General features: G+C 36.4%; 4 protein-coding genes across 10 annotated transcripts in view; 3 read left to right on the top strand and 1 right to left on the bottom strand.

Moving 5' to 3' along the window:
• The window catches only part of LOC120772546, an 18428-nt gene extending 913 nt beyond the window's left edge, over positions 1 to 17515 (top strand). For 3 of the 5 annotated variants that reach the window (XM_040101227.1, XM_040101229.1, XM_040101231.1), the window contains exons 2-4: positions 16181 to 16425; positions 16484 to 16827; positions 16935 to 17515. In XM_040101227.1, the coding sequence (XP_039957161.1) occupies positions 16220 to 16425; positions 16484 to 16827; positions 16935 to 17398 (1014 nt within the window). In that variant the 5' untranslated portion in view covers positions 16181 to 16219 and the 3' untranslated portion in view covers positions 17399 to 17515. Of the gene's footprint in view, positions 1 to 15788; positions 15878 to 16180; positions 16426 to 16483; positions 16828 to 16934 lie in introns of those variants that run through there. The other 2 variants (XM_040101228.1, XM_040101232.1) reach the window with 2 other exon arrangements.
• A 13349-nt stretch (positions 17516 to 30864) lies between these two features.
• LOC120769988 lies at positions 30865 to 42086 on the top strand. Of its 2 annotated transcripts, none has more exons than XM_040097070.1 (5): positions 30865 to 31192; positions 32658 to 32702; positions 32779 to 35595; positions 35690 to 36694; positions 36752 to 42086. In XM_040097070.1, the coding sequence occupies exons 3-5, from the start codon at positions 32792 to 32794 to the stop codon at positions 40866 to 40868; spliced, it is 7926 nt and encodes a 2641-aa protein (XP_039953004.1). In that variant the 5' UTR covers positions 30865 to 31192; positions 32658 to 32702; positions 32779 to 32791; the 3' UTR covers positions 40869 to 42086. The 2 variants fall into 2 exon arrangements, with proteins under 2 accessions (XP_039953004.1, XP_039953003.1); XM_040097069.1 differs by having other exon boundaries at positions 30865 to 31169.
• Positions 42087 to 47746: 5660 nt separating this feature from the next.
• Positions 47747 to 114721, top strand: LOC120770839 (kinesin-like protein KIF12). 2 transcript variants are annotated; one of them, XM_040098433.1, is made up of 10 exons: positions 47762 to 48571; positions 66172 to 66343; positions 66474 to 66701; positions 67813 to 67953; positions 93469 to 93610; positions 112666 to 112902; positions 112957 to 113566; positions 114102 to 114216; positions 114297 to 114520; positions 114594 to 114721. In XM_040098433.1, exons 1-10 carry the CDS (start codon positions 48273 to 48275, stop codon positions 114604 to 114606), a joined length of 2181 nt encoding a protein of 726 aa, XP_039954367.1. In that variant the 5' UTR covers positions 47762 to 48272; the 3' UTR covers positions 114607 to 114721. The 2 variants fall into 2 exon arrangements, with proteins under 2 accessions (XP_039954368.1, XP_039954367.1); XM_040098434.1 differs by lacking the exons at positions 114102 to 114216; positions 114297 to 114520; positions 114594 to 114721 and adding an exon at positions 113737 to 114040 and having other exon boundaries at positions 47747 to 48571.
• Positions 114722 to 142254: 27533 nt separating this feature from the next.
• LOC120771267 (chromatin accessibility complex 16kD protein) lies at positions 142255 to 142819 on the bottom strand. The gene is made up of 2 exons (XM_040099187.1): positions 142672 to 142819; positions 142255 to 142614 (listed from the first exon to the last, which is right to left on the bottom strand). Exons 1-2 carry the CDS (start codon positions 142774 to 142776, stop codon positions 142390 to 142392), a joined length of 330 nt encoding a protein of 109 aa, XP_039955121.1. The 5' UTR covers positions 142777 to 142819; the 3' UTR covers positions 142255 to 142389.
• Between the last annotated feature and the right edge of the window lie 1360 nt (positions 142820 to 144179).

A 144179-nucleotide genomic window follows, 5' to 3' on the forward strand; every position in this document is an offset into this window, starting at 1 on the left:
TTAGTGGTTATTAATTTTTGGCTTTAGAATTTGATAGATGAGTAACCCCTTTATGATCTGCCTTGATGTTATCCGAAATATGCGGATGCTTTCACATAATTTTTCCGTTTTTATGAGGTTTTTTTCCATGTTAGAAATAATCTAATAATCAATGCAATAGAATCGTTAAATTAAATTTATCAGTGTTTAATAATATAACATACTAACATAATTGTGGTTTCATGTATATTTAAAATTGAAATACTACTCGTCTAAACAGAAGTGCTATGCTTTTATACAAATCTATACTGAGATTATCACTCAGACCACATACAACCAATCATTTTTTACAATTACTTTCGTATATATTATTGTTATACCATAACAGAATTTCTAATAAATATACAAGGTGACTTGCCATAAAGAGGAAATTTAGAAGATACACATTTGCAAAAAGAAGCAGCAATCACTACCACGCATTGCACACAAATAAGTGTTTATGTAAATATTATATATTATATGTGTTTATGTAGTTTTATAACTGATGAGTTATAACTAATGAGTTACGTATTTGGAAATTTTTCGTCACTACGCCCAGACAACAGTTAAAAATAACTTTCAAATATAAATAAAAAAGTTCCCAACTTTGAACAATGTTGCATAACATATTGTGAAAAAAGTACTCGGAAATTGTAAATAAAACGCAACATTTTTAAATATTCATCAATTTTTCATCAATTTTGTCGCTTTCAAAGTAATCTCTGCCAGATGTAATACACTTATGCCAATGCTTTTTCCAGTTCTCAAAACACTTTTTATAATCACTTTTTGGGATGGCCTTCAGCTCCTCGATGAACTGAAAACGGGTTCCACGGAGCGGCAATATCAGTTTGGGGAACGAAAAGAAATAAAGAATCACAAGAAACCAAACCTGATGAATAAGGTGATTGATGGGTGGTTTTCATTGTGTTTTTGGCTTTAATTCGGTCATAAACGTAATCTTTTTGAAAAAAGTTCAGCTTAATCGAAACAATTCGAGCAACAACGCATTTCATACCCAAAATATCATATCGAGAGATGCCTTTAGCCAGTTATCTGACGATTTTCGAGCACCATATCTTCCTTTCTTTTAATATTTTCGTCAGTTGAAGAGGTCGAAGTTCGTCCAGAACGAGGCATGTCTACAACGAACTCTCCACCGTCGCACTAAGGGGTATTTGATGCAAAAAACCGGTCATAATTATTTAGGGACTTATATTATCTTTAAATATAATAAAAAACAATATTGAATCAATATATAGCATTTATTAATAAAAATACATGATTAGAATAGAAAAAAAATACTGAAAATAAAATAATATAATTTAAAAAAAATTAATCGGTTTCAGGATAATTTACTTCGCTGATTACATCAGAATCCTCTTCCTCGACAGTATTCTCGTCTGACCTATTGAGATTAGGTGTTGCTGCAGTTAAAATTGATTTTGCTTCCTCGGAAAATGGCATGAGTTTCTTCTTATTCTTTGGACGATTGCAGCTGATAAGTGGATCGGATGTTAAAAGCAGTCTGTTCAAAACATCTCTGTTACACTCGATCCTCGAAAACTTTCGGGCAAAATCTACCCGATATTTTCTGATATGTTTATTTCGGGCCTCAGCTGCCTCCTCGGATAATTGTCCAATTGGAAGAATTGCCTCTTGCAGCACCTGCGCTCCGTGTATGAGGATTTTGTGGACAGTTGGCGACATTGGATACCAACCGTACATTTCCACATACAATTTTGCCGTGTCTTGGGCATAATCATCGAATTTTTGAGGATCAATCTCATGACCACTTGATATTATTTCAAGAATAACTTTAAATCTTTTGATTACTTCGATGTTGATGCCGGTGATGCGAGAAGAGCATTCTGCATTTTCGAAAAATCTCCTAGATGTATTCCCGTCATTACTGTTTCCAAAACCAGGTTTAGGAACATCAACCAGTAGACCCATTTCATCTTTAAAACATTTTTGTATTGTCTCTTTTGTTTCCTTAATAATCTTTTTGTCTTCTGCTGTACGGGCTTGCCAATTCTTTATGGGTTCTTTATATGCTAAGTGCAACAACAACTCAAAAAACCGTATTCGGGCGTGGAGTACTGAGAGGCCAAACTTTAAAGCCTCTTGATTTATGACACCTTTTTTTAATTTATTAAAATCTTTTGAAGTCTGACCGCATACATAACATCGCATAGTAGAGGTTGTATCCGTTGCAGCGTTACAAACTTTCCCGTCTACCATTGTCAGTAATATTTTATGATTGATGTGCGCTGATGTTTCACTGTCTCTTGTATCTTCCAGATTTCTGGCTTGATTTTCGATGTATTCTATTTCTTGTTTTGTTACATCTTTTGTTTCGTGAGTAAATTGAGCTCTAATAGGCCTGCAGAATCTCACCGAAGAAGGCGTAGGGTTTTGCCAAATGGTTTTTGTTGTTTCACCATTGAAGGTAACAACCAACCTCACTGGAACAATCGAGCTCACAAATATACTTGAATCGTCACCAGAAAGATTTTCAAATTTTTGCTTAAATGGAGTTTGGTGTGATCCATCGCACCCCCATTTTGATATCAAAAGAAGGCTCTGCTTCTCGGCGTCAGTTAATGTATCTATGACTTCTTTTAAATATTGGATGAGGCGCAAAGCCGTATGATCCAACAAAGCTTGAAGTTCTACATTAAAGCTAGTCTCTGTAACCGTTATTTTATCTTCCTCCGGGTAAGCACTTTTTTTTGCCTTTTGCAGCAAAGAGTAGCAAGGATAGATAGTTTTACGTCCGCCTTGTAATAAATTCCACTGACTTCTTGTGAAATTACCTTCAACAAATAAGGATAATGCTTCTTCTATAGTATATTTTTTTTCCACGTGGTCTTTTTTAGATGAAATTATATTTCTGATCTTCTTGGCTCTCGTAGGTGTTGAAGTTATTTCCTTAATCATCTTTGAAGTGTGTATGTTTCCGGAAGTGCCCTGACTTACACATGCAGCAAAAGTCAACTCCTCGACAGGTACGTGAGCCCGTAAATCTACAGTTCTGCGCCGCTTACTCCTTTCGCTTAATTCACGAAACTCTTTGACTGGACGACCAGGCTTGTCCGACCACGAAGGAAGTTCTAATGTTGTTCTTAGCCATTCTTCGTTATTTTTTACGAACCTCTCATCAGTGTTACGAGCTGCTGACCATTTTTTTTTTAAATCTGTCTTGAAATGCCTCAAAGAACGAGACAAAACATTTCTATCCTCTGTTGGGCATGACGTCAACTGAGCAATTCTATCTTCCAGAAAGGTGAATTTTTCGTTCATTTTTTTTCCTTTGTACTCCTTTATAATAACGTATAATTCCATTCGGGTGATATTTTTCAACATTGCTGCAGAATCTGTGAAAATTTGTATTTTGTATATGTAATATTAAAACGACGTGAAAGGTTTTGACTATAAAATTGTACTCAGCTCTGGTTGCCCAGAGCTCCTTTATTTATAGAGCCCACAGTATGTACACATATCTTAAGCATAAGTGTTTTCAAGGGCAGACACAATTGTCTATTGTTAGTTTAGGGTCATTTCCGATCCTTTTGGATCGATGTGCATTTAGGTAATTGAATACAAATGTGCATGTGACCTTGAAAACAACCCATATTATGTAGCATAAAACAATACCCGAAATGAATATTTGTTACAATGATGATTGAAATGAGTATTTGTACATACATATTTATAATTACAACTGTATTTTTATGTGTTAGCGATAATGACTGTTCAGAAATCTGAACAGTATAGAATTACACCGTGCACTTTAAAAAAATACCTATAAAAATGGGGTGGGTTGGGGGACAATTTTACTTCTGTTTCGGATAGAAGAAAGTCCAAATTACATTTCCGTACCAGAATTCTGGCGCGACAAATCCCGACAAATAAACAAAAACAATAATGTTATACTTTTTTTTGTAAAAATACTACATTCTTGCAAAGGCAACTAACAACATCAGTTTAAATGCTTAAATTTAAAAATAAATTGACTGTTATACGTCTTAATCATAAGTACATACCTTTTACTTCCATATTCAATAAAGAATTTCCAAGTAAATCTCCACACGCAGCCGTATCAACCAAAGGAAATTATGTAAATAATCGAGAACGCCGAGAACAGAGACACGCGTTACACTCAATGATTGGGTTCCGGCTGGATCCGTGGCGAGAACGAGGTAAAAAGCGGGCGGGGGAGGGTTGCGCAGGTTGAAGCGGTTATTGTAAATAGTAAAACATGCGGCGTAAATACCATTTGGCAAAGTTTAGTAAAACCACTTTTGACCGGTTTTTTGCATCAAATACCCCTTAGTGCGTCGCTGAAGGTTTTGTACCATTCGTAAGCTTATGTTTTTGATAAAACTGAATTACCGTAAGCCTTTTCCAATACTCGCAATGATTCCACACAAGAAATTGGTTTGAATAACAAAATTTTAGACAAATTCTTTGTTCGATATTTTTATCCATTGTAAAAATTGAAAAACACTATTGAGGTGTACCGGCTTAGCAGCTGCTGTAACCAAGCGAAAGCGTTCTTAGACATTACAATGCAAACTTTACTATTAACCAGAAGTCCCCTTGGTTTGTGGCTAAGGTGTACTTAAATTATTTTACTATAAAGTGTGCAATACTGTAAAAAGGTATGATATTAGTATAATAATAAAGACAAAAACGGGTTAAAATTTTAACCTTTCTTCAAATTTTTAAAATAATTTATAAAAATTGTCTATGATTTGCTATGAAGCTCAATCAACTTCTTGAATTTTTATTTTATAAATTATGTACTTAAGTTTATGAAAAATGTGTAATTTTCAAACTTGTTAGTTGATAACATGATAAAGAATTAGATAGATAATTTAATTCTGCCCTATTCGTTGAATAATATCCTTTGTTCAGCTCAAATAGATTCGATGGCTTTCCCACACTCTAACGCGGAATCCATTCTAGCTTTCTGAACGAAATGGTATACTTTGAGAGTATTGGAATATGTCGCAACAGAACCATTTCTCCATTAAATTCTGCAGTCTAAATGTATTCCAAACTATTTCAACCGAAGATTATGTGATGGCATCGATATATCTAGAGAATTCAGATACACAATTTGAAACTTTACGTTTTCATTTTCATCAACAACAGTGGTGAAAGATTTAAAAACAAAAAATTGCCTGACAACAACTACGATATCTGGAAATAAACTCCGTCCACAGAAGTGCAGAAATTGTCTGTCAGTTTAATGCATTGTTTTGCATTTGGTTTCAGTTCTATTCTATATATTGTAGATAAAGACTGCTAACATTTTTCATAAAACTAAATTATCCGAGACCCGATGAAATTGGTCGCTAGGTCGAAAATTGGCAGACTGTTTTCTGCAATGTTGTTTTCGATACTTGTTCAACTCACCAGAGATTGAGGGCTTTTAGAAAATCTTCAGTACTTCTCTATTGTCCCCGTTGCAATTTTATGCCATAATTCAAAATATACATTTTTACTTTCAATTTCACGAATTGTTGGTATTTGCTTTACTTATATATTCAAGAATATTAAATATGTATATACCAAACTAAAAGTCATAAAGAAATTCGTAACTTTGTGATATTCCTTTTGTGATAGGCATTGAAAAATTGAAAGTTTCCCAAACTATAATTATTTTGTTATTTGAAATCAAAACTAAAGAGACAGTTAAACAAATACAAACAAACTTTTTCGGTGAAACTTCAATTAAAAATCATATTGAGGGCGACACACCAAATATGGCGAGAGAAAATACTTACACTTCATACTTGGTAAAAGAATTATGAATGGTCAAGTAATAAAGCAAATCGGTATATTGCGGTATAGAAATTTCGTGTTCTTTTATGGGTGCGTACAATACGTACAAGTGCGAATGCAATATTTATGGGTGCACAAAATTTCGTAATGAATGCAAAATCCAACGAAAATAAGCAGTAATGTTGATTCATTAAATACCTATGAAATATGTTATTCTTAATGAGATTTCAAGATTCTGTCTTCGATTTTATACTTTCTTTTACTTCTTAAATTAAAATGTTAATAAGGTTAATAGCATTTTAACAGGATATATTAAGTTTGCCACGCTGTTTGTAACACGCCAACGGAAACATCACTGACCTTATAAAGATTTTATATGATCAGTTGATGAATTGAGTCGATTTAGCCGTGTCCGTCTGTCTGTCTATCCTTCCGCCCTATATATACGTCTCTATATATACAAACAAGTCCCTCAGTTTTAGAGATATCGATCTGAAGTTTTGCACCCATCCTTTTCTCACAAAGAATCTGCTCATATGTCGGAGGTGCCGATACTGTAGCGAATAGGTGCCATACAAACTGAATGATCGGAATCAAGTGCTTATATAATATAAAAGGCATCTTTCCTATTTGTGAAAGGTATTCGCTGCAACCGAAGTTAACGTTTATTTCTTGTTACTTATAAAATCAAAATATTGATTTTTAAGAGGCTACTACAAGGTGTGTTTCAAAGTCAGCAGGATTTAAAAAAAAGACAAAACAAATGGTTTTTTCGGCAAAATCAATTTATTTTATTCAAAATAGTCTCCTTCTGCCTCAATTCAGCTTTTTGCGCAGTCCAAAAGCATGTCGAACGAGTGTTTTAGCTCGTTGGCCGACTCGAACGGCCTCTACGTCTGCATAACGCTTTCCTTTCATAGTCAAATGCATTTATCCGAAAAGGAAGAAGTCGCACGGTGCCGTATCAAGTGAATACGGGGAGTGGTTAATGTTTAAAATGTGGTTTTTGGTCAAATAATCGGTCACAATCTGTCCTTCGAATGTTGCATTCTGAGCAATTTTTGGTCGTCAGTCAATTTGTGCGGTTGCTTCGTAAGCCCAAATGTTTGGTCAAAATTCGATAAATCGATGTTTTTGAGATGTTCAATTCCATTTCCATGAATTTCAATGATGATTTTGGCTGATTTTTGATGAATTCACCTACAGTTTCGATGGAATTTCGGGTGATCACGGATTTAGATTGGCCCACATGTTGATCGTCATTTATGTCCTCTCGACCACTTTGAATACGTTGAAACCACTGGAGCTCTCAGCTACGGGATAGGCAATCACCGCCATAAACTTGTTTCATCAATTGAAAAGTTTCGATAAAAATTTCACCAATTTTAAAACAAAATTTAATGTTGGCTCTTTTTTCGAAGCTCATTTTCGCACCGATAACACAAACATTCTGACACTTAAAACTCAATAACTTCACTTCCAATCAATGAAATGTCATGAAGTCGTCATATAGATGGCTTTAAAAAGTCCTGTGGATTTAAAAAGTTCTGTTTACTTTGAAAAGCACCTTGTATCTTCATAGTCAGAACAATTTTGACAAAATTACTGTTCAAAATGATAGTTATACGAGTATTTCATAATAATAGTTTAAATTATGTCAAAAAATGAAAACAAATTTAGAAAAATCTGTTAAATATTTAGCTTAATATTTCAATACTCTGTTATCTGTTCCAATAAAATTAATATTTTCGGTTGAAGACATTATATATTCATTTCAAAAAAAAAAACTAAGAGAACAATCCGTCAAACATGATAACGATATTTGCCAATATCATTTTCATTTTTTTTTTTGTCATTCCAAATAAGGAAAAGTATCGGGTTTTCCAATAGGGATAGTATGATTTCTAATTGTCGTTTCGGCCATTTTTAATATGTCTATAATTTTATTTCATTGTATTCATTAATGTTTACAACTTCATCATAGAAAAATATACGTAAGAACAACCTTTACAAATTATTCAATTTTAAACTAATAATAAATAATTAAGAAAGTCATTTTCTCCAATGAGGCTCTATTCCATCTGAGTGGTGAGAGAAATAATCAAAACATTCGAAAGCAAAGAAAACCCACAAATTATTCATGAATAACGATTACATTTCCCCAGTAATAGACATAGTAGACAGTTTTTTTAAGTTTTTGGTCTGGCAGAGATATCGGCCGGTACTTGGAGAGCGGTACAGATCGATGATAACCAACTTTTTATGGCCGCAATAGGAAGAAGTTGCTCGTGACATCTGGTTCCATCAGGACGGGGCTACGTAGCACATAGTACGTGCAACAACCGAATTATTGCGAGCAAGGTTTGGAGATTCCATTATTTCAAGAAATTGTGACATTGAATGCCCTCCATTAAGTTGTGATTTAACACCATTAAACTACTTCTTGCGGAATCATTGGTCTTAAGCAATAAACCAGACTCTCTTCATATCACTCTTATTTTATATTGATAATATTTAAATTGGTTTGTGACTGTGCTAAAATCCTTATAAGCGTTTAAAGAAATTAAAAAGTCCTCTATTAAGGTTAACGAAAAATAAATGTTTTCAAAATTTGATGATGATCAGCACTTACATTGGCCTACCTTTGTACCGAGTATAATAATAAATTCATGTTAGTTAAAACATATTCTATTATGATGAATGGGGCCAATAGTTAGCAATTTCTCCTAATAATGATTTTTAATTTTATTGCAGCCTCTCATACTTACATATTGCGGAAGTATCTAATAATCAAATGCGACTAAACTTAGACTCACTTAACTATTTATTAAGTTTCTTTTTTTTTTTAATTAATTACCAGAGTATCGTAAAATAATGTGAATTTATAGTTTTTTAAGTTGTCAAAATTGCATTTTTTGTATTTTCTGTAATAGGATGTAAATTTTAAAAGTCGTTATGGCACATTGTAATATTTTCAACGTTATCAAATTGATATCGTTGACTCACCTCTCAGCTTCCTACGAAACTCAGAAATACAGCAAAAGAGTTAAGCAACAAACTCGCATATGCACAATAGGCTAATGACTCACGAATACATGCATAATTACATTTACATTACATTGTTTGTTTATTGTTGCCAATACTTGTGGTATTTTAACAGAAATTTTTGTGGTTTTGTTAATGCTTATATGCGTTATTTCACACTTTACAAACTCTTTACACATAAAGTAAGCGCTTGAAGATGTTTTGAAATTCGCATTGAACTAACTAATACTATATATCAATAATATTCGATGTCAAGGTTTTTCTTCCATAATATTGATTTCATTCACAACTTTTAACAAATATGCTGCTTTGGAGCTGGTAAATCGCAAAATATTTACGAGGAGTATGTACTATATGTACAATATTATGTACATAACTAAATTTCGACCATGTGCCAACTACTGAAGTACATTGTAAAAATTGTAGAAATATTGATTACGACAGTTTCATCCCTTTTCTTTTAGAATAATTCCACTCACAGAAAAGGCATGTTTACAATGATGAAACATGAAATGAAAGTGTCAGAAATTGATTTATTAATGCAAGTATAGCATATTTAAGTTCCAAATTTTAATTTTCAAAGTTTTTAGTTAATAATACTTAAGATAATGAATTAGATAGCCAGGGTGGATTATTCTTAATTTTTAACAATAACATTTACTGTTTTTAATTATAGTTATTTTAAAATTTTATTTTATTCAGCTCTATTCGTAGAATAATATTCTTAGTTAACTGATTCGATGATTTTCCCACACTCCATTGGGGAAGTATAGCTTTCTGAACAGAATCATTTATTCTGAAATCATCATGGGAATACATGGCAACTGGTGCATTTCCAATCAATGGTTGCTTCAATAGTATTTAATGTGATATTTTTATTTTTTTTTAATTGCGATAGATTCACATTACGCTGAAGAATAGGTGAACCAATTTTCAATCGAAGATTATGTTATGGCATTCCGGAAATTAGAACACAATTTGAAAAGTTACGTCTTCATTTCCATAAAAGGCAGTAGCGAATGACACGTGCGATGTTTTGCACCAAGGAATGAATCGAAGACGGATTGTTTACATAGACTTTAGACTTTACATATCTCCACAGGAAAAAACGGTGTGATATCACAAAATCGTGGTGGCCAATCGACCGGCCCAAAACGTGAAATTATCTGCTCACCGAAGTGCTCTCTCAATATATCCATTAATTGATGCGATGTGTGGAAAGTGGCGCCGTTTTGCTGAAACCAATTGTCGCCGGGATCACTAGCTTCAATTTCAAGCATCAAATAGCGTTAATGGTAGCCATTGACGGTTACGTTCTCATCGGCATAATTTTTGAAGAAATATGGACCCAAGTAGGCCTCATCGCTGAACAAAATTTTGCTCGAAAACGCCGGATATCGAGCGGCTTCAATTCTTGGCCAAGATGTATTTTGTACGCTTTCAGTTTAAGATATCGCGGTAAAATGTGCCAAGTCGTTTCATACGTCAGTCCGAGTTGATGGGAACGGCGCCAAATCGACTCTCCACGGTCTTCATGTACACTCTCAGCTACTGCTGAATATTATCCCATAATTAATGCTGGGCCTCAAGATGGGTGATGGTACTTATTACGGATAGTACGCTCAGTAGGCCGATTATGTTAACCATAAGTTGAGCAAAGCGCGCTAAACACTTTCTTTACAGAATTAAAAGTAAAAGATTTGTAAACGTCGTTCTGTAGTAAGTGACAACTTGACACGACCCACGTGTGATCTGACAAAAAAAGGCTATTGAAAAAAGTACCTCTACTTGGATCACGTGTTATTTGTGCTGATTAATCAATTTCCAATCGTATACGCATATGTATTCATGACCAACCAAAATGTCTCAAGACTACACCATATACTTCTTCTTCTTATTAATTGGCGTAGACACCGCTTACGCGATTATAGCCGAGTTAACAACAGCGCGCCAGTCGTTTCTTCTTTCGCTACGTGGCGCCAATTGGATATTCCAAACGAAGCCAGGTCCTTCTCCACTTGGTCCTTCCAAGGGAGTGGAGGTCTTCCTCTTCCTCTGCTTCCCCCCTCGGGTACTGCGTCGAATACTTTCAGAGCTGGAGTGTTTTCATCCATCCGGACAACATGACCAAGCCAGCGTAGCCGCTGTCTTTTAATTCGCTGAACTATGTCAATGTCGTCATATATCTCATACAGCTCATCGTTCGATCGAATGCGATATTCGCCGTGGCCAATGCGCAAAGGACTATACATCTTTCGCAGAACCTTTCTCTCGAAAACTCGTAACGTCGACTCATCGGTTGCTGTCATCGTCCAAGCCTCTGCACCATATAGCTGGTGGGGAATTATGAGCGACTTATAGAGTTTGGTTTTTGTTCGACGAAAGAGGACTTTACTTCTCAATTGCTTACTCAGTCCGAAGTAGCATCTGTTGGCAAGAGTTATTCTGCGTTAGATTTCGAGGCTGACATCATTTTTGGTGGCTGACATTAATGTTGGTGTTGATACTAGTTCCAAGATAGACAAAATTATCTACGACTTCGAAGTTATGACTGTTTACAGTGACGTGGGTGCCTAGTCGCGAGTGCGACGACTATTTGTTTGATGACAGGGGATATTTCGTCTTGCCTTCGTTCACTGCCTGACCCATTTGCTTTGCTTCCTTAACTATTCTGGAGAAAGCAAAGCTAACGGCGTGGGTGTTGAGGTGTTGATATCAATATCATCGGCATACGCCAGCAGCTGTACACTCTTATAGAAGATGGTACCTTCTCTATTTAGTTCTGCTGCTCGAACTATTTTCTCCAGAAGCAGGTTGAAAACGTCGCACGATAGGGAGTCGCCTTGTCTGAAACCTCGTTTGGTATCGAACGGCTCGGAGAGGTCCTTCCCGATCCTGACGGAGCTTTTCGTGCTGCTCAACGTCAGTTTACACAGCCGTATTAGTTTTGCGGGGATACCAAATCCAGACATCGCGGCATAAAGGCAGCTTCTTTTCGTGCTGTCGAAAGCAGCTTTGAAATCGACGAAGAGGTGGTGTGTGTCGATTCTCTTTTCACGGGTCGTTTCCAAGATTTGACGCTTGGTGAATATCTGGTCGGTTGTTGATTTGCCAGGTCTAAAGCCACACTGATAAGGTCCAATCAGTTTGTTGATAGAACCTTATATGCGATGTTGAGGAGGCGTATCCCACGGTAGTTGGCGCAGATCGTGGGGTCTCCTTTTTCATGGATTGGGCAGACCACACTTAAATTCCAATCGTTGGGCATGCTTTCGTCCGACCATATTTTACAAAGAAGCTGATGCATGCTGCTTATCAGCTTTTCGCCGCCGTGTTTGAATAGCTCGGCCGGCAATCCATCGGCCCCCGCCGCTTTGTTGTTCTTCAGGCGGGTAATTGCTATTCGAACTTCTTCATGGTCGGGCAATGGAACGTCTGCTCCATCGTCATCGATTAGGGAATCAGGTTCGCCTTCTCCTGGCGTGGTGCGTTCACTGCCATTCAGCAGGCTGGAGAAGTGTTCCCTCCCTAATTTAAGTATGCTCTGGGCATCGGTGACTAGATCGCCTTTGGGGGTTCTACAAGAGTATGCCCCGGTCTTGAAACCTTCTGTAAACCGCCGCATTTTTTCATAGAATTTTCGAGCATTACCCCTGTCGGCCAGCTTACCAAGCTCTTCATACTCACGCATTTCGGACTCTTTCTTTTTCTGTCTGCAAATGCGTCTCGCTTCCCTCTTCAACTCTCGGTATCTATCCCATCCCGCACGTGTAGTGGTCGATCGTAACGTTGCGAGGTAGGCAGTCTGTTTTCTCTCCGCTGCGACACGGCATTCCTCGTCGTACCAGCTGTTCTTTTGCATTCTCCGAAAACCAATGGTTTCGGTTGCAGCTGTACGTAAGGAGTTTGAAATGCCGTCCGACAGTTCCCTTATACCGAGTTGTTGACGAGTGCTCTCAGAGAGCAGGAGTGCGAGCCGAGTAGAAAATCGGTCTGCTGTCTGTTGTGATTGCAACTTATCGACGTCGAGCCTTCCTTGTGTTTGTTGACGTGCGTTTGCTGCACAGAGGCGGGTGCGGATCTTGGCTGCGACAAGATAGTGGTCCGAGTCGATGTTAGGACCTCGGAGCGCACGCACGTCTAGAACACTGGGGACGTACCTTCCGTCTATCACAACATGATCGATCTGGTTGGTTGCTTTTCGATCCGGAGACAGCCAGGTAGCTTGATGCATCTTCTTGAGCTGGAGTCTAGTACCACAGATAACCATATTTCGGGCCCCGGCGAAGTCAATCAGCCTCAATCCATTTGGGGATGTTTCGTCGTGGAGGCTGAATTTACCGACCGTAGTGCCAAATATACCTTCTTTGCCCACCCTAGTGTTAAAATCGCCAAGCACGATTTTGACATCGTGGCGGGGCAGCTCTCATAAGCGCGCTCCAAGCGCTCATAGAAGGCATCTTTGGTCACATCGTCCTTCTCTTCCGTCGGGGCGTGGGCGCAAATCAGCGATATGTTGACACAAGGACCTACTCGTCTCTGCCCTTGTCCCGTCCATCGCATTTTATGGATGGCGGTGATGTCAGCCTTTATTTTCGCGAGGACATAAACCACCTGGGCAGCGGCACTTTCCCAATTATGGGTCCGGACATTCCAGGTGCATGCCCTTATATCGTAGTCCTTATTTCGTTTGCCGCGGTCGTCATCAAAAGGGGGGTCTCTCATCCGATGCTTGTTGTTCCTTTTCATTTTGGGTATTTGTTTTACGTGGCGGGTCCCAAACCCAGCGCACAACCCTATGTAGGGGATGTTTCGCCTTCTCATTTTAGCTCGCCTTCGAACGGATATTCTTAGGCTACCCAGAGGATACTTGGTCAAAGACCGGAAGTTTTGAACTGCTTGAGCCATGTGTAAAAGAATCGTTTCTGGCCACTCCCAAGTGAATGGCGATCAAAGAACTTTCCTGACTTGCGTGAACTTCTACACATAACTACATCCTTCACCACATACACAAATGTTTAAACAGTTGCTAGTCTCATTGGATTAAGAAAGGCTAGGAATATCTGCCTGTTGGAAATCACCCAACAGAAAATAGACACCACCATCACCGTTTAAATCTTGCATTGTTCTGTGCAATGCGTCGAAAATATTTGTGAGCCATTATGCACTCATCTCAAATTGTGATTGAAATTTTTGTCAACACCGCCGCAATTCCTCTTATTTTATGTTACATACGATTGGTTCGTTATATTGTCTATCCATCGTTCGTCCTTCATCCAGCAAAGTAGCTACAATGCCTAATCTAAAATTACTTCACTCTTGTACTAGTAGGAGTATATGTACATACATATATTGCTATCTGTTTAATTGTGTAATAACTTATTAATTTATTGGGAAATGCCAATCACTCAATTTAAATTATTCCTCTTGCACTCACATTCGCGCGAGTGTTTACAAAGAAAATCAGTGTATTTATAAAAAGCAGAATATATTTATAATTTTCGTATTAATATATATCTATATTATAAAATTGTATTGGTAACGAAGCACAGTCCAATGTTTTACAATGCTGTATGTCGGCGCGGGCGGAACGATGTCGATCAGATCCAAAGGTCTTGACGAGGCGAAGTATAGATTCGGACGTTGGTAGCGAATTGACGTGTCGAATGGTTTAGAACGAATTGTGTCTCCTATCCCGTTGTCCATCCTTTTTGTTTAGTGGGTAGGGGTACAGTTGTGGTGAGTTGTGTTGTAGTTTCATCGGCTGTGGTGAATTGCGCTGTTGTATTAGGATGCGCCAGTTTTAACGGATAGAGGGGGTGGATGCTTAACTCATTTAAACACTATCTTTTTAAGCAAAAAAATATATAAAACGATTGTTGCATGAGTTTTGAACACATGCTTCTGATGGAATATAATTTCTTTTATTTATGAATTGTTTTTACTGTGAATATAAAAAGTTGCAAAGTATTCTATGTTCGCCATCTGGTTCTAAGCCGCCTCCTTACCTATTTTCAAGTCGAATAATCCGTTCTTGAATTAAAAATAATCTGACTACACGCCTTCTTTTTTTATACATGTGTAGTATGTATGTATATGGCCATATACAAACTCTCCCCATTCATTAAGCTTCGTTGCATATACAAGTATGTATAGTTCAACTGGATTCTTAATAGCTGAGATGTAATTGAAGTGTCATACTTTGCTTTCACTTCATCAAAGGTGTATGTACTTTGGATCACTTAGACCGTTTCAAAGTAAAAATGCAAACGTAGCAATTGATCACTCCCCTATTAGTTTATGTAAAGATAATTTTTTTATATTTTATAATTACTATTAAGATGAATGTACCCTAAAAATATCTTTGACGCCTGCACACAAATTATGTTCCGTTACGCTCCGACTAACTGCAATAAACGAAGCATAGTTTGTTTCAAACATATTGTTGTATGTAATTTTAATGCTGAGCATTTTCATGTTATTTCATGTACATTTTGCAGCACATTGCCTTCGCCTTCAATGCAAGGAAAAGTGGCACGAGATTTTATGTGAAAATTTTCACTTTTAATTTTGAACTTGCAATTTTATTATTTGTTGTTTGTTGGTTTTAATTTTGTTGCGTGACCGCTGAAAACTTGGAAGATGAAACGAAAATTGTAATTTGCTAGCCAAGCGACGCTGGTAACTAATCATAAAATTATGATCACCACTTTAATTAAATAAAAAAGCATGCAAATGCAATGTATAATATATACCAAAAACAGCAGCAACAATTGACTAGGGAAAATACATGCATATACGAGTATAAATAAAACACTGCGGTACAAAAGCAATAAATTAGTACAACCTTAAATAATACTTGTATGTTTGTAGAAAATACTATGGGTGGAATAACGTGTAATTGAGAAGAGATTCTTTAATAAATATTATTTTAAAATCTAACGCAACAATAAAATTTGCAATCTAACACATTAAGACCTTAAAGTTATTTTTATACTGATGTTGCCTGCCTAAAATGGTACGATTTGACTGATAAGTATCAGTTCTATAACATAAACCGCTATTGATTTGGATATGAGAACTAAAAATATAACAATTTATTTATAGAACTTATAAATGAATTTTGAATTCACCGTTTTCAGGTTGTGATATCATATGAAAAGTTCGATTGCGCTTCGAAAAAAATAATATCACCTTTTGAGTGTTTTTCTTTTCATCTTGTTCATGGTATATTATCTTTATTATATTCATTAATGCTGTATTTTTTATTGCTGTTGATAGACTTTTTCACTGCAAGTATAACATAATTCTTCTTTTATAGATTTCATCAGAGTATACAATCTCTCAGTTATTGTGAAAAATGCGAGGGCGCAGTCATACCACACCTCGTCGTCGTGGTCCCAAACTGCCACTACCAGCACCATGTCAAGGAAGCTATGAAGAGGTTTCAGAGTCACCTTACTATACTATTGATAATACGGAAGATATTTATGGCACAACCCTCTTGCCGTCGCAGCGCTGTTATGTGGATCCGTGGGATTTGGAGAATTACGACTATGTCAGAAAGTATTTGGACAAAATGTTCTTAATTTGTGCACATTTATAGATAAATATCCCATAACAGAAAGCTGGATTCAACGCCAGTACGTACTTCCCCTGAGCCTTACTATGAAACATCGATGCCGATTTGCCCTTATTATAGTGCACCGCCAAAAATGCATGAGAAAATACCGAATGCACAACAAAAGCGCATGGCCAAAACTATGCCGCGAAATCGACGTCGTTCCCATTGGAACCAGTCATGTCAGCTGCGTTGTTGCACATCATCAGAACCAATGTTACGTCCACATATGTATGAAGATACTCGAAGTGAACTTTTGGGTGTTGGTCGTGGCAAATACGAAGATTATATGTCGCGCGTTATGATGAATCTAGAAGCCGAAGAGGATGCATACAATGGTAATGGGAGTGAGTGTGATTGAAACAATTGATTTGCATATACTTATATAAATTTTATTCCGATACAAATTATATATTGCCGATTAAAAATTATTCCCAAATTCATATATTTGCAGGCGTTTCATCATCATCTTCCACGGAGTTGGATAGCTCTATTGGTGAAGGATATTATCAAGCACAGTCAATAACATCGAAGAAAACTTCTGGCTACGATGCCGTAACATTACCATCATATGGCCGACCTTCACCACAATTGCAGTTCCCAGCGCCTCCCTCACTTCCACCACCAACCTTTTCGCATGATTACTCCAATCCTTATGCAACTCTACCACATTGTAGCGTTTCTGATTGTTATGATTGCTCTATGATCTATGGCTCTCCACAACCTGTATATGATTTATACAGTAACGGAGAGTGCAGCAATAAAGGAAGTACGATTTACAGCAGCACAAGACCGTCCTCTTCACTCTACAGCGGAATTTACGCGCATAAATTCGGGTTGAGTAAAAAGGGACTTCTGCAAATTGACTATTCCTGCAGTTGGAATGATCTGGATCGTATTATGAGCCGTCATTTTTAAATATGCATATGAACAGCTTCGGAAAGAGCCAACTTATTATAACTATTCATTGTATTGAGATATTAATCTTATTATCGTTATTGTTGTGCAAGTAATACTATATATATGTATATTAGGGCGTTTTTTTAACTATTAATTTTTTTCAATCCCATCATGAAATTTCCATAAAAAATACCCAAAATTTTATTTGCTACAAAAAAGATCCGAGGTCAAAACCGCTATCATTAATACTTCTCGAGATACTCGGCTTTTTAAGTAAGGCTGTATGAAATTTTCATAGAGGGTATGTAAAAAAAATCCTACAAGTTTGTCATGTACATTTTTTCTATAGCTCTTGTCATTTACGAGATATATACAAAAAAATGCGAATTTCGTGGAGAAGTCAGGCTTAGAGCCCCGTACTACCTCGCCGGTGTGAGTTTCGACTTTGCCGCAATGGGCACTTTTGTAGAGTGTTCAATTCTGAGGAATATGTGTCTAAAGTCAAAGCGATGCCATAAAATGCCTCTGAGCAATAGAAATTCAAAGATAAAAAATCACGATTCCTGTATTTTCAATGGAAAGTTTTTACATGCCGCGGTCCAGTCCTTAATGTTAATATTAAGGGCTCGAATTTTCAGGAAATTTTTTTAGGGTTTTTCCAAGAAAATTTCATGATGGGATTGAAAAAATGAATAGTTAAAAAAAAAATTCTAATATATATATTGTATGTTGTATATATAGTATATCTTATATTTACACTGTTTTATTATTATAAAAATATTTTATTTTGATAGACGAATATTTCTTAGTAAGTCATAAATTACCAAAAAATAAATATATTCATACTAATAGATCCAGCAATACGTTGCTGAGGCTATGGTATACTATTTAATAAATTATTTGATACAGTGAAACTTTATTGCAGATATAAAAATACAAGAGATTGTACATAAGTTATCATTTTGAAAATGATTGATACAAATATTTGTCAATGGCAAAAACTTTTACATTTCCATTCGGTATTTTATTGAAAATATATGATTACTATTATTTTTTTGGATTATTTGAAAATATATTTTATTTATGAACTGTTTTGACTTTTAAAATAATTGAGATATAAAGTATCCTATCACTTAAGTTAGATACAAATGGTACAATGTGCAAAATGTTACTAAAATTTACTCAGTAGTAAGTGTTTACTCCGGAGAAAACGTGACAGTTAATTCCTATCACTAACAACTTTGTAAATAACTTGTTCATTAAACACCTTATATATATTTGTCCTTAAAAGCAACTCAAAGAAAATGTGTTTACAAATTTCGAAGTAATGTTAAGACTTAACCCCATGGTTTTGTATACCGGTTATAACGTTTCCGTTATTATTCATAAATATCATTCACTCTATTGAATAACTTATAATAGAACAATTTTAAATACTACAATACTATCGCCATAGCAACGCTGAACCACATTATTTCAAAGAAATAAACTTAAATTCAATAAAATATCACACACCCAGTTTCGAAATTAAGCATAATGCTTAAATATGTATATTCCAATATTACACGTCCACTTAATTTGGCGAGCATGTCTTACTTATTGTCCGATATAAAAGGTAGTCGAAAAAGTAATTTCGTATTTTGCCAATAGAAGTCTTTGCAGTCGTATATCTCCAGTGCTACTGATCCCATTGTGCCATACCATATTGTGTTGGAAAGGTGAGATTTTATGCTTCATTTTTTGTATTTTTTTTTTTTTAATTTATTTTTGTATAAAAAAGGAAGAATACCACGCAAGCCACCAATGAAATTTATGAAATTTACGGAGACGATGACATATCAGTTCGTGTAGCACAACAATTGTTAGCTCGCTTCCGTTCTGGAAATTTCGATTTACACTGATGGAATAATGCCTCTAGCGGAAAAAGGGCAAAAACTGGTAGACCAAAATGGTACATATTTGTTTATTTATTTATTATTATAAATGTAAAAAAAATTATTTTTTTGATTTAATCGTATATCGTTGTACGGAAAATATCGTCTAGTTTAACCAGTATTTTTTTATTTTTAGATTTCATCCACGAAAAAAAGCTTTTCTTAGCGCTGTCGGAGGTTTCGTATAACCCAAAAAAAATAATTTTTTTCCTTCATTTCGCTGTGTATTCTTGAAACATTTATATATAAATATACTATATTTACATTATATTTGAGATATGACGTTTGAACCAAGGTTTGACCGAATTCCTTCATATTCAGCGCTAAACCATATAATTTTAAAGAAACCTTTCTACTTAATTTCATTAAGATATCTTCTAATTTGACCAACCTAAATGGTTTAAAGTCAAGGTCGTCGAAAGTCAAGGAAAGTCGAAAATTAATATATGGGGTGGCTTAAGGACAAAGAAAGGTCGGGGCTCACAGCATTAATTTTGAATAAAGCTCTGATATACTTGAGAACATATGTATAGTATGTTCACATAATTTTGCTAAGGTATGTGGTGAGTTAGGGCACATATTAAGCCGATTTTATCCTTTTGTGGCATTAAGACATATCATAACCAGAAATAGATGGTCTCAGAGTATTGAAGTATTGCCCCGATTTTACCCAATTGTATCATAAAAATACTCTCTCAGCATTTAACCGATATTTTCGGTAGAAAAATCCTGGGTCCACATATTCGATACTTATGGCCTTGAAAAGTTATAATCCGATTTTGATAATTTTTAGAGGCAAGAAAAAATACTAAAAATAAAATTGGTCGATAAGCTCCAGTGGTATAGGATCTCACATAAATATGTCCAATTTGGTTCCATTTTTTTCCAATCAATATAAGTTGTGAAATTTAGTCCTAATGATGTATTATTTAGTGAATCATCAAACTTTTAGTAGTTTTCGACATAATCCTTATATGGGGATTGGGCAGAATCCAATTCCACGTATAACAGAGCGCATGAACGAAAACCTCTACAACGATATACTCTAATGAGTAGAATGAAGCGGTTTTCTGAAGAAAATATGTCCTCTTCATACATATACAGTGGACCAATAAAGTTTACATACACCTAGTTCTATTAAATCACGACACGTTTATTTGTTTTAAAATTAATAGATTTTGTGTTTTTTTTCTATCCATTTCAAGATATGTATATTTAACATTAAATATAGGATATCAAAATATTTTTTTTTACACAAATAAAAAAAATTAATGCTAAAGTTTAAAATGCACCTAATTCATATCAAAAAAGTTTACGTGCATCAATAATTATTTATATAAATCCAAAGTAATTACTATTTCCAATAAGTCGATGATCCCGTTTTTTTGACTTATTTTGATGAAATTCGATGTTTTCGTACACGATTTTCCACAAAGTTCCAGATATTTTGAATAGGATTAATGTATAGTGATTCCGGGACCTATGGAGTTATTTTTATTTCCATGACAACCCTGCACTTACAAGATAAGTTGTGTATTTTGGGTCGTTTTCCTGTGGTAAATAGAAATGGTTGCTATTAACAGCCGATTTATGCACACTTAAAATTTAAATTTTTTTCTTAAAATGTTCAGATTCATTTGTGTACCCATTTTTGAAACGTATCCAAAAAAAGTAAATTCACAAACAGTAGCGAATGCGTTGAATAATGCTGGTTTTCATAGACGAAGGCCAAAAAACGGGATCATCGACTTAGTGGGTCAAAATATCCGGAAATAGTACTAGAAATCGGAGGATGGGGTCATGTGTAGAAGTTCACGCAAGTGAGGAAAGTTCTCTGATCGTTATTCTCTTGGGAGTGGCCAGAAAGGACTCTTTTACTTATGGTTCAAGCAGCTCGCGACTTCCGGCCTTTGACCAAGTATCCTCTGGGTAGCCTAAAAACATCCGTTTGAAGGCGAGCTAAAGTGAGAAGGAGAAACATCCCCTACATAGGGTTGTGCGCTGGGGTTGGGACCCGCCACGTAAAAAAACACCCCCAATGAAAAGAAACAACAAGCCTCGGTTGAGTGACCCCCCTTTTGATGACGACCATCGCAAACGAAATAAGGACTACGAATTGAGGGCATGCACCTGGAATGTCCGGTCCTTTAATTGGGAAAGTGTCGCTGCCCAGCTGGTTGATGTCGTCGTTAGAGTGAAGGCTGACAACACCGCCGTCCAGAGAGAAAACAGGCTGCCTACCTCGCAACGTTACGATTGACCACAACACGTGCGGGATGGGATAGATACCTAGAGTTGAAGAGGGAAACGAGACGCATTTGCAGACAGAAAAAGAAAGAGGCCGAAATGCGTGAGTATGAAGAGCTTGATAAGCTGGCCGACAGGGGTAATGCTCGGAAATTCTACGAAAAAATGCGGCGGCTAACTGAAGGTTTCAAGACCGGAGAATACTCTTACAGAACCCTCAAAGGTGATCTAGTCACCGATGCCCAGAGCATACTTAAATTATGGAGGGAACACTTCTCCAGCCTGCTGAATGGCAGTGAACGCACAAAGCCAGGAGAAGGCGAACCCGATTCCCCAATCGATGACGATGGATCAGATGTTCCATTGAACGACCATGAAGAAGTTCGAATAGCAATTACCCGTCTGAAGAACAACAAAGCAGCGGGGACCGATTCTTCAGCATGCCCAATGATTGGAATTTAAGTGTGTTCTGCCCAATCCACAAAAAGGAGACCCCAAAATCTGTGCCAACTACCGTGGAATAAGCCTCCTTAACATCGCGTAAAAGGTTCTATCGAGCATATTGTGTGAAAGATTAAAGCCCACCGTCAACAAACTGATTGGACCTTATCAGTGTGGCTTTAGAGCTGGAAAATCAACAACCGCCCAGATATTCACCATGCGCCAAATCTTGGAAAAGACCCGTGAAAGGAGAATCGACACACACCACCTCTTCTTCGATTTCAAAGCTGCTTTCGACAGCACGAAAAGAAGCTGCCTCTATGCCACGATGTCTGAATTTGGTATCCCCGCAAAACTAATACGGCTGTGTAAACTAACGTTGAGCAACACCAAAAGCTTCGTCAGGATCGGGAAGGACCTCTCCGAGCCGTTCGATACCAAACGAGGTTTCAGGCAATGCGACTCCCTATCGTGCGACTCTTCAACCTGCTGCTGGAGAAAATAATTCGAGCTGCAGAGCTTAATCGAACAGGTACAATCTTTTATAAGAGTGTACAGCTGCTGGCGTATGCCGACGATATTGATATCATCGGCCTCAACACCCGCGCCGTTAGTTCTGCTTTCTCTAGGCTGGACAAGGAAGCACAGAAAATGGGTCTGGCAGTGAACGAGGGCAAAACGAAATATCTCCTGTCATCAAACAAACAGTCGTCGCACTTGCGATTTTGCGCTCACGTCACTGTTGACAGTCATAACTTTGAAGTTGTAGATAGTTTCGTATATTTGGGACCCAGTGTAAACACCACCAACAATGTCAGCGAGGAAGTCCAACGCAGGATAACTCTTGCCAACAGATGCTACTTCGGACTGAGTAGGCAATTGAGAAGTAAAGTCCTCTCTCGACGATCGAAAATCAACTCTATAAGTCACTCATAATTCCCGTCCTGCTGTATGGTGCAGAGGCTTGCAGGATGACAACAACTGATGAGTTGACGTTGCAAGTTTTCGAGAGAAAAGTTCTGCGAAAGATTTACGGTTTTTTGCGCGTTGGCGACGCGAATATCGCATTCGATGAAACGATGAGCTGTACGAGATATACGACGACATTGATATAGTTCAGCGAATTAAAAGACAGCGGCTACGCTGGCTAGGTCATGTTGTCCGGATGGACGAAAACACTCCAGCTCTGAAAGTATTCGACGCCGGGGGATGCAGAGGAAGAGGAAGACCTCCACTCCGTTGGAAGAACCAAGTGGAGAAGGACCTGGCTTCGCTTGGAATATCCAATTGGCGCCACGTAGCGAAAAGAAGAAACGACTGGCGCGCTGTTGTTAACTCGGCTATAATCGCCGTAGGGACGATAACCATTAACTTACGTAAGAATAAATTGGGTTTTTGTGTTTCAGATGACACAAACATGAGAAATCATGTCCGCCCGTGAAAAAACGCATTTCCTTCACCCAGCCATTTCTCCGACAGATGTCATTAAAAAATTCCGAAAAATTTTGTTTATACACTCCACGATATACCTCATGATATGTGAGAAAAGTTCTATTGTAGAAAAAAAATTTCTATGAAAAAAATGTCAAAAAAACAGGCCAGATTATCCTACTGACCCCTTAGGAGATAACATTTATTGAATGAATAAAGACGCATTTGGGCGTTAAATTACGTTTATTACGTTTTTTAAATCTAATATCTTTAAATATCGGAATTTTTTTCCAAAAACTCAATAATTACGACATTTCGTGTGTTATAGTTATGTGTTCCTCTATAGAAATAAAGATAAATTAATTCGTGATAATAAAATAACTTGATTTCTTAACTTACATTCAAGTCTGTAAGCAACTATCTTCTTGCTTTGTTTCTGATAGCAAAGCCGATAAAATTGGTTTCCGTGACACCTAAAACCGATACAAATTCTGGGGTCGAATCGTTACATCCATGCCCGGATCGGCAAACATACGAAAGAAAATTACGTAGGCACCTTGTCGCAGGGTCTTAAACTGCAACACAGTACGACATTTTCCAACCGTCATGGGTGGTGCTGCATAGCATCTCTCCTGGGGGTTGGCAGAAGCTGCATGTGTGCGGCTACCAAGAGCTACCACCTCCTAATCCTGGGTGTAATGCGACTCCCGTGCACAGCTCAGCTGTGCAGGAGAATGCCGCTGTGGTTGCAGGAGGGCGACACGAGTCCCCCAACGACACCGTCTCGGCTAGGCAGGTTGAAACCACCGCCGCTGGTGAAGGTAGGCGCAATGAGCTCCCCGACGAGCAGGATGGCACGCTACCATCCACCCAAGAGCTTCTGGAAGGGCTGGACATGCAGGTTGATGAAGATGACGGGGACGAGGATCTGTCTCTCATCGAGCCAATATTGTAAACAGCGCCGGCATAGAAGTTGCCCAGGTGAACCTGCATCACGCGTCGACAGTCTCGGCTCGAGAAGCGATTCATCTCGGATAACCTGGGCATCCTCTTAATCGAGGAACCATGAGTGTATAAAAGGGAGGTAAGAGGCCTCAATTCGAGAAAAAGCAAGGTAATCGTTTTTGTGTAGTCGTTAGAATCGATAAAGACGTTTTCTGTATTTCAGAGTTTCTAACGCAGGATCTGGTGGCGGCACAAGTGAAGGACAGGGAAGGTTCGGACTTCGTCCTTGCATTCGCCTACTTTCCAGGAGAGACGGCTACAACAAACCTGTCCCTGGTGGTCTAACAAACTCTCGGTTCTTAGGCATAGGGTACGAAGGCTGTTCAATAAAGCAAAACGCACGGGCAACTGGGAGGAATACAAGCAACACCTAACAATCTACAACAAGGAGATTAGGCTTGCTAAGACAAATAGTTTTAGGAAATTCTGTGACAGCGTCTCCTCGACCCCAGAGGCAGCTCGACTGCACAAGGCATTATCGAGAGGTAAGACGGACACGGTATTATTCATCAGAAGACAGGACGGGACCTATGCGACTAGCGCGGAGGAGAGGGCAGAAACACTCCCATAAGCGCACTTTCCGGAGACGGTTCAGGCTGACCTAACTCCAGCATCGGTCACACGCAGGCCGGATCGTCTGGACTGGCTGAATGCGAAGAATCTGTTCACTGCAGACTCAGTCAGGTGGCCTCATTTTCGAACTATAAGTCAACGGGAGCGGATGGCATCTTTCCAGCACTTTTGCAGCAAGGTATGGTTATTCTCCTGCCACACCTGCTAGGGCTGATGAGAGATAGCCTGGTGATGTCCTATATCCCAGAGCCATGGAGAATCGCAAAAGTAATCTTCATTCCAAAGGTAGGAAGGAGAGACTACTCGTCTCACATTCTTCATGCTAAAGGAGATGGAGAAAGTAATAGATAATCCCATCTGATTCGAAGCGCTGAAGATCGCACCTCTACATGCCAGACAGCACGCGTACAGAGCGGGCAGTTCCACTAACACTGCTCTGTACCAACTCACATCTGAGTTGCAAGATTCGCTGGATAATGGCGAGGTTGCGATTTGCGCCTTCCTAGACATTGAGGGTGTTTTTGATAACGCGTCTCACACTAGCGTGATCAAGGCACTTGAGAGAAGGAACGCAACGGCTCCAGTATGCAGATGGATAGAAGCCCTACTGCGCACTAGGGTAGCAGAAACAACGGTGGGGAAAAGCAAGATCCGTCTTGGCACCATAAGGGGCTGTCCACAGGGTGGAGTACTATCCCCTCTGCTATGGAGCCTGGTAGTAGATGAACTCAAGTGTACGCGGACGACATTGTCATAATGGCGAGAGGTAGATTTGAGAACACTCTCTGTGACATTGTTCAAAGGGGCTTAAACCAACCGAAGGTATGGTGCAACACGGTAGGGATAAATTTTAACCTGGCAAAACTACCGTGATCCCTTTCTCTTCCGGGGTTTGAGGTCCCTAACAATTAATTCCTTGGCCTCACTTTAGACTCATCCTTACGGTGGAGTAAGCATTTAGACTTAACGCTGTCCAAAGCAACTAAAGCACTTATGATATGCAGACGCCTGGCCTAGCCGGCAGATCCTGGGGATGCAAGCCAAATATCATTAGATGGCTGTATACCATGATTGTAAGGCCTATTGCCACCTATGGAGCGGTTGCTTGGGCCGCCAAGACAGCGCAGTCTTCGGTGGTCCGGAGATTATCAAAGCTGCAAAGGCTTGCCTGTGTATGTGCTTCGAGAGCAATGCGCACATGCCCCACGGTGGCACTGGAAGTCATACTGGAGCTCACACCGCTGCAGCAGGTGATCAAACATCTAACATATCATGCTGCTAATGTCAGCAGAGGGCTGCGGAAGAGGGAAGCTAATGTCCTCTCGACAGATGGAAGCACTAGCGGAAAGCACACCGCTAGCCCTCCTCCCAAAGAACGGCACCACGAAGAGGAAAAATTTTAAAAAGAACTTCAGAGTTACTCTGCGCAGCAAGACGGAGTCGAGTGATTCCATGCTGAAAACGCTGTTGGAAGACAGTACCATCCATGAAGTTTTTGCTATATGTCCGTGCGTAGAAGTCAACCTCCGCCACAACTATCGCAATCAGCGTATCGCCATTCCCAGCGATAGTCAATCGCTTTAATAGAGGAATGCATAGAAAGGCTAAACCGCCTATCTTTGTGCAACCGGGTGCACCTAATCTGGGTGCCAGGACATAAAGGGATAGAAGGAAATGAGAGGGCCGACGAACTAGCCCGCTCTGCGGCAGCGTCCAAGATGATGGGACCAGAACCATGCATAGCGGTGGGATCCCACACCCTTAAGGAATTGCTCCGCACAGAAGAGAAAACGGAGAGAGAACAGCACTGGCAGCAGGCAGCAGGTATGCGACATGCCGAGCTGCTCTAGGGGGGTACAACCTCTCAAGTTCAAAGAACTAATTAAACTCCCCCATGACAAATTTCGCCTCCTCGTCGCGATCTACACAGGGCACGGCAAACTCAGAAAACACTTGTCCAACATGGGCATAGTCTCCTGCGCTAACTGCCGATTCTGCGACCTGGAACAGGAAACACCAGCACACCTAATTCTGGATTGTACAGCGATTTGCAGAAGAAGGCTTAAGGCCCTGGGTTTAATATACATTGAGAAGGATCACGTCAACTCAGTAGCGCCCAGCAGACTCCTGGAACTATTCAGGCTGCTAGAACTTGGGGAAGACATGTGATATAGGAGAGGGCACAATAGACCCTAGGTCGCGGTGCATTACCTCATTAATAATCTATCCATTTATCTACGATAGTAAACGGATCGTAATGTATTTTCAATTCACAATAGTTTTTAAATTCCACATTGCTTTGGATCGTATTTTTAGGTCAAAATAGATGTGGAACTGTCAAAACTGTAGCGAAATTTTCATTAAACTAACAAATCTAATTAAATATGAAAATGGATCCAAGTTTGTTTTTTTATTTGAGCTCTAGAGAAAGTGATGGGGATAAAAAATAGTGCGATATAAAAAAAAAAAAACAAATTATGAATCCTAATTAACAAAATTTTCTTTGTAGATTTATCGTAGAACAAAGCATTAGAATCTTAAAAAGACGGTGGAGAATTTTAGTATATAGCAAGAGAGGAAGGTATTACCCCATAAAAGTGGAAGAACCGTGAACGTATCACTCGTCATGTAAAAGCCTGTATTTCGTATTATGACTACGTGATCGTAACGCTTCTACAGTAATCTGGCATGTTGACATACGTGAACGAGTATATAAACGTATTCGTTCGTTCGAATTGTCATTCGAACGCAAACTACCAATCGTAATAGACAAATTTATGGAAATGTGAGCAAATTTTTTTTTTAATTTTATGTTTTTTATAATTTTTAGTAATAAAGAACATAAACAAGAAACCAATGAATGGAATATCTCATTAAAAATTTAAAAAAGATTTATTTATATGAACAAAATTTTCGTATTTTAGTTGACATTAAAAATAAAATTATTTATAAGGTTGAGGACATATACATTTTTGAATTAACTTCATTAAAGAATACCTTATTTGGTCTCTTATCGTTTGGTCGATTGCGGTGAAGCGGTTCGCTACCCCGTTGTCCATTTTTGTGTGTGATAAGAATCGCAATGTTGAGGGTCGTAACTTATTGCAAATTTTATGCAGATGTTATGCAATGCTGCACAAATGTTAGCAAATCTTCCACTTTTGTGAGATGATACCTTCCTCTCTTGCCATATCCTAAAATTCTCCACCGTCTTTTTAAGGTTGCAACGCTTTGTTCAACGATACATCTACAAAGACAATTTTGCTAATGAGGATTCATAATTTGTTTTTTTTTAATATCGCACTATTTTTTATCCCCATCACTTTCACAACAGCTCAAATAAAAAAAACAAAGTTGGATCCATTTTGAGACTTAATTAGCTTTTGTTAGTTTATTGAAAATTTCGCTACAGTTTTGACAATTCCATATCTATTTTGACCTAAAACTACGATCCAAAGCAATGTGAAATTTAAAAACTACATTACGATCCATTTGCTATTGTATGTCATAATGCCAATCTCCGATACGATTGACGTATCACGTAATTTTCTTTCGTATGTTTGCCGATCCGTGCACGGATGTAATGGAAGGCATACACGCAACAATTAGTTGGTTGTGAGACTAGAAATTGCTCGAAATTGCTCTTGTTGCTACATACGACACAATTTTGAGGCCAACTTCATTTTGAATATTCACTTCGTTGCTTAAACATGAGTTCGGAAGTTGTTGCTTTACTTATTATAAATGACGCGCTCTCTTCGACAGCCGAAATAAAATGGCGAAAACGTTTGAAATCGCACGACCAACCCAAACACGATCCAACTTGACAAAATATCAAAAAAATTTTGATTTTCATCCAATCAGTTGGTACAACTCATACCCCATTCCCAAATTCCCCATATAAGTACGTAACAATCAGTTGTACAATTCAATGAAATTGGTAGAATAATTGATACGTGTATGCCTTCCATAACGATTCGACCCGTGAATACTACCGAAAAATGATTTTAAAATCGGTACAAGTTAGTTATAGTGTCCTTGTTGTTTTTATCCTTTTTTAGCAATTAAATAAAATTAACTTATTTTAAATTAATATAAATATAAAATAAAATTAAAAACTCCATGAACTGTTCAACTTTTGAAAACGAAGTTACTGTCTCTACTTATAAGGCCACCACTGTATATTGTAGAAATTTATAGCGGGATTCTGTAACCAGTGTCTAGTCTCTATTTGAGGCATTTTGAGGTAAAGTCTCAATTTGCGACTAGTTACCTCAAATGTGAGACCTGATAGTTAGCAGGTCACAAAACTAAAAAAACTTTTGTCTGCCATTTTGAATATACTGAATAGAGATCATCATAGATATTAATCGATAGGCGTTTTTTTATATTTTCTAAGGAACTCAAACACGAAAAGGTTAAATATGCATCAATTGTACATAAACTTAGTAAATATTATGAAGCAAAGTCAACAGATATTTTTATTTTTATTGATAATTATTTTTTTTTTTACTATGTTATAGAAAATTTCATATTTGTTATCGACATATTTATAGCAGGATTCCTTAACCAGTCTCTAATGTCTATTTGAGACATTTTTAGGTAAAATCCCAATTTGTGACTAGTTACTATTCACTAACCAGTCTTTAGCGTTAGTCTCAAAATATTGCCTCAAATTTGAGACCTGGTAGTTAGCAGTTTTCTCCAACTTAAAATCTCAAATTTAGAGTCTTGAGACAGTATCACAGTACAGAATCGCACTGTAAATTTGAAATTTTAAGTTAGAGACAATTTTTGAGACTTGAGACGATTTTGCTATTCTGTAGGTGACAGTCACAAAATCTATTACATTTCATTATTCAGAGATGTTTTTACACTTGAATGAAAATAAATATGTCGATAACAAATATTAAATTTTCTATAACATAGTAAAAAACATAATTATCAATAAAAATAAGAATAAATATTGACTTTGCTTCATAAAATTTACGAAATTTATGTAAAATTGATTTATTTTTAACCCTTTCGTGTTTGAGTTGCTTACAAAATATAAAAAAACGACAATCGATTAATATCTATGATGATCTCTATTCAGTATATTCAAAATGGCAGACAAGAGTTCTTTTTGGCTTTGTGACCTGCTAATTACCAGGTCTCAAGTTTGAGTCGATATTTTGAGACTAATGCTAGAGACTGTTTAGTGAATAGTAACTAGTCAAAAATTGAGACTTTACCTCAAAATGTCTCAAATAGAGACTAGAGACTGGTTATAGAATCCCGCTATTAGAAACTTGAGACTGTATCACTTCACAGAATCGCACGATTAATTTGTACTGCGTCCAAGCTCTAATAAGTAGTAATACATTGTTGATAACTTTTGACAATTCATTGGTGAAAAAAAAAAAACGTTTTTAAAACAATCAAAAAATTCGAAACAGATTATTTTTTTAAATTCATGGGAACCATGTCGGTGTCTCAAAATTTTGCTTCCACTAGGTTTGAGCACTATAGCTTCATTAAATATACATCCCATAAACCAGCAATCACGAATGGCATACAAATATCGATATGTATTAATAAGTTTCAATTAGTAAACAAATAACCTTGAAAGGAAAAATTTGCTTCTCTCTGTCAAAATTTTACTTTCATATGTCAAATTTATTGGCTTAATACGCATTGGCATTTAGCATAATGAAGTGTGCTAAGCATATGACCAATACTGTTCGTGCATAAGCGATAACTTTTGAATTGGTACGAATTGGAAAAATTGTAGGAGAATAATTGAATGGGAAATGTGGATGGCGTTTTGACATTTAGTTGCGTTAGGTTGGCAGACTGCTTGAAAATGGCTAACGCCAAGAATCGCGATTTTTTGTTTGGGAAACGTGCGTCTTAAAAACACAAATTTTGTACATTAACAAAGCAGCAAATAACTTTATTTTATAAAAAATATTAAAATTTAAGAACTAGTTGAAATTTGTGTGCATAATAAACGCTGTAGAAAAGTATTTACCGATAATACGGAACACAAATTTTTGCAATTAGAAGCAAATTTACGAAGTGAATTTTGTTGGTTGTGTGCCTCTCAGCCACGGTTGTGGTCGTCATTGGTTGGTCGGCTCTGCGAACGCTGGCGAGTGGCAGCAGGATTTCACAAAGTGAGTTTTGCATTCTGACCCAAGTGCGTAACAAATTATAATATTTTGTTATATTGTTTTTAATTTACTTAGAAGTGAAAAAGAATTAAAAATATAATAAAAAGGGGTGGTGGTGTGATAGTCACAAGTCGTACTAACAACATTCAAAGCTTCACATGGTTACGGTTATTAAAAAGCTGCATCAATGAATTTCTTTAAACTTTTTCAAATATATTTTCTAATTTTGTAAGAACGTTATAACTATTGACTGTAAATTAAACATTTAAATTTCTTTTGGATGTGGACTTCGAAAATAGTAACGTTGCACGCAAATGTGACATTTTGTACCTGTTCTCTTAGCAGTTTAAAGTTTATCGGACATAAATTGTGTATTGTTTGAATGTGAGAAATTGAATATTCGAATTAGACTTTAAAAAACCTATGTAATGCACGCAACATTATCTCTTTTTTGTTATTACGCTTATTGTTTACAATACAATTTCCTCTAACGGAGTAGATTGGAGTTTCGAAAACCATGTGCTTTATTCAACTACATACATATTTTGTTGTGAAGAAGGCGGGAATAAATCTATATACATCAGGGATTTAGAATAAAATCCACCGAATTCGGGTTTAAAATTTGTATGAGCGGATAGTGTATGTTTTTCAAATTAAGAAGTAAATAAATGTAACCGTGGGAAACTTTTTGTTCTTAAGATAATTACATTTAAAGTTGAAAAACTTATTCAACTGTTACCATATCAACATAACCGCAATATCAATGACCAAAAATAAAAAAAAGTGCAGTAGGGAAATATATATGTAAACTATATCCAGTGCTATATTTATATATTAAACTGTCTGGAAATTAATGTGTTTATATTCTAGATGTGTACATGTTAAAATGTCGCTGAATTCTTACATTTCCCAATGCTGAAAGTTTGAAATTTCAATGTTATTTTATATTAGTTTCATCATAAAATATTATAGCCAATGCAACAGCCAATGACGGCTTGAATAATACTTAATGTATTATATATATTGGGTCTATTCGTAATCGTAATTACGCATTATTACTTAGTGTTGATGAGAAAAAGAAAAATAATCCTATAAAAATGTTATGCAGTTTGACATCATTTTCAAAATTTCGCTTATTTAGGTTATTAAGATGAATTTAAATTTTGTCTGGAAAGATGTTCACGTAATAAATTTTTCAATCGAATTGGTAAACAAATCTGCGAGCTGAGTTTAAAAAATTCACCGATGAGGAAAGATGTTCACATAACAATTTACTCAATCTTAATGTGATAATCGAATTTATGAGCTGAGTCTTAAAAATTCAATGTTAACCTTTTGTATTTTAAAGCAAGTATACAATGCGAAACTTTATTTTAATTAAAGACAAAGAGTATTTACATATGAACATCATTTTGTAATTAAGTTATCAAGTTTTTTAATTAAAAAAATTATTTTTTGCGAATTCACTCATATTCTTCTATATATTTTCAGCCATTACACAATCCAACCAAATTTATTATACTAGGAAATGTTGAGGTAAATATTGTGGTTTAATCTAGAGAGCACAGAATATTTTTTTTTATATTTATATATATTTTTCTAATGTTTTTAGACCATAAAATACAATGGAAACCTCCAAAGACCAAGTGGCCAGTAATCGCTCTAAAGTGAAAAATACCAATATAAATAAAGAACTAAAAACTGAATCCCAAATAATTTGTTATGATAATTATGTACACAAAACACTGCATAACATAGGTAATGAGTGTGATTTATTAGAAAAGGAGGATGAAAACACAATGATAGAGGATAAAATAGACGTAGATGTTACAGGTTTTGGAACTTCAACCAATCAACCAAAGGATTTGAATATTTCAGAAAACGATGAAAAATGTATTGTCTCACCGCCAACAAAATATCAAGCGGATTGTTTTCATGACTCCATAGAACGAGAGGATTTACAAAAAAACAATTTCGTTGAAATTCGTAATGAAGAAAAAATTACTGATGAAGAAATCGTCCATGAATTACCAGCAAAGGAGGAAAAAGCGGCTGCGGCTGCTGAAATTTCTCAACAAAATTATGAAAATACACTAAGATGCCAGAATCAAGATTTCATTAGTGAGGTTATAGAAAAAAATACGAATTTCCAATATGACGAATCTGAAGATAGTATGGACAGTAAAATTGCGGAAAACAAAGCAGAAGAGCTAGAGAAAAAAATTATTGCAGAAGCAGAAAATACCAATGTAGATAAGATGAATAGCTTTGGGCTGAAGACGGAAAGTTGGGATAAAAACCTTGTTGACCAGGAAACAAAAAATAATAAATCAAACGAAGATGATTCCTTTCAAAGTATTGCCACAAGTGATAGTAATACCAAACAGCCTTCATCTCCAGTTAACCTAAATGATGATTATTCCGTTGAAGAACCACCAACAAATACGAAAACTTCTGAAGACAGCGATTTAATTGATATAAATGAGGATGATAGCCAAAATGGAAATCGCATTGAGATTTTAAAAAGCAACCATAATGAAGAAGATGAGAATAGAATTGAAATTGGTTCTGAAGGTTCTAACTTCACTGCAGATGATGACAGTAATCAAGGCACTTGTAAAGAAAATAAAGTAATTGAAATAGATAATTATGAACGTGAACAATCATCTGAAAGTTCATCTATTCAGGATGATATCAAATTCGACGAAATAAATCAAGTAGCAGTGGAAAATACTCAAAGTAAGAAAGTGATGTTGATAAAAGAAAAAGAAGCATCGTTGGATGGGAAAAGTGGTGTGCAAAACAATAATTTGCAAACGCCATTGAAGTTGAATGGTGACCATAAAATAACTCCTAAGCCTAAATGGGAATCTCAAATTGATAATAGCACAGAACTGGAAACACAATTGGAAGCAAAAAAGCCAGAAATAAATGACAAAGAGCATCCAAAAGTTGCAGAAATTGAAGAATGCGAAAAGTTTAAAAATGATGCATTAGAAAAGAAAAAGGTCGATGATGAGGAGTTAGATATTGATAACAAACTTAACAAAACGGGAATATCTAATTATTCAATGAGTGCAGAAAGTCAACAAAGCAAAGTTAATTGCGACGATGAAAATAGTCAATGTTCATCTCTAGCGTCCACTGATTCTAATTCTACGGCTACGTCATCCTCGCAACAACTTGTTATCGATCAACCCATGGATGAATCGGATGTGGGTCTATCAGCTGCTAGTACTGCTTACGGTAAAATAAATTCATTAATACAATCACACGACACGTTGGAAAAGGTAAATACTTTAAAACCATCATTAAAGAGAAAATTAAGCAATTCAAATGAAACTGGCTCCTCGCCCCTGCATAAACAGCCCCATATAGACTTAGAATTAAATGACAACGAAAACAGTAGAAATTCCTGTGATAAGGATCAGACTGAGGCAATGCCTGAACTCATTACAGAAGAACGAAATTCAATGCAGTTTTCAGACATCACCCATAAAGTTGATGCTGAATATGCACCATTAAAATCATTACTCTTACAGCATTTACAAAAACCATATTCACCTCCACCATCTACAGAATATTCGGCGCCACTTCCGAATTTCACACAACAACTGGACAAAATATCATTTGATACAACTTCCCCGAAGTTTCCGGCTACTATTTCAAGTCCCAACGGACATATATCCACCCCTACTAAGTATTTGTGCTTTAAATGTAAAGTTGGTAATTTTGCTTCGTTTGCGGCATTAAACGAACACCAAAGAGAATGCCTGGCGGATACACGGCTGTTACCAGCAGGATTAAATGAAAATGCCAGTCTATTTCACCTATCATTAGCCCCGCAACTTGCCACGCCTCCATCCTCGGCATCTCCAGACGCTACTGTAGATATGGCGGCAAGGAATGCTCTAATACAAACACCACTTTCATCATTTATACCACCTTCCGTGCCAGACGCAGCAACTCAGAAGAAGAGATATTACAAGTGTTCCAGTTGTAATACATTTCACGAAAATTGGAATCTGTTTTTACATATTCGAGACAAACATCTGCGACATATGTGTCTGTACTGTATTCGTTTCTTTCCAACAGCAGAAAAGCTTTCAGTACATTTGGAAATAAAACACGATCTTGAACAAAACCATTTTAATTCAGAGGAGGCGCTAAGGAAAAGTGTTTCCATGGTAGAAGGTACGCCTAGTGAGTCGCGGTTTCTAATGTGCTGTACGTGTCAACATTTGTTTGAAGAAAGTCAACCTTTCTCTGATCATAATTGTGCAGAATTCATGAAACCCTGTACACTATGTGGGCAGAAAGGTCGACACAGCAATCAGTGTAAAGCTCATCCGGACGCAAAACGTACTTCGAAGTCAAAGAAACGATTAAAGAAATCTATTAGTGAAGCTCCGCAGTCCGATTCTTCTAGGTGAATAATTACGTTAACTATTGTGTTTCATTAACTATAATTGTATTATTTATACTTACTAAATATGATTGTATAATTTTCTTTATAACTCTAGAAATCACAAACTATTGCCATCAATACCGCCTGCTGATAGCAATACAAATGCTGCTTCCTTAAACTGTGATAACAACCAGAACAGTCAGCCCTCGATGGAAAAAACAAGACCAGGATCTGATATATTGATTCATAGTGAAGATAGCAATAGCAGTAGCAATATGGTTATTGATGAATCCTGCACAACAACTCACAATTCACTTGTGAACCCTTTTAAGGAACTGGATGAACGTTGGCAACGTGAACAGCAGGCACAAAATAAAAACGATTTTAATCTATTCTCTGGGAGAAATGAGTCACTAGTCGAGCCGAAATTAATAGTGCCGAAGTTCAAATTAAGAGTACCAAAAGAGTTTCAAAAGTCAGTTGATGTGGCACTTAGCTCTACAGAGAGCGAGGCGGATGAAGAGGATGAAGAGAACGATGGAGCCGTGAATGCTTGTGGTGATAAGGGACAGAGCCAAATGAAGCACTATAATGTAACAGATACTGCGACAGATTTTTTAGATGAAAACAGTCTACATTTAAACGCGGATAAACATAGTGTTGTTGCAATTACTGATGGACCGGCATCGTCACAAAAACGGATAGATGAGGATAATAGTCAGGAAAGTCGATCAGTGGATAAAGAATGGATGGACGGAACTAGCACGAACCTGGTTCGCATACTTCAAGAAATTGAACGTACTAAATTAGATATCCAGCGCACAAAAGAAACACTGCATCATACACTTAAAGCGAAACAAGATATCTCTGACGAAGCATTAACAACATCAGCTCAAAACACACGTAACTGGACACCTACCCCGCCGACTTCACCAAAGCAAGCACGTTGTCCGACTCCTGGAGAATCCGATAAAGTCACCACTAGTCCCTTTACAGATGCCGTTACACCACAGTTACTACCAGAAAACAGCCAAACATCACAGAGGAGAAATTCAGCGGGAAGTGATGCCATGGATATTGATGAGACAATAACGGGATCATCGCCACAACAACCACCAAGGTATGAAGAAAATGGTATTTCTTTAGTGCAAATGTTTATGTTTAAATAAAATTCCAGAGAAACCGAGGAGCATTCACATAATATTGACGCAAGCAATACAAGCCAGGAATTGAACACCTCATCCGAAAGTAATGCCATAGTAAACATTATGAACACCAGCGCTGATACAGCCCCTAGTCCTCTTCTACAAGAACAATTAATGGATATTGATCTTTCTCCAATAAAACAAGACCAAGAGTTCAGTAACAAAGACATTAGACCGGCTGCTGAAATTCCAGAGCAAATCGAACATATGCAGTCAGAGACTACCGAAATAAAGGAAAGTGTGCTTGAGGACGGAATTGAAGTGGCTAGCGACGATATTTTAGCTACCGATTTGCAGCTCGATCGTCCACTAGAAAAAATAGAAATTGTAGAATTCCTTCGAACATGTCTGCGAGCTGTTTATCCCCTTTGTTTGTACTGTAATCATGCGCGCCGAATTGCCGTAAATGGTCAAAGCCTTGTACTCCATATGCTTGCGCAACATCGTTTCAATGCTACTGTAGACAGCATCACAGCGGAGGAGTTGAAACCAGATACAATTTGTGCTAAAATGAAGACTTTCCTACCAGTACTGGAAAATGAATTTTTTAATTCATCGAGCTACTGCACGATGGGACACGGCGTTTCTTCACATAGTTTTAATGAAAGGATCTTTGAATGTTTTCAGTGTCGCTTTGTCACATCAACCCATAAGGAACTGTATTTGCATAACAGAAAAATGCACTTAAAAACCGCTATACTTTGTTTCATGTGCCGGGCGAATTTTTTCAGTTTTAGTGAGATTTTGTGTCATATTTGTCCAGGTGTTCCAAATAAAACGCCCGTTTTCGATGTAAAGTTCCGCTGTTGTCTTTGTGATGTCGACAACATCCCTTCACCTTTTCGTTTGATGGTGCATTTGCGCAAACGTCACTTTGCTTGCGATGTATGCTTGGAGGACTGCCGAGATCAAGGGCGACTTTCGTCACACGTGTGGAAACATAAGTTGCATCATCTGTGTTACCGTTGTGGCATTGCATACCGAAACAAAATGGATATTACCAAACATCTATTTTGGAAACACGGTACTGAGAGTATAATTTGCAAGAGATGTTTACAAAAGCGCTGGCGTCATGTATATCACTTCTGTGTGCCACCGATTACATTTAATTGTGATGTGTGTAATTTGTGTTTCTCAAAGGCTATGTATTTAAAAGTACACAAGCGTTTGCATAGCGGCGATTTACGTTATCCCTGCTCAGAGGAGAATTGCGATGAAAAATTTATTTCGCGCAAATTGCTACTAAAGCATACCGCATCACATTTGCAACAGGAAGTACATGCAGCAGCTTTAGAACAAACCTCAAATCACAATGCTGTGGACACATTTAAGGAGAAGGGAGAATGTGAGTTCGAGGATAGCAATGAAAGAGGCAATTTCGTCATTGACCAGAATAATAAATCCGAAAATATTGATATTAAAAAAGAAGTAATTGAGTCTAACACTGAACCAAACACACCTGTTAAGGGTGAAGAAAACAATAGCAACTATGAAGTGAATGGAGAATGTAAGTCTGGCTCGACCGTTGATGTGAAAAATATTGATTTTTCGAAGGATGAGAAAACGGCTCTTGCACAAGATAAAAGCGAAGAGACACCTCGCAAAAAGAAAAAGAAAAATAAGCGATCCAAAGAATCTCTGGAAGATTTAAATTTAATTGCTCCGAACCTTTCAGAGACGGATAGTAGTGATGAATCGGAAATAGACAGCAAATCGAAAGGTGATGAAGACTCACTAGTTCCTAAAGTTATGTTATCCCCACCTTCCGAGGCTGAAAATGACATGGAGGATCTCAAGACTTCTAAGGTGGATGGGCAGCAAGGAAAGGGCGACAAACAACCCTCACTTGAGGAAGCGGAAAATGTTGATTCTGTTGGTACTGGTAAGGTTTTGGAAATTTGGAAAAACTTTTTACAAGCTCAACAAGATAGCACCAACCAGGGTATGAACCCAGAAGCTACTCTTAAAGCCGAAGCAGATTATGACGAAGATAATTATCCTACACCGCGTTCATTACATGTTGCGTACTCTGACCATGATTATTGTCAGATGTTCCGCCCGCCATCTCCTCCACCACCGAGTGCGTCAGTAAAGGCGGAGACAAAGGAGACTTTGCCTGCGTTATCGCCAACGAAGCGCAATAAAGTTTCGAAATCACCACGACACCTATCCAGTCATCGCTCTGCATCAAGTTCTTCCAGTTCTTCTAGTTCTAGCTCAGATTCAAGTTGTTCCTGTGGCTCAAATTGTTCATGTAGTTCTAGTGGCAGTGATAGTAGTTCGAGTAGCTCCAGTTCGGAAGACAGCGATTCATCGCTTGCCTCGAACGCTTCACGTAAACGACATCATAAAAAATCCGAACGAGATCGTTTAAGAAAAAAGAGCGAAAGTGTTTCACCACTTAAGAAACATTCAAATTCGGAGACTATAAATGTGGTTGACGACGATCTAGCAATCGAAGTAGTGGCAAATACAATTACCGAACGCGCACCATCCCTGCCGAAGGAGCCGCAAATTTATGAATCAGATTTAGAGACAGCTGAATCAGAAACGGATGAAGAGTTTTATGATGAACATCCACAAAAGTTGGCTAGTGAGTTATTAGCACAGAAACGTGCTCAGTTGATGGCCCAAACTCGTTTGTCACCTTCGCATAATTTTGATATTGTGGAAAACAGTAGACCGTCCACTCCGTCGTTGCCTGAAGATGTTGTTTGTGAAACGACACGAGTCAAATTAAAGAAAAAAAAACGTGATCGCAAATCGGGCAGTAAAATAAATTTAACTGTGAATGCAACGTCAGCAGCCGCAAAGGCGAAGAGTGAAAAGAATAAAACGCTTATTGAAACTGTAACCCCAGTATCTCTGAGTGGTATTGATATTAAATCTTCTTATAAAGTGGCACAGTCATCAAAAACAGTTACAGATCCTCCAGTGGTACAGCAAAGCAATATAACAATGTCATATGCTCCCTTAACACTGCCAGCTATGGAACAGTTGACGCCGCGTCCGATAGCTACTTCATCACATCTACCCAGCAGAATGAGTGAAGGTAGTAGCTGTTCTGATGCCGACGGTTCCTTAAAGCGGTCTAAGCGTGCACGCCGTCCCAATAAATTTTACGGCTATACCAGTGACGATGAGAATAGCGGAATTAACTTGGGACAGCCTTTGATGATCGGCATGCGCGCCATCAAACCGCAACCGCCACCACAGCTTACTTGGCGAAAAGAAGATTTGCCGACACCTTCAAAAAGCATCCTAAACCCAAAGAGTAAAACCGGAAGAACTCCGAAAACACCAGGAACACCAGTAAATACTCTAAGCGGTGGAATGCCCCACTTATCTACTTCTACTTCTTCAAAAAAGAAACGGTCGGCAGAAAATTCTGAAAAGTCGTCGACACGCAGACGTCCCGCGAAGAAAGCATCTTTGTCCAATACACTCCCGCCAATACCCACACTTAAAATACGACCTTCGCAACTGGGCCTAAATAGTGATGGTTCGGCTACTGGAACTGAACGTTTCCCCACTCCTCAAATATATTCATCGAGTAAAGATACCGATGACGAGGACGATGACAACAGCAGCGATCCCTCCTCTGACGATGAGACTGGGGTACGCAGACATGCTTGTTTAACGGCGTCAACATCGAACCAATGGAATAAGAACTCGCAAATAGCGACAATAGTCCCTGCTATACATACACAACAACCAACGGCACCTGCGTCCCATCCAGTCATACAAACGCCACAAGCAACAGTGTTTAACCATAAGATACCACCAGCTCTGTTACCGAATCCAAATTTTGAAACACTACAATATTTCAAAGCCAACAATATACGTTACCCTATACGTCCGCCAGCTGGCGCTCGACAGGCTCGTGAAGGCGAATCAGTTTACTGCTATTGTCGCTGCCCCTATGACGAAGTATCCGAAATGATTGCGTGTGATGGCGAGAATTGCCTAATCGAGTGGTTTCACTTTGAGTGTGTGGGCATCATGGTGGCTCCTCAGGGCAAGTGGTTCTGCGCTGAATGTCGTCCCAAATACTCTGAAGAGTTATATCCAACTGGAGGCAATGTATAAAACTTTAACGGATTTAGTTGTGGTAAGGGACCCAGAATAATGTGAAGTGATATAACAGATAGATTTACATGAAGTCCTAAATACGCTTATTAATTAATAATTTCCTCTACTCTAAATTTAACAATAACATTACACAGAAAATCCATTAATATTAGTATTGTAGACTAAATACTATATACATATTTGGGCTGTTTAACATTTCAGAGGTGATGAAAACTGGAAACCACGTTTTAATACTTCTTAGAACATTTGAAACTTGGTGAATAACACAATATCACATAAATATATGCAATATGTTGGTTTTAGTTTATTATTAGTATGTAAATATGTAATTACAGAGTCACCTACATTTAATTGCTCATGAAATTGTCACTTGTAATTTGAGAAGTAAGAAATAGCAACAAAATGCTAAGGAAACAATTCAATTTCACAATGTTATACCATATTTTCTTTGTATTAGATTTAGTCGAGCTGTGAAGTGACTACATCGGAGCAGCTCATTTCATTTGTGGCCAAGAATGTTAGCTGCACAATTTGAATTAAGTTTGTAAATACACTATTCTTATAAGTTTGTAGGTACGCTGCTGTACGGGGTATTTTTTTTTTTTATTTTGAAATTGGAGGTTTCGTTTTACGATTTCCAAAGATTTAAAATATTCAGAATTTTGAGATAGCATAGACATATTCATATATTGTATAATAGCTGAGTTTGCTATATTTAATCATTAATTTTCGAACCAAAATTAATATCGAATTTCGCTACGTTAATATTGAAATACTTTGAAATAAATACATACGTATGATACCACCGCCTCAACCCATAGTAAACATAATTTTTGCGTTTTGTTAATTCAATGACTTTTACAATTAAACATTTCGTTACAGGATCACCAATATTTTTTCTGATTGAGTTTCATACATGTGAAACTCATTTATTCACCAAATTTTTTAAACAAAATAAATAATCGCCGATTTTTGTATTTATGCAATTATTACTCAAAAATTTCTTCTATGAATGCATATTCAAAACGCTTCAACAATAGGGGTCATTTAAATATTTATTCAGTCCGTCAAAGTTTTTGAACTCAATATGTAAATGTATGTAATGAGTAAGCATCTGCAATCTGAGAAGATAATGGGTATACTTTGTAACCGTTCAAACATTTAAACGTGCAGTACATTTTTTTTATATTGGCAAAGGATTTAAATATAAAAAAATGTATAAAGTAATTGAACGAAAAAAAAAACAAAATTAGTAATTTACATGTATGTATTAACACTATCTATAACTTATGTATATTATGAATATATAAATAAATAAATAATTAAAAAAGATATAAAACCATTGACCGTAAATATGAGTGAAGTGGCTAAAAAATATGTGTTTTTAATCAATTCAGTAAAACCAAGTAACATACTTATTCATGAAAACGATCTTAATATTCGAATAGTGTCGTGCAACGTGGGGGTTAACTTCTGATTTCGGCTATACCATCCTAAAAGTTGCGGAATTAAGTCTGAATAACTTGTATATATAGATTGGACTATGTCGTAGCACCGCCCACTTTTGGGTTAAACCACATACCCTATCACTTGATTTATTTGTCGATTCAACAGTAATATCTTGAAATTCGTCTCTCACTTCTACTTTTTCAATACCACCTTAAACTATCACATTCTTTCATTTTATTATTCTTATACATACATAAATGGTGACAAAAAAAGTATTCGGAATTAATTCAAATTCCCCTGCTTTTTAAGAGTGCTGCTCAAATTTGCAAACGGAAGTACAAACCACTTTTACTATCGCCAAACAAAACGCCAACTTTTTTAAAATGAACAATCGTTTTAATTTAATGTTTATTTAGTAAACAAATTTCTTTTAATACAAGTAAATGTTTTATAGTTATTAAAAATGCGGATGCCGATGTTAAAAGAATTGGGTGCCCAAAGGATTTATCGCGCAGGCTCGTCGTCGTATCGCGTTAGTATCGACTTGACCGTAGCGCACAAGATCAAGGTACCACGAAGTAACTAATCGAAGGCTGGTGTCGACGTGACGCAACGTGGAAAGTATCAAGAACGAATGTTGAATGCTAATGTTGCTGATCGATGAGTGTCTATGCTAATGTTGATTATCGAATTGTGTGTAACGAAGTGTGTCTGCTTTCCCGTTGTCCATCCTTTTTGTTGAGTGGGTTGGTGTACAGGTGTGTTGAGTTGTGTTGTAGTGTCATCAGCTGTGCTGTTGTATTAGGATGCGCCAGTTTTACCGGATAGAGGGGGTGGATGCTTAACTCATTTAAACACCTGCTATCAATGATATTTCAAAAAAATATTTTGGTAAGTTGGTAAGACTGTCCTTAATAATAAGCGGGATGTATCAAACAAGTGGTTTGGTTACAACAATAAGCGATTTTTAACATTGATCGAACAAAGAATTTGTCGCAAATTTTGTATTTCTAGTCAAATGCCGAGAGATAGAGATAAATAAAATTTGCAAATACCTTACATACAACGACCGATTCAAACGACACTATTTACTGTACACTTGACTCTCTTTTGTCGGCAACAGCGCGTGAAGACTAACATTATATGGGCGCGAAAAGTGGTAAAGTCGCTATACTTGCTTAAAAAGCAAATATTTTCAATTTGTAATTGTTCTTTCTTATATATATTTGCATATATTATATAACCAGAATATATTAAATAAAAAACGTGCTCAAAACAAAAAAATTTGTTGGCCTGTGTAGGCCTGTTAGGTCATATGATCACTTATAGTTTCATTACTAATTTTTAGTGTTGGGGGACGTTGTGGACACATGACATATAACGAAATTATATATGTATATGGAAAATATGAGGAAAACACCCCCAGTGAAGAGCTACAACCAGCCTCGGATGAGAGACCCCCCTTTTGATGACGACCATGGCAAACGAACTAAGGACTACGAATTGAGGGCATGCACCTGGAATGTTCGGTCCCTTAATTGGGAAGGTGCCGCTGCCCAGCTGGTTGATGTCCTCGTAAAGACAAAGGCTGACATCACCGCCGTCCAAGAAATGCGATGGACGGGACAAGGACAGAGACGAGTAGGTCCTTGTGACATTTACTACAGTGGCCATATAAAGGAGCGCAAGTTTGGTGTAGGATTCGTGGTGGGAGAGAGACTCCGTCGCCGAGTACTATCATTCACAGCGGTGAATGAACGTCTAGCCACAATCCGCATCAAAGCGAGGTTCTTCAACATATCGCTGATTTGCGCCCACGCCCCGACGGAAGAGAAGGACGATGTGACCAAAGATGCCTTCTATGAGCGCTTGGAGCGCGCTTATGAGAGCTGCCCCGCCACGATGTCAAAATCGTGCTTGGCGACTTTAACGCCAGGGTGGGCAAAGAAGGTATATTTGGCACTACGGTCGGTAAATTCAGCCTCCACGACGAAACATCCCCAAATGGGTTGAGGCTGATTGACTTCGCCGGGGCCCGAAATATGGTTATCTGTGGTACTAGATTGCAGCATAAGAAGATTCATCAAGCTACCTGGCTGTTTCCGGATCGAAAACTACCAACCAGATCGATCATGTTGTGATAGACGGAAGACACGTCTCCAGTGTTTTAGATGTGCGTGCGCTCCGAGGTCCTAACATCGACTCGACCACTATCTTGTTGCAGCTAAGATTCGCACCCGCCTCTGTGCAGCAAAAAACGCGCGCCACCAAACACAAGGAAGGTTCGACGTCGAGAAGCTGCAATCACAACAGACAGCCGAACGATTTTCTACTCGGCTTGCACTCCTGCTCTCTGAGAGCACTCGTCAACAACTCGGTATAAGGGAACTGTGGAACGGCATTTCAAACTCCTTACGTAGCAGCTGCAACCGAAACCATTGGTTTTCGGAAAGTGCAAAAGAACAGCTGGTACGACGAGGAGTGCCGTGTCGCAGCGGAGAGAAAACAGGCTGCCTACCTCGCAACGTTACGATCGACCACTACACGTGCGGGATGGGATAGATACCGAGAGTTGAAGAGGGAAGCGAGACGCATTTGTAGACAGAAGAAGAAAGAGGCTGAAATGCGTGAGTACGAAGAGCTTGATAAGCTGGCCGACAGGGGTAATGCTCGAAAATTCTACGAAAAAATGCGGCGGCTTACGGAAGGTTTCAAGACCGGAGCGTATTCCTGTAGAACCCCCAAAGGTGATCTAGTCACTGATGCCCAGAGCATACTTAGATTGTGGAGGGAAAACTTCTCCAGCAGCAGGAATGCCAGTAAACGTACAACACCAGGGGAAGGTGAACCCGATCCCACAATCGATGTCGATGGAGCAGGCGTTCCATTGCCTGACCATGAAGAAGTTCGAATAGCAATTGCCCCCCTCGAGAACAACAAAGCGGCAGGGGCCGACTGATTGCCGGCCGAGCTATTCAAACACTGCGGCGAAGAACTAATAGGGAGCATGCATCTGCTTCTTTGTAAAATATGGTCGGACGAAAGCATGCCCAACGATTGGAATTTAAGTGTGCTATGCCCAATCCATAAAAAATCTGCACCAACTACCGTGGGATTAGCCTCCTCAACATCGCATATAAGGTTCTATCGAGCGTATTGTGTGAAAGATTAAAGCCCACCGTCAACAAACTGATTGGACCTTATCAGTGTGGCTTTAGACCTGGCAAATCAACAACCGACCAGATATTCACCATGCGCCAAATCTTGGAAAAGACCCGTGAAAGGAGAATCGACACACACCACCTCTTCGTCGATTTCAAAGCTGCTTTCGACAGCACGAAAAGGAGCTGCCTCTATGCCGTGATGTCTGAATTTGGTATCCCCGCAAAACTAATACGGCTGTGTAAACTGACGTTGAGTAACACCAAAAGCTCCGTCAGGATCGGGAAGGACCTCTCCGAGCCGTTCGATACCAAACGAGGTTTCAGACAAGGCGATTCCCTATCGTGCGACTTTTTCAACCTGCTTTTGGAGAAAATAGTTCGAGCCGCAGAACTAAATAGAGAAGGTACCATCTTCTATAAGAGTGTACAGCTGTTGGCGTATGCCGATGATATTGATATCATCGGCCTCAACACCCGCGCCGTTAGTTCTGCTTTCTCCAGGCTGGACAAGGAAGCACAGAAAATGGGTCTGGCAGTGAACGAGGGCAAGACGAAATATCTCCTGTCAAAAGAAAAGTTCTGCGAAAGATTTATGGTCCTTTGCGCGTTAGCCACGGCGAATACCGCATTCGATGGAACGATGAGCTGTACGAGATATACGACGACATTGACATAGTTCAGCGAATTAAAAGACAGCGGCTACGCTGGCTAGGTCATGTTGTCCGGATGGACGAAAACACTCCAGCTCTGAAAATATTCGACGCAGTACCCGCCGGGGGAAGCAGAGGAAGAGGAAGACCTCCACTCCGTTGGAAGGATCAAGTGGAGAAGGACCTGGCTTCGCTTGGAATATCCAATTGGCGCCACGTAGCGAAAAGAAGAAACGACTGGCGCGCTGTTGTTAACTCGGCTATAATCGCTTAAGCGGTTTCTACGCCAATTAAGAAGAAGTTACAAACCACGAGAATATAAAACTGCATGCCTTAGGGTCCGTTTGAACATTCGAAACATAAGGTTATTTCTCAAACATAAGAAACGATTTCATTAAGTTGCAATTGAAAAGCTGGTAATCAAAAATTATTGCTTTGGAGTGATAAAAGATTCGCAGACAATTCTCTAGTTTTACAAGACAAGAATATGTGCCTAAAATATTAGGTTGTCAAAAAAGTCTTGCGGTATTTTCGATAGTTGGCGCTGAAAGCGAGTAGTTCTAGTTTTATTCGTCGCATCGGGTCATGCTATACCTTTTTGGAAAGCCCATTTCACGCTAACACGAGTTTGATTGATTGTCGTTTCTTTTAAGTCGCTCGTGAGTTATAGCGTCGCAAACATGGAGCAAAATAAAGAGAAAATACGGCATATTTTACAGTACTACTACGATAAAGGCAAAAATGCATCTCAAGCCGCCAATAAAATTTGTGCAGTTTATGGACCCGATACAGTTTCCATCGATGCATCGAAGATGCGCCACGCTCCGGAAGGCCTGTCGTCGAAAATTGCGATAAAATCGTTGAATTGGTCGAAAGAGACCGGCATAGTAGCAGCCGTAGCATCGGTCAAGAGTTGGGCATGAGTCATCATAAATTCATTTCAATTTCAATAAAAAAAAAATTCAATAAAAATACCGCAAGACTTTTGTGGGTTGTTGGGTTGGGTTGTCAACATTATGAAGTCAGATACAATATGGAAAGTGCCACAGAGCACTCTTATTTTTTGTCGTTTTTGGCTAATATAGGTTTTGAAATAAGGCGGAAAGTATAATGAATTTTTTAAACACAACTTTGATTCTCATCATCAGTACAAAGATTGGTTGTCTGGATTTCTTCGAAATTACTTAAAAATCAATTAAGCCGTTTAAGGAATTCCGGTGCATATATGTACTCTTATATTTATAATACTAATAATTATTTTAATTCCTATAACGCTAATTTATTCTTATTATTATTTTACATTTTTCATTCGAGTTTTGGTTTAACATTGAACAAAACACAGAATAACCTTGAATATAACGTAACTCTTTGGTCGGTATATTTGTGACATACCATAGTTATTACATACATATATGCTCTCCTTTACACTTTTCTCTTCGGAGAAAATAAAGCTAACGGTCAAGTTATGGTCATTACAATGGTCAGAATGGTCGCGTATAGAAATTACCATAAATCTCCCAGTATCACGCATCAAACGAAAAGTACTCATTGACGCGGCCGACCGCCATGTACAATTTAATCGGCGATTTCAACGAACATGTTTCAAATAAAAAGTGGTAGTGCCACGCACTCTCGCCAGTTGGAATTGAGATTTCGGAGCACAAACACCAAAAGTTGACAAACTACCGCTAGTTTATAGTACAAATGTGCAACACTCGACCAAAACTCATACTTATTATTGTTAATGTTCTTATAATTACAAAGGAACTTTTCCACCCCGTTGTTGATTTTACTCGAAAAAATTACGGTGCTTCTGGTGTTTAATAACGTATAAAAATTTAAAAGTCACTAACTCAGGTTGCAAATGAAAACGTACTATATGTACCAGTGTAATTGTCTGGTGTATTTAAATGAAATAAATTAGTGGCAATGAAGTGAGAAGGAATTATGGCGCCTGATTTCACCATCGTATTAAGGCAATAGAAAGTGAAAGTATTTGAGACCTTTTAGAAATCGATTAAATATATATACATATATATGTATATATGTGTATGTGTACATATTAAATAATGCTAATCTAAATATTTACACATAATTAACAAATTAAGCATAACGTATTTGAAAAAAATTGAAGAAGTATGGTTACACGAGCATCCAGTGTGCCCCATTTGAATAGCAGTGGCGGAAGCAGCAATGAAAGCGCCGCCGGTAGCGCGTCCGGATCTAGTGGTCGGCGAAGTCGCCTGCCCAATTCGCGAACACGACATGTTGGTAAAAGTGTCACGCCCATTCAGACACGCAGTACACCAGGCAGCATGCCGCGTTCTCGAAGCCTTACCCACGGAATGCAAAGAGTCACTCCTCAAAAGTCCTCAAATAGTTCGGGTGGTGTGCGCTCGAGAAACACTCCAGTCTTTTTACGTTCCAGGGAGAACGAGTGAGTACACTATGCATATTAGACGATTTATTGAAACTTATGTGTCTGAAATAAAATTAAAGGCATTTGGTATTGACACATATTATTATATTATATATATTATATTAGTCAGAATAAATAATTTCATAATATTCTGCTGCTTCCCACTGTAATCAATACAAAACCCACTACGTCACGATTTATAACAAATACACATAATCTTAAAGACAGTATTAAAATTTTATGGCGATATTACTTTTTAAGCAGTGACACACTCTATTTAATGTGAAATTGTTAATTTGTTTAGGCATTATTGTAGAGGTGCAAAAACTTAATTTTTTTCTAAAGAATCTACTATGTAAGTTAAGCTTTTGGTTATTAAAAAACACGTGCCGGAAGATACTTATTAGTAACAAGTGTGGTGTTAACTTGTATATAAACATTTTCATATATTGATCATTTTTCATTTAATTAAACTATTAATTGGACCCTTAATTGGGAAGGTGCCGCTGCCCAGCTGGTTGATTTCCCCGCGAAAATAAAGGCTGACATCACCGCCGCAGGAGCGCAAGTTTGGTGTTGGATTCGTGGTGGGAGAGAGACTCCGTCGCCGAGTACTATCATTCACTCCGGTGAATGAACGTCTAGCCACAATCCGCATCAAAGCGAGGTTCTTCAACATATCGCTGATTTGCGCCCACGCCCCGAGGGAAGAGAAGGACGATGTGACCAAAGATGTCACATGAGCGCTTGGAGCGCGCTTATGAGAGCTGCCCCAGCCACGATGTCAAAATCGGGCTTGGCGACTTTAACGCCAGGGTGGGCAAAGAAGGTATATTTGGCACTACGGTCGGTAAATTCAGCCTCCACGACGAAACATCCCCAAATGGGTTGAGGCCGATCGACTTCGCCGGGGCCCGAAATATGGTTATCTGTGGTACTAGATTCCAGCACAAAAAGATACATCAAGCTACCTGGCTGTCTCCGGATCGAAACGCCACCAACCAGATCGATCATGTTGTGATAGACGGAAGACACGTCTCCAGTGTTCTAGACGCGCGTACGCTCCGAGGTCCTAACATTGACTCGGAACACTATCTTGTTGCAGCCAAGATTCACACCCGCCTTTGTGCAGCAAAAAACGCACGTCAACAAACACAAGGAAGGTTCGACGTCGAGAAGCTGCAATCACAACAGACAGCCGAACGATTTTCTACTCGGCTTGCACTCCTGCTCTCTCAACAACTCGGTATAAGGGAACTGTGGGACGGCATTTCAAATTCCTTGCGTACAGCTGCAACCGAAACCATTGGTTTTCGGAAAGTGCAAAAGAACAGCTGGTACGACGAGGAGTGCCGTGTCGCAGCGGAGAGAAAACAGGCTGCCTACCTCGCAACGTTACGATCGACTCTACACGTGCGGGATGGGACAGATACCGAGAGTTGAAGAGGGAAGCGAGACGCATTTGCAGACAGAAGAAGAAAGAGGCTGAAATGCGTGAGTACGAAGAGCTTGATAAGCTGGCCGACAGGGGTAATGCTCGAAAATTCTACGAAAAAATGCGGTGGCTTACAGAAGGTTTCAAGACCGGAGCATACTCTTGTAGAACCCCCGAAGGTGATCTAGTGACCGATGCCCAGAGCATACTTAAATTATGGAGGGAACACTTCTCCAGCCTGCTGAATGGCAGTGAACGCACAAAGCCAGGAGAAGGCGAACCCGATTCCCCAATCGATGACGATGGAGCAGACGTTCCATTATCCGACCATGAAGAAGTTCGAATAGCAATTGCCCGCCTGAAGAACAACAAAGCGGCAGGGGCCGACGGATTGCCGGCCGAGCTATTCAAACACGGCGGCGAAGAACTGATAAGGAGCATGCATCAGCTTCTTTGTAAAATATGGTCGAACGAAAGCATGCCCAACGATTGGAATTGAAGTGTGCTCTGCCCAATCCATAAAAAAGGAGACCCCACAATCGGCGCCAACTGCCGTGGGATAAGCCTCCTCAACATCGCATTTAAGGTTCTATCGAGCGTATTGTGTGAAAGATTAAAGCCCACCGTCAACAAACTGATCGGACCTTATCAGTGTGGCTTTAGACCTGGCAAATCAACAACCGACCAGATATTCACCATGCGCCAAATCTTGGAAAAGACCCGTGAAAGGAGAATCGACACACACCACCTCTTCGTCGATTTCAAAGCTGCTTTCGACAGCACGAAAAGGAGCTGCCTCTATGCCGTGATGTCTGAATTTGGTATCCCCGCAAAACTAATACGGCTGTGTAAACTGACGTTGAGTAACATTAAAAGCTCCGTCAGGATCGGGAAGGACCTCTCCGAGCCGTTCGATACCAAACGAGGTTTCAGACAAGGCGACTCCCTATCGTGCGACTTCTTCAACCTGCTTCTGGAGAAAATAGTTCGAGCTGCAGAACTAAATAGAGAAGGTACCATCTTCTATAGGAGTGTACAGCTGCTGGCGTATGCCGGTGATATTGATATCATCGGCCTCAACACCCGCGCCGTTAGTTCTGCTTTCTCCAGACTAGACAAGGAAGCACAGAAAATGGGTCTGGCAGTGAACGAGGGCAAAAGGAAATATCTCCTGTCATCAAACAAACAGTCGTCGCACTCGCGACTTGGCTCTCACGTCACTGTTGACAGTCATAACTTTGAAGTTGTAGATCATTTCGTCTGTTTAGGAACCAGTATTAACACCACCAATAATGTCAGCCTGGAAATCCAACGCAGGATTGCTCTTGCCAACAGGTGCTACTTCGGACTGAGTAGGCAATTGAAAAGTAAAGTCCTCTCTCGACGAACAAAAGCTAAACTCTATAAGTCGCTCATAATTCCCGTCCTGCTATATGGTGCAGAGGCTTGGGCGATGACAGCAACCGATGAGTCGACGTTACGAGTTTTCGAGAGAAAAATTCTGCGAAAGATTTATGGTCCTTTGCGCATTGGCCACGGCGAATATCGCATTCGATGAAACGATGAGCTGTACGAGATATACGACGACATTGACATAGTTCAGCGAATTAAAAGACAGCGGCTATGCTGGCTAGGTCATGTTGTCCGGATGGATGAAAGCACTCCAGCTCTGAAAGTATTCGACGCAGTACCCGCAGTGGGAAGCAGAGGAAGAGGAAGACCTCCACTCTGTTGGAAGGACCAAGTGGAGAAGGACATGGCTTCGCTTGGGATATCCAATTAGCGTCACGTAGCGAAAAGAAGAAATGACTGGCGCGCTGTTGTTAACTCGGCTATAATCGCGTAAGCGGTGTCTACGCCAATTAAGAAGTAGAAGAAGCTATTAATCAAGATATACTAAAAATTCGAAAATTGTTCTTTAGGTCTAATTTAAAGTTTACAAACAAAATTAATTTTATGCTACAATTTCACAATTCGGCCATTTTTTTATTCTCTAAAAATCACGAACCTTAAACAATTTTGCGTAAAAAAACAAATCCAGTGTTTTCGGACTTCGATATGGGATCATTTACTATCAAATCAGTGCAGGTTCTTCAAATTCGTTTTATGATCTGATCTTATGCTAATAAAGGTGCCAGATATCAGATGTATGTGTTAGACATTTGGACTTAGTTGCTAATTTACCCCTGTTCACTAAGTTTCGTTGATATATCTATGTTTCTAATTTTCCAAAATATTCAATATTCAAGACGAATAATGATATATGTATCTCATTGGTTATGGGCGGATTATGGCCCGGTCTGATTTTTCACACTTAAATTCAGAATTTCTTTACACCAATAAATTATCCCGTTTTATTATTCATCGATTCGGCTATACATATGTATTTGCTTTAATTCAAGTATTCTCGATCCGTATATTGAATAATATGGTGCATAAGAGGATTATAGTTATTAAATTCTGTGCATATTAATTCATCTGCTTTATATCGTATGTATATTAAGTTTTAGCGATTGCAGTTGGGAATTCTTGTTGCTGCTCTGCTCTTTCAAAAGGGATTTTTAAATTAGGTATGTATATGTATGTATGTCAGTATTTTGGAATTGGTTTCTTATATGATACTACAAATTCTAACAAGTAGCCAAGTAATGAAAGTAAGCATACTAAAAGAGATGAAGTCAATGAAGGCTTGAGCCCTAACATGTTCTTCAAGTAATTTACCCTGTTAGCCCTCATCGAGACCCTCGGGTCTGGCAAGGCATATTTTGTTTTTAAACGTTATTTAAATATATTTAGAGTGTAGCAAACGACTTGCGCTTCCAGGTAGCTTCCTAGAATTTTATTGTCTATAGAATTCAGAAAAAAAATTCAAGGATATCGTATCGAAAAGGACGAAAAGAGGATATTATAATATTACACCTTAGTGCACCAATGGTGCTTGGCTAGACCCCATATATTTTGAATGAAAATATATGAACTTTGGTACTTCGCACGGTTGATTTATCTGTTTTCATGTTCGTTACATGTCCAAATTGGTTTGTGTGTTTATCTAGGTCAAATACTTTAGCCGCTAGAGCGTTTTAAAGGTTAAGAAAAATGTAATTTTTCTCAAAATGTTACATTTTTTGTGAACGCTATTGCCACGCCAAGCGTGAACAAGGCAGTCAATTTGATTTCAACCAAATCGAGAGGTAAGAAATTTCAAAAATGTATCTATATTGTACATATATGTATGAGCGTAAATGCAACACGTATTTCCATACAAATGTATGTAAACACCACTTAGCCTAGCCAAGCACCATTGGTCTCGATAAGTGTATCAGACCGTTGGTCTCGACCAGGGTTAGAGTATACTCACATACATACATATAATATATAGATAATAGTATGTCTGTTGAATTAAATATAAGGAAATAAAAATCTATGTGTACAAATCTATTCTTCTTAATGAAAACATATTTAAGAAATTAGGTTAATTTTCTCAAAACACACATAAATACTATATGCTAGAAAAATCATTTACGATAAAAAATTCCAAAGTTCGTTTGAATTAAGTTCATTTGCATAGCATTGCTACAATAAGCCAAATTTTATGAGTCGTGGGGAGTTATTTTCAATAATTGTAAAATCGATTGCGTTCCGAAAAAATATAAGCTAAGGGGGAAGGCTACAACTAATAACGTAAACAATATCTTATCATTGTTCGCGCTCATTGGTTCTACTTGTAAAAGCACAACGTCTGACACTTTATTTTACTTCAACCCTAACTTCAACTCCCTTAACCACCTTGTGCTGATTCTATTAACTTTTAACTAACGAGTGTATGTTTGTATGTACAGTTCTATATGTATGTGTGCATATGTGCATATAGCAAAGGAAATTAGTTGAAATTGATTATGGTGTGAACGGTTAGTCTTTTTATTTCACTTAATTCAACGATTCATAGCTACAAATAAAAATGATCCAATCACCAAGCATGCATTCTATATGTATAAATGGATGATATTCAAATTACTAGTCCTTCTCTTGATTGAAATTAGTCAAAGAATACTTTCGCTAATTTACAATATCAGAATTGAAAAACCTTGAAACATTTCATATTTTCTGCTTGAGTATTCATTATAAGATTTTAAAATAAAAAACTATAAGATTTTAATATACAAGCATACAATTTTAACCAATTTGTAATAGATTCTGATGGTCCGAGAAGGTTTAAGGTTAAATAACGACTGAATTTATTCAATATGGATAAACATGTATTTACAGTTTATAAAAGGATGTAACAAAAGAGAATACAGAAAAGGAATACAGAGTTGCAAGAGGTACATAGTTGTAATTTAAAGTACATATTCATTTAATACTATTTACTACGAACTACTTCGCCTCCACAATACCTCCTCTCGAAGTAGAGAGCTTATTCTTCTTCTTCTTGATTGCATTCGATAAGGCCCAAACTTGATGAACAATTGCTATGCTTCAGTTCCGTAAGACCCTTGGTTAATATGTCCGCTGGCATTTTCTGTGTTGACATATATTCTAGTGTAATTGCCTTATCTCGTACGCAGTCTCGGATAAAATGATGCCGTGCATCGATATGTTTCGTCCGAGGGTGGAAATTCGAGGATACTGCTAACTTTTGTGCACTCTGGTTATCGTTAAATAACTTTACGCTGGCATACTCAATTCTCACCTCTTCCAAAGCGCCTTTCAAATAAAGGGCTTCCTTAGCCGCTTCAGTTATGGCGATGTACTCTGACTCAGTACTGGAAAGCGAAACAGTACGTTGCTTCCGTGCTTCCCAACTTATAGACGACCCAGCATATATAAATGCAAAACCTGAATACGATCGTCTGTCTAATGAATTTGCCCCCCAATCAGCATCAACTACACCATACAAATCTACACCTGTCTTTTTATACAGTAAACCCTGTTGTACTGTGCCCTTGACGTAACGTAAAATTCGTTTTGCTGACTTCCAATGCTCTTCAGTGTAGTTGCTGTTAAATTGACTCATAAAATTTACGGCATACGCTATATCTGGTCTTGTAGATACCGCCAAATACATCAAAGCGCCGATTAAGCTTTGGTATGGATATTTCGCCATAATCGCCTCATTTTTTGTCGTAGGAATGGTAAGTTTGCAATTCACTTCTATAGGTGTTTTTGAAGGATTGCACTCTAACATTCCGAACTGCTTCACTATTGATTCCGCGTATGTCTTCTGTGATATAAATATTTCGCCTTTCTCTAGATTCTGATGAAAATCTATACCCAAACAACGACTGACGTAACCGATATCCTTCATATCGAAATGTTGCGAGAGCGTTTTCTTCGTTGTTTTTAACATCTACGTATATAATAGCCAACATAATGTTACCACTTTCTCGACGTACATAGAAACATGGATCAAATTTCGTTGATTTTAATCCAATCTTGTTTAGAGTTGCTGATAATTTGTGATACCACATTAACCCTGACTGTCGCAAACCATACAATGCTTTCTTCACTAGGCATACGGGGTTTTCTCGTTGTAGAGCTGCTTGCCATTCTCTTGCTGTTTGTTGTATTTCGCTACTATGCTTTGTCAAGCCTTTTAAGCCCACAGGTTGACCTCGTTGAATTTTCTTCAACACACTCTTAAGTAAGTCTGGAACATCCATGTAGATGTTTTCGTCTAGATCTCCATTCAAATATGCGGTGACTACATCCATCTGATGTATCTGGAGATCCAGCTCTGTACTCAGTGCTGTAAAGAGCCATACTGATGTTGACCGTGCAACCGGAGAAGAAACTTCGTGAAAATCTTCCCCCGGTCGTTGAGCATAACCCTTTGCAACGAGTCGAACTTTCTTTAAATGTTCATCTTTGGTACGGAACACAAACTTGTTACCAATTACTTTACGATTTAAAGGCTTTTCAACTATTTGCCAAGTTTGGTTTCTCATATGCGCCAAAAGTTCGTCTTCAAGCGCCTTTACCCATAAAGACGCGTCCTCACACTTCAATGCCTCTGCCAAAGTTTGTGGATCATGAATTATAAAACGTGCTTCGTTGCACTCGTAGAAATCGTCTGGATCAGTAACCTCCTCCTCTGAATCATTATTAGCGATTAACTGGCGATACACTTTTCGTGGTCGCCCCCTTTGCCCCGTACGTACATACGATGGTCGGCCTCTGCCACGTAGTTTATTACCTACACCTACCTCACAATTAGACGCGTCTACCAAGTTTTCATTTCCACATTCGACCTCGCTATCTGTATTACTATTTTCGAATATAACGTCCATTTTATTTTCATGTTCAACGTCTTTTTCATTTTCGTGCTCAAATTCTTCAAAAGTTCCATCAAAAGCAGATTTATCGATGAACTTTACGTCACGACTTATTATAATGCACTTTTTAGTCTTTGAATATAAACAGTAGCCAACAAATATACATGGCTCAGCGCGCGAATCGAATTTTCCTTTTGAAGGATTTTTGTTTAGAACGTATGCTATTGTACCAAATATTTTCATATACGCCACTGTCGGATTTTTCTTGGTCCATACCCGGTATGGAATCACCCGTTGTTCTTGTTACACAACGATTTCGAATATAACACGCCGTATTCACCGCTTCAGCCCAAAATGATGGTGGTGCACCCGCATGTTTCATCATGCACCTGGCCATATCAACGAGAGTTCTGTTTTTACGTTCAGCCATACCGTTTTGCTGCGGAGTATACGGTGCCGTAAGTCGACGATTGATTTCGCACTCTTTTAAAAATGTATTGAACTCATTATTGCAATATTCACGCCCGTTGTCCGATTGCAACGCTTTTATTTTCTTTCCCGTGAATGTCTCAACTTTAGCTTTATATTCTTTAAAAACTTTCAGTACGTGATTTTTGTTTTATGAAAAATATTTCACACCACCTTGACTTTTCGTCAATAAATTTCACAAAATATTTCGCACCGCCATGGGACTCACACCTCATTGGTCCACACCCGTCACTGTGCACAATCTCTAGCAGATCGCCAACTCTATTTCCATCTGATCTAGGAAAAGTTGCACGCACTTGCACAAATTTCACAATCGGAAAGTACTTCAGTTTGTTTAAATTTTAAACCATATACCGAACCGTTTGCCATTGATTTCAAATCGCGTTCGTTAACGTGTCCCATTCTGTAATGCCACAAATCAATATTGTTTTTGTAATTTGCCAAATTGGCGAAATCTTTCGAAGTTTTTAAATAATACAAATTGCCAATTCGTTCAGCTTCCAACACCACTTCATTATCTTTGTTCATAATCACGGCTTCGTTCTTTTTGAATTTAACTGTGTAACCCCTGTCAGTAATTTTAGCAACAGACAACAAATTTGTACGCAAATCGGCCACATGTAAAACGTTTTCTAAGTCTAAGTCAATTTGTTTTCCGCGAACGTTTGCTGTGGTGCACACTTTACCAACACTACTTATCTTCGTTGAGCAATTATTTGCCAAACTTCGTTCGTCATTTACTAGTTTAACACTTTCAAAAATGTTTTTATTCGCACTCATATGAGATGTGCAGCCACTGTCCAAACACCATCTCATATTTCCTATAGGGACGGCAAATGCTTTTTCTACTGAACATAAAGCCACGTTTAAGTAACGTTGCTTTCCTAGCTGGCCCCTTTGATTGGAATGTCGATTCCAACCTTATCCAAATATCACGTGCACTTCTGCACTCTGAAATCAGCCCTAGCTCTGATGGCGCTATCGCCAACGTAATGTCCGCTGATGCCTTCTGGTCAGCATTTTTCCACTCGGAGAGTTTTGTCTCGTCTGTGGGACACAATTTAGTGCCACCAGCGTATTCCCACAAATCATTCTTTATTAAAATTGCCCGCATTTGTAGCTTCCAAGAATCATAATTTTCCGCGTTTAGCGGCTCGATTCTTACTATACCAGCCATTATGCTGAAGTCTCAAATTATTTTTTCAATTAATTAAATGCACTTTTATTCTATATCGACCAGTCGTTCGCGATCACATGGGATGCTGGGCCCATAACCTGATGGTCCGAGAAGGTTTAAGATTAAATAACGACTGAATTTATTCAATATGGATAAACATGTGTTTACAGTTTATAAAAGGATGTAACAAAAGAGAATATAGAAAAGGAATACAGAGTTGCAAGAGGTACATAGTTGTAATTTAAAGTGTATATTCATTTAATACTATTTACTACGAACTACTTCGCCTCCACAATAGATTCTAATATTTTATATAATTTAAATTAAAGACTAAATTTTGATCACTTCTAGTTATCGATGAGGTTGCCATTTATGAATAAAGAATTAATGCTAAAAATAAACGATAAAAAATCCGCAATCACCGGAAGATAATGATAAAAATATACTGTTACACTCTATAAGGCTAATCATTAGATATTGAAAAGTACATGAGTCGATTGAATGAATATAAATTCAAGTTCTTGCGTTGATATATTAAGGTTAATATGTGCACATATATTTGTATAAAATTATGAGCTTTATTACAATGGAATTGTACGACCCTTTTGTTTAATCGTTCCATATTTACCGTCAAATAAATTGGTATGCATTTAATACGTAATTAACTGTATAATTATAATTGTGACAGAAAATAATCATCGAGATAAATGAAGACTTAAATAAAGGGAAATGCCCGGAATGAGGGGTCACATTAATCTAGCCAAATTACTGCACATTGTTATATCCATGTATCAAATGTATTACCTCTGTTTTTAATTGAATAGAGAAATACCACAACCTCCTTTAAATTGGATAATATAATTGTAATAAGGACGCAAACTGACGACATATATATAAATGCAAATATATATTTTCTTTATTTGCCGGCTATTTTGTGTGTACGAACGCTGCCCAAGACTATCAGTTCTTTTAAAGGCTGCATTAGACGTTGGAGTAACTTTAGATATCCGAACATTGTCAATACAAGGTATACCACCAAACAAATTTAGGGTAATGTGAATTGTTGACAAAATTTGTAAAAACGTTAACGTTATGGCATTATAGCTGCGAAAGCCCTACCTTTATCCGTTTCTGGTCACTTATATTCAAATACTCCCAGTTCTCAAATCTAAAATAAATAAGGCAGATCTTTAAAGCATACGAGTATCAAAAGTAGTTTAAATGTGTCTTCATTCTCAGTCTGAAAAAAATTTTTATCGTCAACCAGAAAATGGGGTTATATCTGCTATACTCCTTTGAACACGAATGAATTCTTATAGAAATAAATATTATTTTATCAAAAACACATTTGAAGGTCATCCTCAGCTATGTACTAATGCTTCTACATATTCGTACTGTTTGCTCCTTGCTGGTAATATGTTTCAGAAAGATGAGGTTCGTTTTGCTGAAAGAAAGACAAAATAGTTTTATTTTATTTAAAAGTAGACGGTCACAAGTTTCTGTACTAGGTATACACTAAATTATATTATTATAAGCCATTCAATGCAGTAAAATTTCATGTGGAATGAATTAAGACGAAAATGTTATAAGTGGTATACAAGCCCCTGAGCAACCATATAACTGATATTCAGGATTTTGAAATGTCCGGCAACAATTTCAAAAATTAATGCAACCGCCCTTCCATTTCTCTGCCCCGAGTGGTTTTAGTACAATTTTCCTTGACGGGAAGTAAAGTATAATAGGAGAAAACTATCAAAATAAGATAATTTGATAGCAAATTTGATTTTGTCAAAGAATGAAGTTGAACCTTTTAGCTACTTTTTTATACTCTTGTAACCAGCTTTTTTCACCTTACGGTTTTACGTATCACCTAAAACTAACTCTGTCCATCCATCCGTCCCGAAAATGGGTTGAATCGGGTCATTACTTCCCTGAGCCCTATATACCTCATATAAACATTTTCGAGCTTCCGGGTGGCTTTATACTGCGTATATCGGCGAATGAAAAGTAGAGAGCGTGTTTAACTCATAATAATGCATCTTTGTGCCTAAAATTGATAAAATTGAGCGAAAACTTGGCCGCCATATAACTAATATCAGGATTTTCGAACATCCGGCTGACTTTACTCCATGTGATGTGTGATTGTATGTGAGGTACCTTACTAAAACCCACTGAACATTTTTTAGTACGTGGCATGATAATAGTTAATTGATAAAATCGGTTTGGTATACCACCACTCCTATATTCTACATAAAATGTTTTCGATTTTCTAACAGACCTTATGTCGAATATTTCGGTCAGTGTAGGAGTTTTATAAAGTATATGTATATATAAAATTGCTTGCTATATAAAATGTTCGGGTGCATGAGAACTTAGCCGTTCCTTACTTGTTAATTATAAGCATTTCAAATTTAATTTAATTTAGCCTATACGTAAAGTAGTATTCTTGGACCAGCTCGAAAGGATTAAATGGCTTTATTTTTTTTTTTTTTTGAAGTAATAACTTATTCAAATGCTTCTTATTCTTTACTGGCGTGGAAACGGTTTACGCGGTTATTACCGAGTTAACAACAGCCAGTCGTTTCTTCTTTTCGCAAGGTGGCGCCAATTGCAGATTCCATGCGAAGCCAGGTCCTTCTCCACCTTGTGTTTCTAACGGAGTGGAGGTCTTCCTCTTCCTCTGCTTCCCCCGGCGGGTACTGTGTCGAATACTTTCAGATCTGGAGCGAACGACATGACTAACCAGCGTAGCGCCTGTCTTTTAATTTGTTTTTGTTCGTCGAGAGAGGACTTTACTTCTAAATCGGCAGAGTCACTGTCTCGCCGCTCTACTCGTTACGTGTGATCAAGGCATAATAAGTTTTGTCGAAATCAGTTGGTCGGGTCCCAAAATATGTAATTTCATCAAAAAGTGGGTGGTGCCACGCCCATCGTCTAATTTTCACACCGGCTCCCATAAAACCTTCTTATAAAATCTCGGAGGTAAAATTTAATATCTCTGGTGTCATTAGTTTTTGATTTGTTGCACTTTTAGTAGTTTTGAACAGTACCGTTATATGGGGAGTGAGGGGGGTTATCTTGCGATTTCATCCATTTTTACATTGTCGGTAGGAGTTCTTATAATATTTACGCTCAGCAAATTTGGTTGTTGTAGCTATAGCATATTTAAGAGATACATAAGTACATTATATTTATTAGACCGCGCGACAATGCCTGCTTTTTCAAAAATTTTGGCCTACAAGTGCCCCTTGCTACTGCGATTCCCTGTGTCAAATTACAATTTTATATCTTAATTTAGTGCTCTTCTTATGGAACTTCATAGGTGTTCGGTTAATGGCGATTTGTGGCCGTGGCAGTTGTGCGATTATGCCCATCTACGAACTCTCACATCTATATACTATATATAAACGAAAGTTGTGTTAGTTACACCATTTATAAATATAACGGCTGAACCGATTTGGCTGAAAATTGCTGAGGTAGCTTAGAACCAGGGTAAGGACATAGGATACCTTTTATCTCTTTATGTCAAAATTTAATACATACAACTCATAAATACAAAATTTATATTTCACATAATAAGCATTTGTTCAAAATTCATGTTTGTAGGAATCATTTGAATATATGCGTACAATTTTAAACAGTTTCTTCCTCAAAAATAATACAATTGCTAAGTATTTGTAATAGTAGAAAAGAACTGCAACCAAATTCGCAGTGCAATGGATTATAACTGGCTCAGTAATCAGTTGTTGAGTATGTATTATACAACATGCATACGAAAAGACTGATGTAATAACCTTTCCATCCGACTTTATAGTCTTTCCACGCCTGAGAACCGGTTCATCATGTGCAGTTCACTAGAATGACAGTCGATTGGATTTCAATGGGAAATGATGGAGCTTTGTATTGTCACACATCGACGCAAAAATTCGGTTTTATTACGATTAAAGAGAACTCAAGCACTTCTCAGAATCAGTTATTCGTTGTTTTTGTTGGATTATGAACTTGCAAGGCACCCACTTTGCACAGAGCTTTCGCCTCTTTAAGCTTAGGAAATATCTTTTCATCGGTGGATTTCCCTGAGCCCAAATTCAACAGTATTTTCCCCCAAAAAGCAATGCTTTATTAACACTCGAAATGCCTTATGATCCATTTTTTTTTTAAACTAACACAAGTTGCTTCATAAAAATGCTATATCTCATTAACTAATAGTTATAATCCAACTAAAAGAAATCATATAGATGGTAGTAGTAGTATTATCTATGGTTCAGCCACAGTGAAGCGTGGACGGGTCCTCTAGTATATTATAATTCTATTTCTATCTCGATTAGTTGTAGCTGATACATACATACAACCGTTAGGTGAACAAAACTATTATAATTTAAAGCAACAGTATAAGAATAGAACAAGCTGTAAAGCTTATGGGTCTTACAATAAACGAAGAAAGAACGAAAGTACTAATATTCTCAACGACGAAATCAGTGTACCATAGTACGAACAAAACTTAATATTTGGCGAGCATAACTTTGAATTGGTTATCGGGTTTAAGATCTTGGGATAAATATTAATAATACGAACAAAATATCTGTGAATATAAACCAAAGGATTTTTAGTCGTTATCAAATGCTATTTCACACTAAGCAAACCCGTAAACCGCCGCATCCTCGATAGATCGGTGATAATTTCAATCTATTGCACACTGATTGCTCGTGAATTGACATCACCAATGAACCGCTTTTAGACCCATAGTCCCCTAGCAAAGTTGTTTAGAATGATCCGTAGAGCATTTGCCGCATACGCGATTTTTTCCGTTTTTGGTTCCAAGTAAATCGACTCGCTCTTATGTACATATGTATGTATAAAATATTAATAAACTCCTTATGTATGTATGTATATTTTGGTATAAATATTATTATTACTATTATTATTATTTAAGTATTATTTGTATTTTAAATTATGGTTTTATGAAATCTTTTGGAACTATGAGATTGATATTCATACTCGTATGCAACAATTTTCGTATAATTTTCACAGTTACTTTGCACTACTCCATAACTTCTCACCACCTACTACGACTTACCTATTTGGCACAATTCCGATTTCTTTGGCGCCGCGATCTGAAGGTACCGTTGGAAAGAGGAAGTTCTCCCCAAAATTCGAACATTTCATCAAGCTATTTCACCACATTAAACACACTTTACGCACATTTTTTACTTCATATTGATTAAATTAACATTTTAATTTAACATTTAAATAAATCCATATTTTACACTTTTTGCAGGCTTTTTACTTAAGAAATCTTTATTTTAAAAATTACTTTTTACACTTGTTGTGAACATCATTTATATGTCAACAATTATGAGGACATGGAACGCTGCCATATGATAATAAACAGATAAGAGCAATTCCCTGAAATTTCTCTTTTCGCTATAAGTCCTCTTACTTTATTTAGCAATCTTAGTTCTAATAAAAAGAAGCTTCTATAAATTATATTTCAAATTAAAATGAGTATAAACAATATTTCCATGCATATACATAGATATGTTCTTATTTAAATTTAATAAACAACTTAGTTTTATTAAATAATAATATTACGTAATAAAATACTTATAGTTTTAAAGGAGTAATATGCGAAAGTACTTCAGTCACCCTGAGTATTGACTCGACTGTAATCAAATACGCAGTGCAATGGATCATAACTGGCTCAGTAATCAGCCGATGAATATTATACCAACTGCATCCCAAAGGAATGATTCCATAACCTTGCCAGTCGACTTTTTCATCTTTCCACGCTTGAGGACCGGTTCATTATGTGCAGTATACTAGGCTAACTGTCGATTGGACTCCAGTGTGAAATGATTGTCACACACCGACGCAAAAAAATTGTATTATGATTAAAGAGCACTCAAACACTTCTCAGAATCAGTTATTTGTTGTTTTTGTTGTCATTAACTAATAGTTTCCCAGTTGCCAAATTTGTATACGTTTCTTTTAAATACTGACTAGAAATCATAGAGATGGTATTAGTAGTACCACCTACATATGTATCAGCCACAGTATGGCGTGAACGGGTCCTCTATTACTATATATAACTCTGTATCTACCCCGATTAATTTAAGTGGGACATACAAACGTTAGATGATCAATACTATTAATGATTATTGTATTGGTATATGATATATGGATTATTTATATTCTTACACATTCATTAACACTAAGTTACTTAGCCAAGTCTGATAAAGTCAATATTTACTACGACTTATTTATTTATAAAATTAATGAATTTTCTTTTCCAAATATACATATATATGCTATATGTACATATAGTATGCATTGAAACGCACGCACTAAATCAAAGTATTTCAATTCAAGTATTTTACATCAATCTAATAACAATAATTAAAGAAAAACGCAGTATATTACGGTTTAACCGAATATTTCATACTCTTGCAACTTGCCAGGACCAAAGCCAGGGAAATGCCTTAAGGTGCAAAACGTCAACCAGAGGTTCAGAATCCAAGCAATTACATATACATATATATAACAGATACACTGACCGCCAAATTTCACATATTTTTGGTATTAAATTATAGCATATCCAATATTCTTCTTCTTCTTAATTGGCGTAGACACCGCTTACGTGATTATAGCCGAGTTAACAACAGCGCGCGCGGGTACTGCGTCGAATACTTTCAGAGCTGGAGTGTTTTCATCCATTCGGACAACATGACCTAGCCAGCGTAGCCGCTGTCTTTTAATTCGCTGAACTATGTCAATGTCGTCATATACATATCTCGTACAGCTCATCGTTCCATCGAATGCGATATTCGCCGTGGCCAACGCGCAAAGGACCATAAATCTTTCGCAGAACTTTTCTCTCGAAAACTCGCAACGTCGACTCATCAGTTGCTGTCATCGTCCAAGCCTCCGCACCATATAGCAGGACGGGAATTATGAGTGACTTATAGAGTTTGGTTTTTGTTCGTCGAGAGAGGACTTTGCTTCTCAATTGCCTACTCAGTCCGAAGTAGCACCTGTTGGCAAGAGTTGTCGTTTAGTTTTCATTGGTACTTGTACTATAAAGCATATTTTACAGACACTATACGTGCGTCTCTGGAGTTTTTGGTAATTGATTTTTCGCGCTTTTAGTGCTTTTTAACAGTATCGTTAAAGGGGGATTGAGCGGAGTTATGGTCCGAATTCATTAATTTTCACACTTTCGGTAGAAGTTTATTATAGGATTTATTTTAAGTGAATTTGGTTACTTTTGGTTGACCGGTTTGAGAGGTATTTACATACATTAAACCTATTAGGGGACGGGGCCACGACCACTCTTTCAAAATTTTGGTGCCCCTTTCTACCGCAATCAATTGTGTTAAATTACTGTTCTATATCTTAATTTAGTGCTTAGTTACGACATTTTATAGGTTTTCCTTTAATGGCGTTTTTAGGTGGGGCGTGTTCACACCCATTTACATCATTAGGATATCTCATATTTTACTCAAGTTATAGCTTGCACGGACGGAAGACGGTCGGACAGACGACAGTCACCCGGATTTCTACTCGTATCATAATCCAGATGATTTATATATGGTATATAATCCTATATCCAACTCGATTAGTTTTAGATGATACATAATATGCAACCGTTAGGTGAACAAAACTATTATACAGGTACTCTGTAGCAATACGTTGCAAGAGTATAAAAAGTATTTTCATTTCTACTCCTTTATATTTATATTTGTGCACAGTGCAAACATACATATAATGAACAAACTGACACAATCACGTAATAAACGGACCAGGAATGGGTTGCTCGCGTGTCATTAACTTTAACTTGACTAATTTATACGGCTGACTAACACGTATTTATGTTAGTACATAGCATGTACATCCACGTATATATCTGTATGGGAATGGGAGTACAAAAGCTATTTTGCTGAAATACGATGTAGTATAATTATTCACCTACCTCAGCATAGAAAAGGTGGTTGCCGTCTTTGATTTCATATATACCTTATGTGTGTACATGTGTATAGGCAATTCCACAGCCAACGCAACGGATGTCGAAGTTTGACGTCAAGTTCAAGGAAATGTTGTTCGACCAAGGTTATGAGTCAAGTTCATGCCTAAAATCTTAACCCAATTAAGTAAAGTTAGACTTTTACTTCCCAAACACATCACATATACATATATAATATTTACATATCTGTAAGTATCTGTTTTGATCTCTGTTTTGATTTTGCAGAATTGGTAGTGCGGATACTTTGGAAATAGTGGCCTCGAAATCCACTGGCAGTGAACCCTCGACACCGGAGGACAACATCAATGTTGTGGTGAGGGTGCGACCGCTGAATGAGAAGGAAAAACGTGACAGATATGGCATGATTCTTCAGTTCCCTGGAAATGGACAAATTATTGTGAGAGCTAATTACGCATATGTATTTATTTAATTGCTTAAATTAATACCAATATATTTATATATTAAGGAGAAGCTAACTTTCAAACAATTATAAAACATGTGTTTGTTTAAATATACTATATTTACAGATCGAAAGCAGTGAGAGAAACAACAAGAGATCACGAAATCAAGAGAATGTTCATGTATTTACTTATAACGTTGTATTTGAACCCGGAGCGACTCAGGAGGATATTTTGGATTATTCAGGTATCAAACGCATCATTGACATGGCAATCGAAGGTTTTAGCTGTACTGCGTTTTGTTATGGACAAACTGGATCGGGGAAAACTCATACGTTGACTGGTCCACCTGACTTGGTAAGAAAGTTTGAGCTATAACTGAAAGCATGTATTTCTCTGTATATCTGTTCGAACTAACATTTCAAACACTCCTTTCCCAATATTCCTATTGACACCTTTTTTCAAGACGTCAAATGTAATCTATGGAAATTCTTAATTGAACTTCCTACAGACAGGGGTTAGATATTCTCTACAAGAACAAGAGCGAGTGCCGAAGAAATCTATTCAGTGTCTGATGAGTAGAACCGAAGCTATGATCAAGTTTTTTTGTCTACATATTGAAACAAGAAAAACCAAAAAATTAACGGTTTTTGTGAAACCTCTACCTTTGATGTAGGTTTTATGTGGTATATTCATATTGAAATGAATCTGCGCGAAGATGGCGTAGTGGTGATAGATTTACAAATTATGTAATGTGTTGTTTTAAATATTAATCATTAAGTGAGTAAATTAACAATAGTAAAATTTCATGACAGTTGTTTCCATTGCATGCAAAAATATTATTAATGATAGCAACACGCTGTAAATTTCAGTCTTTCAGTTGTTCAGTTGTGTCTGCATATCTCACTGACTTCATTTGCCGATTTATTCGCTAAGTTCAGCATTATATAAAATCTAGTCTTTAACTGTTACGAAAATGAAACCTCAATCATTTTCATTATTTTGACAGTCGTAGTCATGGTTTTTGACATACTTAAAACTACATACATAATTCCTCAATGAGAAGACGTCTTCGGTCAATATAGGTATTTTGATAGTTTTTTAGCATATATTTCCACTCCGAGATTACTACCGTTATGTTATATTCTCGCCTCCCGGATCGATTGCCGTCGCTTGAACCGCAATATCAATAAATTTAATTTTAATGGTTGTAATTATTTCAATTTATTTAGATTAATTAGCATATTATTACAATAAATGACATAACTTTTAGTGCAGCAGAGGCTCTTTTTGAAATATTGAGCCTTTTTGAATCACTTCTCTTCACTTTTCAACAAAAAGTGATTTTTACAGTTATTATAACATGTTGCGCTCTTGAATAAGTTTATCAGTTGTCTTTTTTATTTGAAACCTATATTAATATTCGTATAAAGAAGAATCATAATTAAGGTGTTTCTTGTTATTACAGTTTCACGGCAAACCGAATCTAAACGATCCCCGACATGGTCTTATCTTCCGGTCGTTTTTATACCTCTTCCAGTTGATAAAAAATCGAAAGGACGTAAATTATGTATTGAAAGCATCTTTTCTTGAAATCTACAATGAACGAGTAAGTGCTCTTTAATCTTAATTATAAACAATATTAGAATATATATACTTAAATATTAGATATACATATATACTTAAAGTATATCTCATCAATTTTTATACATTAATGATAAATTATGTAGTGCGATTTGACCGTAAAAATAAAATGTCATGAATAAGGAGTTCTGGAGGGTTCGAATTTGCACACATGAGTTTTAAAGAAATTTTTATTGATACACTTGTGTATGTTTAAAAATATTTTTCATTTGCTCAAAATTTTTGTGTGTGCACCTCAATATGAAACACATGCTCATCTGTGTACTTCAAATTTTTTGAAAAATGCACTCAAATAATTTTTTTTCTTTAACTAAGGAAATATTATTGTTTATAAATAGGCAAAAGTAAGTAAACCAAACAATTTTTGTCTTGTGAAGAAATTTGGTTTTGTGATAAGTAAATTATTAATGATAGCAGCATTTAGCAGTTTAGTTTCGAGCGATTTTTATTAAAATTAGTGTGAACTACACTCTTATGAATAAGCATAATAACCTTGATATAATATCTCCTGGTATACCGACATACTGGCCCAGTGATAGATAAAAAATACCAGACGTTATAGATTTTGTTGTAGCCAAAAATATAGATAGATCGCTTATGACAGCTGATACATGTACAGACCTATCATCTGATCATTCTTCTGTACTGATGAAGTATACGAACAGCCAATGATATTTGAGCCAAAAGTTTCTGTAACATCTCATAAAACTAACTGGTTGAAGTATAGAAAATATATGAGCAGCCACATGAATATTGATTGCAAAATAAATACACGAAGAGACATTGATGAAATTATAAGAGAATTTAATTATGTAATAACTAATTCAGCTGTATTGGCAACACCAAAAAGAAACAATATCTCATTTGGTTTTAGAAAGATCATTAAAATGAATAGCCTTGTAAAAGGCAGGCTAGACGTGAATGGCAGTTAAGTCGCTCACCTTCAACTCCGCTTCAACTGAAATCTGATGTACGTAAGTTAAAAAAAGCACTTAAACGCGAGGAAGAACACAACGCTGAAAATTATATAAAGAAACTGTGCCCACATTTTAGCAAGCAAAACTGCCTTTGGGAAGCTCAAACGTCTTTTGAGCCACCAGTAGATTCCAAAATGACTCTAAGACAGTTGAATGGTAATTGAGCGCGTAGTGATGAGGAAAAGGAAAATCGCTTTGCAAATCACCTAGAAAAGGTATTTCAACCTAATTGACCAAAGAACAACTTTAAGTTGCCAACTTTGGCCAATACCGGTAACGAGTCGCTTGTGTCTATTAGGACTTCTACTTCCGAAGTTCGAAAAAGGCATCAGGACACTATAATATTACTCCAAAAATGATAATTGAGTTACCAAATATTGCTATAACGGTGCTCTTCTTGCTCTTTAATGCACTCCTTGGTTTCGGATACTATCCAATTTCAGGGAAAAAGTCGCAGATCATCATGATAGATAAACCCGGAAAATACTTAACACAGCCGTCTTCCTACAGACTTAAGTCTCTCACCCTGTATTTTTAAAATATTTGAAATCAAATCTATCAAAGATGACTCCTCACGGTAACATGCTAGACCCGACTCTGTACATACTATATACAGAATACAAGCCAACACCTATTAACGTATTGACATCCACTTTCGAGGATGACACAGCTCTAGTAAGCCGTAACAAATGTCCCATCAGAGCATCAAGGGTATTAGAGCAGCACTTAACTTTTGTCGAAGAATGGCTGGCCAACTGGCGTATAAATATTAATGAGCAAAAATGCAAGCTTGTTACATTCTCGCTAATACCAGAGACGTGTCGACAATTAAAATAAACAATACCTCGAAGTAACTTATCTTGAAATCCATCTGGGTCGAAGGCTCATGTGGCGAAAACATATAGCGAATAAAATAACTTGCATGAAGCTCAGAGCAGCATATTTAAATTGGCTTTTTACAAAAATTCTAAACTTAGCATAGACAGCAAACATAGAATGCAATAATAAAACCGATTTGGATATATGGCATTAAATTGTGGGTTCGACCTGTGCAACCAACATTGATATAATACAAAGGTTCCACTCTAAAATGCTTAGAACAATCACAGGTTCACAATGGTACATGCATAATGAAAACATTCATAAAGATCTTGATATTCCTATGATAAAGAAGGAAATAGAGGACAGCAGAATGAGATTTTTTTCTAAATTCCCACAATCAAACACGTTTAAAAAGAAGTGATCTACAAGCCTACCAGAGAGCAACGTTCTACCAGAAAAAGCTCAACCACATTCTTGAGCTTGGTTAAGCTTTACCAAGCAGATCCAATAAATATAGAAATTAAAAAAAAAAATAGGGATAATACACTAAATACCTATTCCACTGAAACTTTGGTTGCTGGAACAGCTAAAACGACTTCCGTAAGTTTTCTTAGATCTGTATCTAAGGAGGATGCCGTCTAGCTATATCTTCTTCTTCTTTAATGGCGTAGACACCGTTTAAGCGGTTATAGCCGAGTTAAAAACACCGCGTTTCTTCTTTTCGCAATTTGGCGCCAATTCGAGATACCAAGTGCAGCCAGGTCTTTCTCCACCTGATTTCTCCAATGGAGTGACTGAGTGACGGATCCTCCTCTTCCTCTGCTTCCACCGGTAGGTGCTCCTTCAAAGCTGGAGTGTTTTCTTGATTTGCTGAACTATGTTACTGTCGTCGTATTGCGCCTACAGCTCATCGTTCCATCGAGTGCGGTACTCGCCGTTGAAAATGCGCAAAGGTCCATACGAGGTGTGTTCAAAAAATATCGCGAATTTTGTGTTTTTTCAAAAATTATTTATTTATTCATGAATATCTATTTTGTCCCCTTCAAAGTAATCCCCACGAGATATTACACACTTGTGCCAACGGTTTTTTCAATCTTCGAAGCACTTCAAAAAATCATTTTTTTTTATCTTCTCCAGCTCCTCCTTCTATGCCGTCTTTATCTCGTCAAGAGAAGCGTAACGTCGTCCTTTCATGGGCCTCTACAGTTTAGGGAACAAGAAAAAGTCACAGGGGGCCAGATCAGGGGAATACGGTGGCTGCGGCATCATTAGTGTGTTGTTTTTGGCCAAAAAGTCGCGCACAAGCAACTAGCCGAGTTAACAACAGTGCGCTAGTCGTTTCTTCTTTTCGCAAAGTGGCGCCAATTGAAGATTCCAAGCGAAGCCAGGTCCTTCTCCACCTAACCCTTCCAATGGAGTGGAGGTCTTCCTCTTCCTCTGCTTCCCCCGGCGGGTACTGCTTCGAATACTTTCACAGCTGGAGTGTTTTCGTCCATTCGGACGACATGACCTAGCCAGCGTAGCCGCTGTCTTTTAATTCGATGAACTATGTCAATGTCGTCGTATATCTCATGCAGCTCATCGTTCCATCGAATGCGATATTCGCCGTGACCAACGCGCAAGGGACCATACATCTTTCGCAGAACTTTTCTCTCGAAAACTCGCAACGTTGACTGATTAGATGTTGTCATCGTCCATGCTTCTGCACCATATAGCAGGACGGGAATAACGAGTGACTTATAGAGTTTTGTTTTTGTTCGTCGAGAGAGGACTTTACTTCTCAGTTGCCGAAGTAGCACCTGTCTGCATTGGATTTCGAGGCTGACGTTGTTGTTGGTGTCCAAGATAGACGAAATTATCTACAACTTCGTAATTATGACTGTCAACAGTGATGTGGGAGCCTAGTCGCGAGTGTAACGACTGTTTGTTTGATGACAGGAGATATTTCGTCTTGCCCTCGTTCATTTCCAGACCCATTTGCTTCGCTGCCTTATCCATTCTGGCGAAAGCTGAACAACGACGAGGTTGTTAAGGGCAATGATATCAGTATCATCGGCGTACGCCAGCAGCTGTACGCTCTTATAGAAGATGATGCTACAGATGTTTAGTTCTGTAGCTCGAACTATTTTCTACAGCAGTGGGTTGAAGAACTCACACGAAAGAGAGTCGCCTTGTGTGAAACCTAGTTTGGTATCGAACGGCTCGGAGAGGTCCTTCCCGATCCTGACGGAGCTTTTCGTGTTGCTCAACGTTAGCTTACACAGCTCACTTTCGTGCTGTCAAAGGCAGCTTTGAAATCGACGAAGAGGTGGTGTGTATCGATTCTCCTTTCACGGGTCTTTTCCAAGATTTGGCGGATGGTGAATATCAGGTCAGTTGTTGATTTGCCTGATCTAAAGCTCGATAGAACCTTATACGCGTTGTTGAGGAGGCTTATCCCACGGTATTTGGCGCAGATTTTGGAGCCTCCCTTTTTGAGCAAGCTTTCATCCGACCATATTTTATAAAGAACCTGATGCATGTTCCTTATCAGTTCTTCGCCGCCGTGTTTGAATAGCTCGGCCGGCAATCCATCGGCCCCCGCTACTTTGTTGTTCTTCAGACGAGTAGTTGGTCTTAGAACTTCTTTATGGTCGAGCAATGGAACGTCTCTTCCATCGTCATCGATTGGGAAATTGGTTACTAGATCAGCTCCTTGGGTTCAACAAGAGTACGATCTGGTCTTGAAACCTTGTGATATTCGCCGCATTTTTTCGTAAATTTTTCGAGCATTACCCCCGGCGGCCAGCTTGTCAAGCTCTTCATACTCATGCATTTCGGCCTCTTTGTTTTTCTGTCTGCAAATGCGTCTCGCTTCCCTCCTCATTTCTCGGTATCAATCCCATCCCGCACGTGTTGTGGTCGATCGTAACGTTGCGAGGTAGGCAATGTATTTTCTCTACATCATTCTTCTTCTTCTTTATTTCCCAACACGTATTCGAATATTAGTGATTATATAACATTTAATATGTATAATAATAATAAGATTAATAATAATATAATAATGTAATGTTTACATGTTATACATATATTAAAAAATCACAGGTTTTTAATTATCGTAGCATATCAAGATCTTTATGAATGCACCCGTGATTATTCTAAACATTTCAGATTGGAACCTTGCACAGGTCGTACCCCACAGTTGAATGCCATACATCCAAATCGGTTTTATTATTGCATTGTATAACACGACTTTGTTGTCTAGGCTAAGTTTAGAATTTTTGTTTAAAAGCCTATTTAAATTTACTGTTCTTAACTTCTTGCAAGTTATTTTACTCGCCATATGTTTTCCATTTTTCGATCCAGGTGAATCCCAAGATAAGTAACTTCATTCGCTTGGGGTACTAGAACATTGTTTATTTTCACTGCCCGACAAGTTTCTGGTATTAGCGAGGATGTAACATGTTTGCACTTTTGCTCATTCATATTAATACGCCAGTTGGCTGGCCATTCTTCGACAAAAGTTAAGTGCTGTTCTAATACTCTTGATGCTCTGATGGGGCATTTGTTTCGGCTTACTAGAGCTATGTCATCCTCGAAAGTGGTGTCAATACGTTAGTAGCTGTTGGAATTGTGAGGTATTGATCAAAATAAAACACCGTTTATTAACCGAGTATATTTATATTTAATTGAGAATATTAAAATGTTTAATTTAGTATATAATTCAAGAATATTAAACGTAAAGCTCCAAAAACCAAAGTTGCGCGTCTTACTTCCTCGCGTTCGCTCTCGATACTCCCTCGCAAGCATCCCTCGTCTTGCCACCTGTTGCTCATTTAGTAGGCTTGCCATCTATCGTTGACAGAATGTATGCAGTATATTTTATGTACAGAGTGGGGCCTAAGACGCTACCCTGATTTACACCAGCCCTTATTACTCATTCTTCTGATATGAAGTCTGCTACTTTAACTCTAAATTTCTTGTTTCTTAAATATCACTTCAAAGTTTTATGCAATTCCTAAGGTAAAAGGTTTTTGATTTTCCATAAAAGGCCTTATCGAACACCTGAGCTAAATCTAGAAAAATAGGTGAACAGTACTCTCTGTGCTTGAATGCTTTCCTGATTTCGTTAGTAATTCTATTTACTTGCTCTACAGTGCCATGTTTAGCACGAAAACCGAATAGGTGCGTTGGTATTATATTATTTTCGTGGAGGAAAGGAGTCATCCTTTATAGTAACACTTTCAGATATATGAGAAATGCAGGGTAAGAGACTTATTGGTCTGTAGGAAGACGGCTGTGTTAGGTCTTTACCAGGTTTATATATGTATCATGTTGATCTGCGACTTTTTCTACGAAATTGGATAGTATCCGAAACTAAGAACTGCATTAAAGAGCAAGATGAGCTCCGCTGTAGCAATTTTTGTTAACTCAATAATCATTTTTGGAGCAATATTATCGTGTCCTGATGCCTTTTTCGGATTTAGCTCTTTTATGATTCTAGTAACTTCTGAAGTAGAAATCCTAATAGACACAAGCGAATCATTACCGGTATTGGGCAAGGTTGGCAACTTAAAGTTGTTGAAATACCTTTTTAGGTGATTTGCAAAGCAATTTGCCTTATCCTCATCTCTTCGTGCCCATTCAACTGTCTTAGAGGCATGTTGGAATCTGCTGGTGGCTTGAAAGACTTTCCAAAGGAAGTTTTGCTTGCTAGAATTTGACACAGTTTCTTCATATAATTTTCAGTGTTGTGTTCTTCCTCGCGTTTAAGCGCTTTTTTTTAGCTTTCGCACAGCAAATTTCAGTTGAAGAAGAGTTGAAGGTGAGCGACTTAACTACCATTCACGTCTAGCTCGCCTTTTCTCATTTACAAGTTTCTCTATTTCATTATTGGTGATCATTCTAAAACCAACTGGTTTATTGTTTCTGTTTGGTGTTGCCAATACACCTGCATTAGTTATTACATCATTAAATTCTCTTATTCTTTCATCTATGTATGTCTCTTCCTGTATTTATTTTGCAATAAATATTGATGTGGCTGCTCATATACTTTCTATACTTCAACCAGTTAGTTTTATGTGATGTTAGAGAAACTTTTGGCTCAAATATCAAGGGCTGTACGTATAACTTTATTAGAATCTTTCGAAGCCACGAAAGTTAATACCCCGTTTTCCTTCAATTTTTCCTTGTATAATTAATTGTAGGAGCTCATACTTAGAGTGCCTCATAATATCTTCTAGGTAGGCTGCTCTTTGTTTTATGGTCTTTAACAACTCTCCATTGCGGTTCACTCCTCTCAAAACTTCATGGGATTTTTAGAATTCTTCTATTAAGCCATAGCTGGAAGGACTCAAACTTGTTCATATGTATGTGTGATTTTTAGAATTCACGGTTCGCATAGAGAAGCACTGACCAAACATGGCATTTTAAACAAGTAAGGAAGGGCTAAGTTCGGGTGTCACCGAACATTTTATACTCTCGCATGATAAAGTGATAATCGAGATTTCATTATCCGTCATTTACACATTTTTCAAATACCGTATTTGTGTAAAGTTTTATTCCGCTATCATCATTGGTTCCTAATGTATATATTATACAAAGAAGGCATCAGATGGAATTCAAAATAGCGTTATATTGGAAGAAGGCGTGGTTGTAAACCGATTTCACCCATATTTCGCACATGTCATCAGGGTGTTAAGAAAATATTACATACCGAATTTCATTGAAATCGGTGGAGTAGTTCCTGAGATATGGTTTTTGGTCCTTAAGTGGGCGACGCCACGCCCATTTTCAATTTTTAAAAAAAGCCTGTGTGCAGCTTCCTTCTGCCATTTCTTCCGTAAAATTCCTGTAACGCACTTTTAGTGATTTTCAACATAACCTTTGTATGGGAGGTGGGCGTGGTTATTATCCGATTTCTTCCATTTTTGAACTGTATATGGAAATACCTGAAGGAAACGACTCTATAGAATTTGGTTGACATAGCTATAGTAGTTTTTTATATATGTACAAAAAACTTATGTCCAAATATGCCCTCCCCTAATGCGATCCTTTGTGCCAAATTTCACTTTAATATCTTTATTTATGGCTTAGTTATGACACTTTATAGGTTTTCGGTTTTCGCCATTTTGTGGGCGTGGCAGTTGGCCGATTTTGCCCATCTTCGAACTTAACCTTATTATGGAGCCAAGAAATACGTGTACCAACGTGTTCATCATGATATCTCAATTTTTACTCAAGTTACAGCTTGCACGGACAGACAGACATCCGGATTTCAACTCTACTCGTCACCCTGATCACTTTGGTATATATAACCCTATATCTGACTCTTTTAGTCTTAGGACTTACAAACAACCGTTATGTGAACAAAACTATAATACTCTCCTTAGAAACTTTGTAGCGAGAGTATAAAAACGTATTTTGGTTGTGATGTTGAGGTCATGGCTACATAATATGTTTTTGTATTTGAGAAAAGTTGTTCGCGCAAATTCGATTCGACATTTTATTTCTTTAGAACAATCCCAATTTTCATTGATCTGACAACCGAGGTACTTGAAATTTTTAACTCTTTAGATGGGCATATTATTAATCATGAGGTGTGTCATTGTGTTTATATGGTTTTCCTTCTAATTATCATGTACTTCGTCTTGTTTATGTTAATGCGTAGGCCATAGTCACTACGTAAGTTAACTCGGTTTACAAATTCTTGTAATCCCATCAAGCCATCGGCTATAAGTGTAGTGTCATCTGCATAGCGTATATTATTGATGATATTGGTTACCGATTATTGAAATATGACTTCCAAATATATCTTAAATAACAAGAGGGACAGAATGCATCCTCGTCTTACACTTCGTGAAATAGATATTTCTTCGGTTATATCACCATTGATGCTTACATGGGCAATTTGTTGCCAATATAGATTTCTTATGCATCTATCGTCATCTATTCCCATAGAATGAAGAATTTTATCGTGTTTAATGGTGCCGAAAGCTTCCTCATAATCAATTAAACATAAAAATACATATTTTTGGACATCTTTACAGTTTTTAACCAAAACTTGTACACAGAACAATGCCTCGCGTGTTCTAAGACCTTCTCTGAAGCCAAATTATATATATTATATATTCTAGCGTGAATGACTTTTAGAAATATCTTGAGAGCATGTGACATTAGACTAATTAGTCTGTATTCACTACAATCTTTCGCATTATTTATCTTAGATAGTATGAATGTAGATTTTAACCAGTCTTTTGGATATTGGTCATTGTCATAAACGTGGTTAAAAAGCTTTACTAATAGAGTCATATTTTTGTCATTTATTAACTTTAGAATTTCAGCTGGAACCTCATCTGGACCTGTTGCTTTGTAATTTTCCATAGATTGATAAATAGATAAATTAAATTAATTAAAAACGTTTTAAATATATTTCTTCCATATATTTTTCTTTTCACTTATGTCAAATACCACCTCATTGTTTTCATTTATAAGGATTGAGGGCGAATTTTTACGATGAATACCTGTGGTTTCTTTCAATTTTTTGTGTAAATGGAAGGTATCATGTAAAAATTGTAATCTTTCAATTTCTTGGCATTAATTCTTTATCCAATTTGATTTAGCATTACGGGTCATCTTTCTTATTTCTCTATTCAGTTGTCGATACATCTCAGTGTTTTTATTTTTATATTCCCGGCGTTTACTTATTAGTTTTAATATGTCATCTGTCATCCAATGAGTTTTATTATTTTCTTTCTTATATATTCCAAGAGGTTTTTTGCTGTTGTACAAATCATCTCTTTTAAGTCGCTCCATATACTTTCCGCACTTCCTGATGTGATATCATTTATTTTTTCATTATTTTCACTTTCAAATAAGCGTTTCACACTTTCGTCTCTCAACTTATCAAGATTTAGCTTAATTTTAGGCTTACTTTTTTTAATTACGGCTAGCCTAATAGGCAATTTTGCCAGTAGCAATTTGTGATTCGAAGGTACATCCACTCCTGAATATGTATTGACCTTTTTTATTGAGGTACGGAAGCGATTATTTATCAGAATGTAATCTATTTGATTTCTGATGATATTATCAGAGGCGTCCGATGGAGATTTCCATGCATAAAGTCTTCTGGGAGGCAGGCTAAATAATGTGTTCGAAGTTATAGGTTTGTGATCTTGACAGAATTGAATTAGTCTCATTTCTTTCATCTAAGCCGTATTGGTCTGCGACTCCTTCGACTTTTTCTTTTCCAACTTTTGCAATAAAATCGCCTTGAATTATATTTATTTCATATTGTTTTGTTAATTGCATAAGTTCGTCTAGTTCATCATAGATAGTTTCTATTTCGTCGTCACCTTTGTCTACTGTTGGAGCATAGACTTCAATAATATTAATATTCAGTGGTTTTGCAAATAACTGTATCATCATTCATCTATCAGATTTCGGCACAAATCCGATGACAGATTTTGAAATGTTTTCTTTAACTATAATGCTTACACCATTGCAGTGATTTTTAGTTTGGTTGCCAGAGAAAAAGAACTTTGTATTTTGAGAAAAAATTTCTCCACAATCTGGCCACCATGTTTCACTTATGCCAAGTAAATCGATGTCTAATTTCTTCATTTCTAAAATCGTATTGGCTAGTTTTCCAGGCTCGTATAAACTTCTTGTGTTCCATGTTCCGATATTTAAAGTTTGTTTTGTTTTGATTGTACTATCATTATCATATAATATGCTGGGAAGTATACTTCTTCCGTACTACCTATAATAACAGACGCTGATACGTTGTGGATTGCTTTTAGCCCGGCTACGCTACCGCCAGCATCGCTCTTTGGATCATTATAATTTACTTTTTGGTTTATTGCTATTGATATGATATATCTCGAACTCTTATCATAACTAGACTAGCATTACTAAAAATAACAACTGAATATTACTCCTATTCTCATAGCATTTTGCTGAATACTTTTGTCTAGTATACTTTACTTTACATGTAAGAAATAAGTCTATCTTCGATGAGAAAAATTAATTACATCATCTGATACTACTGTGATCAAATTGAAAGGTGAATTTTTTCCATTTCATCTCCTTCAAAGTAATCCCCTCCCGCTGCAGTACACTTATGCCAACGAATTTTCCAGTCATCATAGCACTTGGAAAAATCCTCCGATTCAGCTTATATATCCTCAATTGAGTCAAAACGTTACCGTGGTCCTGTTGTAGTGGTCACTTCTTTGTTCAATAAATTCGGACATAGTAAAAATCGAAGAATTCACTTTTAGAGCGTCACAAAACGACGCGTATCTCAAATACTAATGTCTATTTTGACGAGAAATTTGGCATAAATTGAGTCTAAGATCCCACCATAGCACGACCATCACCCATCGTATTACGGGATGAAAATAATTTTTATATAAAATATGTTAAATTAAAATATTAATTTCGAGGAGGTTGCCTGGAAATTGTGATGCTAGTGTAATTAATTAATAATTAAAAAAGATTTTTTAACATCACACCCACTCTCTTACGCAATAAGCAGTAGTAGACTAATCGAAAGCATATAGCTTGTAGAATATACAAACACTGGGTTGTCTTCTTTTTTCCGGTGCAATTATTGGGTTTATAGCCAGGTACATACAGGTAACTTAAAAATAATTGATTTTGCACCTACATCGACTTTACGCGATAAACCTTATACCAAAATAAAGATAATTTTATTGCGAAAATATAATGATATAAGGTTGCCTGCGAAAATTAAGTGCTGAATCGGGTTGCCGAGTTTTAAAAACGAAATATTCATGTGCGGCTGAATACGTGCGAAAGATACCGAGGAATGTATTCAGTGCCATAGAAAGGACGCAGCATTGCAGTTGAGTGTCGCTCCTTCGTCGTAAAAAAAGCAGCCTTTGGTACATTTTTTGGCTGAGTGTTGGGAAAACCAAGTATTGGTAACGATCATCATCGGAAATAAAAGATTTTTTTTTAACTGTTGACCATCAGTGTTTCTCTACGAAGTCAACAAAATTCCATAAAAAGTGGAAAGAAGTTGATTATGTGTGTCATCATGAAGAAGCGGATACGAGGATGATTTTCATGCATATAAAGCGCCACCTGAGTCGAAAATTTTAATTAATGCCTCTGATACCGATGTTCTGGTTATTTTGCTGGGAAATATTCACAAAATTCAACATTCTGAAATTTGCCTAGCCAATTCAGCGACAAAAAATAAAAATTATCAACATTTGGAGTGCATTAATTGGACTGAATTAGCGTTGAATTTGGGATACGTATACAAGTTATGCCTAAGTATTCCAGCTTTCCATGCATTTACAGGATGTGATTATACGGCTGCATTCTACAATTAAGGAAAAGTGAAACTATATAAATTATTTTCCAAAAACGAAAAGTATCAGACAGTTTTTTCATCATTGACAGATGAAGCTGGATGTTTTTATCAACGAAAAAATGGACCACAACTCAAGAGTTCACAGCTAATATGTATGGTATAAAACTGCAATAGTGTGAATGAAGCGAGATATCGGAAATTTTGTGAAAAGTTATTCTCTCAAAAAGCGAAGACAACGAAAAATTAAAAAAAAAAAAAAAAACAAGTAAGGAAGGGGCTAAGTTCGTAAGGTCACCGAGACATTTTATACTCTCGCATGGTAAAAGTGATAATCAGGGATTTCATTTATCAGTCATTTACATATTTTTTAAATACCGTATTTTTTTAAAGTTTTATTCCGCTATCATCATTGGTTCCTAATGTACATATTATACAGAAAAGGCGTCAGATGGAATTCAAAATAGCGTTATATTAGAAGAAGGCGTGGTTATGAACCGATTTCACCATTGCAGTGATTTTTAGTTTGGTTGCCAGAGAAAAAGAACTTTGTATTTTGAGAAAAAATTTCTCCACAATCTGGCCACCATGTTTCACTTATGCCAAGTAAATCGATGTCTAATTTCTTCATTTCTAAAATCGTATTGGCTAGTTTTCCAGGCTCGTATAAACTTCTTGTGTTCCATGTTCCGATATTTAAAGTTTGTTTTGTTTTGATTGTACTATCATTATCATATAATATGCTGGGAAGTATACTTCTTCCGTACTACCTATAATAACAGACGCTGATACGTTGTGGATTGCTTTTAGCCCGGCTACGCTACCGCCAGCATCGCTCTTTGGATCATTATAATTTACTTTTTGGTTTATTGCTATTGATATGATATATCTCGAACTCTTATCATAACTAGACTAGCATTACTAAAAATAACAACTGAATATTACTCCTATTCTCATAGCATTTTGCTGAATACTTTTGTCTAGTATACTTTACTTTACATGTAAGAAATAAGTCTATCTTCGATGAGAAAAATTAATTACATCATCTGATACTACTGTGATCAAATTGAAAGGTGAATTTTTTCCATTTCATCTCCTTCAAAGTAATCCCCTCCCGCTGCAGTACACTTATGCCAACGAATTTTCCAGTCATCATAGCACTTGGAAAAATCCTCCGATTCAGCTTATATATCCTCAATTGAGTCAAAACGGTGTCCTCGTAGTGGTCATGTGAATTTGCTGAATAGCCAGAAGTTACACGAAGGTAAATCAGGCGAATGCGGTGGTTGCGGCACGATGTTAGTTGAAAAGTAACCAATGCAATATAAGATAGAGCATTATCGCACTTCTTTGTTCAATAAATTCGGACATAGTAAAAATCGAAGAATTCACTTTTAGAGCGTCACAAACCGACGCGTATCTCAAATACTAATGTCTATTTTGGCGAGAAATTTAGCATAAATGTCACTAACAGTATTACCAACTTACAGAAAAAAAATTACTGATTCGAAAAGCACGCGAAGCATAAATTAAAAATTCACCTTTCAATTTGATCACAATGGTATAACATAATTGTTACAACAGAAAAACAATCTTCACATTTCGTCTGTACCGTGAGAGTTCACGTTTGACTCTGATCTTCTTTATTAAAATTTCTTTCTTCGATAGATTTCTTAATTCTAATCTCTTAACTATGTACATATGTACATATGTATAAGTGTTTATGCTTAGTGTACATACATATATATGTGTAAATAAGTATTATATTTTTATTGTATACTTCAGATATCAACGCATTGATATTTTACAACTGTTTAGAATCACTGTGCGACTTAATGCATCTAACGCATTTATACACATAAGTACACACCATACGAGTTATCACAATTAAGTAATGAGACTGATTCCATAAAAACCGTATATTTGAAAATTATTCTACAATTCTGCCATCCCCTTCAAAGTAGTCCCCTTGGGCAGCTATACAGCGATTCCAGCGCGTTTTCCATGCTTCGTAACATTTCTGGAACGCTTCGACTGGGATGTCCGCGAGTACCCTCGTCACGGCCGCCTGGATGTCCGTAATAGACTCAAAATGGGTTTCTTTGACCACCGATTTTGCTTTAGAAAACAAAAAAAAGTCACAGGGTGACATGTCGGGCGAATAAGGCGGCTGTTGCAACACGGCGATCCCTTTAGAGGCCAAATACTGGGACACGCTGAGGGCGGTGTGGCACGGCGCGTTGTCGTGATGAAGGATCCAGTTACGAGCGATGTCTGGGCGCACCCGGTTGACTCGTTTTCGCAATCTTTCGAGTACTTGGCAATAGTAGACTTGATTCACAGTTTTCCCCGGTGAAACGAATTCTTTGTGGACGATTCCACGGCTATCAAAAAATGCAATAATCATCGTTTTCACCTTCGACAATCTTTTTACAATTTTAGCATACATTTCCGAAGATGTTTCGCCCAATCTGGCGCAAAATTTTATCGCGACGCGTTGCTCTTGATTTCGTTTTTCCATTTTCGTGACGAGCACTACAAACACACGTCTACTCAACTTGACGCAGCAGGCGAACTAAACAAGCTAGAGCGATGGTACATATATCAATGGAGAGCGGAGGGATGCCGGAAAAAGAGAAAGGGAATCTCAAGGTCACAGGTTTACCACAAGCGCGGCAATAAAATCAGTCTCATTACTTAATTGTCAAACCTCGTAGATATTCTGATATCAGTTGCTGCTTGTGTGCAAGTTAACGACAGCCTCCGCATAGCTTACCATAACTGTAAATAAAATTGAATCTTTGCATTTTGCAATTACACTGTCTCATAAATTAAAAATCTTAATTCACGTTTTTGATTATTTAAGAATTTGATATGCTTTTTCCGTTCTGAATCCAATAATCCATTCTTATCAAAACGATTTCGCTCGCCCTCACAAGAAGGCATAACAATAACAATTGTAAAGAAACATTAACTCTTTCTTTGTTCTGGATTCAATCAAGCTGATGCTTACACTTCAGCTTTAGCTTTAACTTTAAGTAAATAAGACCAAAATGTATAAATATATGAGTATTTCGAAAATAAAGGTTTTATTTGTTTCTTGCAATCCACTAAAACCACACGTGTTCTTATTAATATATATTTTTTCTCAAAATTCCCTCGTCGCGGGAATTAATTTGCATTAGTATTTGGAGTATGTATGTTTGTATTAGTTTTATGTACATATATACTAATTTATGAGATTTATTCAATAGGCAATGATTTTCACATTTATATGAGCAAGTTTCATATTACAATTTTGTTGCTTACCATTGCACTTGACATTTAGTGAACTGAATTTTCTTTTTATTTCATTTATTGTTTACATGAGTATATTTATGTATTAATGTACTTCTGTCACAAATAGAATCTATATAAATAAAAATGAATACCAAAAATGTATGTACGCGCATAACTCAATAACGCCTGGACCAATTTTGCTAATTCTTTTTCTTAAATGTTCGTTGAAGTTCAAAGATGGTTTTTACGGCGCGAAAAATTCGAATAATTTCCGGAAAACCCCTAAAAACAGCCCTTTTATTTTCCCCCATACAAACGTTACATACATACATACATATGTACATATATAAAAATGAATGTTTGTTAGTAACACTAGGAGAACGGTTGAACCAATCTTGATGAAATTTTTAAAGGATGTTTGTTGTGGATCGGGAAAGGTTTAGAAACAAATACCTTATACTTTTCATGAGAAGAAGTCGGAAAATTGGACAATTCCAAAAAGTAACATTTTTCATACACGTTTTTTTCAATTTTTGTTTGGTTTGTTTTTCAATATTTTGATTTATAAATAATTTGAATCGTTCAATTGCGGTCGCTTGCTTTTTTATTCCGGCTATCGAAAGGAAAAATTATTTAAAATTATTCAGTGAAAACTTTATGTGTGTTTCACACAATATGATCAATTGCATATTGAAATTTGTTACGAAGCCACGAAGAGGTCGCGCTAATATTTGTCGGCGTTCTTTTTGCCATCAACGTATGGCAGCCCAAGAAAAGGCAAGAAGTACTCCCAAAATGCAATGACATACGTCCGGAATAATGGATCGCGGTCAATCAGCTAGCGATCGTAACGATATCACAGCACGCTTATTAAACAGTAGCTGCGATGTTTGATGGTCTTTATCTTGAAGCAACCTATGGTATATATGGTGCTGTTAGATGCTGAATGTATTCTGTTGAGTGGCAAAAAAGAGATTTGCCGCACACACACATTCTTCTTTGGATGCGGATGGTGATTACACCAGATCAAATTGATGAAATCATTACAGCGGAATTTCCTGATTCAGAGATAGATCCAGAATTATACGAAGTGGTGGAAACCAATATGGTTCATAGACCTTGCGAACCTTACAATCCCACTTTGGTTTGTATGTCTGACAATAAATGCACGAAACACTACTCATGTGCTTTTCTTTCGGAAACGGAAATGGGAAATGATGGATATTCACTGTATCGGCGTCGCTCACCAGACGACAATAGCAGAACAACACATGGATCGTACCATATTCGCCACTTCTGTCTAATTCACATTCAAAACTCATGTCAATGTTGAATATTGCAGATTGGTGAAATCAATCAAATACGTTTGCAAGTACGTCACCAAAGAAAGCAACATAGCGGTTATTTTCCTTGAACGATATGAGATCAGCAGTATCAAATGGGTCGATATGTGAACTGCAAAAAAGCGCTTTGTAGGATATTTACTTTTGCAATTCATGAAAGTTTGTAGACTGTTGTGCAGGACAATGCGATAGTTACTTCGCATGCCACTGAAGTTCGCATACTTTTCGCGAAGATCATTTCGACATATCAGCCTTCAAATTCGCGTTAATTATGGGATACGAAAAAATGACATTGCCGACGACATTTTACATTGTACGGATATTCGCTTAGAATTGGAAGTGGGCAAATTTCGGTTGATACTTCCAGTGGTTTGATATCAATTTCACCTCCCTTTTTTCAATTCACTTCAACGGAAGATGAATTCATCACGAATGCAGAGATAAAGAGATCTTTAACTCCTCTCTCACTGGAAGTGAGAGAGCAATTGCTAAACGTCAAAACCTACTGAACTCGATTAGCTGTCAATTTAAATTCGCCTGTTGTAAATGATAATTCGCAAAATTACTTTGCTAAGTTTGTAGGACTGCCCTTAATTAAAAGAGATAAAGAGATGCCCAACTCATCCCTCATTGGAAGTGAGAGAGCGATTGCTAAACGTCAAAACCTCCTGAACTCGATCAGCTGTCAAAGTTCAGGAGGTTTTGACGTTTAGCAATCGCTCTCTCACTTCCAATGAGGGATGAGTTGGGCATCTCTTTATCTCTTTTAATTAAGGGCAGTCCTACAAACTTAGCAAAGTAATTTTGCGAATTATCATTTACAACAGGCGAATTTAAATTACAATTTCCGGGTGCTTTTTTGTTCTAATTTAAATGTGAAGAATATAATCCTAAGTTTACTCAAAAGACGCTAAAGCAGGGTGGCGTAAATATTCTGGCTTGGGGAGCATTTTTTTGGCATGATATATGTCCGGTCATACGAATCAATGGGGAAAATGGACAAGATTCAGCGCTTGCAATCAACTGGAAATTTATGCAAAATAACAATACCAAACCCATTTTCTGCTGAGAAAATCGATATTTTGGATTGGCCTTTCCAAAGCCTTGACTTGAACCTAATTAAAACCTATAGAGTGAAGTCAAACCTCAACAATAAACACGATTTGTGGTCTGCCGTTAAAAAAGCTTGGTAGTCAGCTACTATCTAAAGCTAAGTGCCAAAAGTTCATGGAAAGTATGGGTCGCAGGTGTAAAGCAGTCATATAAAATAAAGACTACAGCACCTAATACGTATTAACAATAAACATGTTTGTATGTAGCAAAGTTAATAAAAATGCAATTTGAACCAAATTGTCTGGGTTGTGTCCATCTCATTATACCACAGTTTTCGTGTTTGCTCATTATTTTTTTTACAAAGAATTGCGACTTTAGTTTGTACTATTATAGAATACGAGGAGTAAACTTTTAGAAAAAACCCAAATTTGTTTACGACTATGTGTCCAGTTTGTATGGAAGCTACATGCTATAGTAATCCGATCTGAACAATTTTTTCGGAGATTATGTTATTACCTTAAGCAGTAATCTATGCCAAACTTCGTAAAGGTATCACGTCAATACTGTGCCCAAAAAATAAGGTGACATTTGAATTTAAACTGCGCTCGTCGAAGGATTTGGAGAATTATTTTTTTTTTAGGTTGGTAGTACTGTCAGTCACATTTATGTCAAATTTCATGTCAAAATATTCGTTGGTGTTTGAGATACGTGTCGTTTTGTGAGCTGCTAAAAGTGAGTTTTTCGTTTTTTGCGATGCCGAAATTTGTTGAGCAAAGAATTTGCATTAAATTTTCTTTACGGAATCAATTTTCTGCTGCGGATACGTTGAAGATGGTGCAGAAAGACTTTGATGATGAGGCTATGTCTAAAAAAAATGTTTACAAGTGGTATAGTGAGTTCCAAGCCGGCCGTGAACGTGGCGAAGACGAAGAGCGTCCAGGGCGACCATCAACCTCAACCGACGAAGCTCACCTTCAACAAATCAAAGATTTGGTGTTGAAAAAACGTCGATCAACAATTAAAGACCTTGCTGATGAAGTTGGCATATCGAAAGACTCAGCCATTACCATTTTGAAGGATGTTTTGGGCCTCAAGCGCGTCAAATCTCGACTGGTACCGAAAACATTGAATTATTTGGAAAAAAGGCGTCGCGTTGAAGTGTGTGAAACGATGCTTTCCGACTACCAGGGTGTCATGAAACGCATTATAACTGGCGATGAGACTTGGATCTAGGCTTACTAGCAGAACCAGTGAAAAACGCTACTGCCTTCCTTCATTTTCCTTCCTCATCGGCAAAATGTGTGCACAGTGAAAAACGTGGTAAAAACGCAGAAATCAGCCATCTTTGTTTACCATTGCCCATTACGCATATATAGTTTTGAGCACATCTTTATTTTCAATTACAATTTTTTACAATATAAAATATCAAAACTGAAAACAAACTATTAAAAATAGTTTACATATTTATAAATAATAGCATTCGACTCTGATTTTGAGTTATTTTATGAAAATTTCAAACATATTGAAATATATTGAACAGATTGAATTATAAAAGTTGATAATTACTACAGTGTATCGATATTGGCAACCCTGCCTTGTGAGAGCGCAATCAGCTGACACGTTTCCACGGCAAAAATCCAAATGCCGTGAATTCTCACGTCATCCCACGTCAAAGAGAGAAGGGAGTAGCGTTTTTCACTGTTCAGTTACATTGCGCGCCCATAAGATAGGTCGTGGCAGCTGGCACGAGCCACGATTCTACGTTTTGCACTGGCTGTGCTATACGACCCCGAAACAACCGATCAATCGAGCGAATATCGTGCCAAAAGAGAGAAGAGACCAAAAATCGCGCCAAAGTCGCTCAAAAATCAAGGTCATGTTGACTGTTTTCTTCGATTATCGTGGTGTTGTGCATTATGAATTCCTTCCAACCGGTCAAACAGTCAACAAGGAATATTATTTGAACGTTATGCGCCGTTTTCGTAACGCTATCCGCCTAAAAAGGCCGGAATTGTGGAAAAACAATTCTTGGTTTTTACACCACGATAATGCACCATCCCATACTGCTCTCGTAATTCGTGATCATTTCGCCAAAAACTCAACCCATATGGTTCCGCAACCACCGTATTCACCTGATCAGGCGCCGTGCGACTTCTGGCTGTTCACCAAGCTCAAAAGACCACTCCGGGGACACCTTTTTTATACGATAGAGGAGATTCAAGCCGCATCGAAGACGGAACTGAAGGCCATCCCGGAAAGTGACTACAACCAGTGTTTCGAAGATTGAAAAATCCGTTGGCATAGGTGCATTGCATCGGGAGGGGATTACTTTGAAGGGGATGAAATTGATTTGGAAAAATAAATAATGAATTTTCAAAATAAATACAATGTCACCTTATTTTTTGGGCACAGGTCGTTATCGTTAAATGAGAAAGTTTTCCATGCAAGCATTTGATTCCGATCATTCAGTTCGTATGGCAGCTATATGCTATAGTTAACCGACATGAACAAGGTATAGGCGTTTGCTGACTCTCAGGCAAATGCGTTTTGATAAGTCTTTGATATAACTTTAGTAAAAATTGAGATATCTCGACGAAACTTGGTATACGCATTCCTTGGTACAAAAAACAATTAGACTTCGTAAATGGGCGTAATCGCGTAATTAAGATATAAAATTTAACACAGGAGATCGCAGTAGCCAGCTGTACCTGTTTGCAAAAAAATTGAGAAAGTGGGCGTGCCAAGCCATTAAGTCACTAAATTCGCCTACCGATAGTGAGAAAACAGATGACATGGGATGAAAACCCCGCTCATTATCCATGTAACGGTACTGTTCAAAACTACTAAAAGGGCGATAAATCACGTTGTGAAAATGAGTGAAATCGGACAACAACCACGCCTGCTTTCCATATAGCACAATTTTAAACTCCACTTGATTCTTTCACTTTCCAGTACACAAATCAAGTAGCAATTAATATAACCGGACTCTACTTTGCACGAATAATGCCTTTAGTGGTTGTCACCTTATGACCAAAAATTGTTCAAATCCAAAAACTGTTCCCTCGGTACTGAATATGTGGACCCCAGTACCTACAGTTGACTTTGGATCGACGTCTGAGATACATAAATAAAATAATTGTATGTCTGTATGTCAAAAATAGGTTGAATCGGGACTTAGCACCCTTATACCTAATATAAAAATAATCGAACTTCCGGGTGACTTTCTACCGCATATATCGGCCAATATGTGAGTTATCTCAATCAAAATGATCTAGAATGTTTTGCTCATAACAGTGTATCTTTGTACCTAAAATAGATAAATCTGAGTGAAAATTTGACTTACTTACCTCCCATATACGTATAACTAATATCAGGATTTTCGAATATCGGGCTGACTCTACTCTATATGATTAGTTTTTTAGTAAGTGACATGTTAATAGTATGTGGTATTGCAAAAAATATATATTATAACATCTAGTCGATACTACCCCAACCTCCATATACATATGTACTAGATATAATTGTTTTCGTTTTTCTAACAAACCTTATGTATCTGACAGTATAGGAGTTACGAATAGTATATGTATATATAATATTGCTTGGATTTTGATCCTCAGGTTGACGTTTTACACCATAAAGTATTTCCCTGGCTTTGATTCTTGTAAGTTGTAAGAGTATAAAATGTTCGGCTGCGCCCGAACTTACTCTTCCTTACTTGTTTCAATATAATATTATACCCTTCTTCTTCTTAATTGGCTTACGCGATTATAGCCAAGTTATCAACAGCGCGCCAGTCGTTTCTTCTTTTCGCTACGTGGCGTCAATTGAATATTCCAAGCGTAGCCAGGTCCTTCTCCACCTGGTCCTTCCAACGAAGTGAAGGTCTTCCTCTTCCTCTGCTTCCCCTAGCGTTTAAGTCGTCGAATACTTTCAGAGCTGGAGTGTTTTCGTCCATTCGGACAACATGACCTAGCCAGCGTAGCCGCTGTCTTTTAATTCGCTGAACTATGTCAATGTCGTCATATATCTCATACAGCTCATCGTTCCATCGAATGCGATATTCGCCGTGGCCAACGCGCAAAGGACCATAAATATTTCGCAGAACCTTTCCCTCGAAAACTCGCAACGTCAACTCATCTGTTGTTGTCATCGTCCAAGCCTCTGCACCATACAGCAGGACGGGAATTATGAGTGACTTATAGAGTTTGGTTTTTGTACGTCGAGAGAGGACTTTACTTCTCAATTGCCTACTTACTCCGAAGTAGCACCTGTCTGCGTTGGATTTCGAGGCTGACGATGTTGTTGGTGTCCAAGATAGACGAAATTACCTACAATTTCGAAATTATGACTGTCAACAGTGACGTGGGAGCCTAGTTTCGAGTGCGACGACTGTTTGTTTGATGACAGGGATACCAAATTCAGACATCGCGGCATAGATGCAGCTCCTTTTCGTGCTGTCGAAGGCAGCTTTGAAATTGACGAAGAGGTGGTCTGTGTCGATTATCCTTTCACGGGTCTTTTCCAAAATTTGGCGCATGGTGAATATCTAGTCGGTGGTTGATTTTCCAGGTCTAAAGCCACACTTATAAGGTCCAATCAGTTTGTTAACGGTGGGCTTTAATCTTTCACGCAATACGCTCCATAGAACCTTATACGCGATGTTAAGGAGGCTTATCCCACGGTAGTTGGCGCAGATTGTGGGGTCTCCCTATTATACCCATGAGTTTATAATTTGAAAGTAAAATAATCTGATAGGATTCAAAAAACTTTTATAAAAGAACTAGGTGTGGTTGTGATTCGGTAATTGTCACTTAAAATTTGTGGCCAAACTTTGAGGTGCCATGAATAGTTCTGTTTAATTGAATACATTTTTAAGGGAACGTCCGCTATCTCAAATTTATGCGAGGTATATGTAACTTGCTCGGAGAACAGACAGAACGACATCCTAATGATTAGGGTTATGCATATATCCTTAAAGGGTCAATAGGGTAATATTTTTTCAATTTTTTTTTTTTTTTTTCATTTTCTGTTCACTTATACCCTTATAATTAATGTAGAAACCCACTTTACCATTGGAAGGTTGCGAAAAAGGCCCAAAAATAATAATAACGCTCGACGTTCGGAGCGCTCGGAGTGCACACCTCAAACTTTAAACGCGTTTTGCTCAAAACACTCTTTTTTAAACTACTCCACCGATTTGCTTATTTTTTTTTTTTTAATATTCACAAAACGCCTGGCTATCGTCCCTCTAATTTTTTATAATTTATGGACAATGTTATGACTAAATTTATGTAAAAAACATGTGGAAAAATTAAAAAAAAAAAAGTTAATTACTTTTTTATTTATCAACATTTTTTCATGAGTCTAGTAGGGACGATAACCATTCACGTACTTTTTAAGAATTAATTGGGTTTTTTGTGTTTCAGATGATCCAAACATGAGAAATCGTGTTCGCCAGTGAAAAAACGCATCTCATTCACCCAGCCATTTCTCCGACAGATGTCATCAAAAAATTCCGAAAAAAATCGTTTATACACTCCACGATATATCTCATGATATGTGAAAAAATTTCTATTGTTCTATTGAAAATAAAAATGTCAAAAAACAGGCCAGATTACCCTACTGACCCCTTAAAACTATCTCTTATAGTTTTAGGTGCTACAAAAAACCAACAATAACATTTATACACTGCAGTGCACTGATACAAATAAATGTTGAGTTGAGTAATTCGATTTTAAAAATTTAAAATAACACATAACATTTTACTATACATACATATGTATATGTGTTTACGTATTTATACTTACATATGTATGTATATATTCAAATCTTCATGGTTGCGTTTTCACTTTTTAATTTCCCGAATATTCCTTCGTAGCGCTCTTTGACCCATCACAGTTATATTGCATATCGAAGTGACAAGGCGTGTATCCGCCAAAGTAAACACTGAATTTTAAATGTCATACAAAATGAGTCAAATGGATAATGGTTTTACTGCACTCCTTGCTACCGTAAATGCAGCACCACTGTTTCCCGCAAATTGTCAATGTAAATAAGGGATGACGCGCGGGTCAGTGACTGCACAAATTGTATTGCCTTCAATGCATTTATTGGTTAAATGCGCACAAACGTATGCACGAAAGCTTGTGTGCAAAAATAATTATTTACCTTCTACACAAGTAGTGGTAGTGGTAAGTGGTAGCCTTTGGCAATCTATAATCTTTTTATACTCTCGCAACAAAGTTGCTAAGGAGAGTATTATAGTTTTTTTCACATAACGGTTGTTTGTAAGTCCTAAAACTAAAAGAGTCAGATATAGGGTTATATATACCAAAGTGATCAGGGTGACGAGTGGAGTTGAAATCCGGATGTCTGTCTGTCCGTCCGTCCATCTGTCCGTCCGTCCGTGAAAGCTGTAACTTGAGTAAACATTGAGATATCATGATGAAACTTGGTACACGTATTTCTTGGCTCCATAAGAAGGTTAAGCTCGAAGATGGGCAAAATCGGCCAACTGCCACGCCCACAAAATGGCGAAAACCGAAAACCTATAAAGTGTCGTAACTAAGCCATAAATAAAGATATTAAAATGAAATTTGGCACAAAGGATCGCATTAGGGAGGGGCATATTTGGATGTAGTTTTTTTGGAAAAGTGGGCGTGGCCCCGCCCCCTACTAAGTTTTTTGTACATATCTCGGAAACTACTATAGCTATGTCAACCAAACCCTATAGAGTCATTTAATTCAGGCATTTCCATATACAGTTCAAAAATGGAAGAAATCGGATAATAACCACGCCCACCTCCCATACAAAGGTTATGTTGAAAATCACTAAAAGTGCGTTAACCAACTAACAAAAAACGTCAGAAACACTAAATTTTACGGAAGAAATGGCAGAAGGAAGCTACACCTAAGCTTTTTTTTAAAATTGAAAATGGGCGTGGCGTCGCCCACTTATATACGAAATATGGGTGAAATCGGTTCACAACCACGCCTTCTTCCAATATAACGCTATTTTGAATTCCATCTGATGCCTTCTCTGTATAATATATACATTAGGAACCAATGATGATAGCGGAATAAAACTTTACATAAATATTTGAAAAATATGTAAATGACGTATAATGAAATCTCGATTATCACTTTATCATGCGAGAGTATAAAATGTTCGGTGACACCCGAACTTAGCCCTTCCTTACTTGTTCGTTCTTCGCTTTGTTGAAATAATTATATTGCCATTCCCCATATAACGCAGTGAATATTCTTATTTTTACAATAAATATACCCTTTATATACATTCATTGAGTCGCAATTCTTCAATGGCTTATAGCTGGATCAGCGACGGTATCCTACGATAAAGTGGGCGGTAGAAGCGGTGTTGGCTGATCATTTACATTGCGCTCCCATAAGATAGGTCTTATCAGCTGATTCGGGCCACGGTTTTGCGGAATTCGCTGTTTGCGCTCTTAAGCTTCCAGTTGCTTTTCACATACCTTTCTCCCTTACAAATTGCAAAAGTTACATATCTAATGTTTGGTTGCACCCGAACTTAGTTATCTTTTAAGTTGTGTAAGTGTAAGTTGAGAGAACTGCTCTAATGAGCGGGATCTTTAAAATGACCTTAATTTTAAATGTATATATGTATTTTGACTAACAGGGATGAATAAAGATTTTAAAATTTTTAGGTGATTGATTTATTGAATCCAGGATCAGCGAGGAAGCCACTGGCAGTTCGTTGGTCAAAAAAATCACGAGGATTCTTTGTAGAGAACCTTTTCACTGTAGATTGCGAAGAGTTAGATGACCTGTTAGCAGTTCTGGAAGAAGGTATGTAAAATAATAGAAAAGAGCGTAATGCACTTACTTTATAGATTTAACAAAAGTCTCTTCCAGCAAGCACGTTGTATGTTGACCTTGTCCCGCCTATTAAACGTTATTCTAAAATAAAATGCGTTCAGAAATTGAGTATATCAATATAAAATGCTATATCAAAAAGCAGCACCTGCAATTGGTAGTTTCTGGCAAGCCCTTGTTATTTCTAAGTTAACTGTAATGCTAGTAGTTAAGAAATAATATATCACGACAAAATATATGGTAGTCGAAAGTGTTTTCGTATTTCTAATCAAACTTCAACTTATTATTTTTTATATACATATATAACAATAAATAAACAAATATGTACCATTTTAATCGACCACTTTTAGCCATTTTTCCGCTAGAGACATTATTCTAGAATTACTGAGCGAAACCAACCTCACAATTATTAGTAGTGGCACCAAAAATACTTATAAAAAAGGAAATAAAGGCTCTATAATAGACCTGATGTTTGCAAATGACGCCCTTAGCAGACACATTAAGTGGGAGGTGTCAGGCAAGTATACAAATAGTGACCACATGGCAATCATTGCAGAAGTTTCATTCTCTCGGGCCCCGGAACCCTCACGCATTAACACTACACATAAAAGAAGCTGGAAGCAAACAGATTTTGATTCTAACGTTTTAGAGACAGTCTGGAGTGCAGCAATATCACCAGGCGAAGGTGGCGCCCACTTAGTAACCGCATAGCGAAAGGTACTGGTGGCAGCATGCGACACTACATTGCAATGGACGAAATGTCACAATAAGCGAAGACCTGTATACTGGTGGAATAAAGAGATGGCCTCGCTGAGAAAGCTCACTCAGCCCGACGTCGCCTACAACGCAATCAAACTGGCGAAAACGAAAACCGTCTCAAAGAAGCTTTTAAAAGCTACAAGAAGCTTTTAAAGTCAGACCCTGGGGGACTGCTTATAAAATCTGTATGTCCAAATTCCAAAATAAGCGGCAACAACCCAAAGGCGCTCCGTTTATGAAGAAAGTCGTAGAGGCATTATTTCCGACGCACGCCCCGATTACCAGCGCTGAGCGACGAAACGAAGCTGGTAAATCACCCTCACTGGTTACAGAAGAAGAACTATTGGCCATAGCTAAAAAAATCAAAATCAACAAAGCGCCTGGTATCGATGGAATACCAAACAGAGCTCTAAAGGTAGCCATAATTTCAAAACCCACTCTTTTTGCAAAAATGTACAATGCATGCATAAAAGAAGGGATGTTCCCCGATCCCTGGAAATTCCAGCGCCTAGTTTTAATCCCAAAACCAAAAAAAAAACACCAGATGAACCTTCTTCGTATCGACCTCTGCTGTATGCTCGACACATTGGGCAAAGTGTATGAAAGTATAATAAGAAACCGCTTGGAATTTGCAATCCAGGAAGCCGGCGAACTATCAGAAAGACAATACGGTTTCAGAAAACAGAGTCCTACTATGGATGCACTGAAAGAAGTTCTCGATACTGCGAAAAGTGCAGTAAGTGGCAAAAGATGGAAAGGTGGTACAAAAAATATTGTGCGCTGATCACCCTGGATATGAAGAATGCATTCAACTCTGCTAAATGGACAAACATATTCGAAGCCTTATCCCTCACAAAGCCCCTCAGTACCTCACAAAAATCGTTATTTTGAAAATACTACAAGGCTGATCTACGATACCACCGAAGGCATCAAAAGCTACCCTATTTCAAATGGAGTACCACAAGGTTCAGTGTTAGGTCCTCTCTTATGGAATCTCGTGTATGATGGAGTGCTAAGAATTCCACAACCAAAAAACGTTAAGCTAATCGCATACGCGGACGACCTTATAGTGGTAGCAGTAGCTACCAAAATAAATGCAATGAATGCATAAATGGTCTGCGCCAATGGTTTTCTTCCATGAGTTTGGAACTGGCTGAGCACAAAACAGAGGTATTGCTCATAAGCACCAGGAAAATTGAGGAAAAAATAACTTTCACTATAGGAGAGTGCGTTATTACTTCACAACCACAGTTGAAGTATTTAGGGGTAATATTGGACACCAAACAGAAATTCAATTAGCACTTGACAAACATAGCAAATAAAGTAAATAAGATTTATAATGCCTTATCAAGAATAATGGCAAATATAGGCTGTTTGCGCTCTAGCCGCCGACTTTTACTCGCAAAAACGATGAACTCTGTTATACTATATGCAGCTCCAGTACTGATACATAAAATAGTAAACATAAAATCGTATACTAAACCAATAAATGCGATGCATAGACTCACAGGAATAAGAGTAACAAGTGCTTTCCGAACTATTTCCAGCGAAACAGCTGAAGTACAAGCTAGTATGCCGCCCATAGACATCCAGGGTGACGAGCTCACGAGATTATATGAGCTATCAGCGCCAATTACAGAAATCCAAATGAGAGAAGAGAGAAAGAAGAGCGTAACTATATAGCAGCAACGGTGGCAAACCTCAACTAAATAACGATGGACCCACAGACTTATACTTGACATCCATACGTGGATAAGTAGAAACCATGGGGTCCTGGATTTTCACCTGACCCAAATAATAAGCGGGCATGGGTGCTTCAGAGGCTATCTATACAAATTTAAAAATGACGTAAGTTTGACTGCACTTATATGTCAGTGCTCTGAGAATTGGGAAGCTGTTCGCGAAGCGGCAATTTCCATCACGATAATACTAAGACAGCTATAGCAGAATAGGCATCAGTCCGTCCGTGCTATAGAGGAGACGTAAAATGTCATGTCACACCCATGAAATACTACCATATCTGGTTGTTCCGTGGGAGATTCTTGAGTTGGGAGTAGGTTAGGTTTAGCGGATTAAAGTCCCACACTCCGGCCTTAAAATGCTTATACTATAAAAAAAAAACATCGTGTCCGTAAACTTCACAAATTTCATTGGTGGCTTGAGTAATATTCTTCCCTTTTTATACAAAAATTTCAAAATATAGCGAATTTCTTCATTATTTTCACTCATTTTTGAACAGCTGTAACTTTTTCAACTTTCCGAATTTAATGGTTTTTGGTTAAAATCTCACCTTTCCAACACTATATGGTATGAGACAATGTGACAATGTGTAGCACTGGAGATATAAATTGCAACAACATCTATTGACAAAATACGGAAATACTTCTTCGACTACCCAATATTTAAAGTATAGTATATAGTAAAGGTTATAGTACATTTTGTAGATAATAAATATCAAAGGTTTATTTCATACTCAAAATTGGACATAGTGTTTGCAAACATAAAAAATCGCCACCTCTGTAATGTGTGTCTAATATACGGAAAAGCCTGAACTCTACTACTTAAAACCAATCGAGAGAGATATAGAGTTATTAAATCAAAAGTGTATATCTGTCCAAGCAAGCAATAACCTCACTAAAAATGCTAATATGGTGTATGAATTAAACTTGACATATATGTTCTTTGTGACATTAAGGAAGTATTTTAGGTCTTACTTCCACAAAACTGTATGATTCGAATGAAAATGCTATTATTGAGCATCAATTAAGCTATAATACCCAAAGAGATTATATACAAAGTTAGATGGAAATACTTGACTTAATATAATGTAGTTTGTTGGGCGTATATCGGGCAATCGCTTGATATTAATGAACCTCTAATTCATACATAATATTTTTATAAAAACGTTTTACAGAGAAGAGCTCTTGATTTTCATAAAATGTATAAGTCTAATATTGAGCAGTAGCCGAACAGGGTTCTTCCTTGCTTTTTTAATTAGTTTGCTCAATTTGAAATAGCGTGCTTTCTTTGCATTAAACACATTGCTCATACTAGGTATTAGGAGAAATGTGGATTTTATATGAATATGTCGTAATAATTGACAAGAACACGGTTTCATGTGCGATACCTTCCTGATTATTATATGGAAAGCATACATTACTTTTGTGCATTTACTCATTTTTAACTGTTACATCTTACATATTTTAAAGGTTTTTTTGCAAGGCGGAATAAAAAGGATTATATATGAGTTTTACGAATAAAGTTTTGAAAATCCACTAAGTTAAGCATGTATATTATGGCATAGTTTCATTGCCTCATTGGGCACAGTTTGGGTAGTTCCTCTTACAAATGTTCTATCACTTGAAAACCAATAGCTTAATTGCACGCTGCCGTGGACTATTTTTGGTTACCTATGTGTGGCATGTAGCGCCATCCTAGGTACATTCAAAGGTATATCATAATTCAATTAGAGCCAAATTAATCGTTTATTTATGATTATGTTTCACTGTAAATTTTGAAGGTTAACTAAATTTCATTTTGAAATACATAAGTCAACGACCTTAACTTTATTTGGATGCATTGATACTTCGTGAATTAGTGGGGTGTGGATGTTACTCTTCTGACCGTAGTTTTTACCATCGAGCCAGTTTGTCACTATTTCAACTGTTATCATCTTGACCACGTCTGTAGAGATGGCATGGGGTCGTTGAATTAAAAATTGTTTATCTCATAAACTAGTCGAGTAAACCACAAGAATACATAGAAACAAAATCGAACTACAAGCTTTACAAGAGCTTTCGTATACCTTTAAATCCAATCATACCTGGTGCACTTATCATGCGGTTATTTGGTGCCTAAACTATCCGAAACCAGTACATATCTATCAAATGCAGTAGACGCAAATATTCAAACTACACATGGTTGCTAATTTCATATTCGTAATGAGCCAATTTGAATTTGAAATTGATTATTAATTTTTTTTCTTGTACATATACATAAACAGGCTATTTTTATTAGTGTTATAAAAAGATCGCATCAGAATTTTATAACGGTTAAATACACACATACTATGTTTATATGGATGTGGTGCAGTAGAGGCCCGCTAATCCGGACACGGCCTAATCCAGATTCCACTGTAATCCGGACAGGGTTAAAAAATTCAAAATTTCTATTATGTCACTTGTAATCCGGACCGACATTCTCTATCCGTATTCTATAATCCGGATAACATATTTATTATTCACTACATTCACTTTTATGCTTGTTTGTTATAATAAACAAACAGAAATTTATAAATATTTTTTTTTAATACGAGTACATAGTTCTGATATGTCTTTGGTAATCCGGATTCCCTGATATTCCGGATAGGGGCCGGTTTTAATTGATCCGGATTAGCGGGCCTCTACTGTATGTACATATGTATATACATTGGAATTGCGTAATAAAAGAGACATCCATGAAAAATGTTTTTTCTATATATAAAACAATTTATAATTTAATTTATTGCCCTTAGCATTTCCAGTTTTAACCAAGAATTCATAAGCATCAGGATAGCGTAATGAGAGAAACCTTTTAAACCTTAGGCATATACCTAGGATAGGAAGATAGAGTTATGTGTAGGAGTTCATGCAAGGGCAGAAAGTTCTCTGATTGACATTCACTTGGAAGTGATCAGAAACGATTCTTATGTATGTATGCCATATGTAAGCTCAAGCCTCTAACGACTTCCGGCCTTAGACCAAGTATCCTCTGGATACCCAAAGAACATCCGTTTGAAGGCGAGCTAAGTGAGAAGGCGAAACATCCCTCCTAAGGATTTTGCGCTGGGTTTGGGACCCAATGAAAGATTACCAACAGCCTCAAAAGAGAAGCGAAAGTTCTTCAACATATCACTGATTTGCGCCCACGCCTCGGTGGAAGAGAAGGACCAAGTGGGTTGAGGCTGATCGACTTCGCCGTGACCCAAAATATTGTTATCTGTAGTACTAGATTCCAGCATAGAAAAATTCTCCAAGCTACCTGGCTGTCTCTGGATCGAAAAACCTCCAACCAGATCGATCAAGTTGCGATAGACGGAAGACACGTCTCAAGTACGTCGACAAACACAAGGAAGGTTCGACGCCGAGAAGCTGCAATCACAACTGGCAGCTGAGCAGTTTTTCTACTTGACTTGCACCCCTGCTCTCTGAGAGCACTCGTCAACAACTCGGTATAAGGGAACTGAATGGCAGTGAAAGCATAACACCTGAAGATGTCGAACCCGATTCTCCAATATATGACGATGGAGCAGAAGTTCCATTGCCGACCATAAAAAAGTTTGAAAGCAATTACCCGTCTGAAGAACAACAAAGCGGCGGGGGCCGTTGGATTGCCGGTTGAGCTATTCAAACAAGGTGTCGAAAAACTGATAGGAGCATACCACCTCTTCGTCGATTTTAAAGTTGTTTTTGACAGCACGAAAAGGAGCTGCCTCTATGCCGCTATGTCTGAATTCGGTATCCCCTCAAATCTAATATGGCTGTGTAAATTGACGCTGAGCAGTACCAAAGCTCCGTCAGGATCGGGAAGGACCTCTTCGAGCCGTTCGATACCAAATGATATTTCAGACAGGACGACTCTCTATCGTGCGACTTCTTCAGTCTACTGCTGGAGAAAATAATTCGAGCTGCGGAACTTAATCGAGAAGGTACAATTTTCTATAAGAGTGAACAGCTGCTGGCGAATGCCGATCATATTGATATCATTGGCCTTAACATTGTGCCGTAAGTTCTGCTTTTTCAGACTGGACAAGGAAGCAAAGCAAATGGGTCTGGCAGTGAACGAGGGCATATAAGAAATATCTCCTGTCATCAAACAAACAGTCGTCGAACTCGCGACTTGGCTCCCAAGTCACTGTTGAAAGTCATAACTTCGAAGTCATAGATAATTTCGTCTTTCTTGGAACCAGCATTAGCACCAACAACGAAGCTCAAAAGAATAACTCTTGCCAACAGGTGCTACTTCGGACAAAGTAGGCAATTGAGAAGTAAAGTCCTCTCTCGACGAACAAAAACCAAACTCATTATTCCCGTCGTGCTATATGGTGCAGAGGCATGGACCAGGGATAAAAGGATGCCCAACTTATTCCAGTGTGAGAGCGCCTCAAAATTAACGTTTTTTATAACAATTTCCATTATGGCCAGATCGGACAAAATAATTACTTTTGGGCATTTAAATTAAAAGAACCAACATTTGTAACGATATGGAGAAACCATTTAGATATTTTTATGGTATGTTAAAAGAAATGAATTTTGAAATTTAAATACCCAATAATATGATTTTAGCATGTTAGTTCTCATTCAATAAATGTTTTTAATCATTATCCATTGAAAATTAATACTATGATGCTTCACATTATAAAACGTTTCAGCAAATACATTCAAATTTCGAAAAGTTATTTAATTTTCATTGCTATACAATTTTTATGAGTGGTCTTGAACGATGTAACAAATCCCTCTGTTTACATATTTTTTTGGTAAGATTTCAATCGGGCCATCGCTCGTTTCCAATTGTTAAACGTAAAAATCTCCTGAACTCGATCAACTGCCAAAGTTCAGGAGGTTTTGAATTTCAATCATATATCTCACACATTGACCGATATTTTCGATCAAAACTCAACTGTACCTATAAGGGTACAAATATTCGGTACTTAAGGGCTTGAACAATTTTTGTTGCATTTGAACAATTTTTGCAAAGTTTTATCACGTTATATTAATTGCTTCTTGATTTCTTGAACTAAACTCTAAAACATTCTTACTCTTAACTCTAAGCCTAAGCCGTCCTCACTGCCGCTGCCGTCGTCGCTGTCGTTGCTATGTTTTGTCAGATGCAGTGTCAGCGAATCCCACGATTACGTCGACTTGCGTGTAGTGTAAGTCATCGCTTGTTTGCGCTATATTTGTACTGCGCCAGCGGATCCCACGGCTACGGTAGCTTGTGAGTATCGTTTTTTGTTGCTTGTCGTTGGATCATAACTCGGGCCGTTGGTCATGGACTGGGGTGGTGTTAATGTTCAGCATTGCCTGAAACGGATGTTAGGCAGACAATGCTGACTTGGTATTTTGGTGGTTTGCGTTTCGAGTTAACTCCTCCCTTCCTAAGTGGGAATCGTCCACGATTCTCTCGGTGACCTCTCTTACTAAGACATTCATTGCCTTTTTCGCGGTGTGTTTTTTATATTTGCTTAGAGCAAGTCGCAAGATTACTAGGATAAAGATTGATGCTATCGTTACTATAAAAAGCAATGTTGTTGAGTTGACTTCTCCTCGAAGAGCGCCAATATGGTTGATATTTTCCGCATTCATTTCATGAAGATAGTTCAAACTCAATGTCTCTATATGTCCTAAAAGATTGACTCTTTGAGCCGTTGCAGTGCCAGGAGTACGAGTAGGAGTATGATTTTGATTGTGATACTCGGTCCCATTTACCTTTACTAACTGATCGAAAGTCAAAAGGTAAGTACCGCTGACGGTTCTGCTATCTCCTTTTTTCAACCTCTATCGTTGCTGTGGCATTGTTGATAATGACAATGCCGTCATCGATTTCTTTGATGCCCTTATCATAATTGGTAGTAGTTGAACAATTTACTACAGCACCTGTGAATAGTTGCTGACAAAAAGTAGGGGTTGTTTGCTTCTTGCAAAAAGTTGCAAAAGTTGATTTTTCACATTTAACAGCATACGCTTCGTTTCCGCACTCAGCGACGGAATTAGTATCCCCAAAGTGTAGGACTCGTCCTTCGTGAGGCACGGCGAATAAACTATATTTTTTACAAACAATTTGAGGGATTGGATACTTAACTACAAAGTACAAATTATTCTTATTTTGTAAAGCCTTAATGCTAGACATTCCTATTATTTCTATTATCGTTATGTTAGTCGAGTGCTCATTGATAATATTATTGATATCACTATTATCTAATATTATTGGGTTCACTAGGTTCAACTTAGCTAGGGCTATTGAGATTGTGATTGATTGCAGTTCGAGGATTATTACTCTATTTCTTGCAAGTATTGTTTCGTAAAGATGACCTGTGCCTATTGCTTCCTTTCTTGTTGAGTTTATAATTGTGTTTATTGTTTGCGTGATTTCAAAGATTTTTTGCTGAATATGCGTATTAATTTTGTACTGTCTGTTATTAGAGTCAATGAGCATATCCTGTCTTAGTTGTAGTCTTTGGAAATCGTCAAAGTCAGGGGTGCCGGCGACGACTTTTAGTGCAGTACCTAAAAATTTTAAGCTTCGAGCCTGTCGATGGTGAATGTCAACGGTTCGAAGTAAAGTCTCGATGTATTTTATGTCTGCTTCTACTATTTTCTTCATGTGTGTCATTGGGAAAAGGTCCATAAATCCTGCCGTCTCGTCGTTCAATGTTGCATATAGTGTCAAGTTGGTAAGGTGCGTCAAATAACCGTAATGTTCCCATACTATTGCGTTTCCGCCCAAAATTGGGATGTACTTGGAGTTGGTGTAGTCAGTTAGCTTTTGTGTTAAAGTGGTCGTCAATAGGAATGTCGATATTATCCTGTAATTTAAAATACAAGACTTAACGTAATAAAGTGATTAATTAAGGTGGACGAAGGTTGTCTTTGTGGACCCTCCTCCCCTTTATAGGAACGGTGGTGCCTAGGTCCTGTTCGACTACTTCTTCTGTAAATAGTGTTGAGAGTTTATTGCCTAGCCTTCGATTAACTTTCACTAGGACCTTTTCGCGAACGTTATACGTCACATTCTTACGACCCTTATTATGGTATTCGCGATCACTGACCTGTGCTTTTTCGATACGATTTCGAACTAGTTCCGTAATGTTAGCTGAGCTGGGATGAAGGATGTCTATTGGTTTTTCGTGGGTTATTGAATGAATTGTCTTATTATATTCTATGGTGGCAAGCAAAATCAAGTCAACAGTGTCATCGAGATTTCTTTCTAGTTTTAGACACCTAACTATTTCAGTTAAGGTACTGTGAAAACGCTCCACTTGCCCGTTTGAGATGCTATGCAGTGGAGGGGCGTTGGCGATTTTCACATGTAATTTAGCAAAGTTGATTTTATAGCATTTGAGTTGAGTGACTTTTCGTTGTCACAGTATATAGTTTTAACGTTTGGAAAAATGTTTATTAGCTGTAGTATGGGTGGTTTTACGTCTATGATGGTTCTAGACGCGATTTTCTGCGCTATAGCAAATTTAGAAAACTTATCGACGCAAGTTAGAAAATATTTCTGGTCTGTGGAGGAAATATCGACGTGTAATATTTCACCAGGATTACATGGAACCGGTGTTGCCGCAATAACATGCTTCTTTGGATGTCTAATGTATTTAGACTTTGAACATATTCGGCAATTTGCTACTACTTCCCTTGCCTTTTTATTCATCTTCGGGAAAAAATAGTCAGCCAAGATCGCAAAATGAAATTACATGTCTGCTTTTTGAACCAAATATTATGAAGGTCTGTTTTGACTGCCTTTCGCTTTCTTGAAGAATTATCTGGTTTTTATAGCAATTTACGGGCTTATCCTCCGTCTCTATAGTGTAGGTCAGTGACTCCTTACTGTGCATGGTGGCGCAGTCGGAGCTGCAAACGTCAGAGGCTGGTGGTCAGTGTAGATATTCAACTGGTTAACACCTTACATATAGTTCCTCAAAGTGTTAAGAGCCCATACGATCACCAAGAGTTCTCTTTCATTTGTTGCCAAATGCTCTTCTCTATCTCTAAGTGTTCTTGAGATCATGGTAATGGGTTTTTTCTCTTGTGAAAGGACGGCCCCCAAACCCCTTGAGGATGCATCGGTTGTTAAGTCAAATGGTTTAGTGAAGTCGGGATATGCTAACGTGGCATCTTCTGATGCCAGAATTTCTCTAAGTTTATTAAATGCTTCTATACCTTCTGGTGCTAGTTGAATTTTATTTTTTTTTGGACTGTGTGGCACTTACTTTGCCCTTTTCTCCCTTTAGCATATCAGTCAGAGGTTTTGCAAGGCTGGAAAAATCTTTAATGAAACATCGATAGTAGCTAGCCAATCCAAGAAAGGAACGTAGTCCTCGAAGAGTGGTTGGCTGCTCATAACATTTGATTCCATTGACTTTATCGGGGCTTGTTTTCACACCTCCCCTTGAGACAACAAATCCAAGGTATTCTACATCGGTCTGGAAGAATTTCGATTTTTCGGCGGATATTCTCATATTTGCCTCATAGAGACTCCGCAACACCCATTCGATATCTTTCAAATAGTCTTCTGCCGTTTTTGAATAGACAATTACGTCGTCAACGTAAACATGACAGGTTTTGCCAATTTGCTCCCTGAGGACATCGTCGATTTCTCTCTGGAATATGCTTGGGGCGTTTCTTAGCCCAAAAGGTAAACGACAGAATTCATATTTACCGTTGTTAACGGAGAAAGCGGTTTTCTCTCTGTCTCTTTCTGCTAACTCGATCTGGTGAAACCCAGATTTAAGGTCGAGGATGGTAAAATATTGTGCACCTCTTAAGTTTGCCAAGATTACCATTGCGTTTGGCATAGGGTATTTATCTTCTTATAACTGTGACCTCATTCAGTTTCCTGAAATCAATCACAAGACGTTTCTTCCTATTTCCCGTTTGATCTACTCCCTTCTTATCAACGACCCAAATTCGGTTATTGTAAGGGGACCTTGAGGGTCGAATGATACCATTGACGAGAAGTTCAGCCACTTCTTTGTTTACAAAGTCGGCTACACCCATAGGATATGGGTAAAGTCTCGAGTAAACCTGTTCATCGGTTTTTGTTCTGATTGTACCAATTATATTAGTGTTGAAGGATAGTGACTCGTTAGGGTCACCAAACGCCTTATTTTTACTTTTGATAATTTCACAAAATTGCTCACGAACTGAAGATGGAATTTCTTCACTTTTTATGTCGATAAAGTTTACATTTTTACATTCATGGAACAAGAGCTTTTCAGTTCCAGAATCGTGCTTTATTGTACCCGTACTGAGGTCTATTTGGGCGTTTACCTGATTGAGCAAATCGAGCCCAATTATGCCGTCGAATGTTGTTATATTCGGAAGTATAAAGAAATCTGCAGTTACGCCAAACATCTTAATTCTACACTTTTTTGTTACAGGACTATTGCCGTGCAAAGACTTTACTATAAATGGTGTGGACGCTGGAATTATATTTTTTAGCTCAGGTATTGGTTTGATGTAATTTTTCGAAGCTTCTGTGTTCACTAATAATTTAATTTTTTTCCTCGATAACCTACTCCTCGCTCAATCCACGGGAGTAGGGACTTCCCCCTAAAAAATTCAATTGCTCCTCCTCGAGATCTTCAGCTTCATCTTCGGCTTCCTGATTATAAGTTGCCTCACTAATCTTTTCTTGATTTAAGGTATTAATGCGTGGCATCTTTGGTCCAGTAACCCTATCTGAATCTGCCTGCCGTTTTCCCTGCTGTTGATTTGAACTATAACCCTGTCTACTCTTACTTTGATTCTGTTGTTGTTATTGGTTGGCTCTCTGTGATGGTTCCCTACGCCAATTAACATTTTGTCTTAGTCTTGAAACCGATGGGCCAACGTCCATGGGGGTCACTTGTTCTTGCTTGTTAGTCCTAGTATAATTTTTCCTGTGCTGTTTATTTGCAAAATGCGGAATTTTTTTGTTGTTGTTGCATCTTTTTCTCCGAATTATTGTTTATTCCTAGTTTATATTGGTCTTCAATAGACGTTGCGAAATTTGAAGCAAATAAGTACCTTTCCCTATTTGACTCCACCTCCTGGGCTAACGCCAGAGCGCTAGGTAGGTCTTTAGGGCGAGAGGCAAATAGTATGTCACATAAAGGTCTTTTAAGGCCTGATATAAAAACTCTTAAAGCGTCCGCTCTATATTTTTCGCAAATTGATTCTGATACTTGACCCTCATGGGTCATTATGGTTTTATTCGTGAGGAGAGTTAATATTTTCTCAACCTCGTCGAAATATCGAAGCACAGATAGGTTACCCTGTCGTAAGGTGGATAATTGTTGTTCGATTAAATATATCGGTCGTTTGTCTGCGTACGTAAATTCTAGTCTCGCTATTAATGCACCATACCATTGCGCAATACGGCGAAGTCTCCGGGCCTTTCCAATCTCGCCAATAAAAACGATAATGGCTGGATCTGGTTTACCAACTATTCAAAATAAAATTATAGATTCTTCGCTTCAAATTCTTGCGAAAACGGCTGAGAACACCAACCCATTACTAAATACAACTATCACGCATGCCACGAAAAAAAGAAAAATTCCAAGAATACAATCGGCTATTTCGAGATGCTTAAGTTTCGCTGCAGAAAATAATATTTTACGTAACGCAACACGCAAATTCACCACTCGACATCCTCCCTGTCTGATCAATGATAAAATACTACAGAATAAGCTTATGTTTTTGTCCAAGCAAAACACACCAAACGAAGTCTTTCAACAAACCTTTGCTGAACTGGAATCTAATTACACAAATAATGGCTGGAAGTTATTGTTTACGGATGGCTCCAAGTCCACCGATTCCACTTCGTTAGCAGTTGTCACTGCCACAGGAGAAATTATTTGCAATTGGCTTCTTCCCTCAACGGCCTCTGTATTTACCGCTGAAGGATCTGCTATCCTTCATGCAGTTAATTACGCAAAAAGACTAAAGGAAAGTTCCTCATCTGTACAGACAGCAAATCGTGTATGTCTGCAATAACGTCTCCTTCCAATCGCAATCCCATAATAGAAGTTATCAGAGACGCGGTCATTGGTGCCCCCCAGAAAATCCAAGTAATGTGGATCCCTGCCCATGCTGGTATTACAGGCAACCACTTAGCAGACCTCGCTGCGAAAAATGTAGCCAAGACTCCTGCCTTAACATACTACGTCTCATCCAAGCAAGACATTCTTAACCTTATTAAGCACAAAAGGCATCAAAAACACGCAAGCGAATGGAAAACATTTAAACATCACTACGCGGTCATAAACCCAGCCAGAAATCGTATAATCTACTCGTCAACAGTTCCAACTAGCGCAATGAAGACATATACTCGATTAAGGATTGGACGCACTATCATAACACATGCCCATTTACTATCGGGTAAAAGCCCATCCATTTGCCCCCTTTGCGATGACACCGCTACTATCAAACACTTACTCACACTCTGTCCGATGCTTCACCCAACAGCCCACAACTCTGGCAACATTGATCTCATGAAACTACTAAGTGACCCTTCAGAAAAAAACGTGATGATTGTATATAGATTCTTAAAAACCAACGATTTGTTAAAATATATTTAAGCAACTTACATCTTTACTAACCCTTAGCAATTAGAATTTTTCACCTAGTTATAATTACAAGACGGCTGAAGGCCTCGTAGCCAGTGCTGCGTTTATGTATTTATATAATAAAACTATTTTTGTTATAGAAATTATTATAAAAAAAAAAAAAATTGTTGTTTGATTAAATATATCAGTCGTTTGTCTGCGTACGTAAATTGTAGTCTCGCTATTATTGCGTCGAAATTTAAAACAGTGTTGAAGGATGCCAAAATGGCATCAGCAGAAGCTTTTATTTTATTTCTAATTATACCTACTGCTTGGTAGTGTCTAGAGCTTCCCTGGTAACTTCTGAAAACTTCGTAAGATGTATAGGCAGCTTGTCGCCAAGACACATATGTATGTACTGATTTGCCCGTCAAATTCTGGTAAGGATTTTACCAGATCAAGGGGTTCGTCACACTTTACATTCGGTAATATTTTTACCGGTTGGTATATTTTTGGCGTTTGACCAGTGGTCAATGTATGTAGTCATTTACTCCGTTAATCGTTGGAGCTTAACCTCGAAAGTCTGTCTTTGTTGTTCAAGAGCGCTTGAGACGGCTGCTTGAACCACTGCGGTTACCTGATTTGAATCCATTTTACTGGTCACCTGTAGTTTAATAATTCTTTCTAAGAGGTTTTCTAATTCTGAGTCACTCATAGACTTGGAAATTAAAATTGAATAGACTTGTAACCGTTCCTATAGTCGAATCAATCAATCACACTCTTTTGTTGACATGGCTACATAATTTCAGTTATTTATTACAATTTTCTTCACAAATTCTGTTTCTAAACACAATGTTTTTGGGAAAATACTACACTGTTTCTTTTTTATTAAACTCTCGAAAATTTGTTTCACAAAATTTTATGATTAGCTCCTTAGTTTTAATTCAAAAGAAATTATAATGTTTTTATTTTAATAAGCACTCTACTTACAATACTCGAAACATGTTTTTTATTATAAACTGCTTTCTGATGAATCCTCGGATCCTTGGAGTCCTTGTAGGATACGTTTTTAAAGATTGTAGCGATTCTCTGTGAGTCCTTGTAGGATACGTTTTTAAAGATTGTAACGATTTTTTGTGAGTCCTTGGGACCCTTGAAGTCATTAAAGACACTCCACCGCAAAATACCTTGGTGATTTTTACTTTCTGAAGAATCCTTCGTATCTTCTTTACCCGGTTGGGCGCCAATTATTTTTAGGCACTAGTGCGCTTTATTCAGGCTCGATCAGAACTAAACTCTAAAACATTCTTACTCTTAAGTCTAAGCCTAAGCCGTCGTCGCTGTCGTTGCTATGTTTTGTCAGATGCAGTGTCAGCGAATCCCACGATTACGCCGACTTGCGTGTAGTGTAAGTCGTCGCTTATTTGCGCTATATTTGTGCTGCGCCAGCGGATCCCACGGCTACGGTAGCTTGTGAGTATCGTTTTTTGTTGCTTGTCGTTGGATCATAACTCGGGCCGTTGGTCATGGACTGGGGTGGTGTTAATGTTCAGCATTGCCTGAAACGGATGTTAGGCAGACAATGCTGACTTAGTATTTTGGTGGTTTGCGTTTCGAGTTAACTTGTACAACAGAGTGAAAGAATCAAGTGAAATTTAAAATTGTGCTATATGGGAAGTAGGCGTGGCTATTTTCCGATTTCGTTCATTTTCATGCCATAATATAGATATCCCGAGATATGGGATTCCACCCAGAAACCACTCCCATCGTCCAATTTCACATCGGCTCCCATAAAACCATTGTATGGGAAGGCTATTCTTGATTTTCGTTTTAGGTAGTTTTAAACAGTACTGTTATAGGGGGGGTGAGCGGGGATATCTTCCAATTTCATCCATTTTCACACTGTCGATAGAAGGTCTTGTAATATTTGTGCTTTGGTTATTGTACGTTTATTGGTTTAGGAGATATGTACATATGTATGTACATTAAACTTATTAAAGGTAGAGGCCACACTCACTTTTCCAAAAAATTTTACCCACAGCTGCCCCTTGATACTGCGATCCCCTGTGCCAAATTAGAGTTTTATATCTTAAGGGATCGTCTCACTGTGCGGAAAAATCACTGAATTTCGCTATTTTTTTAATGTTGAAATTAACTAATCAGTCCGGTTTTTAATAAAAAAATACATTCGTGACGAATACAAAATGATATTTTATGCTTATTTGATGGGTGTATATTAGTTAAATAAATTGTTGAAATGACACGTAAAGAAAGGTTCTGTACGATGTTCGCGATTGCGACCGCAATTTTGACATAAAACAAAGATTTCATAAAGATTATTAATCTTTTTTGATAAAATGGTAGCGGTTTGACAAAAAGGATCGAATTTGGCCCTTTTATTCTACAGTTTTTCGCTGAAAAAAATAGGAAGATTTCAAAAACAAAGCTTCCATAGCGCCAAAAAGAAGGGCGTTAAAAATGTTATCTCCAAATTGGACCATTCTGAAAAAAAAACGCGTTTAAAGATTGGAGTCGCTGCGTTCCCCACTCTGTTCCCTTTCTTTAAGAAACACTTTAGCGACTGAATTAATTTGAACTTCAATTTCAAAATTTGAAAGAATGTTTATTACGGAATATACTATCCGATAATGTAACAGAAAAAAAAAAATTACGCATATTTCTCTTATCTACGAACTCGTATATCATCAAGATATCCTAATCAGCGTTTGAAAAACTACGCTACTCTCGTAGTATTTCATTTTACTCTTGCTACCGCTCTCACTTTGTTGGGAGTTATTCAATTATTATCTAATTCACTTTATTAATATATTTCTTAAAATATTTGATTTTAGATTTATAAAGTCACATGACGCAACAAGTGCCAAAATGATTTGCATAACATTTTTTTGATTGAATTATTCAATTAATTCAAATATTATGATAGAAAATAGCAAAAAAGAAAAAAAAACAACAAACACATGCGGGAGCTGTAGCACATGAAAATTTTCATTAGCTCTTCTGTGCTACCGCTTCCAATTTTTTGCTACCGCTACGCCAGAGCATAGCGCAGAATTTAATTTTTTGCTCCCGCTCCAGCTATAGTTTTTTACCTAACAAAACTCGGAGCAGAGTAGAGCACATACTTTACATTGTTATGATAAGGCTATGCTGTGGCTCCAGACAAAGTGAGAGCAGTAGCGATAGCATAGCAATAATTTTAGAAATTTTGCTGCTACGGAGTAGTAAATGAGAACCCTGATCCTAATTATAACCTGAACAGGGTATATTAAGTTTGTCACGAAGTTTGTAACACCAAGAAGGAGACCCTGTAAAGAATAACGTACATATGTATATATAAATGATCAGTATGTTGAGCTGTGTCGATTTAGCCATGTCCGTCTGTCTGTCTGTCTGTCCGTCTGCCTGTCTGTCTGTCCGTCTGTCCGTGTGGAAAACTTTCACATTTCACAATGTATTTTCACAAAAGTTGGCACAGGTTATTTTCTAAGGCAAAAATGTAATCTCCGAAGAAATTGTTCAGATCGATTAACTATAGCATATAGCTGCCATACAAACTGAATGATCGGAATCAAGTTCTTGTATGGAAAATTTTCACATTTGATAAGATATATTCACGGAACTTGGTATAGATTATTTTCTAAAGCAACAATGTAATATCCGAAGTAATTGTTCAGATCGGTTAACTATAGCATATAGCTGCCTTACAAACTGAACAATCGGAATCAAGTTCTTGTATGGGAAACTTCCTCATTTGACGATATATCTTAACGAAATTTGGTATGAGTTATTGTTTATAGAAATAATGTAATATCGGAAGAAATTGTTTAGATCGGCTCACTATAGCATATAGCTGTCATACAAACCGAACAATCAGAATCAAGAGCTTGTATGGAAAACTTTCGCATTTGACGTGGTATCTTCACGAAATTTGGCATGGATTACCGCTTAAGATAACAGTATAATCTCCGAAAAAATTGTTTAGATCGGATGACTATAGCATATGTATAGCTTCCATACAAACTTAACACATGGTTACTAACAGAAATGCACCTGTGAAGGGTATTTAGCTTCGGTGCAACCAAAGTTAACGTTTTTTCTAGTTTTTATTCAAGTTACAACTTGCACGGACGGGCGGAAAGACAAACGGACAGTCACCCGAATTGCAACTTTTCTCGTCATCCTGATCCTTTATACACTCTTTCCAGAAAGTATCGGGAATTCTTCATTTAAAACTCTCATTTATATACAGTAGAGGCCCGCTAAGACGGACATGGCCTAATCCGGATTCCACTGTAATCCGGACAGGGTTAAAAACTCAAAATTTCTATTATGTCCCTTGTAATCCGGACCGGCATTCTCTATCCGTATTCTCTAATCCGGATCACATGTTTATTATTCACTACATTCGCTTTTATGCTTTATTGGTTTAAGTTTTTTTTGTTTCATTGGAACATGTTTATTATTTGTTATAATAAACAGTTCTGATATGTCTTTGGTAATCCGGATTTCCTTATATTCCGGATAGGGGCCGGTTTTAATTGATCCGGATTAGCGGGCTTCTACTGTAGAAGGCAGGTAAATTTTTTTCTAGGTTTGTACAACTATCCTTAATTATGATGCCAAAAATTAGCGCGATCTGTCAACAAGTATGTTTACTGCAGCTGTTTATGTCAGTCCACCTCAGCTCTCGCGTCGAATTTGTTTTGATGTCTTCAATTAACACAAAACGGTTTCCCAGGAGCGATTCTTTGAGTTACAAGAATAGCCAGAAGTCACATGGTGTATTTATACATATTACCCTATATCTATCTCGCTTAGTTTCAGGTGATACGTACACCAGTTAGGATGGACTCGTTTGTCCATCCGTGCAAAGCCGGGACGAGCTGCTAGTTGTTTATAAAATAAAGCTTCCAAAGTCGTACGAAGTTTACAAGATAATGTTTTATTTCTGCTCTTCCAGGGATGAGAAACCGCGCTGTTGGATCCCATGCCATGAATGATCACTCGTCCCGATCGCATACCATGCTCACGGTGCATATTATTTCAGAGCAACAAACCGACGGTGGAGTTTTTATTTCAAAGCATGGAAAAATCAACTTTGTAGATCTGGCTGGCAGCGAACTCACCAAGAAAACGCTTAGTGAAGGCAAGACTCTGGAAGAAGCTAATAATATAAACAAAAGTTTGATGGTTTTGGGTAAAATCATTCAATTTCAACTATGCGACAAGCACTTACCTCTTTTATTTACAGGTTATTGCATTGCATCACTGAGCGACGGCAAAAAAAGATTTGGTCACATTCCCTACCGGGATAGCCAACTAACTAAATTACTCGCTGACAGTTTAGCTGGAAATGGCGTTACGCTCATGATCGCTTGTGTATCTCCAGCGCAATATAATCACGCCGAGACCTTGAACACTTTACGTTATGCGTCAAGAGCCAAACGTATTCGCACGAAACCTGTCATTATGATGGATCCACGTGAGGCACTCATTCTTAGCCTAAAACGTGATATAAACGCTTTAGTAATGGAAAATGATCACCTCAAATCCGCACTCAACTTGCACCATGAATCACTCAAGACTCCGAATGACATACACCAGAATGGAGAATTATTGGAAAAGCATCTTGAGCGTGTTGCCACCGGTGGCATGGCAGTACCAAAAGTTGATTTGGAACGATTGGCGGAGCTGGATGGAAATGAACTAGCCGAACTAGTGAAATTATATATGCAAGAGAACGAAGCATTACGACAGGAAAACAATCACCTATTTACAGTGCGCGAAACCATAATCAGGGACCAAGAAATTGTATGTCGCGAGAATGAACGATTGTTAAAAAAGCTTGAGGATGTTAATAAGTGAGTTCGCACTAAATTCATATGTGTATATATCATATAGTATTTATTTAAATATACTTGCATACATACTCACACATGTCGGCGCACAAACCTACGTACATATGTACATATCTACAATATATTTTTATTCTATGTCCGTGCTCATTGTTCTTCTTCTCCTCTCGTTTTAGATCGAGATTCGAGATGTCGAGCAATGAGCCGGACATATATTAAACAGCCAGTAAAACAAAAACAATGATGACCCGCACAAAAAAACCTTTAGCATACTCTTATACCATATACATACTATATATTCACAACCATACATATATACATAATTTTCTAAACCAAAATTGGAATATAACAACGACCATATGTATGTACATCATGTCCTCAAGAGATATGTATTTGTGTTGTGTTAGCTATAAGTAGATGCGTTTGTATATTTTTTGAGCTATTTTTTAGTTTATTAGAAATAAACTAATTAAAAAAACATTTGGAAATATTAATAATTTTCGTGACAAAGATGAATTTACTGATTATCACTCCTATCAAGGGTTTGTGTGCGTTCACCTCTAATACCCGCGCGTTCCGCAATAACGGCCGACTCTGGGAATGGCACAACAAGATCCGAGATTTGGACAAATCCTCACGATGTACCTATCCATCAGGTTAGAATCAATTTCAAAACTGTTTTAAATGCATATTGTATATTAATATCAAAATAAAATCGTGTTTTTCATGAATAAAGCGCTCTACTGAAATGGAAGGCAGGATATCGGAGAATAAAGATAAGCGCTCTGATGAGGATCAACGTATAATCGATCAACAACGCATTGCAAAAAATATTATGTTAATGGCCAGTTCATTTCCGAAAAAGCCTGATGAGATAAACAAAGAAGGATACCAAACTGAAGAATGGAAAATGTTACTAAACGACAGACCGAAAACACCCCAAGCAGATTATATGCCGGAGTAAGCTACTCGTTAATTCACCTTTTGTAGCAACCTAATTAATAATTTTCTGGATCGTATTTCTCTATTGCAGCATGCTTATGTGAACAAATGCACATGACAGTTAATGCCGATATACTATATATGGATGTGATACATAGATTTGGTGTACAAAACATCGTCTATTAAGTACAAAATGAAAATACCTGAAAATACTTAAAAGCTAAATATATACATATATGTTCATATGTATGTACATATATATAGATATCTATCTATATTACAAGGTGCGTTCCAAAGTAAACAGGCCTTTTTGAATCTAGCGCCCCCTGGTGGGCCGCCATCTATATGTGCGTTAGAATCTGCTATCTTTATCGATTGTCCAGAGAGAATTTCATAACATTTCATCAATTAGAAATGAAGTTATTGCGTTTTAAGTGTCATTATGTTTGTGTTATCGATGCGAAAATGAGCTTCGAACAAAGGCCAACATTCAATTTTGTTTTAAAATTGGCGAAATTTTTATCGAAACGTTTCAACTGATGAAACACGTTTATAGCGATGATTGCCTTTCCCGTAACAGAGTGGTTTCAACGTTTTCAAAGTGGTCATGAAGACATAAATGACGATCAACATGTAGGCCAATCAAAATTCGAGATCACCGGAAATTCCATCGAAACTGTGCGTGCATTCATCAAAAATCAGCCGAAATCATCATTGAAATTTATGGAAATGGAATTGAACATCTCCAAAACATCAATTTATCACATTTTGACCAAACATTTGGGCTTACGAAAGGTGTGTGCACGGTTTGTTCCGCGCACCGCACAAATTGACTGACGACCAAAAATTGCTCAGAATAAAACATTCGAAGGACGATTATTTGACCAAAAATCACATTTTAGCCATAAACCTCTCCCCGTATTCACCTGATATGGCACCGTGCGACTTTTTCCTTTTCGGAAGAATGCATTTGCCCATGAAAGGAAGGCGTTATGCAGACGTAGAAGCCATTCAAAAGGCTTGCACCGGAATACTGGCGGCCATACCGGCCAACGAGCTAAAACACTCGTTCGACATGCTTTTGGACTGTGCAAAAAGCTCTATTGAAGCAGAAGGAGACTATTTTGAACAAAATAAATTGATTTTTCCGAAAAAACTATTTGTTATTTTTTTTTTTAAGTCCTGTGTGCTTTCGAACGCTCCTTGTATATTTAAGATGGGAACAATCTGATATTTGTAAGAACGGAAATTCACATATAGTACACATACGAAAACTAGCTTTATGCTTATAAATCTGACTATTTTCAAGTGTTTGAAAAGTTAAAAACATATTTACTGAGCTGTACAGAAAGCATGTAAAGAGTACACTGGATTTTGGAATTAAATTTCAACTTAAAGTGTATTGGGTCGTTCACTAAGTAATTTGAATTTTAGAGCAATTAAAATACATATTTATATTGTGTAAATCATTTTATGAAATTATATATTCTCCATGAATTTATATATTCATCAACGATTTGCATAGATCAAGGATTTATTTAATCCACATCGGTTTCAAGAGACCTTCCAGGACGTTGTACATCCTCAAGTTCGAAATTTCCGGAACGAAATTGTGCAAATCAATTTCGTCCGTTCGTTATTACATCCTTTTACGAAAGCCTTACTTAAACTGCAATTTTCCCTTTTTGACAGTAAAACAATAAAGTATGCCAAAAATGGTTTTTTCGATTTTTCAGCTTCAATAGGGCACCAAAGAAAACTTTTATATTAGCCATTCAATTATATAACGGTAAAGCGAGTTTGTGAAGTTGGCTGGGCAAAAATTCAATGAAAGCATCATCAAACGAAATTATTTAGTGAACGACCCAATAATTGTAGTTATTGTTTATATTTTCAGACAATGGTATTTTCAATCAGAAAAACCAAACTCAAAATATGTAACTATATATATATATATATATGTATATATATTTCGAAATAATCAATTAAATGTAATTGTTTTTGTTGAAAAGTCATTTGAACTTCGAGTGTGTGTATGTTGCAAATTGAATGCCCTCATTACACCCAAACGTACCACGTGCATGTAGGATCATGGTAATTTTAAGTTCTTCAATCTGCAAAGAACTTTGCTGATTGTGATGGCTGCACATAGGATGGTTTTGGTAATGGATCATACGATTCTCTTTCCGTTCACCCCTCCAAGCATAAGTGTGCTAGCTGGTGCATCCAGAATAAATGCTGTACATTTTATTATAAGTTTTGCTTTCATAAGAGAATCAATTTTTGAGAAGATCGTTCAAAAATAAATCTAAAATATTAGTAAGCTCTTCATATTCCCACAGTCTCTCATTCCATAATGGGTATAATCTCTAGCTGCTAACGAGACAGTTGGAGCATCGTTCGGCGTACGTTTTAGCGTTCTGATATCTTTTGGTAGGGCTTCAATTTTATCGCTTAATAAGTTTAATAATTTATTAGCATGCACATTGGACACATTTCTCTGTGCAAACCATGCAGCTAAATGTTTATTGAAATCAATAACGGCGCCATCCGACGAGTTCTCACTTTCATCACAAATATACAAGGGTATTGTGGAATCCAAAACAGAATTGCTTAGCTGTCAGAAGTGCAAACCAATTCTGATTTTTAATGGTGTCACATAATCTGTTTGGATTTTCGTCTTTTCGAACATACGCAAAACCAATATTCGAATCAGCAATCCTATTAAAGTTTTTAATGAGCTCCGAATTAAAGAAATATTTTAAGAGATAACTTTTATTGAATGAATATAGACGCATTTGGGTGTTAAATTACGTTTATTACGTTTTGTAAATCTAATATCTTTAAATATCCGGATTTTTTTTAACTCAATAATTTAGACATTTTGTGTTTTATACTTATGTTTTCCCTTATAGAAATAAAGATAAATTAATTCATAATAATAAAATAACCTGATTTCTTAACTTACATTTAAAATCTGTGAGCGACTACATTCTTGCATTGTTTCTGATAGCAAAACCAATAAAATTCGTTTCCGTGACACCCAAAGGCGATACAAATTCTGTTTCGAATATCAAACAAATAATATCTGAATTCATGACACCTAATTTTCGTGTTCTGAGTCTTCGTTATCCAACAAGGAATTTAAACTATTTTGTGATTCAGACACAACCTCATGTTCCATAAATTCACTCTGGGTACTTACAGAACTTACAGCCGCGCACAACACTTTTCTTCTTTTTTGCCGCAGACATTAAATAAGTAGATAACACTGGTAAACACTGTTTTTGTCACATGAACTTTGTTATAATTTTTATTTACGTTGGTGTACCCTCATTGAAAATATATAACAGTTTTGTTTCTATCACATCGAGTTTTCTTGTGACAGCTACATATTCATTTCTGATCTAATATACGTTTCGTTGTTTATGTACATAACTGCATTTAGTCGACTGTGTAACTATTGTGTTTGCTAAATTACATTTTATTTACATTAGTTAGATCGTAAAGAGCCTTATCACACACGGCAACTTTTGTTGCGGCAACTCTTAGTTTATAGGCGAGGGGGCGACGAGGAGAGGAGAATCGCGCCGAGTTTCCAGTGTTCAGCAACTCGCTTTGTGTTCTTATTCGTAACAGTTCGCTGCGACGTTTTTCGGCATTCGTGTTCTTTCTTTCGTAGTACATAGTTGCATTTGCGTATATTTTTTTGAAATTAATATTTTGAATATATATAAAAAATTTAATTTCATCTTTTGGTAAGTAATTTGCAAATATGTATACAAATATACATAATATAATATAAATATTTTAGTAAATGGAGTATGACGAAAAAATCTAATTAATTAAAGATATTGTGAAATGTATAGAGGAAGTCATACAAATTGATTCAGACGATAGTAAAAAGGGTGATATATGTTTGTTTTAATAAATAAAATGTATTTCTTAATTGACAGAGCTAATTAATATATGTGATAGAGTGGCCCAAATACCTATAAGGAAAAAAGTAAAGAGTAGACAATGGGTTAAAGTAAAGTGAAAGGGAATGAGAAAAAAACTCGAGCAGAGTTGCGCAACACAAGTTGCTCGTGTGAAGGTAATGGGCGACAGCAAAAGAGAATCGCCCGAGAATTAGCAACTAAAGTTGCCGCATGTAATCGCAAACAAATATGCCACGAAAGTGTTTGAACAACCCGGACAATTTTTGTTATGTGTGTGGAGAATTAACTTTTACATCTCAGCGTCGAAATTTCACATCACTAATTGAACAGTGCTCTTTAGACTATTTTGGTTTTCCTGTGAGGAATTAAGACAAATCCTGGGTTCCACATAAATGTTGTGTAACGTGTGTGAGGCTCCTTTTAGGTTGGGCTAAACAAAAACCTAGACATTTGTCATTTGCTATACCAATGATTTGGACGGAACCAAAGGATCATGTAAGTTATTGTTATTTTTGTTTGACTCAAACAAAAGGTATTACTACCAAATCCAAACACAATCCAATATCCACACTTGTCGTCGGCCAAGAGACCCATCCTACATAGTGCCAAACTGTCTGTGCCGATGCCTCCAAATCGATCAAAAAGTGAGAATTCTAGTCCGGAATTTGTTCTCAGTCAGCATAATAAGGTATCTTAAGATAGTGACTCAAGTTATGAATCGTCAACTTCAAAACAACCGCATTTATTGACACAAAGTGATTTAAACGATTTAGTACGTGATTTAAATCTATCTAAAAAACAGGCTGAGCTTTTTTCTAGATTAAACGAGTAGAATTTCCTTTTCGTTGTACAAAGATTTCTTATTTTCGATAATAAAACCTTACTTTTCTGAAGGAGGTGATGTAGTCTATTGTAATAACGTTCTTGTTGTGATGAATTTATTAAATTTCGAATATGATCCAAGTCACTGGCGACTGTTTATTGACTCTTCAAAAACTAGTTTGAAAACAGTATTACTGCATAACGGAAACAAACTTCCTTCAGTGCGAAAATATGAGATTTATGCTTGAAAAAATTTAATACAGTAAACACGCTTGGAAAATGTGTGGTGATTTTAAAGTCATTGCACTTTTACTTGGACTAAAGCTTGGTTATACGAAATTATGATGTTTTATTTGTGAATGCACAGTAGAGACAGAAAAAGTCACTATACAAAGAAAGTGTGGCTCAAGCGTGAATCACTAACTCCAGACCATAAAAATGTTAAAAATTATCCTCTAATGAACCCTGATGACATACTTTTACTCTTTTATCTAAAAGAAAAATTCCCTAAGCTCAGCCAGGCGAAAATCAAAGAGTGAATATTTGTAGGCCCACAAATACGGCAATTGATGAAGGATAAGAGCTTTGAAGAAAAACTGAATAATCACGAAAAACTCGCCTGGAAATGTTTTGTGAATGTTGTTCAAAATTTTCTAGGTAACCATAAAGCGGAAAATTACAAAAATTTAATAAATGAACTTTTGATATCATTTAAAGCTTTGGGGTGTAATATGTCCTTGAAAATACATATTCTGGTCTCTCATTTGGAGAGACTCCGGTAAATTTGGGTGCTGTGAGTGTAGAACAAGGTGAGAGGTTCCATCAAAACATTTCTTTATTGGAGAAGCGTTATCAAGGGAAATGGAGTCCAGGAATGCTAGCAGACTATTGTTGGAGACTTAAAAGGGACCTACCGGAAGACAAATATTTAAAAAAATCATAAGTATCTATTAGATATTAATTCTGTAAGTGTGGCCGAATTTTGTACTTTTTACGAAAATATATGTTTTTATGTCACAAGAAAATAAGATGTGTACATTTTTTTTTTCATTGATATATTATTATTTGGTGGCCCTAGTATATTCAAAATTTGATATAAATTTTCATGTGTCAAAAAAAAATACAAATTTGTTGACCAGTGTAATTACCTTTTTTAATAGCAAATGATAATTAAAAGTATGCAATTCTCTTAACTTAAAAACAATTTAACACAATTTATTAACACAACTTATTAGCACAATTATTAACGGAATGACACGTTTTGCTTAAATTTACGAAACACTTGCATTTGCAAACAAATTGTCAACGACATTCGCAAAACTCTTATTTATGCCAGTTTGCTGCAATCTTAATTTACAAAACGCTTGTCAATATGTTGGTTAGGTGGAGTTCGCAAATCATCGATAGTATGATCACTTGCCATCGATAGTACCGATAGTATGAGTTATTCTTCTTACAAAGGAAATAAATGAAATTAAAATTTAAGTTGTGTGTTTTTATGTTTACAGCTGATAAGGATTTGTTGATATATTTGGGTTCGTGAGTATGATAAAGAATGTTATCTTCCTTAATTCTCCCCTCTGTTAAAATGAAATGCCTTCATTTCAAAGGCATTATGTTTGAAGTTGCTGTACTTCCATTTCATATATGTATGTACTTTCAAGCAGGCTCGGCGTTTTTTGGCTGCTTGTTTAATCTATTAAAAGGCATTCCTCAACAGGATTTTGGTACTTGTACATTTCTTGTATAGTAGAAAATTTATAATTCGATTTCCGTCAATTATAATAATCTAATATTAATAATGGCACATTGTTTTCTTGAACAATATTACAATATGTTTTGTTCTCATTTAGTAAAGGGATGGTACAATTATCTTGCAATTCTTGTATACAAATATTTATTCCTATATTATTTTTACACTTAGAAACTCTTATAAATATATTTTCACATTTTGCTATCTTTCAATTTGTAATTTTCCATGTTTGTAGGCTAACGGAATTAAATTGTATAATTTACATTTATTATTAATAGGGTATTTATATATTGTGATTATCGCATTCATGTACATACAAACGTGAATATCCGAATATTTTAATATATTTATGACAGGAACATCAAATATTTCAACTTCATTGTTCAAGTTTAAAATTCCAGAGTAAATATTTCCATTTATAGCAAAATTAATTGTATTTGTAATTGCCTCTAACTCTTTGTAAACTTCTCTGATTATAAATTTTTCTACAACAGATTTCGGATCTAATTTTTATAATAACTTTTCAAACTGAGAGTTAATCATTCTTTGTTTGATATTATTTTCGATTAAGTAATTTAAGCCTGTTTTTATTCCTATTAAATCTTCATGATTTAACTCTTTCAGTCACGCTTTTAGATTAAGAATATTTTGAATGTTTCGATTATTGTTTTGGCATTATTTACAGCTGAAATATCACTGAAAGTGTGAAAAAAAATCTACGTATGAAGGTTTTCGAGATATGAGGTGGTTAGTGGCTCTAACCACCGTGACTATTGATAGAAACAAAACAATTATGAGTTACTTATATTGTTTATTAATATTATATGATGTAATGAAATTCTCCGGGACGAAACTAAGGTAATTTTTTTTTTTTCATGAAAATCTGAAAAACAAGCTTTTCCCTTGCGTAGACAAAGAGGCACTTTGCATGTACTACACTGCCATACAGTACGGACTGGAAATATTTTAGTGCTGCATAGACAGCATCTTCTTGATGTGCTTCTTTCAGGTTGATGGCGACTGGATTCAAGACGAATTTCTGAAGGAACTGTTGGCTTGTGACGTTTTATAAATGCAGGGCCTGTAGAAGAAGCTGTAGAATTGCGGTTGCTGTTCACTGATTCGGGCCTTTGTTTGTCTCTGACATATGCTGGGATAATTTGATAACATGAAAACTGATCTCTTATCTTTCCATTTCAAAAAAGATATTTTTGTGTCACTCATCCGGTAATCATGTTCTCTTCTTTGCAAATGCTTGTTTTCTTTTAGCGTTGGTAAGAACTTTTTATTTGAGTTCACAGTTCCACAGACGAAAATATTATCTTCTCGTAATTTAACTTGCAAAGGGTAACTGTTGAAATAATTGTCAAAATAGACTTTATGATTTTTGTGTTTCAAATTTTCGCAAAAATTTCTTACAACTTTACCACCTAAGTCAGTTTCAACGCTAACACCCTGTCTTCCCGTATAAACATCAAAATTTATACATTAACCTGACCATGCACACATCATCCAAACCTTGTACCCTCGTTTAGTAGGTTTTTCGGCATGTATTGTTTCAGATAGTTCCAGCCTTTGAATTTTATCATACTTTCATCAAACGCAACTTTTTCTGATAGTTTGTAGTTTTTTTAAAATTAGTTCGCATGATGTCCAGTAGTCGTCTAATTTTATAAACTTTGTCAAAATCTGGGCAATTTCTATTGGGCATTAGACCAGAGAATGTAAAGTATAGAGAAGGTGCAAATCGAAATCTGTATGACGGTTCGATTGCGCGGCTAACAGAGCTGATAGAATCACAAAGGGGAATTCGCCGTGCTCTGGCTATTTAGCAGAATTGAGCACGTGTAGTGGCAGAAATATATGTAAAACGACTGAATTCATGCGAGAATGAATAAAGAGAAATGCTTTGAAGAAAAATATGACAAGGCACACAAAGAATGTAAAGAAGCATTCTCTGAGACACATACACATGCCTGATCTTGTATCATATGAACCATTTTTTTCAGAAAAATTGTAAAAATTTTAGTTTTTTACAAAATCGTAAAAATTTAGATAAAAATAATTAATTTTATTTTTTAATTTTTTAATTATTTCAAAAAAGTTACATATATTTATTTCGTCTATTACAAAGCGAAGATGTGTCTAATGATTTCTTAAAAAAAATTAATGACCTTCATGAAATATGCATATTCGCATTATTTCGTTATCATTTCCATATTTGTACCAATAGAATTTCTATGACACATGCACATGTACATACATATATTATTTCTTTGGCACATTTGTCTGTATGTTTACGTAAGCAAATGCGAGCCATATACATATGTACATACATTCATAATAACAAGCGTCGCACGCTTCTTTCGCATCTCCGTTGTCACGGTCAACCAATGGCCGAAACTGGCGTTTTGTCAAAGAGTCAAGTGCTGAACAAATTGAGCACGACAGACTGTAAGCGACATCTGTCAAATACACACGTTCTTATGGACACAGTTATGTAGTTGTGCAGCTGGCTCAATAACTGTGTCCCTAAGAACGTGTTTATTCTAATATATTCGTTTGCAGTCGGTCGCGCTCATTGTGTTCAGTTCTTCTATGTGTCGAAACACTGACGCGACGGTAAAGCGCCACAACATTGTGTTGTGGTAGAAAATCCGAGCTGTGCCGAAAGAAACTAACAAACGATCGCCGATTGTTACCGCTTCCCTTGCTGCTCAAACAGCGTCGCCAACAAGCTAGCGTAAATATGTATGTTTTTGTATGAGCTTGCATACATATCGACGCAGATTTTTGCGAGTCACGGAAAAATATTTTAGACAAATATTGTAATAGTGCCCATACACGAGCACACAAGTGCGTTCGATAGGTATGAATTCGTTTGCCCATACACGACACACAAATCCATTTTGCGTTCGTTCTTCACAGAGTTAACATATGCGACAGGCAAGCGGAACATTTCTTGGAATTTATTTCTAATGTAGCATTTTTATCTATTTCATTGTATTTCGTTAATAAGTTATTCCAACTTCTATTTTTCCTACACTAAATATGTATATGAATGAGCGTTTAGGCAAAAAGCGAAAACTTTGAAGTGTGATTTCTCGGGTTTTAATTTTTACAATTATTCTTAATTGACGGGCAGGATAGGAAAAAAACTAAAAGTCGTATGGAATTAGGGCAAAGTTTATTATCATTGACATAAAATTTTCTTATATTTAAACTAAAAAAAATATTAAGAAAAGTCAAGTTTTAACATATTTTTAAACAGCATAAAGTAAAATTCCTTTGATCAGAAGCCACTATTCATTCAATTTTTAATAAAATTTTAAGTTTTACACATTTTTTTGGAATTTTCTTAGTTTAACTAGAAGATAAATTAATAAAAAATATGAATATCTTTGAATTTTTTTTTTCCGATAGAAATTGCGACCTGCATCCTTCCCGCCGTCCGAAAAATGAACATGCGAGATGCATCGGGTAATTGCTTCCCAAAGGCAGAATATCAAAGATTTCGTATCCAAAAAATTTGTGAAAGATGTTCAAATATATAACTATAAAGCCTAGAAATTTCGCTTCAATCAATTATTTCTTTCCCTCCCAAAAAAATCCTCAAAAAAATCGATTTTTTGAAGCCTCGAAAGCAGGCTCTCCCCTTAACACTTGCCATTGTCCGCGATCTTCACTGTTCGGCGACACGAGAGAAATGAGATTTTGTGCGCCGACAACGCCATACACGATAAACATGTTCGCGCACCGATAGTAAAAAATCAAACATTTTCGCGAACATGGATCGGTACGCGAACAAGCCCATACACGATAAACCGCAAGCGCACACATACCGATCGAACGCACTTGTGTGCTCGTGTATGGGCGCTTTAAATCGACAACGGCTATGTTGCCACTTTTGTCACTTCTTTCTGTGAAGAATCATCAGAAAGTTGTTCAATTTATGATTTTTAGCTTTTGCCATCGTCGCGAAAAGACGCTTGTCGGCGAAGGTTTGTTCGGGGAGATGTTACGGCGTCTGTTTTTATGAATGAAGCGAGGTCGCTTGTGGAATTTGCGCCTGCGTTTATGAATGAAATCGTTTTTGTTGTAAAATTTACTACATTTGAGCTTCGCCAATTCGGCTGCCATATTGGCTTGCCATGCTTATGCTATTTAGGCAATTGTTGTTCTTGTAGAGCAATGCTTCAATTTTTTGTTGGTGACATATTCACATGTGTACGCATATGCATGTTTGTATGCTTGTGCATTATTTGTTCGGAAGTGTATGCAAATATATGTACATATATGTAAGTATATATGAATGTATGAACATGCAGATCAATGCGCGCGCATGTAATACATTATATTGATAAGTGATAAAATCATGATTTGAATTTCTGGATGCGCACATGCGTATACATAATAAGATTACGATATGAGCATGTGCAGAGACATAAGATTGATATGATAGAAGATGTACATACATGCATACATGTTGGGTTACTGTGGTTGACGATTCGTCGGATAAATTATTAAGAAATTGTCGTGATAGAGCATCTGCTACCACATTTGTTTTACCTGGTTTATATATAATTTTTGCTCCATATTCTCCAATTAAAGCATGCCATCTTTTCATTTTGGCATTTGGATTTCTAGGTGAGACTGCAAATGTTAGTGGTTGGTGATCGGTATGAATTTCTAAATCTGAAACTCCGTATAAATAATTTCTTAGATTTTTTAATGCCCATACGATAGCGTATAGTTCTTTTTCATTAGTCGCATAATTTTTTTCTGTTGAATTTAATGTTTTAGATATAAATGTAATAGGTTTGCCCCCTTGGCTTAAGACTCCACCAATAGCTTCATTTGATGCGTCTGTCGTTAATATAAATGTTTCGTTAAAATTTGGTTGAATTAATTCGACTTGATCTACTAATATAGACTTCATTTTCTCAATTGCCAAAAGTCCTTCTTGTTCCAATCTAATTTTAAATTTTTTTGACATATGTTGTGAAACTCTTCCGTTTTCACCTGATAAATGTATTGTTAATGGTTTTGCTATTTTAGCATAATTTTTAATAAACTTCCTGTAATATCCAATCATTCCTAGGAAACTTCGTAACTGTCGTAAAGTTGTTGGAACCGGAAAATTTAAAATTGTTACAACTTTTTTTGGATCTGTCTTTATAACATTATTTGCAACAATATATCCCAAAAATTCTACTTCTTCTTGGTAGAATTTAGATTTTTGTAATGAAATTTTCATATTTGCGTTTTTTAGTACTTCTATTATTATACTTAAATGTTTTTTGTGTTCCTTGAAGCTTTTTGAAAATACGATTATATCGTCAATATAAGCGTGACAAAATTTTTTGAAAACATACTAGGCGCGTTTTTTAAACCAAATGGTATTCTTAAAAATTTGTATTTTCCGTTATTTACTGAAAATGCAGTTTTTCAAAATCTTGTTCTTCAATAAGGATCTGGTGAAAGCTTGATTCCAGATCTATTGTGGAAAAATATTTTGAACTTCCTAAATTTGAAAGTATTATATTGCTATCCGTCTTCATTTACACCCTTTTTTGGTACAACCCAAATTGGTGAATTATATGCGCTCTTACTTGGCCTAATTATTTTATCTTTCATCATTTTTTTTTACCTCTTCGTTTATGATGGAATTAGCAGAAAGAGGATATGGGTATTGTTTACTCCATATAGGAGTTTCAACAATTGTCGTTATTTCCGCTTTTATATCCGTTCGAAACGGTAAATTCATATTTATTGAAGAATGTATTTTATATATTTCATTTCTAATTTCCTCTCTTAAATTTTCAATTTCATCTTCGTTTATGTCGGTATTTCCTTCGACTGGCGCTTTAGAGAACTTTTCCTCTAAAGTAATTTTGTTTACATAGTTTTCCTCTTCTATATTGCCGGTATTATCATCGGCTGGCGTTGTATTCCACAATAAATTTTTTATTTAATTTGCCGGTATTATCATCGGCTGGCGTTGTAGAACTTCTTCGTTTCACAATATATTTTTTATTTAATTTGCCGGTATTATCATCGGCTGGCACTTTAGAAGTATTTGCTTCCAAAGTAATCTCGTCCTCCTTAACAATCTCTAACTCATCCTTACTTTCTTGATGCTCATATTCGCATTCTAAGCTAAATATATCCTCCTTTTTTTCATTATTTATTATTAACTTCTTTTTTTCCAAGTTAATCACTGCATTAATGTCCTTCAAAAATTTGTATCCTATTAATAGGTCTGCTTCCAAATTTTCAATTTCGTAGAATATTTGTTTTTTACCGAATAATGTGATAATGTGATAATAGCGTATTATCGAAAATCCATTAATTGTTTTTACTCTCTTTTGTATATCCAATTTATTTTTATTTTTGTATATTCCTTGATTTAATATAGCAACTAGTTGCTCCTGTATCTATTAATATTTTAAAGTTTTGACCAGTAACCCTGTCATCTAGAAATATATATGGCAGAGTTAATTTTGGCCTAAAAAATGATCCTCCTTAATATTATTAATGCGCTGTATCTTAGTCGGTGGCTGCACATTCTGTTGTGTACTTCCATGTGGCCTTTTTTCCAAATTGTTTTGATTAAATGTTGTTGGCTTTTGCAGCATACGGTTGCGTGTATGGATGCTTGAGTCGACATCCATTGGTGTAGGTCGTGGTTGGTTATTCTGATAACCCATTCTTTGGTTGTAATTTCTTTGTGGTTGGACTTGTGGGAACCGTAAATTATTATTCAAATTACCATTATTGAATCTGTTGTTATTATTAGTATATTGCCCGTTATTATTGTTAGGTTTTGAATTGTTTTGGTTTTTTCCAAATTGTAATGCGAAGGACGCTCGCATATTGTTAGACTCTAACTCTTGTGCTTTTGCTAAAGCATTTGGTAAATCGCTTGGCGATTGAGAAAATAGTATATTAGCTAAATTTCCGTTTAGTCCCGTTATAAATGTGCGTAAAGCATCCCGCCTATTTTTAGCATTGAATTCCTTAGTTACGGCGCTATCTGATCCGTAAGTCATTATGGTTTTATTTATTAGCAAGGTTAATTTCTCATTAACCTTATTATAATATTCAATTATAGAGTAATTGCCTTGACGCAGAATACTCATTTCTTGCTCGATTATATGAGCTGGTCGCTTATCGGCGTAAGCGAAATCTAATCGTGCTAGAATAGCATCAAAATTTAGGACTGTTCCGTGGTTGGACAAGATGTCATTAGCATCGTGAGTGATTTTATTTCTTAATATAGTTAATGCAGCCGTAGGTAGCTGCCTCTTATGTATAAGCTCATTGCGTTGTTAGCCGACTCCCTCCAGCTAACATATTTATTTTGCTTTCCCCCAAATTCTGGTAAAGATTTTATTACTTCTAGGGATTCGTCACAGCGAATCTCTGAATTTATTACTTCAGGTTTGTAATCTGTTATTGTTGTCGACTTCGTTAAGTCTTCTATTTGTCTGCGCATTTCAGATATTTCTAATCTAAGTGATGCATTCGTTGCGGCAATTAGTCTTGCGACTAAGGTCTCATTTTCGCTAGTTAGAGCCATTTTTATTTATTTTTCCCTAATTTTTATTTTAATTTTTATTTTTTGATCCTTTCTAGGAAAGGAGACTCTTCTATTCTGAAGGGTCTGAAGTTCAGAATCGCAGAATTGAGTTTTATTATAAACCGGAGGGTCCCCCTTGCGGTGGTGAATCGCGGTTTTTTTTTTTTAAATATTTTATTATTTGGCTGGTCGAGCCTTTATTTAAAATTTTTAAGATTTAATTTTGTAATTTTTTATTTTTGATCCTTTCTAGGAAAGGAGACTCTTTTATTCTGGAGGGTCTGAAGTTCAGAATCGCAGAATTGAGTTTTTGTTATAAACCGGAGGGTCCCCCTTGCGGTGGTGAATCGCGGTTTCAAAATATTTTATTACTTGGCTGGTCGAGCCTTCAATGATTCTTAATAGTTTAAACTTAATTGCTAAAATTGATTGTCTTATATATTAATGTACTAATATATTTGATAAATGTGGATAATAAAATCTTACTCCTTCTTCTCCTCGTCTCTTGTGGTGTGTTGTAATTTCCTTAGTCCTTGGTTTCCCTCGATGGCTACGCCGCTTTGACGTTGCCTAATGATGTTTTTTTTGTTTTTTAAATATTTGTATTTTGTGATTTAAGTCACTCTTTACTTTTTTATTCACTGTTAATTTTTTAAAAAATTTGTTCTTATTTATTCTGCGATTGTCACAACACAACAAGCAATGAAGTTTTTGCTCACTTTACTTCAAGTTTGGTTTGGCTTTTCTCCCTATTCTTGGGATACTTGTTTTTTCTTTTTAATTTTTAATGCGTTATTCACATATGTACTACCTCTCGCACGAGGTTTATGCACGTTTACCGGTTAGTGTTCACTAATCGCGACCGTTATGGTTCTAGGGATACATTTCTCTCCCTTTATACGACGAACACGTGCCTTAACGTTGGGCGCCAATTAACTTTCCTGGTGTGGGAAGTATTAAAAAAAATATATTCCGTTCCGCTACGCGCGGTAGAAATTAAACAAAGTGTTGGTTTGAGTGACAATATATGGTGCGCTTTGATCATCAAGATGATCACTCAATACGCTTGCCGATTATACACTGATCTTTATTAGTAAAAGCACTTATATTTATATTCTTATAATTCTATGCTTATTACTAAAGATGCTTTGGCATTACATTAAGTGATGAAATGCCAGAGCATTGGATTTCCAATTATTCTCATTATCAAAACAAATAATGGAATATTGGATTTTGCTTACTTATCAAAACAAGTGATATATTGATTTCTTATTAATTAAAGTATTCTGCTGACCAAGCAGTAATACTGTGAGAAGATACAATTTGTTTACATTTATCGTTAAGTATCTGTGTGGCTGCTGCCGTTAACTTGCATTGCGATTCCCAAGTTGAAAGAAAAATTGAATCATGAAAATATCACAATGCTGTTGTTGGGAGCAGCATGAGGAGCATGCATACATATATGTATTTATGTCTCTTCATATTCTTGGGTATGTGAGACAGAGAACATAATGTGTTTTGTACACATTTTTCGGTGTCAAAAATTAAACAAAATATTAACAAACAAAACGAAAAAAATTGTTAAAATTGTGAAGCGAATTCCGACCTACAATGTTAACAAATGCGGCGAATTCCCCTTCCCCTTGCGGTCGGAGTTCAATAACGATCAAAATCGAGTTAAGACCTATAAAACCTGTCCTAGGTGCAAACAAATAACGAATAATCAATCTTAACCCTTCGTTGCATAGCATTGCATATATGCAATGTTAACTTCTCGTTGATCTGGCAGCTACATTGATTCTTAATTTACAGTTATTCTTTCGCCAAATGAAAATTATACCTTATCACTATTCTCCTTTGGTAGAGTTTCGCAAATATTCTTGAGTTTTTGTGAATATATGTACATACATACATACATAGTACGTAGTAAAGAGTAAACTCCTTTCTGATATATTAAAAATGCAGTGCTAAATTTTCATTAGTTTTGTGAATTATTGAGAATGTATAATAAAATGTAAGTATTTCCTATTAGTTTGGAGAGCTTCTTACCCAAATAACAAATTCGGTCTTCACACGAATTATTTTTACAATAGTTATAATGTATCATTGCACATGTGCAATACCATGCATTTAAGCCTAAAATTTTACTTGTAGGGCGCTTACTTATAATAATAGCGCACGAATAATAGAAAACTAGGATGAAAGCAAAGATGAGTATTTAGATGATGGTGATGAAGCAAATTTTGAATTTGATTTACATCAATACGAATACGGAAGAAGCAAGCCAACCAATACATAATTTTAAAGAAGTTGATGTTAGTTTATGCACTTGTCAAAGACCCAGAGAAATGAATGATATAGACAAACAAGATCTGAAAAAGTTTTTTACGGATATGTATTGTGATGTCTATTATTCAAATTCCTAATATTCGAAGGTATTGGACGCCAACAGTAGGCAAGAAATGAATACAGGACACTATGTCAGTGAATAAATTCCAAAAAAATAAAAGTTGTATGTTTTGGCTGGATACAATTACAACTTCGAAATATATACTGGCCAAGAGAACAACAGCATCAATAGACTTCCTGAGGAAATTGATTTGGGATGAAGTCCCAACATAGCTTTAAGAATACTAAGGGATATTCTCCCATAAAAGAACTAAAAAGTTTTCTTTAATAATTACTATACATCTTTTGCCACCTATGCAAACGTAGAGTTTACTCACTGGGAACAGTTCGTCGGATCCGAATTCCCAATTTAAAGCTTCTAGACCAGAAATTATGATGAAGAAAGCACACGAAAAATCCCTTGAATATGCCAACGTGGATAACTTTCATATATCTGTAGTTTCCTGAAGAGATAATACAATCGTAAATTTGATTTCAAGCTACTGTGGCAAAACTCCAGAGCTAGCAGTTGAACGGTTTGATGCGAAATTTGGACGAAAAATAACGGTCGCTTGCCCAAACGTTATATCAAAGTATAACAAATACATGGAGGGTGTTGATTTGCTAGATTCTTTATAGACCGATACAAAATCAAAATACGCTCTAAGGAGTGGTATTTGCTACATATAAGTATAATCCTTATATTTTATTTCTATAGAAAGCACCAGAGAAGTGGTCCCATCACTGAAAATGAAGTACGGTTGAACCACATGGATCACTGGCCAACATGGGTGGACACTCGAATCAATTGCAAATCACCAAGTTGTGACGGATATACGTTGAATATGTTAGGTGCAAAAACGTGAAATTAATTTATGTTTCAGCAAATCAAGAAATTGTTTAAAAAAAATTTCATATAGAATAAACTGAAATTTATTGTAAAATTTATGAATTTGCTGTCCACTTTTATTCAATAAAATAAAGAGCATATCCAATCAGTAATTTCCTTGTAAATTTATAAGATTTGCTGCATGATATTGCATAACTCTGTTTACGTAACTCTGTTGCTAGAAACACGGCAATCATAAAATTTCAAATTTGTCATCTTAATCTATAAGTACATATGTATGTAAATTAACTTTCCTGGTGTGGGAAGTATTAAAAAAATATATTCCGTTCCGCTACGCGCGGTAGAAATTAAACAAAGTGTTGGTTTGAGTGACAATATATGGTGCGCTTTGATCATCAAGATGATCACTCAATACGCTTGCCGATTATACACTGATCTTTATTAGTAAAAGCACTTATATTTATATTCTTATAATTCTATGCTTATTACTAAAGATGCTTTGGCATTACATTAAGTGATGAAATGCCAGAGCATTGGATTTCCAATTATTCTCATTATCAAAACAAATAATGGAATATTGGATTTTGCTTACTTATCAAAACAAGTGATATATTGATTTGTTATTAATTAAAGTATTCTGCTGACCAAGCAGTAATACTGTGAGAAGATACAATTTGTTTACATTTATCGTTAAGTATCTGTGTGGCTGCTGCCGTTAACTCCCCCCTCTCTAAGATGAATCGTCCCCGATTCAGTATCATTTTTTGATATTTTGTAAATGCTCTCTAAAATAGCATTATATGACAATTCTTGAAATTTTAATTTTTTGCTTTGCTTATTGGTTTTATATATTTTTTTTTAATTTTAAAATCTTATAGATTATGTATATTGTTATTAATAGTACAAGTATTACAATTATGTACCAGAAAAGTGAATGATTTTTAAATTCTTTAATTCTTTCACTCAAAATATTTATGTTTTCAAATTCAAATTCTTTGTTTTTTGTTTCAATGTATTCTATAATTTCAAAGTTATTAATATGATTATTTTTTAAATAATTCCAAATTTTACAATCAATATTTTCGTAAGTTATATTATCAATATTTGTATAATTTTCAAATGTTACAAGGTAAACTCCATTTATGGCAGAGTCATCTATAGTATGATTTCCAGAGACTAATATTGCTCCTTCTTTAATTATATCTATGTCTTTATGTTTTTCTTTAATTTTTTTACATTTCCCTTTTTTATTGGACAAAATATCTGATAGGCAAGTATTTTTATTATTAATTTTACAATAAGTATTTATCATTTCTCTTTTGCAATTTTTAATATTTATATATTCTTTTTTGCATTTTGCAATTTCATTATTAATTATTAATTTACCATCTTTTTGTGGAATTGCTCTTACTTCATAATATTTGCAATCATATATAATTTTTGGATACTTAATATATATAACTATTACATCTTTATTTTGTACTATTTTAAAATTTGAAATATCTATTATATCAGTTATTGTCAATCGTCCATGTTCATTCTTAATTATACTTTTAATCTCGTCTAAATTTAAAATTGTCGGGTTCAAAATTCCTATTTTTCCTATAGCTATTGTATTAATCATATTTTGTAATTCAGTTATTAGGAATTGATTTTTCCGTTTCATTAGAATTTTAATATTTGAGTTTTCATTAATGTTATTGATTGTTTCAGTTAATTGGTTAATAATTCCAAAAATTTTAGAATTTGTTGTGTATTGTTTATTATTATTGTTAATTAATTCGTTTAATTTATTATTTTTTACTTACACTAGGTCGTCATTGTCTTGTTCTATTTCCATAGTGTACCTATTTCATTTATTCCTCTCCTATATCTTGTATCTTTAATTTGTAGTTGTTCTAATAAAGTTTCTAAGTTCTATTTCTGGATCTGTGTCTAAATCATTAATATATGCCTTGTCTTGTTCATTATTTTGTTCAAAATTTTTATATCTGAGTTTTTATTATAATAATTTGTGTCTGAACTTATAAGTTCTCTAAAGTATGTTAAATTAGTGATGTGGAAAATATCTCCGTAGTCACTATACAGGGCTACATCTCCGTCTTCTAATAATACGTAATCTTCTCTTGTGTAGTCCACAATGTCTGTCATTGTATTGGTAATTAATGTTAGAATAATTAGGGGTATCATCCTCTAAAAATATATGATTAAGATTTAATATTATCTTTATGTACTATTCTATTCCTGTAGTTAATTCTAACTTTATTCCCTAAGTCTTCTTTTACTACCTGTTTCTTGTATCTAGGATTTAGTTTATTTCTCTCTCCTGTAATCTTTTCATATATAACATCTCCGCATAAATATGTTTTATTAATTCTATTTTTATTGTGTCTTTCTAGCATCTTAGTTTGTGCTGATAAAAGTTTGTCTGGTAAAATATCATGAGAGACTTTATTATAAAGTACTGCAAATGGTTTCTCATTAGTTACCGAATGTATAGTTTTATTATATTGTTGGGCAGCTCTAAATATTGATTCTGAAAAGCTTATTAAATTATATTCTTGTTTAATACATCGTGAAATTTCAATTATTGTTGAATGTACCCTCTCAATTTGACCATTCGTGGTACTATGATTTGGGTTACAAAAAAATATTTCTATTTGAAGTCTCTGCATCAAGGACTTAAATTGTACCGTAGTGAATCCTGGTTCATTATCAATTGTTAACTTCTTTATATTAGGGAAGCTTTGTAATATTTCTAACACTTTATCTTCCAAATTAATCTTATCTTCGATTTGCTTAATAACCAAAAATTTGGAATAGCTATCTATACACGTAATGAATTTTAAAGATTGCGCATAGAATATATCCAGGTGTATCTGTACTCCTTCCTCTGTAGGTATTGGGACCTCTCCAATTGGTATTTTTATAGGATGTCTATCATATTTGTTTTTATTATATATGTCGCAATTCTTTACGTATTCTTTGAATTGTTTTCTCATTTCAGGCCAATTATATTTTTTGCAAATTTGAACCAAATTTTCTTGGTAACTTCTGTGTGCTCGTGTATGCGTTTGTTCATTTATAATTCCTTGGTCTTCTCTGTTTGTTATGTCAATTGCAAAATTTTTCGTATATACGAATTTATTAGTAAATGTTTCTCTTATTTTCGCTTGTATTTCGTAAAGATCCTATATTGAGCAATGTATTACCGTAACTACATATATTTGGTTTGATGTATTCCTTTAATATTGTGATTAAATTATCAACAGTTTCATATTCAATTAAATGTCTTATTTTTCCAAATTCTTGAATTTGCTCATGTATTGTAAACCTATTTTTAATTTGTTGTTTAATTTGGTTGAATGGTTTTTTTGTCTCGGGTATCTGATTATGATCACTACTTTCAGCTGAATGTTGAGTTACTGTGGTTGACGATTCGTAGGATAAATCATTAAGGAATTGTCGAGATAGAGCACCTGCTACCACATTTGTTTTATATTTAATTTTTGCTCTATATTCTCCAATTAAGGAATTACGTCTTTTCATTTTGGCATTTGGGTTTCTGAGACTGTAAATGTTAGCGGTTGGTGATCGGAATGAATTTCCAAATCTTAAATTCCATATAAATAATTTCTTAGATTTTTTAATGCCCATACGATAGCGTATAGTTCTTTTTCATTAGTCGCGTAATTTTTTTCTGTTGAATTTGATGTTTTAGATATAAATGTAATAGGTTTGCCCCCTTGGCTTAAGACTCCACCAATAGCTTCATTTGATGCGTCAGTTGTTAATATAAATGTGTCGTTAAAATTTGGTTGAATTTATTCAACTTGATCTACTAATATAGACTTCAATTACTCAATTGCCAAAAGTCCTTCTTGTTCCAGTCTAATTTTAATTTTTTAGACATATGTTGTGAAACTCTTCCGTTTTCACCTGATAAATGTATTGTTAATGGTTTTGCTATTTTAGCATAATTTTTAATGAACTTCCTGTAATATCCAATCATTCCTAGGAAACTTCGTAACTGTCGTAAAGTTGTTGGAACCGGAAAATTTAAAATTGTTTCAACTTTTTTTGGATCTGTCTTTATAACATTGTTTGCAACAACATATCCCAAAAATTCGACTTCTTCTTGATAGAATTTAGATTTTTGTAAAAAAAATTTCATATTTGCGTTCTTTAGTACTTCTATTATTATACTTAAATGTTTTTATGCTCCTCGAAGCTTTTTGAAAATACGATTTTATCGTCAATATAAACGTGACAAAATTTTCCAATAAAGTCCCTTAAAACATTGTTAATCGCCCTTTGAAATATACTAAGCGCGTTTTTTAAACCAAATAGCATTCTTAAAAATTCGTATTTCCCATTTACTGAAAATGCAGTTTTATTAATATCGTGTTCTTTAATATGGATCTGGTGAAAACCTGATTCCAGATCTATTGTGGAAAAATATTTTGAACTTCCTAAATTTGAAAGTATTATATTGCTATCCGTCTTCATTTACACCCTTTTTTGGTACAACCCAAATTGGTGAATTATATGCGCTCTTACTTGGCCTTATTATTTTATCTTCTATCATTTTTTTTACCTCTTCGTTTATGAAGGAATTAGCAGAAAGAGGATATGGGTATTGTTTACTCCATATAGGAGTTTCAACAATTGTCGTTATTTCCGCTTTTATATCCGTTCGAAACGGTAAATTCATATTTATTGAAGAATGTGTTTGATATATTTGATTTCTAATTTCTTCTCTTAAATTTTCAATTTCATCTTCATTTATGTCGGTATTTCCTTCGACTGGCGCTTTAGAGAACTTTTCCTCTAAAGTAATTTTGTTTACATAGTTTTCCTCTTCTATATTGCCGGTATTATCATCGGCTGGCGTTGTAGAACTTCTTTGTTCCACAATATATTTTTTATTTAATTTGCCGGTATTATCATCGGCTGGCGCTTTAGAAGTCTTTGCTTCCAAAGTAATTTCGTCCTCCTTAACAATCTTTAACTCATCCTTACTTTCTTGATGCTCATATTCGCATTCTAAGCTAAATATATCCTCCTCTTTTTCATTATTTATTATTAACTTCTTTTTTTCCAAGTTAATCACTGCATTAATGTCCTTCAAAAATTTGTATCCTATTAATAGGTCTGCTTCCAAATTTTCAATTTCGTAGAATATTTGTTTTTTACCGAATAATGTGATAATAGTATATTATCGAAAAGCCCTTAATTGTTTTTACTCTCTTTTGTATATCCAATTTATTTTTATTTTTGTATATTCCCGATTTAATATAGCAACTAGTTGCTCCTGTATCTATTAATATTTTAAAGTTTTGACCAGTAACCCTGTCATCTAGAAATATATATGGCAGAGTTAATTTTGGTCTAAAAAATGATCCTCCTTAATATTATTAATGCGCTGTGTCTTAGTCGGTGGCTGCACATTCTGTTGTGTACTTCCATGTGGCCTTTTTTTCCAAATTGTTTTGATTAAATGTTGTTGGCTTTTGCAGCATACGGTTGCGTGTATGGATGCTTGAGTCGACATCCATTGGTGTAGGTCGTGGTTGGTTATTCTGATAACCCATTCTTTGGTTGTAATTTCTTTGTGGTTGGACTTGTGGGAACCGTAAATTATTATTCAAATTACCATTATTGAATCTGTTGTTATTATTAGTATATTGCCCGTTATTATTGTTAGGTTTTGAATTGTTTTGGTTTTTTCCAAATTGTAATGCGAAGGACGCTCGCATATTGTTAGACTCTAACTCTTGTGCTTTTGCTAAAGCATTTGGTAAATCGCTTGGCGATTGAGAAAATAGTATATTAGCTAAATTTCCGTTTAGTCCCGTTATAAATGTGCGTAAAGCATCCCGCCTATTTTTAGCATTGAATTCCTTAGTTACGGCGCTATCTGATCCGTAAGTCATTATGGTTTTATTTATTAGCAAGGTTAATTTCCCATTAACCTTATTATAATATTCAATTATAGAGTAATTGCCTTGACGCAGAATACTCATTTCTTGCTCGATTATATGAGCTGGTCGCTTATCGGCGTAAGCGAAATCTAATCGTGCTAAAATAGCATCAAAATTTAGGACTGTTCCGTGGTTGGACAAGATGTCATAAGCATCGTGAGTGATTTTATTTCTTAATATAGTTAATGCAGCAAAATACCTACGGCTGCCTCTTATGTATAAGCTCATTGCGTTGTTAGCCGACTCCCTCCAGCTAACATATTTATTTTGCTTTCCCCCAAATTCTGGTAAAGATTTTATTACTTCTAGGGATTCGTCACAGCGAATCTCTGAATTTATTACTTCAGGTTTGTAATCTGTTATTGTTGTCGACTTCGTTAAGTCTTTTATTTGTCTGCGCATTTCAGATATTTCTAATCTAAGTGATGCATTCGTTGCGGCAATTAGTCTTGCGACTAAGGTCTCATTTTCGCTAGTTAGAGCCATTTTTATTTATTTTTTTTCCTAATTTTTATTTTAATTTTTATTTTTTGATCCTTTCTAGGAAAGGAGACTCTTCTATTCTGGAGGGTCTGAAGTTCAGAATCGCAGAATTGAGTTTTATTATAAACCGGAGGGTCCCCCTTGCGGTGGTGAATCGCGGTTTTTTTTTTAAATATTTTATTATTTGGCTGGTCGAGCCTTTATTTAAAATTTTTAAGATTTAATTTTGTAATTTTTTATTTTTGATCCTTTCTAGGAAAGGAGACTCTTTTATTCTGGAGGGTCTGAAGTTCAGAATCGCAGAATTGAGTTTTTGTTATAAACCGGAGGGTCCCCCTTGCGGTGGTGAATCGCGGTTTCAAAATATTTTATTACTTGGCTGGTCGAGCCTTCAATGATTCTTAATAGTTTAAACTTAATTGCTAAAATTGATTGTCTTATATATTAATGTACTAATATATTTGATAAATGTGGATAATAAAATCTTACTCCTTCTTCTCCTCGTCTCTTGTGGTGTGTTGTAATTTCCTTAGTCCTTGGTTTCCCTCGATGGCTACGCCGCTGCTTGACGTGCAATGCCTAATGATGTTTTTTTTGTTTTTTAAATATTTGTATTTTGTGATTTAAGTCACTCTTTACTTTTTTATTCACTGTTAATTTTTTAAAAAATTTGTTCTTATTTATTCTGCGATTGTCACAACACAACAAGCAATGAAGTTTTTGCTCACTTTACTTCAAGTTTGGTTTGGCTTTTCTCCCTATTCTTGGGATACTTGTTTTTTCTTTTTAATTTTTAATGCGTTATTCACATATGTACTACCTCTCGCACGAGGTTTATGCACGTTTACCGGTTAGTGTTCACTAATCGCGACCGTTATGGTTCTAGGGATACATTTCTCTCCCTTTATACGACGAACACGTGCCTTAACGTTGGGCGCCAATTAACTTTCCTGGTGTGGGAAGTATTAAAAAAATATATTCCGTTCCGCTACGCGCGGTAGAAATTAAACAAAGTGTTGGTTTGAGTGACAATATATGGTGCGCTTTGATCATCAAGATGATCACTCAATACGCTTGCCGATTATACACTGATCTTTATTAGTAAAAGCACTTATATTTATATTCTTATAATTCTATGCTTATTACTAAAGATGCTTTGGCATTACATTAAGTGATGAAATGCCAGAGCATTGGATTTCCAATTATTCTCATTATCAAAACAAATAATGGAATATTGGATTTTGCTTACTTATCAAAACAAGTGATATATTGATTTCTTATTAATTAAAGTATTCTGCTGACCAAGCAGTAATACTGTGAGAAGATACAATTTGTTTACATTTATCGTTAAGTATCTGTGTGGCTGCTGCCGTTAACTTGTATATAAAAATCAATGTCACTTTCTTTGTAATTTCATCACTCATAAACGGCTGAACCGATTTGGCTGATTTTTTTTTTTTTTTTGTTGTATTTGTTATTATTAGGAGAAGGTTCTTATGTAAGAAAAAATTACGAAAGTTGCCGGAAAACCCCTAAAAACAGCCCTTTTCTTTTTCCCATACAAACGTTTTATTTTGTATGTATATACATAGTATGTATCTTCATGAAATCAGAAGTTGTTCGCTGTGGATCTGGAAAGGGTGAGATATAAAAAAAACCATATACTTTTCATAAGGAAAAGTCGAAAAATTGGAAATTTCCAAAAAGTGACTTTTTTTCAATATTTTGATTTGTAAATTATTTGAATCGTTCAATTTCGGTTGCTTGCTTTTTTATTCCGGCTATTTAAAAGAATAATTATTGAAAATTATTCAGTGAAAACTTTATGTGTGTTTCAAACGAAGTGATCATATAAGAAATTATTTTAAAGAAAATGCCGGCACGTCCAAAATCAAACACAGGTGTTCGGGGCGTGTTGTCACAAAGTGCAGTGCGACGTCCACGAAATAGATTTGAAGAAGCTCATCATGCAATAAATCCAGCAAGACCTACGCGAATACGACGTCGTGTTTTGGAAGATATGTTCCTTGCTGCATTTGATTACGACCCTTCAATCGACTATAATGTACATGGATATATTGGAATGATGGATGTTATATGCCCACATGGTGAAGCGGCTAAATTCTCGGGTGAAACGGCTGGAATGTGTTGCGCTAACGGGAAAGTAAAATTTCCGGAATTTGAACCGCCTACTGAAACATTACCATTAATACAACTCAAAAATACAAAAATTATATTTCAAATAAGCATTTTTTCAAAATTTGAATATTTCATTTCTTCAAAAAAAAAAAAAAACAATAAAAAAACCTCACTTCTATATATCTATATATGTATGTATATAAAAGAAAGTTGTTGTTAGTTACACCATTTATAACTGAAGAAGAGCTAAGCCGATTTGGCTGAAAATTGGTGGGAGGTAGCTTAGAACCAGTGTAAGGACATTTGTTCAAAACTCATATTTGCAGGAATCATTTGAATATATGCCTACAATTTTATACAGATTCTTCTTCAAAAATAATACAATTTCTAAGTATGTATTTGTAATAGTAGAAAGGAACTGCAACTAAATACACAGTTCAATGGATTATAACTGGCTCAGTAATCAGTCCTTGAGTATGTATTATACAACATGCATTCAAAAAGACTGATGTCATAACCTTTCCATCCGACTTTTCCGTCTTTCCACGCCTAAGAACCGGTTCATCATATGCAGTTCACTAGAATGACAGTCGACACACACCGACGCAAAAATTCGGTTTTATTACGATTAAAGAGCGCTTAAATACTTCTCAGAATCAGTTATTCGTTGTTTTCATTGGATTATGAACTTGTGAGGCACCCACTTTGCACATTGCTTTCGAATCTTTAGAGCATCTTTGTCCTCGGTGCTCAATTCGCCTGTTTCCAGCTTAGAAAATATCTTTTCAACGGTGGATCTCCCTGAGCCCAAATTCAACAGTATTTTCCATCCAAAAGCAATGCTTTATTAACAACCGAAATGCTTTATGATCCATTTTTTTGTAAACTAACACAAGTTGCTTCACAAAAATGCTATATCGCATTAACAAATAGTTATTATCCAACTAATAGAAATCATATAGATGGTAATAGTAGTATTATCTATGTATGAAGTGAAGCGTGGACGGGTCCTCTAGTTTAATTTAAAAATACGATTCAAAAAATTGTTTATTCTCACGGAAATTAAATCATGCAACGAAGGGTTAAAGTAGCTCGGCCTTATACACAGGAACCACCACAACCAATTTAAGATATTTTGAAGGGCAAACATATAAAACATTATTTCGTTGAAATAATGAACTTCTGTACTGACATATAAGGTTGAACGGCAGGTATATGATTTAATCGGTAGTATCTTCCATTTGCAAAGAATAATTTATGAATTATACTCTTTATTACTTAGTCACAAAAGTTTACCATATACGTATAGCATAAATATAAATTCAGAAAACTCAGGCGAAATAATTCAGCATTATATTAAGTCAAAGGACCTAGTCATACAGTGACTTATTACAAATGCAGCCAGCTAAAACATTAAATTACATTAGCCATTACGACCCGGGGCAATATCTCTTGACTTTTGTAAAGGGGGGAATATGGTTCAAGTCAGATTGTTTTAACATTACATTTGTACAGGAATTTGTTTGGTCAATACTGTGTTGAGTTTATCTCCTGTCAGCTTTGTGTAGGATTATCTCGGTACTGCGTATGTTATCCGAAATACAGAAAATCTATATAATTTTAAGTTTTGACCTAATAACACAATAAGTCATAGTCGTCATTATGGATTTGCGATTTTTCACGTTAGGAAAATCAATTGGAACCAGAACTGATAGTAACCGAACAATGTAAAATCAAAATTCAAATCTTCGTAAAGCATCGACTATGACAACCACTAATATTATCTAGAGGAATTGAATTAAAAAAGCAATTGAATGACATTCCGAGTATAAAAGTATAATTACATATCTGCCGGTATATTAATTATAAAACTACACTGTCTCTTATTATACATTTATAAATTAAATATTAAAAATATTTTCATCCTTATTCAGCTTCAGCGAAATTACTTGATCTGTCTTTCATCCTCACTCTCTGATGATGAGTTTCCATCTCCCAATTCCAGTATATTTTTGAAATCTTTAACTTTAATTTTGGCCGGAACAATTTGCAACAAGAATTCTAAATTCTTCTCTTTTTGCACATATTGCGATAAATGTTTATATTTAAGTGTGTTATCATCCTTCACTCTACCATAAGCTTCCTCTGTTAGTTTTTGTATGAACATTTCCTATATACCAAACACGATTAAACAGTAATAACAAAAAAAGTGTATGCGGTAACTTACCGTAGATTTCGTCATAAGGAAAAGTACTTCATTTGTTATTTGCCCAGTATTCAAGGAACTCTTCATAATTGTCCTAATGCGGCTTAATGGGAGTTCTGTATCCATGATTTCTACTTTACACACAACCTTTACCGCCAATAATATATTCACAAATAATAATAACTGTTTGACACTACATTTGTCAACTAACTGATGTAGCCGGACTCTGCAAATTATTCCTTAAAATATTAAAGCCTGCAAGGCACCTATCGGTTAAATAGCGGGTTACTTTTTTGTTGAGAACTTTCTCAACAACGCTAACAAAAATGTTTGTTAAAGTTTCTTATAAAGCTTAGTACGCAGCTCTCAAGAAACGTAAAAACTTCATATAAAAAAACGCTTAAGAAATGATCAACAAACTTTCCTGCGATAAATTTACTTGTGCTAGTACGCAGCTCTCAAGAAATCTAGTACTAATTTTTGATACTTTTTTCAGTAAAATGTGAATATGGCAAACCTGGTTTTGCGAAGAAACATGAAATCAACAATTGTTTCTTGAAGGAAATTCGAAGTAATCGTCAAATTCATCCTAAATTAGTTGAAATCATTATTATGAAGTATATTCCATTCTGAAATGTTGTATAAAACCTACCAATCATCAGCAACATTTCTTAAATCTCAATGAAAATATTTATGTTACCATGCACATACACACATACATATTAAGCTTAGTACGCAGCTCTCAAGAAACGTAAAAACTTCATTTAAAAAAACGCTTAAGAAACGGTCAAGATACTTTCCTGCGACAAACTTACTTGTGCTAGTACGCAGCTCTCAAGAAATCTAGTACTAATTTTTGATACTTTTTTCAGTAAAATGTGAATATGGCAAACCTGGTTTTGCGAAGAAACATGAAATCAACAATTGTTTCTTGAAGGAAATTCGAAGTAATCGTCAAATTCATCCTAAATTAGTTGAAATCATTATTATGAAGTATATTCCATTCTGAAATGTTGTATAAAACCTACCAATCATCAGCAACATTTCTTAAATCTCAATGAAAATATTTATGTTACCATATACATACACACATACATATTACGCACAAAGTTTGTTTTCTTTGTTTATTGCTCTTCTAATGTAGATCATTCACAATGCGTAACCAGCTGTCAAAATTACTTGAGAAAAAACGTATTTTTTTTCTTGAGCAATTACTTGAGAGCTGCGTACCATCCTTAACCCAATTGACAATTCTAACCGAAACTTTTGTGTACCTGTTCATTGACTAATGAAGAGAATTATAGCCCTGACAGACGAGCAAAATTAATGCGCCTTATAGTCTTGACAGACGACAGCGCTATTATGCATTAGCGGGCTTAATTTACATTTACTTGCGCATTTGACCCATGTTAATGCAAGTTTGTAATGCACAAGCATTTCACGAATTTAGCTGAATTTACCAAATTTGAGTAGGCAACACTGCTCAAAAATTGCCGATTTTTCCTATTTTTTGACAGATGTCGCGTTTA

The sequence above is a fragment of the Bactrocera tryoni genome, chromosome 3, assembly GCF_016617805.1.
Source record: "Bactrocera tryoni isolate S06 chromosome 3, CSIRO_BtryS06_freeze2, whole genome shotgun sequence".
Taxonomy (NCBI): Eukaryota; Metazoa; Arthropoda; class Insecta; order Diptera; family Tephritidae; genus Bactrocera; species Bactrocera tryoni.

Excerpts from the sequence above, each read along its gene's own strand:
- LOC120769988 (XM_040097070.1), top strand. The coding sequence starts at position 32,792 with ATGGAAACCTCCAAAGACCAAGTGGCCAGTAATCGCTCTAAAGTGAAA. Across the intron at positions 35,596-35,689 it reads CCGCAGTCCGATTCTTCTAG|AAATCACAAACTATTGCCAT; the intron begins GTGAATAATTAC and ends TTATAACTCTAG. Across the intron at positions 36,695-36,751 it reads TCGCCACAACAACCACCAAG|AGAAACCGAGGAGCATTCAC; the intron begins GTATGAAGAAAA and ends ATAAAATTCCAG.
- LOC120770839 (XM_040098433.1), top strand. The coding sequence starts at position 48,273 with ATGGTTACACGAGCATCCAGTGTGCCCCATTTGAATAGCAGTGGCGGA. Across the intron at positions 66,344-66,473 it reads CTGGAAATGGACAAATTATT|ATCGAAAGCAGTGAGAGAAA; the intron begins GTGAGAGCTAAT and ends CTATATTTACAG. Across the intron at positions 114,217-114,296 it reads ACGATGTACCTATCCATCAG|CGCTCTACTGAAATGGAAGG; the intron begins GTTAGAATCAAT and ends TCATGAATAAAG.
- LOC120771267 (XM_040099187.1), bottom strand. The coding sequence starts at position 142,776 with ATGGATACAGAACTCCCATTAAGCCGCATTAGGACAATTATGAAGAGT. Across the intron at positions 142,615-142,671 it reads TCCTTATGACGAAATCTACG|GAAATGTTCATACAAAAACT; the intron begins GTAAGTTACCGC and ends TTTGGTATATAG.